Source organism: Saccopteryx bilineata, chromosome 7, assembly GCF_036850765.1.
Source record: "Saccopteryx bilineata isolate mSacBil1 chromosome 7, mSacBil1_pri_phased_curated, whole genome shotgun sequence".
Lineage (NCBI taxonomy): Eukaryota > Metazoa > Chordata > Mammalia > Chiroptera > Emballonuridae > Saccopteryx > Saccopteryx bilineata.
In genome coordinates, this window is record NC_089496.1 from 106,002,372 (window position 1) to 106,146,550 (window position 144,179).

Consider the following 144,179-nt stretch of genomic DNA (forward strand, 5'->3'; position numbering starts at 1 on the left):
TGGAGTTTTCATCAGAATGACTTGGAGGGCTTGTTTCCAGGGCTCTGGCTCAGAGGGTCTGACTGAATAGGTCTGGCTGGGGTAGGACCTGAGAATTTGCATTTCTGACAAGCACCCAGGGTGGCAGGATTCCTCCAGTATACTCAGGGAAAAGACAATCTCATTGTCCTGATTCCCAGTCAAAGTCCTCTGATTGGACAGACTGTGCTCTCTCATCCACTCCTGACCAATGACTGTTACTGAGGGAGCCAGAAGGTGTTTGTAGCCCCGCCTCGGGGTCCATGCTTGGGGCTAGGTGGTGAGTCCGGTTTCCCAGGTCCACAAAGATCATGAAAACCAAACGTGGAGACCATTGGAAGGGGTCAGGGAGGGAATTATGCTGGAAGGACAAGCAACAAATGCCTGTCATGGTGACCACCGGCACTGGAGCCCAGGTGAGGCCCCCTGCTCATCTCTGTTCTAATACACCTGGCTAGTTCCCTCCCCCCTCATGTAAGGGGCCACGTTCACCTGACCAAGGCTCCTGCAGCCAGGTGAATAACTAGGAAGAACCTTAGTTCAGGTCCCCACACCCAGGGAAGACCGACTGTACTTCCACATTCCAGACAGACGAATCCCGTCCAGGTCCTTCTGGGAAGGAAGTAATTACCGTGGTTCTGCTGACCGGTGTTCTTGGGGAAACTTCAGCTGCAGAACAATCACGCTGGGTCACTCGTGGACAAAAGCTCAGAAGAACATCGTTCACACTTGGGTTTGCAACTGGCACAAAGCCAACTCTGACCTCAGAGAGACTCCCAAATAATGAGGGTGGTGATGAAGGGGCCTTTGTTTCTGAAGTTGTTTTTTTGTTTGTTTGTTTGTTTTTGTTTTTGTATTTTTCTGAAGCTGGAAACGGGGAGGCAGTCAGACAGACTCCTGCATGCACCCGACCGGGATCCACCCGGCATGCCCACCAGGGGGTGATGCTCTGCCCATCTGGGGCGCTGCTCTGTTGCATCCAGAGCCATTCTAGCACCTGAGGCAGAGGCCACAGAGCCATCCTCAGCGCCTGGGCCAACTTTGCTCCAATGGAGCCTTGGCTGCGGGAGGGAGGGAAGAGAGAGACAGGGAGGAAAGAGAGGGGGAGGGGTGGAGAAGCAGATGGGCGCTTCTCCTGTGTGCCCTGGCCGGGAATCAAACCCGGAACTCCTGCACACCAGGCTGACACTTTACCACTGAGCCAACCGGCCAGGGCCTGTTCCTGAAGTTTACATCCCCCACAAAGTGTTTGCTTAGATCAGGACTTCAGGTTTTAGATGACTTGTTCCCAAAAGCAAGCCAGCCATTTGTCAACCTAGCCACCAAGCCGCCTGTGGTTCCCCCAGGACTAGTTGCCAAGGAGGCAAAGAGCACAGTGATTAAATCTAGAGCCCACAGACTTCAAAGAGATGAAAATCTTAGGGCCAGGAATGGATCCTGGATTTGAGTCGCTGCTAGAACCTCTACCTCAAATCTATTCAGAGGTTGATCAAGGCAGTTGACTTGGGACCCATTTAATGGAAAACTGAACAATGATAGGATTCAGCCAGAGGACAGGCTCTGTACTCATGAGGGCAGCTTGAATTCAGTGCAGGCTGTGTGACCTTAGGTAACTCACATAACTTCGCTGAGCCTCATTCTTCTCATCAGCAAATGCATTGCTAAGAGTGTTTATACCTGAAAGGTGTTTAGGAAAATTAAAATGTATAAAGCACTTGAAATGGTACCTGGTGAATCCAAGCATTTTATAAACATTAGCAATGATTAGTTAATTCACAAGACATTGATTCACAAGCATCTCCTGTGGGTCAGACACTGCATTTGATGACAGAAAATCAGAGATCAATAAAGATCCAGGCCCTTATCTTCAAAGTGTTCATAGTCTAAGAGAAGATAAGACCCAAAGAAAGATAAAACACAATGCATTATGGCCAATACCCTCCCTGAGCTTTAAATAAAGTTATTAACTCCACCTGGAAGAGATCAAGAATGCCTTCCAAGGGATATGACATTTGATCTGGGCTTTGAGTGAGTATACCAAGGAGAGGTATCTGCGGCAAGCCCTTCTCCATATAGAGAACAGAGCGTTGATTGTAGGGGAGGGCCTGGTTGTCCATGGAATAATGGGTTCCGGTGGCAGTAAGATAAGGCACCTCAGGGGAAGTGGTGTAGGAGGGGCAGGAAAGTTGGCGAGGATAGCATGCTGTCATGTTTGGACTTCATCCTGAGACAGCAAGAGCCAACACATTTTTAAGCAAGAGAATAGGGATGAGATGTGATTTCTTTAGAATTAAAACTGGTAGCAGAGTGGAGGCTGGACTGGCTGGCGAGACCCTGGTGCAGCCAGGCCAGTCAGGAGACTGAGCCCAGGCCAAAGATGGTGAGGACACAAGCACGGCCATAGTGATGGTGATGGTGATAGTGATGGTGATGGTGGTGGTGATGATGGTGGTGATGATGGTGGTGATGATGGTGGTGGTGGTGATGGTGGTGGTGATGATGGTGGTGATGGTGATGATGGTGGTGATGGTGATGATGGTGGTGATGGTGATGATGATGGTGATGATGGTGGTGGTGATAGTGATGGTGGTGATGGTGATAATGATGATGGTAGTGGTGGTGATGGTGATGGTAATAGTGATGGTGATGGTGATGATGGTGATGGTGATGGTGGTGATGATGGTGATGATGGTGATGATGGTGGTGGTGATGATGGTGGTGATGGTGGTGATGGTGATGATGGTGGTGATGGTGATGGTGGTGATGGTGATGGTGATGGTGGTGATGGTGATGGTGGTGATGGTGATGATGGTGATGGTGATGGTGATGATGGTGGTGGTGATAGTGATGGTGGTGATGGTGATAATGATGATGGTAGTGGTGGTGATGGTGATGGTAATAGTGATGGTGATGGTGATGATGGTGATGGTGATGGTGGTGATGATGGTGATGATGGTGATGATGGTGGTGGTGATAGTGATGGTGGTGATGGTGATAATGATGATGGTAGTGGTGGTGATGGTGATGGTAATAGTGATGGTGATGGTGATGATGGTGATGGTGATGGTGGTGATGATGGTGATGATGGTGATGATGGTGGTGGTGATGATGGTGGTGATGGTGGTGATGGTGATGATGGTGGTGATGGTGATGGTGGTGATGGTGATGGTGATGGTGGTGATGGTGATGGTGGTGATGGTGATGATGGTGATGGTGATGGTGATGATGGTGGTGGTGATAGTGATGGTGGTGATGGTGATAATGATGATGGTAGTGGTGGTGATGGTGATGGTAATAGTGATGGTGATGGTGATGATGGTGATGGTGATGGTGGTGATGATGGTGATGATGGTGATGATGGTGGTGGTGATGGTGATGGTGATGGTGGTGATGGTGATGATGGTGGCGATGGTGATGATGGTGATGGTGATGGTGATGATGGTGGTGGTGATAGTGATGGTGGTGATGATGGTGATGGTGATGGTGATGATGGTGGTGATGGTGATGATGGTGGTGATGGTGATGATGGTAATGGTGATGGTGATGATGGTGGTGGTGAAAGTGATGGTGGTGATGATGGTAATGGTGATGGTGATGATGGTGGTGGTGATAGTGATGGTGGTGATGGTGATAATGATGATGGTAGTGGTGGTGATGGTGATGGTAATAGTGATGGTGATGGTGATAATGATGATGGTAGTGGTGGTGATGGTGATGGTAATAGTGATGGTGATGGTGATGCTGGTGATGATGGTGATGGTGGTGATGATGGTGATGGTGGTGGTAATGGTGATGATGGTGATGGTGGTGGTGGTAGTGATGGTGATGATGGTGGTGATGGTGATAATGATGGTGGTGGTGGTGGTGGTGGTGATGGTGATGATGGTGGTGATGGTGATAATGATGATGGTGGTGGTGGTGATGATGATGGTGGTGGTGATGGGGATGGTGATGGGGATGGTGATGGGGATGGGGATCGTGATGGTGGTGATGGTGGTGATGGTAATGGTGATGGTGGTGGTGGTGATGATGATGATGGTGGTAGTGGTAATGATGATGGTGGTGGTGGTGGTGATGATGGTGGTGGTGATGATGATGGTGATGGTGGGTGGTAATGATGATGGTGGTGATGGTGGTGATGGTGGTGGTGATGGTGGTGACAGTGATGATAATGGAAGAGGTAGACAGAGTCAGGGTATTTCATCAGAACAATAGACAGAAAGTGGCTAACCGGATAAGAGAGAGGGGAGGAGGGAGGAATCATGGCCACACCCACAGACTCCAGCCTGGGGACTGAGTAGTTGTTATTAACCAAGTCAGGAAATGCTAGGAGGGAAGCCAACTTGAGGAGATCAGCATGAATGGAGCAAATGAATACATACTGGGCGAGTTAAGTTTGTATTTTCTGTAGGCCACCCCTTCATACCTAAAGCATCCATTAATTCTTGAAAAAGTAAATAAGTTATAGAGTAAATTTTCAAAAATTTTCCAAGTGCAAATGTATCAAGCCTGCATAATTAAAACAAGATAATCAAGACAAATCACAAGGGCCTATGAAGGCCGGGCAAAGATCAGAACGAGAGTAACAAGCACAGCACCACTAGGAACACAGACTCCTCTTCATTCACACTTGAATCATGTCCACTTACTTCTGTCGGTTCACATAAATTAACACACTTAAGAGACAGCCACTCTAGGGTTCTGCCAAGGCCACTGGGAATGACAGACAAAGCCCCTTTTTATGCAACCCTCTCCTCATAATAAAAAGAGAAAATACTCATTTGAACCGTGGAAATAAATATAAGAGATGGTGGCTTTAAAATGAGAGGTTGGAAAAATGTCATGCAGCAAAATCCCAAACCCCAAATACGGTCTGGAGAGCCGCAAACCGCACATATTTGTACTTCAAGAGTGAAAGAGCTTTCAAAAGAGCCCTTGAAATAAAGATTCCCAGGTTCCACTGGGGGAGGACCAATTTTGGTTCAAAACACATCTTTATGGCTGGGCTGTAAAGCCCAGGAAAGTGTTCCTAATGGAAACGCTGACCGGCCTGTCCACACGCACCAAGGAACATCTCAGCTTTTTAAGAAAATAAGACTTTCCTTTGCAGCTAGGTCAACTAGGGCAGCAAGCAAGAGTTTCATCTGGAAGCCTGTGGTTTTCAAATGGACGTTAGGAAAATTACTCCTTTCTGGAGTGGGATGTCTTACGGCCCTCACTTTCACCTGAAGCCGGGTTAACTGGTGGAGAGAAGGAGGGGAGGAAAAACAGGAACCACCTGTTGTCCAGGACTGTTGTCAGATGGACGATCTGGGGACAATTAACTATCCTGGACGAGCAAGTTCTACTCAGGTGTCCCAGGCTCTGGCACCCAGTAACCCCAGGCAGGCCCATCAAGGAGTGAGGCTGGCCAGGTGGAGCTCATGTACCTGGTCTAAAGAAAACAAATGCTAATCCACTTTAGTGACGGTGGCCACACAGAGCCCATGGCACCAATATCTGAATTTCTAAGAGAAGGTTGAAATCAGCACGTCCATGTGAAATCTTCTGAATGTTAACCTTAAGAATCAGTTCCAGAAACTGTAAACACAACACGGGCCAAACGTGGCAGCTCACCAGCACCAGCTGAGACGTGCGCTCTTCCTCGTCGTGGAGAACCTGGCGAGGCAGGGTTTCCACGTATCAGAGGGGGCAGGGAGAGAACTCGTCTGTTGTGCACGATCTCGATTTGTGGAAGATCCGGGACTTGGGTTCCTGCCCCAGCTCTTTGATCAACCTTCTGTGTGTCACTGTGCCAGCCGCCCGCCCTGTTCTCTGGGCCTCAGTTCCCCCTCTGTGAAGAGGAAGGATAAGACAAGGTGAGCCCCCAGGCCTCATGTCCCTACTGCCTAAGAGTCTATGGTCTCAGCTGCTGAGGGAAGCCCTTCACCACCAAAGAGGCATTTCTGGAAAGCAGGGGCAGCCGGGAGCTCAGGGTCAGTTCAGGAATCCCGGCAGGGGAAGCCCTCCGTACCCCCCTCACAGGTATCCATGATTTCTCGGGATGAGCCTCCCTAACCTCCAGAAGGAAAGAGAACTGACCCACGAAGGCACATGGGGGCAGCAGAGACGTGGTGACGTTTTCCCATCCGGGTTACCCACAGGGGTTGGCACAGGTGCCGAGACTCTGTCCCCTCCCCTCTCCTCAGCCCCACAATAAGCCTGTGAGGTGGGCAACCTCGGTGAGTCCCTTGCCTGCATTGTGAATATGAGGAAATGGAGGCCCAGACGTGCTAAGCATCTTCGCCGAGGTCACAGTAAGTGGGAAGCCAAGAGGAGGCCCTGGTAACCTGCGGCTGGTCTCTGTGGGGAAAGGCAGCCCATTTCTGGGCAATAAAAACCCAAATGGGCCACTATCAGCGTCTTCTTAAGTTGCCCCTTCTACAGCACCCCAGGGCACTGTCCCCGGGGCGCCATGAAGGCAGCATGGGCGCTGTGCCTCAGGCTTGACTTGCAGTCTACCCAATCCCCAACTGCATTTCTGTTTTTGTGAAAGTCTTTCTTCAACCACGAAGTCCCCCGCACCCTCCTCCACATAACTCAGTTTAAAAACAAATCAGATTTATTACCTGGAAAGAAAATGGGTTTTTCTCCTTTCGCTTTGATGGCATTTTCTTTCAGAACCCCAGATGTGGGAAAAGACAAGAGTTTATTGTCTCCATCTATTTGACATCGGCAGGGGCCAGGCCTGCCCATCCCCCTCTGCCCGGGGCATCCTGATGTTAGAGAAGGCTCAGTAAGCATGCCCTCATCTCCAGAGACATGAAATCCCCCCGTGCCCAGAGAGAACTGGGCTTCTCTTTCTGCAGGACCACATGCCTCAAGCAGCCAGATGGGCCGGAGGGCCTTCCACCTCCGCATCTGGCCCGGGGCAGGGAGTCTTGCCCACGGCATGTGCCCCGATTGGGCCCCCACGCTCGGCTGCCTGGTGCCCGCAGCTCAGTTGGGAAGCTATGTCCGAGCATAGCCATCTTCTTTGTGGCCCAGACCCAGTGGTTTCTTATTTACACGCACGCTCGCAGTTACCCCTTACACCTGTACTGTGTTTTTCCTCCTCCCAGGTCTTTCCTAAGGTTACCTGACAGTCAGGAAAGGGCGGCACAGCAGGGCAAATGCTGTACATGAGAAACCTGAGGCTTAAGGGGACTAGAGATTTTCCCAGGGCCATCTAGTTGGTAAGGGCTGAGCTGGGTTTCAAGTCTGGCTTCTGGGCTAGGCTGCCTGGCCATGCTGGGAACCTTCTCAGCCTCACTCGGACGCTTGAGAGAGCTCTCTGTGGTCTGTACAGTGAGGGAAGGCAGGAGATGCCAAGCCTGGCTTTGAGCCTGTGGCTACTCAGATCACCACCAGCACCCCACCCCCACTGGCCTGGAGAGACAAGGTTTAGCATTGACAGCCCTCGGACAAAATGGAAGTGACTGGCAAATTATTCCATGAGAACCAACCTTGTTCTCGGTTAACCTGCTCATCGAATTATTTGAGAGGGCCACCAAGTTTCGAATATCCCACCCTCCACTTATATAACAGGTCAAATAGCAACCCCTCCTAAAAATATGTCCATGTCCTAACCCCTGGAACCTATGAAAGTGACCTTTTTAGGAAACTGAATCTTTGTAGATATCATTTGTAGTTAAGGATCTCAAGATGAGAACATACTGGAAGATGTGGGTTGTCCCTAAATCCAATGACAGGTGTCCTTACCAGAGACACACATGGAGAAGAGGAGAAGGCCTGGTGAAGACAGACACAGCCACAGGCCCAGAAATGCCTGGGGCCACCAGAAGCTGCAGGAAGCAAAGGCAGATCCTGCCCTAGAGCCCTCGTCCAACCGCCAATCCCTCAAATGCAACAATACAACAACAAAACCACGGGTTCACATAAAAGCAGTGTGCTGGCTGTGCAAAGTGGCTTGAAGTCCATCCCCGGATTCCCAAACCCCGCCCAGGCCAACTTCAGACCCGCGACTCTAATGGTCTTCTGGAACTATCCACGTCCACACCTCTCCTTCTTTCTGAACAGCTAGTGCACTCGCCCATAGACGCAGAGCCGGTCTGAAAGCTCCTTCTACGATGCACTTGGGGCACGTGAGATCTTAAATCATCAGAAGGCCCTATATCATGGGGCCACCAGAAGAACTAAATGTTGTTATTGTTCTGAAAAGCTGTGAAAGCCCCGTCTACAACGGCTTGTGTGCACACACACACAAACTTGCAACCACAAATACCTGCCTGGCTGCTGCCCAGGGCCCCTTTTCAGATTTGCCATGGGTCTACAGATGCCAGCCATGTAAATGAGGCCAGGCCAACAATGTGTACCTTTCAAGGGACACCCCTTACATTCTTACCTTCTCTCTCTCTCTCTCTCTCTCTCACACACACACACACACACACACATACACACTCACACCGGCCTTTCCCCGGGGATCTGCAGTGATGCCCACCTGGTTTCCCTTCTCATGGGTCCCCTTCATCTCCCGTCTCTTGCACTTGACTAAACTCACCTGCTTTCAGGTCAGAAAAGTAAGGGCCATAATGCTTGATTGGCTTTCAACCTCATTGAGAAGACAAGGGAAAAGCAGAAACCAGACCAAGTATTTTTATTCCCAGTCTCCATTCCCTGTACACATAGGCCGCATTTGTAGATTCTTGCCCTCCAGATCTGTTTACCTGGGGGAGTTGCGCCCCGATGTGCGGACCGAGTGGCTCTGTCATCTCAAGCTTTCGGCAATCTGACCTTGAGAGGTGATTTGAACTCCAGTTACTGGGAAGCAAATAGACAGTCACACTGAGTTGTGTGCCCAGGTGAGGGAAGGCATCTCCATCGTGATCTGTCCTGGGAGTGCCTTTGTGTTCAGAGAAGGGTCTGGACCAGGATGTGTGCCTACCTTCTCTTCCATGAAAACCTTCATGCATGCAAGAATACCGGAGCAACGGGAAAACAAAACCTGGCCAACACGATTGTGTAGAGAGCCACCCTGCCTGCCCCGAACGGGGTGTTCCAGCCGGGCCGCGGCTTCCAGCGCGTTACGGTACAAAGGTGCTCCTTCGCGGGGAGAGATCAGATTTACTTCCTGCCAAACAAGCATCATTCAACTCCGAATGTCAACCTCTCACCTTCCCTCCTTCTAGAAGAACCACATTATTTATTTAGCCTTTGGTTTGTGGATCTCTGTGGTAACCTTGTTTGGAAGAACACCGGGCATGTTGCTACACGGCGCTCCGGGGCAGAAAGGGCGCCAGGAAGGCCCGTTTAGACACATCATGTTGGCCACTAACTGTCTCCAAAGGATCTGAAAACATCCCGCATGGCCAAAGGGTATTATCTTCTACGACTTTCATCCCCACCCCCAGGCCTCTCTTTCAAGTCGACCCCCTTCTTGAAAGCATCACCCTATTTCAGGACCTTGTTATCTGCTACTGTCATTGCCCACAAGTCACCTGCATGGGCCTACCATCCAACTGGCACCTCATTCTCTAAGCCAGGGGTCACATGCTCTCTTGTAAAAAGCAATAGACTGGAATAATTTCAGCCTTTGTGGGCTGTGTGGTCTCTGTCGCAACTACTTAGCACAACACACACACACAATACATAAATGGGTGAGCATGGAGGTGTGGCAATAAAACTTCATATTTGGGCACTGAAATTTGAGGTTTATATCATTTTCATGTGTCACCAAATTTATCTATTTTTCCCTTCAACCATTTAAAAATGTAAAAGCCTTTCTTTCTTAGCTCGCGAGCAGCGCGGACAGCAGGCCAGCAGGCCAGATTTGGTCTGTGGGTGGTAGCTTGTCCACCCCTGACCTCTGAACCCAAGAACTGGACACGTCCCCCACGAGCCGCAGCCTCAGCCCCAACCCCAGCGATATCACTGTCCTTTCTGTGGTTTAATGTTCTGACTTTGCCTTTTTCATCCCTGGCTCCAGCTGCTGCTGGGTGACGGCCAGCCGTGAACCAGGACCTTCTGCATTTTGGTTAAATCTAAATTCAGGACAAAGCAACCAAAGGGCTCGTCTCATGGGGTGGAACGACGATGCCAGGAGGGGTCAGGGTTCCGATTTCCTCTCCTGCTGTGTTAGTGTATGCAGAGCCACACCAAACTTTTCCCAGAAGGGGCAAGTCAAGTCACAGGACAACGACACAGGGGCTCACGGACTGCATCCACGCTCCGTGAACTGCATCAACCCTCCAGAACACGCCAGCCATCTTCTCCCGCCTAAGCCTCTGCAGTCCACACTCGGGAATGGGATACCCGGCGGCCGACCAGAACCACTCACGATCTTGCCCACGGAATGGACAAAGTTTATTTCAACCTCTCTACCCTGTCCGGTAACACGCAAATGTCACGGTTTCCGAAGATGCCATGGGACGGCCCCTGAACAATCCACCATCATACCCTTTGCAAACACTGCATCGAACTGCCTCTAATTTTTCCATGTGACATTCCCTTTTGTCACAGTCCCCGTTTTTGGGGGGGGGGGGTTGTTGTTTTTTTGTATTTTTTTCTGAAGTTGGAAACAGGGAAGCAGTCAGACAGACTCCTGCGTGTGCCTGACCGGGATCCACCCGGCATGCCCACCAGGGGGCGATGCTCTGCCCATCTGGGGCGTCACTCTGTCGCGACCAGAGCCATTCTAGCTCCTGAGGCAGAGGCCAAGGAGCCATCCCCAGCACCCGGGCCAACTTTTTGCTCCAATGGAGCCTTGGTTGCAGGAGGGGAAGAGAGAGACAGGGAGGAAGGAGAGGGGGAGGGGTGGAGAAGCAGATGGGCGCTTCTCCTGGTGCCCTGGCCGGGAATTGAACCCGGGACTCCTGCACACCAGGCCGATGCTCTACCACTGAGCCAACCGGCTAGGGCTACGGTCCCTGTTTTGATTTGTGTGTAATAACGAGGTACCCGGAGCCAGAGAGGAGCTTCCCTTGTAAACACCCTCCCGAACTTCTGCTTCTGTGCTGGTCTGCTTTTCCTCCCCGTCACAGCTGGAGCGGTGCAGTTCTAAAGTGGTTGGATTGTCCCTTAAGAGGGTTGCCGGCTGCGGTTGTACAGCAAACCCTTATTTATATCATAAAAAGGGAACAGGTTGAATGTGGCAAACGTCATTTCATGATTTTTAATCATTTTTTTTCCTTTGTTATTTTTTAATTGAATGCATTGGCATGACATTGGTTAATCCAATAACATAGGTTTCAGGTGTACAATTCTATAACACATCATCCAAATATTGCATTGTGTGCTCACCACCCCAAGTCAAGTCTCCTTCCATCACCATTTACCCCTCCTTCCCCTCCTTCTGCATCCCCACCCCTCCCCCTCTGGTGATCACCACACTGCCATCTATGGTTTCTTTTCCCCTTCCTCCCTTCACCTTGTTCACCCAGCCCACTAATGCCCCTGCCCTCTGACGGCTGTCAGTCTGTCCTCTATGAGTCTGTTTTTATTTTGTTACTTTATTTGGTTCATTCGTTCATTTTGAGCATTATGTTTACTGACTTAAAATTTATTAAAAGTTTTTGTATAAAGGAGGGGGGGCGCCTAGACATGACCCTAGTGAAATTCACACACAAATGACTAGCAATTTCCATAGATTTCTTCAGTAATGACCATTATAGATAAATATACATATATACACACACACACACACACACACACACACAGAGTTTTCTTTAACTCTGTCTCTAGATCTGCATCTCTGTGTGTGTCTGTATCGACGGATAGGTAGAAAGGATAGCTGCTAATACAGTGTGTCCGTAAAGTCATGGTACACTTTTGACCAGTCACAGGAAAGCAACAAAAGATGATAGAAATGTGAAATCTGCACCAAATAAAAGAAAAACTCTCCCAGTTTCATACCTATTCAGTGCAGTTTGATATGGGCTCATGCACAGATTTTTTAGGGCTCCTTAGGTAGCTATCCCGTAGAGCCTCTACAGACTCATCACTGACTGATGGCCTACCAGAATGGGGTTTCTCCACCAAACTGCCGGTTTCCTTCAACTGCTTATCCCACCCAGTAATGTTACTCCTATGTGGTGGCGCTTCATTATAAACACGCCAATATTCACGTTGCACTTTGGTCACGGATTCGAATTTAGTGAGCAACAGAAACACACTGAACTTTCCTCTGTACCATCCACATCTCGACTGACATGGCCGTGGGCTGCTCCGCTGTATACACGGTGTTACGTCATCATCTGCGCATGCGTACATGCTGCCACATCATCCTACAGAAACTGGGAGGGTTTTCCTTTTATTTGGTGCAGATTTCACATTTCTATCGTCTTTTGATGCTTTCCTGTGACCGGTCAAAAGTGCACCATGACTTTATTTGAGTGCCACATCGCAGGCCCCATGTTTATGGTTAGGGAAATTCTCATTTAATTCCATAATCATTTGAGAAAGAGATTATTTGTCACCCCACTTACAGACCAAGGAAACATTTCCTCCTTTATTCTTTCTTTTTTTTCTGTTCGTTTGTTTTGAAACAAAGCCAGAAGTGATGGCGGTGGGTGTATTAGTTTCAGGTGTATGCCAGGGTGGTTAGACAACCTGTTCCTTCTGATATTCCCAGTGCCCACGTGGCACCATACAGAGTTCTTCTTAATTTATCCATAAGGGTTCTCTGCCCTTTGCAAGTACACCAGGCTGAGGATTCCAACTTGGGGGAGAAACAGGCAAGATCCAGTCTCAGTGCCTAGGACTAAGGAATTAGAAGAACGAGCCTACCAAGGCACAACCCGAAAGGACGCAGTGTCCTGAGCCACACGGGGAAAAGTCACTTACCTGCATATGGACTGGACGCCTGCTTCTGACTCTCGGAGTCAGCTGTGCACCTGAGAAGAAACCCGCCACCTCTGGTTTTGAAAGTCCCCAGAGGATGGCCAGACCTGCTGGAGTTCCTAAATGGCTAACACTGACCATCTCATATTCACTCTCCTACCCACCTCGTGTGACCTCTGAGACACAACTTGGAGGCAATCTGAAGAGGCACATCAACCCCTCCAGTACCACCTGGCAACCCCAAGGAAAAAAAGACACAAGTAGGGCCCCGTTCCAGAACGTCACTTAATACTGGAGGGCTTCTGCAGCCTCTCCAGCCAAGTCATTGCAAGGCTTCCTGAGGATGAAACGTGAGAGAAGATAAACTTTGCATTCCTCTTTAAACACATCCAAAAACAAATCACATCAAAACGCAGGCTGGAGGAGGAGGGCTCCGACGTGCATACATAAGTCATGGTGCATTAATCAGGGCCGGTGGATTGCTCACACTCGCTGGACTTGATTTGTAGTAAAGCTGGGGACATGGGGCAGAGATGCACACACCAATTCCAGCCAGAAAGAATCACTTGCCCTTTGCATCACCGGGCACTGCTTCCTGTTCTCAGCCAACAGGAAAGAAGACATGGAACTGATCCACTCACAGCCCCTCTATTGCACGAGGCTCCACTGAGCCCTCTTTGCTACCTTGGCCATTATATCAGAGCAAAAGCTGGGCCAAATCATTGAAGTCAGGTATTTTGTTCCAGAAAACCCAATAAGGTATTATGTATCTTTGATCCATGATCCGAATGGCATCTCAGCTATTAAATTCTTAGAAAGACATTTCACACCCACCAGGAAGGCTGTCATAACTAGAGCCACATAACAAGAGACTGACAAGGATATGGAAAACTGGAACCCTCCTCTATCGCTAGTGAGAATGTAAAATAGTGCCACTGCTTTGGAAAAATAGTCTGGCCGTTCCTCAAAAGTTTAAACAGTATCCCTAAGACCCTGCAATTCCACGGTTAGGTCGGCACCCAAGAATGAACATGCATGTCCAACAAAAACCAGTACACGGACGTTCACAGCAGCCCTGTCCCTAGTAGCCAAAGAGTGGCCACAACCCAGATGTCCATCAGCTGAGGAATACATAAACAGTGGAGTATGATTTGGCAACTAAAAAGGAATGAAGTGCTGGTAGACGCTACAACATGGACACATCTTAAAAATTAAGCCGAGTGAGAGAAACCAGATGCAAGACGCCGTGTTCTATGATCCCATGTATGTAAAATGGCTAGAATGGGCGAGTCTGTAGACAGAGAGCAGACAGGTGGTTGAAAGGGCTGGGGGAAGGGAGAAATGGGGGTGACTGCTCCTTAGTACAGGACTTCTTTTTGGAATGATAAAAATCTTCCTGAAGTAGATGGACGCAATGGTTGCATCCTTATAAATACACACACACACACACACAAATCACAAACATACATATTCTTCAGAATAAGTTTTATGGCCTAACCAGAGCCGAGCTAAGCTCCTCCATACAGGTAGCCCTCACAGCAAGACCACAAGGCTGGTTACAGCCAGTTTCACAGTTGAGAAAATGAAGGTCCGGATAGAATCCGTGACTTGCCCGGGATCACGCAGCTGTGAGAAATAAACGAATCCAACTCTGTCCCAACCCGGCGTCTACCGTCTTTCTCCTGATACTGCATAGGCGGCAGTCTTGTTTACTTAGACCATTACCCAACCACATGACCCTCAAAAACCTCAAGCTCCTCATCTGGCAGAGCAGAAACCTCTGTACCTCTGCCTTTCTAGAGCCTCAATTATACAGTTCAAGGTAGCAGACCAACTCCTTGTTTCCAGGGTTGGTGGCTGGGTCCTCGATCCAGAGCCAAGTCTGCCACATGTTCTACTGGAACCACGTGTTTCCGGTTCCTGAGGGCAGGGGTTGGGATCAAGGGCCGCACAGAATCTGGTGGAGGAACGCTTCCTGAGGGAAGGAGGGAGGGGTAAGGCCGAGTAGTAGATAGGTACCTGGACCCTAGGGGATCCACAAAACTCTCCTGAATGCCGTTCTTTGCCCTGCTCCTCTGTCGTCCCCACCATGCCTGCTGCCACCAGCTGAACTGTCGGAGGTGGCCCCTGGAACACCCCCTTCCCAGGCAGAGTCAGCAGGGCCAGGCCCTACCCTTTCCTCACCATCAGTTCTTTTGCAAATGAACTGATGTCAGGTCTCAACAATCACACCGCTTGTCACCATCAAACTAATTCCCATTGCTTTCTTAGGTGTAAGGATGAGAAGGGGGGCGGGGCATAAGCTGCAGGATTCCTACCAGGCCCCTCTTCTGTTTATTTAGGGCAGGTCTCAAAAATAACAGTAGTTCCCATCTTTCTCATGGACCACACCTCCTTCTTTCCCTTGATGGCAAATCTCTCGCTCAAAATAATTTTAAAACTAAAATGGCCAACAACATAGGACCGTAATCTACACCGTCTACTAAAAAGCCATTTCCTTATCCCGTCAGTCTCAAAAGCAGAGAATACACACAACGGATCCTCAAAGGATGAACGTGGATGGGAGGCTCTGCTTTCCACACCCCTGCAGACCAGCAAGTCCATCCTCACCTCGGCCACGGATCCCACTGGCGAAAACGCCCAGGGGCTGGAGAGTTTTCTGTACACATGTGGTTAAAGGCTGTTTTCACTTGGTTTTCTTTTTCTTATTAAGTGAGAGGCAGGGAGGCAGACGGTCTCCCGCATGCACCCCAACCAGGATCCACCCAGCAAGCCCCCTTTGGGGCAATGCTCTGCCCATCTGGGGCCACTGCTCCATTGCTCAGGCAACTGAGCTATTTAGCTATTTAGCACCTGAGGCAGCCTCCATGGAGCCATCCTCGGCGCCTGGGGCCAACTTGTTTGAGCCATTGGAGCCATGGCTGCAGGAGAGAGGAAAGGAGGGAGAGAGAGAGAGAGAGAAAGAGAGAGAGAGAGGCTAGAGAAGCATATAGGTGCTTCTTCTGTGTGCCCTGACTGCAGATCGAACCCGGGACTTCCACACACTGGGCCAACCGGCCAGGGCCAGCTTTCACTTATTTTTTAAAAATCACTTACTTTGGGGTGGAATGATAACCCTCTCTACAGGAAATAAATGGTACATGGCACAGGAGATTGGTCAATGCAGAACTGAGACTAGAAGTCACTCTCTAGATGGCTGGCATGACCCTCACTCCACTACTGACCCCTCAAACGCAGCAAAGACCCCAGCGAGGACACTTTTTCATCACCAATGACCCCATAAGGTTCTGAGAGCATGGCTGAGGTTTAGGAGAAGCCAGGCCCTTCGTCTGTCTCCCTTTCCTGGGGTGGGAACGGGCCGGCAGATACAATGAAAACCTGAAGGGTCCTAGATTCGCATCTGTCAACAGGCAAAGCGCTGCTGCTCATTTCTGACACTTGGTGGTGTGGGAATGAGTCAAGTTAATTTGTTCAAGTTGTCTTTTTTGAAATTTTGAAGCAAACTCAACTCTCTGTACATTATGAGGGGGCCAGCTGAAAGGTTTCAAGGTCCCCCGGTATCTGGGTCTTCTAAATGTCTCCCCTCTGAACAACTCCCATGCTTGCAATACCTCCCACCTACAAAGCTCCCTCCCACGCCGTTTGCCCTCTCTCTTCCTCTGGGAGCAGCTGGGGCCCAGAAAGGTACGATAACTCCCTGCGGTTGTAAGCAACAGAGCTAAGGGCTCGAACCAACCCCGTGATTTCCCATGGGATCCACATGTCCAAGGTCCTGCGGTCCCCGCCACTGGTAATAAGCGAGACCTCCCCAGCCCCGCCTTCTCCTGCAACCACACAAACAGCACCAAGTCTGCGCCTCTGAGCACAGGAAACCATTTGGCGAGAGACACGAGTATTAAAAAAATAAGCTGCGTGACATTTATTTTGTCTTGTTAACATTAATATCTGTAGAAACATTTTTATTGTCAGTATAAAAATTAACAGGTTTTATTAAATACTTTCTCCAATTTCACAACACGCAAAATCAGTGTATTCCGCGTCCATGGTGCGTGGCTACGGCAAAGTGAGCGGGTGTTTCAGGAAGCTAAACATGAGAGTTTCATACGAACGCACAGCATGGCAATGCTTCGTCTTGATGCTGGTATTGAGGCCGGATCTGCTGGTGAGGTCCTGCCAGGAGACGGAAGCAATCCCTTAAAAAGATGGAAGCATCCCTCAAAACTATCAGCAGAAGAACAACTCAGTGTTTCAATTTTCTACAATGAGTCGTAAAGATCCTAAAAGGCTTTCTCAGACGCCAATAAATCTGGAAGCCATTATCAGAACTCACCGAAGAGAATACAGGCTAATCTGATTACCGCGCAACTCCAGAGCAGTGGCCAGCGGCTGGAGAGAGGTACGTTCTGCTATTATCTCAGCTAAGGTCCATCCTGGAGAGATGGATTAAGGCATCTTTTTAAGAGAACGCTGGTCCCATTTGCCCTGGGAAGTCCAGTTAAAGGTCACACGGGCCCAGTGACAGAGCTGCCCAGCAAAACACAACATGGGCTCTAATAATATGGGCATGTAGGTGGTTGAAGAACAATCTTCCGACAGCAGAGTTTAAACACAATCCAAAACTTCCTTCTTCCCCAAATTAGTCCTATCCTGTAAATATTTCTCTTCTCAAAGGATCTGATAACTAGTTAAATCCAAGCAATAGATTAACTAGTCTTTTATGCATTGCCTGCATAGAAATGCCACTTAAATTACAAAAAAAAACCAAACTATAAATGATTAATTGTTTTTGTATATTACCAATCCATTAATAAATTAATGTTATACCATTTTCCCTGAAAGCAAAAGTATTTTCCACCTCTGCTCGGTGAAAATTAAGAAACTCTGTGTAAGAACAGCATTTAGCAAATAGCTACTTTAAAAACAAAAAAAGAAAAAAAAGAGAGAGAGACCAATTTTCTAGGTGCACTGGGACATCCTTTTAAAATCAATACAAAAAATAATTCCTTGTAAATATATAATATATATTTATACATAATTTGAATATATTTACATACATCCAGCACCTATATACTGCCATTGTGCTCTGTAAGTGTGTGCCAACATATATTTTCTCCAATTATTACAAAATTCACAAGGAAGGCAAAGCGTATGTTTTGCCTCGAGTCCAGCTGGTCCCCAGCCAGTACCCACGGCGGGTCATGGACACGTGGTGGCCCATGGCAGTCCATCGCCCCAGAAACATTCTTCTTCTTCTGGTGAAGATGACAAGTTTCCAACTGTATAAATTCTTTACACGTGTGCCGATTACTTCGCCCATTATTTACTCCTCTGATCCATATATACAAGCGGAGACAGCGCGCTCCCAGAGGCACTGCCTCCCTACTCAGTGTAGCTAGGCTCCTGGCACCGCCCTGTTTGGGGATGGGAGGACCGGCTCGCTCATGTTTTAACATTGCCGTTTATGTGTGAGTACTGAGGAAGGCATGGTTCGTAAGGCATAGGGTCCGGAGAGAAAACAGAGTCATCTCCCGAAGAACAAGAGCTCCTTGTGTCGGGGTAACTAGGTGAGTACTGTTCGAGAGGCTGACTGAGGTCCAAGTATTCCTGAAAGAAGGGAAGAGAAGACGTTTTTATTTCATCTCGGGTCAGGATAACAAGGTGAATACGGTTCGAGAGGCTGACTGAGGTCCAAGTATTCCTGAAAGAAGGGAAGAGAAGACTTTTATTCCAAACGCAGGCTCTGGGGGCATTGCTACGGGAGTTGGGACTGGACGGGGGTACCCCTTAAAGGTGTGGAGACCCAGCCCACCCTGGCTGCACAAAGACCTCCTTGAGATCCCAACCCTATTTATTCTAGACTGCCCTTAACTTTTCTTTTACAACCTGTCACGAATAAACGGCTGCCAAAGAGGGACCGCTAAAACCTAGCTGGACTGGAGGTGCTCAGACCCAGACGACCTGTTCACCACCTGCCTCCTCGCTACAGCACAGGGTTCAAATTTGAGCCCCAGCACAGTGAAAAAGCATTAAGATGTGGATTCCCAGGACCCCTCTAAATAGTTTAGACCACGAGTATTTATTCTATGAATTACATTTTACTATTGTAGTTTCTAGGTTAATTTAAGGGCAAGATGTCTTCATTCAGTGGGTAATTTCACAGATGCAATTCATTACTCTCAGAAGCTCTCTGAGTTAGAAATGTAAACAAGTTCACAAAAACCTTGGATAGGCTTGTGTAGATTAAATCCACAACGGACTGTTAAAGAAAAGTTTAGGGAAACAGAGGTTAAAGTTTCAATGTTTTGAAGGTTTGAAATTCAGAAAGGCCCTTCTGCTCCTACAGCTCCTGTGGGTGGCCCCAGAAGAACTAACATCTTCTCTTGACTTGGGACACGGGAAGAACCCAGTCTGTGCTTGGATGGTTTGTGGGTTAACAGTGGTTTTCAACATTTTAAAAATGGTTAGGGAAAAAAAAAAATCAAAAGAAAATGAGTATCTCATGGCATTTAAAATGATATAAAATGACAAAATTCCGCCCTGGCCGGTTGGCTCAGCGGTAGAGCGTCGGCCTAGCGTGCGGAGGACCCGGGTTCGATTCCTGGCCAGGGCACACAGGAGAAGCGCCCATTTGCTTCTCCATCCCTCCGCCGCGCCTTCCTCTCTGTCTCTCTCTTCCCCTCCCGCAGCCAAGGCTCCATTGGAGCGGAGATAGCCCGGGCACTGGGGATGGCTCTGTGGCCTCTGCCTCAGGCGCTAGAGTGGCTCTGGTCGCAATATGGCAACGCCCAGGATGGGCAGAGCATTGCCCCCTGGTGGGCAGAGCCTCGCCCCTGGTGGGCGTGCCGGGTGAATCCCGGTCGGGCGCATGCGGGAGTCTGTCTGACTGTCTCTCCCCGTTTCTAGCTTCAGAAAAATGAAAAAAAAAAAAAAAAAAAGACAAAATTCCCATACAACTGAAATATGAGGGGTCCATCAAGTTTTCTCCGGAACACAGACACACCCCGTGTGCACACTATCTGTGGCTCTTTCTCCACGTAAGGAGGAGTCGAGTTGCTGCGACAGAGGCCATATGGCCCCCAGGGCTGCAAATATTGTTATTTCCTCTGGCCCTTTCCAGAGAAGGCTTGCAGACCCCTGCTCTGACACTATGGAAAGCTTTCTAAACTGGGCAACTTCTTGGGTCTCACTGCCTCCTCCGGGCTAGCGCACGAGGGTGCTTCTGCTCACACGCCCGGAAGCCAACAGCCATTCCAGCACACGTGGCTTTGCTGAGAGGGGGAGTAAAAAGTGCAGACCACAGTGCAAATGCCCTCAGTGTTATCACAAAAGAGCCCACAGAATGTTGGTGACTCATTGGAAAAGGAAAAAAAAATCCCACCCCCAAAAAACAAAAAAAACAAACAAACCCCAAAACCGCTATAATTCATCAGTAGAGGTTGGCAAAAGAACGAGTCCCCCATTCTCGAATGGGGGATGTGTCAGTTCCAACAACATCAGCATTAACCACACAACTGGAAACAAACCCGCCCACCACATCAAAGGGCACTTTTTGCTTACAATGATAAAAATGAAATTTTGTCCTAAATGGAACCATTTTTCTCGAGCATATGGTAATGATTTTCAGAAGGAAAGAAAACTTCGACTTTTTTTTTTATATCCGTTAGACAATATGGCATTCTGTTTTTTTATTTTATTTTAGAATGCTGGATGTAAATTTCAGTATGAACGGACCCACTAAATGTAAACATATAAATATCAAGCATGGAGCACGGACGTAAGGTCATTAAAATGGAACATCAGTGATTTCCCAGTTTCTAAATGAAGCCATAAATGTTCAGATCTGATAGGAAAAAATAGGAATATCAGTGGATTCCAAGTTTAGGGCTAAAGGAACTTATACTAGAAACAACAATTTTGGCAGGAGAAGAAAGTTGGGGGTTTTTTCTCCCCCCTTGAACTGTTCCTTTCAACTTCTGAAGGTCAGCTGTATTCATTTAAACGCAATCTCTGCCTTTATCAGCCAGTCAGACTCACAAGATAATGTTGCTGCTTATGGCTTCATATCATATCTAATTTTTTTTTTCAATCTCTCTAAAACGATTACATGTATTATTCAAGAATAAAGTCAACGTCTTTTTTTCCCCCTAAAATCTTTAGGCAATTTTAACTGGTGGTGGTGGTGTTAAGACAACTCTGTGTTTTGGAAATGTTTGTGTGTTGTTTTCTTTCTCCCATTGAAAGAAATACTGCTCTGCAGCCAAGTATCTCAAATTCATTCACCAACCATCTCTCTCCATCCTGGGCTCTCCGGCGTGGGTGGGTGTGTCATTCCATTCCCACTTGAATCATGCTCCTGCCTCCATCCCTGAATCTACTCTAATGTGCACACTGAGGCAACCAATGACATGGCTGAACTCAGACAGCAGACAGCGAGTGACAGTTGGTATCGATTATATATATTTTCTAAAAAATGAACATTTTAGCAACAGGTACAAGTTTCCCTTTCAGAACCATATAAGACAGTGGTCCCCAACCTTTTTGTGGGCCACGGACCGGTTTAATGTCAGAAAATATTTTCACGAACCAGCCTTTAGGGTGGGATGGATAAATGTATCACGTGACAGAGACAAGCGTCAAGAGTGAGTCTTAGACGGATGTAACAGAGGGAATCTGGTCATTTAAAAAAAAACACGTCATTCAGACTTAAATATAAATAAAACGGAAATAACGTAAGTTATTTATTCTTTCTCTGCGGACCGGTACCAAATGGCCCACGGACCGGTACCGGTCCGCGGCCCAGGGGTTGGGGACCACTGATATAAGTCACTCATTCTAAGAAACGGTGTGCCCACGTAGATGCACCCAGGCAGAGACTGCAAGCTAACACTGTCACCAGGCAGGGTCACGTGCCACGTGTCCGCCGGACTGGAGGGCACCCAGGCTCAGCCGTGCCCGCACCTCAGGAGCTCTTGCGCGGGTTACCAGAAGCCACGGGGGGGGGGGGGGCTCCATCCCACACAAACCCCAGCCTCGCAGCTGGGCATTTCCTCCACCTCCCCACTCGCCGACGCGTACCCTGGACCCAGCACAGCCCCTGTGAGCCACGGTGAGGGGCACCCTCACACAGGGGCCTCAATCTTTGATGTCGTGGGTCAGGGTTCGCAAGATGCAGCAGAAAATCAGGGTTTGGGAAGAACACACAGTTTAACTCTGTCTGGCCCCTGTGGGCAAGAGGATAAACGATACCACAGACTCCAACAGGGGGCAGTCTGCATGGACAAAGGCGAGCTGGTCCCGAGCAAGGACCCTGGCTTCTGGCGGGAGCGCCTTACCTCGTTGGTGGTGAGAGTGAGGATCCGGTCCAAGTCTTCGACCAACTGCTTGAACGTCGGTCTCTGTGAGGGCACCGCGTGCCAGCAGTCCCTCATCATCATGTACCTGGGCAGAAATGGATTTCCTGGGTGAACCGATTTTGTAAGTATGGGGAACACGGCGATCGGTTGGTTTTAATGGGCATAGGAGGTGTGCCCCACATCATGAAAAGGTATCAGAACTTTATTAAGCAACTAAATCAGAGAAGGAGTCTTCACTTTCTCCAAAAGAGTCACTGCTTGGACTCGCTAAAAGGGCAATTTGGTTTATAGAAACATCTCTCCCCATCATGTCTGAGGAAGGCAGAGGCCACCGAGGAAGGCCCGTCTCTGTTTTCATTGTCACGGGGATCGCTAGTATCTACGCGGGAGTCTTTGGGTTTTCCTCTAATGACTCGAGTGAACAAAGGTCCCTCAGTTTAAAAAAAAAAAATCAAGTTTGCAAACTACAACTTCAAGATAAAGTTCTTCTGAATTAATCCTAAGGTTCTTCTGAATTAATCCGCCATCGCGGGGCTGCCCGTGAACTTCCTGATTAGCTCCTGGACAGGCCCAGGTTCCCAGGCCTTATCTTGATGATAGGTTTCGACAGCCCTTCCATATTAGAAAGAGGGCAACAGGAAAGACAAACAGCACAATAAGTGCCTTTATAGAAGGTGCTATAAAACGACTTCCACCATACACCAGAAAGCACTCCCAGCATTACGGATATAAAATCCCCATGAAACGCTACACAATAGACCGCAGCGTCCGGGACAATCACTCTTCTTAGCTAATCCTAGCGGGGAGGGCGGACAGACTCCCTGGCAGAGCGCTGATTTCATTGCACAAGACACATGTCACCAACACAACATAATTCCACTGATGGCGTGGGGTCAGTTTCTCTAGAAACCAGCTCACGGTTTTAGAGTCAGATCTGGGACTGTGGGGATTGCACCTGGACGCATTTTTAATTCTCTGTGCTAAAATGGTCAAACTATAGGTAACCAGACCCGAGATCCTTCGCACTGAGGAAATGTGGTCAGTGTCAAACTCTAACAGCCGCGTTCAGTGGTCACAAGGGGGCTGCAGAAGCCCCCGTTCTCCATGCGTGGTGATGGGGCCAGCCCACCCAGCGAGGGGAGGCCCTGCTGGCCCTTTGATCCTACACTCTGTCGGGCAGCCCCACGGCTTTCTAGCTTGTGTGTGAGGGAGGGCCAGCTGTATCTTCCTGTCATTCTGAGGAAGGACCACAGCAAGGCACAGCACAGTGGCCCAGGACGATCACTGTGTATCCCTCGGTGAAGTAGGGAGACCTCGCCAGACAGCCCAACACCCTCTGTGATTTAGAGCTCACTGCCTGCACCTCAGAACGATGCTCTTTCTCCGAGACAGGCCTGGCTGTCAGCACAGCTATCTATCTCAGTGCTGGGATTGAGCCCAGAAAGCTTCAGCATTTCTTCTCAGAGCATGTTTAGAAAATTGGGGGCCGAGGAGTGGGGGGCTTAGAAAACTGACATAAGTCAGAAATGCTATCGGCGTGGCGGGCCCACTGCGCATCGGGACAGACGATGGCCCTTACAGTTCGTTGGTGCAGTTCGCCGGCTTGTCCATCCTGTGTCCTTCCTTGAGCAGCTTAAAGAGTTCCTCCACGGGGATCCCAGGGTAGGGTGAGCCCCCGAGAGTGAAGATCTCCCACATCAACACCCCGAAGGACCAGCTGCAAAGAGAGAGAGCAGAGCGTTACTAACCCGCCCAAACCCCAGGAAGTCAGACGTGTTCCGTTAATCAATAAACACCCATCCCTTCTTGCGTTCAAAGACCAACACCCCGTGCCCTCCTGCAGGTCCCTACAGGCCCTCCCTGCTCCCCCGGGCAGGAAGATGTCGATGGGGAGATGTCCAGTGGAATTTCCCACCAACAGCCGGGTGGCGGCAAACCATCACTCTTATTTTCTTTTTGGTGGAGGTTTGAGATTGTTGGGTTTTTGTTTTTTTTCCTTCTGCTACTCTCAAAGTGATTTGTCTTAAAAGAAGTGTCAGCAACATGAAGATCTCAAATCCTAAGCTCCTGTCTAACTCTTCCATCGACCTATGTGCCTGCAGGACTGTGACCTACCAGGAGGGGCAGTGGGCAGGATAAGGCCAGTCCGGGAAGCGTATTTTGGGAGATAACAGATGCCCAGTGTGGCCAGTGAAGCATCAAGGGCACAAAGGTCCCTGGGTCACTAAGGCCATGAAGGGAGTGAGACCGGTGCTGGCATTAGGATGAAGGATGAATCCTGTGATCCAGGTGAGTGTCATCCAACAGGAGCTGAAAACGTCTCACGGGGCCCAACTGACCCCTGACCCTGCCGAGACCCACAGTGGCCCTTTCTGAGCCTCATTCATGAGGCTCAGTCCCAGGGATGATCAAGTCGAGAATCCCATGTGTATCTACGTCACTGTGGCTCAGGAAACACGCCCTTCCCGACTCTATTTGGGTGAGTTTCTAAGTTGGAACTGTTGCCCGTCTGTTCGGAGCCAAAGCAGGGACAGAACACAGTTAGTGTGCTCACTGCAACCATGGCAACCACGGTGCCCCCCCACCCCCCTCCCCATGGCTGAGGAAGCCATTCTCACAGCACAAAATTCATGACATCCCCAAACATCCTTCTGCTCACACAAAAAGTAGCTCAACTATTTTTTTTTTAACTTTTTATTTTGGAATAATTACAGACTCCTAGATACTCGCAAACCAGTACAGAGAAATCCTCTGTTATCTTTCAACCCAATAGCCAAACTGACCATTCTATAATACCAGTTGGAGCTGACCCTGATAACATTTTTAAGTGCATCGTAATAGGAATACTATATATATAGTTCTCACTATAGTCCTGTAAGTAGCAAGGATGCTCTGACAAGACCAGAATGTCTCCAAAGGATACACAGAGCAAGTAGGTCTTGTAGAGGTCACCTGAGCAGGACCAGGCCCTACCCAGCCACCTCTCTAAGGACAAACCTGGGATGGGAGAAAATTCTACAAACTCCCCTCAAGGAGGAAAGCTTCAGGATTCCTTTGTTAAGGGAGCGAAGAACATGCCAACAGCTTGGCAGATTCGACAGCAGCTTTGTAGCTGCACATCGTGAATAAGTTCAAGGGGGTTGGGAGTGGGGGACCTCGGCTCTGACTCGGAGAGGTGAGCTTTGTCCCGTGCGCTTTGAAGACGGGCAGATTAGCAACAGAGCACCGGGTACCAGCCTACTATAAACTCCATCCTTTCTACGGCCGGCTCCTGCACCTTCTCTGAATGTGTGAAATGCAGCCGGCATGTCTGTTTTTGCAGCTCAACGCAAGGGAGGAGCCAGGGAAAAGGGAGCTACTTACACGTCACTCTGATGGGTGTACACTCTATCAAAAAGGGCTTCTGGAGCCATCCACTTGACAGGAAGTCGCCCCTGCAAGTGTGGAAGAAATGGAAAAAACCAATGTATTATAATCAGTTTCCATGAGCAGGCTCAGCTAGGCTGTGCCCCGCCTTAAAAACGCAGAGGCTAATGATTTTCATGGGCCAGGCCCTGGGGCAGAAACAGGCTCCCACTGGGACTGTCCGTCATGTGTGAGATGCAGATTGGGGTGCATTTTAAAAACGCCATTTCCTTGGGTGCTCGGTGTCGTCGAGCTCCCTAGCACGCAGACGCACCCTGACTAACCTCTAGGCCAGTGATTTTCAACCCTTTTTACACTGGGGACCAGTGAAAATCGAAGAATTATGTCGGGGACCGCTAAGGCAGAAATCGCCCTGAGCAGAAATGAATCTGACTAAAGATCATGGGATCTATGATTTCCATACAACATCGGGGCGGCTAGCTATTCCGCGGACTGCACGAAACTTCTGGTGGACTGGTCCGTGGACCAGCAGTTGAAAAACATGGCTCTAGACAAAAACTGAGCCAGAAACTCCCAAGTTCTATAATCTTTGCTGGAAAAGTTCGAGACAAAGCACCTTCCAGAGCTGCCAGAAGCCGCTGACTATTCCGTACATGAGAGTTCCACATACCCTAAAAGTTTCTTAAATGTAGCCTAACCTCGCTTACTGAGAAGTTCGTGAAGAGTAGGGCAAAAGAACAGAGACAAAGGGCAGAGGAATGAGCCCCCAGCAGTACTCCTAGCAGTGAACATCTTTTTCTGGAACATTCCATGTCACCGCACCACCACCGCCAGAATCATCGCCATATCACTGCCATAGACTCACATTTGTGGTCTTTTTGTAATAGTCTATATTGTTGATATCTCTGGCCAGTCCGAAGTCTGCTATTTTCATGACGTTGTTTTCCGTTACCAAAACATTTCTGGCCGCCAAATCTCGATGAATACACTGAAACAAAGGGAAAACCTCATTTTAAAATGCTTCAAGAATAAAAAGGAAACGCATTCATCTCTTAGAACTTAAGTCAAAAACACATATTTCTCTTCTAATTAAAAATAAATTTTAAAAAGCCAAGGCCCCAACCCTTTCAAAGAGTGCAGGCCAACCAAGTAACCACAGTCTCTTCTTTTATCTGCAGTTGACCAACACCACCAGCATGCCTCACACAGATCTGGACTAGATTATCCTAAAATCTTTTATCTCGAGCCTTGCTCTGCTCTCCTGCCCTTTAGAAAGACAAATTTTCAGAAAAGCTGGTTCAACTCCAACATCACACGGTCTTCACCTCCTGGTCACTCCTCAAACATTCCAACCTGTTCCCATCCCGGCCCCTCAGGTCATGAAGAACTTCATATCAGACCCGAACATTCTCTTCTGCCGCCCCAGTGTTCCCCTCTCTGCAGGTTCAGGCACCACTGATTCTTGCTCACTTCTGAAAACTGTCCTCACACTGAGGTCCTTCCATCCCATCCCTCCTCTCCCCACCCTTCCAGAGTTCTCAGCCATCCCCTCTTTCCATCTGCCCCCCCAGATTGAAGAATAATTGTCCCATCAATGCTGTGTATTTTCCTATATCCTCATGGCTTCCATTCTTGGACATATACAAAAGATAGCAAATTCCTCTCTCATCTGTGACCTCACTCCCAAGACCCATGCCATGGAACATTTCCACATTGATGTTCCTTTGGTACTTCAAATTCAAGGTCTCCAATCCCTGAATTCTCATCCTCTTGGTCTCTCTCAGTCAGAGAGGCATACACCAGAATTCTTTATGCACTCCTTCCAAGTTCTATTGATTTCAACCCGCAAACACTTCTCCAACTTGTGCACCACGGCGTTCTAACTGCTTATTCCAGGTCACCGCCACGGTTGGTCCTCTTACCCACAGATGGCGGCACTGCTGACCCCACAGGTCGCCATGTCCCCAAAGGCAGCTCCACTGTACACACTAGGCTTCCTGCAAGGGGTGTTTCTGAAAGGACGAACCGTGTCCTTTCCTGTTTGTGTCATGGCCAATGCCCGTCTGTCCACACGCTCAGCCCAGTCCTAGCCCAACTCCTGGTCCCCACAAAGGGCCCAACCTCTATCTGCTACACACATGGGGGCAGCTGATTTAGTCCTGACACCAACGCCTTGGTCTCAGAAAGGTCTAGTTATCTTAACTATTTTTCCTTTCTGCAAAGGATATGCTTTGTACTCGTTGTTATATAAGCATTTTAGCTATACTGTAACAAACCGAGATTTCATCAGACACATGGTAATAAGGGTCCCAAATTATCACCCCCTCTTTCTGGAAAAGGTACGAAGAAGTACACAAGCACCTCTAGCAAATGCTTTTACCCAGGTCACCGGCAAAGGTTAACGACCCCATGAAGGAGAGAGTCCCTTCGACTCGGCCTGAAGTGGGGCTGATTGTCGATGGGCACTCCACATAATAGCCAATTAAAAAAGGAGCAAGCCGCCTGACCAGATGGTGGCGCAGTGGATAGAGCATCGGACTGGGACGCGGAAGACCCAGGTTCAAAGCCCCAAGGTCACCAGCTTGAGTGCAGGCTCATCTGGTTTGAGCAAGGCTCACCAGCTTGAGCCCAAGGTCGCTGGCTTGAGCAAGGGGTCACTCAGTCTGCTGCAGGTCCCTGGTCAGGGCACATATGAGAAAGCAATCAATAAACAACTAAGATGCCGCAACGAAGAACTGATGCTTCTCATCTCCCTTCCTGTCTGTCCCTATCTGTCCCTCTCTCTATCTCTGTCTCTGTCTCACACACACACACACAGCAAGCCAAGCTCTCTCTGAAGAATAAATTAGGAACTTCTTTTCTGCCTACCCTACCCCATACTTTTTTGTCTTTATGTGCTTCCGTGGCCCCTGAATGAACGGACTACTGTTAGAACGCAGAAAGCCTGGCCAGCCTGCGAGCCCTGGCCAGAACCGAAGCAGGAAACGTGAGAGCCCCCGTGGCCACTTGGGGACCGTGTCCCTGGCTTTGGGGACCGTGTCCCTGGCTTTGGAGGCCTCTTCAAATTGAACCTCCAAACCCTGGGCCAAACCCTCTGGGCGGTGAGCTCCCCGCCGATACCCACTCTGTGCATTTTGCAAGCGTGTGGTCAGTAGAATTCGGGTTCCCACGTGCTGGGCTCTGACCACACACAGGGCTCAGCTCAGAGACCCCACAACAGCAACGTCCACGACCTTCTCGGTGACAGCCAATCTAGCAGCCACCTCTCGCATCCCAGGGTCCTAGGGAATGACAACACCCACCCTCTGGGCTGAGTTGGGACCAAACTTAAGAAAGAAAAATAGTCAAGCCCAATTCCCACCTGTGCAGAAATCTGAGTCATTCTCCAGTGCAGAGCTGACTGCTTTACAAAATGAGGGCCCTCGAGTATTCCGTTTCTTTAGTAAGTAAAGGTCCACCGTCAAGACGGGAAGGAGACTAACACCCATCTGACCCAGACAGCGTGCTGGCTGCCTCTGCATAGATGACCACATTCAGTTCCCATGGCAACCTGAGAGATGGGGAAGCTTAAAAAATCTGCTCAGGTGTATTGCTCTTGGAATTTGGTAAAAAAAAAAAAAAAAAGAAAGAAAGAAAGAAAGAAAGAAAGAAAGAAAGAAAAAAAACCTAGTAGACTTTGAACTAAAAATACCGAAACTTTCATAATTTGCATAAGGCTCAAAGACCCCATTAGCTAATTAATATTACTGCATACACCACAGTGTTTCTTCACCTGTCTACCTCCTCCACACATACCCGAGAGCTGCCCAAGGTCACCTCGACATGCCCAGCTCTGGGCCAGAGCCTGACCCAGCAAGTGTTTACGGGGATGAATTCATAATCATACTCCCTAGCAATGAGCCAGAGATTTCAGGCATCAGGTTTACTTCTTTGTGGTTATTTTTTGTCCCTCCCTTCCCGAGGCAGGTCTCTGGCAAGCCCACCACCACCCACCATCAGGGGACGAGTGTGGGGGCCAGGATCGAGCTCTTTGTTGGCCTCCCCGATCTCCATCTTTGGGAATAAGCCCTCCATTTTCAGAAGCAGGTCCCCTTCAAAGGGACCATTAACATCTTCAAATCTGCCTGACCTGTGGTGGCGCAGTGGATAAAACGTCGACCTGGAAATGCTGAGGTCGCCAGTTCGAAATCCTGGGCTTGCCTGGTCAAGGCACATATGGGAGTTGATGCTTTCAGCTCCTCCCCCTGTCTGTCTGTCTGTCTGTCTCTCTCTCTCTCTCTCTCTCTCTCCTTCTCTCTCTCCTCTTTAAAATGAATAAATAAAATTAAAAAAAAAAAAAAAAGATCTTCAAACCTGTTCTAGGTCCCTAACTTGCAGGTGGCCATCAGCGAGGGGTTTTGGAACCCAGCAAAGCCCTAAGGAAACCAGACTGGCCCTCCTACCCACCCCCCTCACGCAAGTGACACGGGGCATCTCCATGGCCCTTCCCTTGGTCCAGACAGAGGCAGGCAAGGACTACCTGAGAGCAGGGGAGGCTGGGAAGCAAGACTGGGGTGGGGGGAGGATGTAGACCCAAAGGCCAGGTATGGACCAGCCACTTTACTCTGTAGACCTAAAGTCCCCATCTCGGGAATGAAGACAGTGACTCCCACACTCCTGGCTCAAAGCTCTCCATGGCGCTTCCGGACGGCCCTCAGCACTCTGATACGTAAATGGGGTTTCGTCACACCAGCTACAGGGACAAGACTGTACGTCACATGCTTGCTGGTGTGCTGGCAGACGTTAAGCTCTCAAAAAGTGGAAGGAAGTGATCAGTAACGGTGATGACCCTCATCACATTTCAGTCTATCATTACATGGTGTCTTCATCTGCCCTGTTTTGCAAAGTTCACTCCACTCTCTGTCCCTTCTCCACCACACCCAGAAGCTCCCACTCAGGGAGGCCCTCAGAGCCTCTGGGGCTGGGGTGCCACGCGGGAGCTGCCGCTGGCTCCGTGAGCCGATCCAATGCTCAGCTGACCACTGGCCTTCCAGGAACGCCTCCGGTGACCTCTGGGAGCCGCATCCTGGATTTCTCCTGCCTCTGAGTCCTCAGCCTCCACCCACCATGCCCCTTTCAGGATTTGACTCCATGCTTCTAGTCCCCTCCTCTCAGCCTCAACCTCATCCCCTGGCCCCACCGAATGAGCTCGCCCGTTCCCACAGCTGGAAGCGACACCTTCCTCCGCTGGCTCCCGGCGCCCAGCCTGGCATTGGGAGCCAAGCTCCAGCCTGTGGCTTCCTGGCCGACATCTGCCGCGAAGGATCCTCAGACACGCTCTGAATACACATCAGCATTTCCAGTAACGTCTACCTCGCTGTCCTCCCTGACTGACCGCCCCCCAGTCTCCCTTACCCTGGCCACCTGCACCACCACCATCCAGTAGCTCAAGAGTCATCCTTGACCCCTCTTTCTCTCCCTCCCGTAGCCAATCAATCCATTAACAATCCTGAGGGTGGAAAATATATCCAAAATCAAGCCATGTCTCCAGTGGTTTGAGGCCCACAGCCCTAGGCCGAAGCACTACCCCTTCCACAGGACTTGCCTCCAACCTGCTGTGTTTGTATTGATAGCATGACCCCGATCCCATGGGTCCCCACGGGTGGCCTCCCACGGCACCACGAGGGCAGTCCAGAGTCCTCGCCCGGGTCGAAGGCCCTCAGTGGGTGGGCCTGCGGTCTCCAGCCACCCGCTGACCCTGCTCCCTGTGTCTCCGCACACGTCTACCTGGCCTCTCGAACTACCCGAGTGCCACCGTTCCGACCTGCCATCTGCTCCCTCCACAGGACCTCCCTCAGCCAATCCCGTATTTATATATTTTTATCCCCACAATTACTGTTGCTCTCTCCTGTGGTCACGCAGGGTTCCTGCTCCAAGAGGTCAAGGATTCTGCCCATTCCAGCCACCCCAATGTGACAACCTGACCCAGGGCACAAGGCGGGCGTCTGAGTCAGGAATGCCCAGGAATATTCATTAAGGGTTAGTAAAAGGCTCAGGCCAGCACCCCCCCCGCCCCGCCCAGCCCAGGGTTGTATGAGTAGCAGCATCTTCCCCCACACACACAGGGAGACCAGAGGGTCAGAAAGGGTAGCCGCAGAGAGCTGCCCTCCCCAGAGCTCTACCTGGGAGTATTTGAAAGCTACAGAGAAGGTGAACTAGAATTTTTGGTGCTTGTTTGTTACGTTTCCTCGCTCTCCCTCTCCACCCCCACCCCCCCACCCCCCCCACACACAAGGCCACGCACGCTCAGTCTGGAGGGTGAGCCATTGAGAGAGAGCTGCGGACCTCACTGACACTGCCCAGGAAACACCTGGGCGTGTGCCTCCCACCTCGACACGAGACCATGACCGCCACGCCCCGGCTGAACACGGGCGTCACGTCGCACACACGGTCCACGCTCAGATCTCCAATTGCGTGAGCGTCCTTTATAAAAGCTGTGCCCCCATCTGCACCCCCACCAGGACCCAGTCCGGGATCACCCATGGACGTGGGGCAGTCCTTTCCTTGGAACTGTCTCCCCAGCATTTTTTCCTGTCATTTGTGACACTGACATTTTGAAGTCCCGTTGACATTTTCTGGGGCAAGCTCCCCACACGGACACGCACACACATGCCTCTGCGGAACGGAAAACTGTGCTTGAGTTTCTTAATATCTCTACGTTGAAAAGTCTTCAACTCTGGACTCTCTTGAAAAGTAACACACACACACACACACACACACACACACACACACACCAGCCCTGGCCATGCTCCCATGTAGCCACAGACAGCAGGGGCGGAGACAGCACACACACACACCCCCCACTACACACTGAGTGATCTGACCGGGCTGCCTTGCTCACTGGTGTGACTGACCTGGCCACGCCCAGCCTGGCCCCCAGGCGACTGCAGACATAAGCCCTCTAGAGCAGTGGTGGTCAACCTGGTCCCTACCACCCACTAGTGGAAGTTCCAGCTTTCATGTTGGGCAGTAGCAGAGCAACCAAAGTATACATAAAAAAATAGATTTAACTATAGTAAGTTGTTTTATAAAGATTTATTCTGCCAAACTTAGCGAAAATCCGACATAAAGTACTTGGCAAGTAATTATTATTATATGCTTTAACTTGCTGTAACTCTGCTTTATAAATTTTATAAAGTAAAGTTACTCCCCTACTGTATAAATCACCATTACTGTGGAACCGATGCGCGGTTAGAAAATTTTACTGCTAACAGAGATACAAAAGTGGGTGGTAGGTATAAAAAGGTTGACTACCCCTGCTCTAGAGGCTCTCTCTCTTCTTTGGGGACCCAAAGAATTTCTGAGGCTGCACTAGGCTCCAGTGCAGGTCAGATCTGACCCCATCTGTGCCCAACGAGGTAACTGTGAAACCCCCATCCAAGTGCGGCCTAACAACGGGCATCCTGAGTCATCCTAAATGCCCCAGAGGACATCTGGGCACCGGTCTCACTGCTCTCGGAATAACTCGGATGCTTAGCATTCCGCTGCAAGCGGCATTCCTGGAATGCAGGAGATTCACCTCAGGGGACCTGGCCCACTTCGACCCATTCTGCCAAATCAGACAAAATAAACCCAGGTAATACCCAGGATTCAGTGTCACTAAAACATCCCTCCTCTGGATCTGTATTTTTAACATTATTTCAAACTCAGAATCCTAAACACAGCACTGGGAGGCTATATCCCAAAACTCAATAATCATGAAACAAATAAAGCCCCCAAACCACCAGAATCAAAAAGGCGTGCCCCAAACCAGCTGTTCTCTACCTGGATGCCTGACTCCTGGAACGACCACGCCCAGCCCTGTCTCAGAGAAGCGGAGTCTCTTCTGTTCACTGCCGGTGTCGCTCAAGGTTGTGAGGCTGCTTTGGCTTTTAGACCTCGTGAATAATGCAATCGCTATTCTCCAGGCCGCACCAGACAGGCAAGGGCTTGATTTAGCAAATGGGCATGTTCAAATCGCCTGTTTTCCTCACAGACATTTTAAACTGGAACCCACCCAACCGAGGAGAATGTGAAGAACTCACTTTTTGGGAAGCCAGGTACTCCATGCCTCTGGCCAGCTGGTAGGTGCACGACACCAAATCCTTGAAGGTCATCTGCTCCTCAGGAACGCGGTTAATGTCATAGGAGTACTCCATCCCCGGCGGCCGGCGGGCTCGGAGGTATTCACGGAGGTTGCCTTTCGAGGCATACTCCACAATGACGTAGAGGGGCCCTGTGGGTGGATGAGACATGCTCCTTAAGGCAGGGAACCCAGGTCCTGCCCTCGGGCAGCTCAGCAAAGCAGTGGTAGTTATTACAACCCAAGACTTCTTTTCGGTTCGTTTTCATTGAAACACACAGAAAAAGCACACAAAAATAGAACACCCGCTTTCTGATCTCCCCCAAATGATAGTCAATAGTTGGTCAAGAGAACCTCAAATGCCACTGAGTGTCCTTCCCTGGTCACTCCCGTGCTCACACCTCTGGAAAGCAATGACTGTTAAACACTCGCTCCTTCTTGCTCATTGTAACTAGTTTCCATGCGTATGTGTGTCTGTAAACGGTGCATTGTTTTTAATCACCTAAATGAGTAACAAAGGTATATAGCTCTACGACATTCTCCCACTACATGTTACCCCTGGGAAACCAGGCCAGGCTGATAAAAGTAAATCTAAACCGTTCCCTGTCCCAGCTCCACACGGGCACCCCTTGTTCTACCGAGTTCCCCTTTGCTGTTCTCACAGATACTGCGCTTTTGTGCAAAGGGGCGGCTTGTGCAACCCTGTCAGCACCATCCTTCCAACAGATTTGCTCACTTTGCATCCCACTTCTGGTGATCCTCCCCGTATTTCAAATGTTTCATTGTCATTCCATTTCTTATGCTGATCTGGGATCGGCAGTCTTCGAGGCTGCAAATGGCATTGTCTGGGGTGGCAGAGACCACACCAACATAAGACGGCGAACTTGGTCAACGTCTGTGTTCTGACTGCTCCACTGACCGGCCATTCCCCCAACTCTCTCCCTCTCCCTGGGCCTCCCTATTTCCCGAGACACAACAATATTGAAATTAGGCCAATTAAAATGGAACCCTATGGTGGCTTCTAAGACGTCGGTGTGGCAGGCGTCATGGCTGTCTTCCGTTATGAAATGACCACAACCACCTGCTCCTGGATCAGTCAGCAGCCCTCAACATCGAGGCCAGACCCTCCCACCAGCAAAAGGAATTACGACCCGCTGAAGGCTCAGATGATGGTTAGCATATTTTAGCAATAAAGTCTTCATTTAATTAAAGGACATACATTGGTTTTTTTTAGACGTAATGCTAGTGCACATTGCACACTTAAGCAGGCTACACTATGGTGTAAACATAATGTTTATACACTTTGAGAAGCCAAACAATTTGTGTGAATTCCTTTAGTGCAGCATTTGCTCTATTGCGGTGGTCTGGAACGGAACCCCCAGTCTCTGACATATGCTTGTATACGCTATCATGTAAACACTGTCCACTGGATTTATCCTTTTCTCTACAGGTTGCTTCCAGATTTTGCCCATCATGAACAGTATGCAATGAACACTCCTGGACATGTCTCCTTATACACATGTGTATCCATTTCTCCAGCTATACCATAGCCCAGGGGCTGGCACACTACTGCCCCAACCCTGCCCACTGCCTGTTTCTATAACAAAATTGTTTTTGGCACACAGCCAGGCCCGCTCATTTCTGTGACTGCCTTCACCCTACAACAGTGGCCGCAAAGCTGAAAACACTGACAGTCCTCCTCCCCAGAAAAAGTCTCCCGACTCCTGGTTTCGACCTAAGGAGAAACTGTAGAGGCAAAGACGGACATTCTCGGGTGTATTCACTATCGTCAGACTGATCCCCAAAGTGCTGGTTGGTTTTCCGATGAGAGAAGCCGGGGTCTCCTGCCCCTGAGGAAGACAATGGGTCCCTTCATACCTCTTTTTAAGCTCTTTTAGGGAGCCCAGCCATCTGTTGCCCATAGCAAGACCCGGCATCTTCAATCCCCATGTTAAGAGAATGTGTCAACCAAAACACAGACCTTATTCTGAGGAATGTTTACCATTCACAAAACAAAAACCTAAGGGAAACGGGCAGGCTGTTCCAAACCCACCCGGGTCAGGCTCTAGACACAGCAGGGCCCTACAGGTCCTCGCGGGGTCAGGCTCTAGACACAGCAGGGCCCTACAGGTCCTCGCGGGGTCAGGCTCTAGACACAGCAGGACCCTACAGGTCCTCGCGGGGTCAGGCTCTAGACACAGCAGGACCCTACAGGTCCTCGCGGGGTCAGGCTCTAGACACAGCAGGACCCTACAGGCCCTCGCACCCAAAGTCACCGAACACCCAGCTCTCCCCAGCCCCCGGGCGCGGTGACAGAGCGCCCTTTGTGCTCAGGGCCAGGAACACCTTCCTCAGGAGACTCTGTAGAGAACTTCATACGCGCACTTGAGACGCCCTGGGAGCAAACCCGGAAGTCCAGGCGCTTCCCAGGCTAACCCTGCCCCGTGGAGAACCCCGATAACCACATGTTCCCTCCCACTCACCATCCTGAGTGCAGGCGCCGAGGAGATTGATGATGTTTTTGTGTTTTCCAATCATCTTCATCATCTCCATCTCAGACACGAGATCTGAAAGGTCCTTCTCCGTGGCGTCATCTACAAACACCGCGTACAGGAAAAAAATCAGTGCGTTTCCTCTCACCCAACGGAGGTGGCCGTGAGGCATGAAATTGAAGTTTAGAACCAGAAAAGATTTTTCCAAACCATCTCTCTCATTTTATTGGTCGGGGGCAAAGGCCCCAACAGGGAACTCTCTTGCTCTGTGTCAAATGGCTAATGTGGGGTTCAACAGGGTCAGAAGTCAGAACTAGGGAGACTCTGGGCCTCTGACACTAAGCCCAATTCTTTTCTGGGAAACATCATGCTTATGGGGTGTCTGACTCTATTGTGAGATAATTCCATCCTCTGGCAGACGGAAGGTGCCTCTGGGACCCATGTCAAACTTCAGGGGGCCTGAAAGCAACTGTGAGAACATCTGGAGAGGAGGAGGAGGAGGAGGAGGAGGAGGAGGAAGAAGAAGAAGGAGGAGGAGGAGGAGAAGGAGGAGGAGGAAGAGGAGGAGGGGGAGGGAGAGGGGAGGGGAGGAGGGGGAGGAGGAGGAGGAGGGGAGGGGGGAGAGGGTGGGAGAGGAGGAAGACGAGGAATCTCACATCCCTGCAGGCTCTCTCCAGATCCAGTGCTGCCTAGGCAAGCCCTCACTGCCCCTAAGGCGTTCACAGACAGGTTCCGGAGTGGGGGGCAACCCTGTAACTGTGTGTGTGTGTGTGTGTGAGAACGGCCATGTCTATGGTTTTATAAACCTCTGCTCTACCCTCTCAAGCAAGAATGGCTTGGGTCCTACGTCCATGGGCTCATCCTTTGCTTCTAATAGGTAGCAAGCCTCTTCCCCATGTGCCCCTCCTCTGAACTCATTCACTATGGAAAAGCCTGGGCTTCCTAAGAGCTAGACAAGGGCATGGCTAGGAGCCACGTGGCAGAGAGCTCTTGCGCTGGAGTGTGACACCTCCACTGCTGAGCTCCTGCCGGGCGGGCGGGCGCAGCCGCACCTGTGCTCACAAACACTTAGGGGCTCAGGCAGGTCTCCTCCCTGCGGTCCGGGAGCTCGCTGGTCACGAAAAAGTGCATGTCGCAAGGGCTCTGGGGCTAATGTTCTCCCCCATCCAGCCAGGGAAGGCTGGCCCGGGTGTGACAGAGGAAAAGAACTCCCAGACCTCCCTTCCCGCTTTATTCCCAGGTCACTCCGAGCTCCACAACCCACATCAGAAGTTCTGCTGAAAGAGACAGGAAGCCTGTGCCGCCCCCTCTGCCCGCCTTGTTCGTGGCCAGGGGTTGCGAGGCCGGCTGGCATGGGGCACTCCTCCCATGACGACTGCCACTCAGGAAGGTGAGGGCACATAAGGCAGGTCCAGGCCACGCAGGACGCTGGCAGGTGGCTTGCCTCTGCTGGTAGAGCCAACACATGGGGTAAGGGTTCACAGCCCTCCCTGGCATCAGACTCCAAAGTAGAGAGCAGCTCAAAACACCCTAGTTTTCCTTGGGTGACTCTCAGATTGATAGCTTTAAAAATCAGCATCTTTTTGGCTGTTTGCAGCCTGTGACTTTCCCTCAGGGAGGGACATGACCACTATCCCAGGAGAACCCACAAAAGAAAGAAAAAGTCTAATTCCTGAGTGCCTACAACGTGCCAGGCACACCATGTCCCGAGAACAGGTCTCTCTACCTGGACCCGTGGGAAAAATTCATCCTGAGCTGTCCTCCCTGAGATGTGGACAGTCGGACCTACCACGCGCCCCTCCCCTGTAACGCCTCCCAGGAGAGAACACCGGGGGAGGAAGCTGTTAATGGTTACAAGTTCTTGAAGCTCCCCAGACCTGGACACGATGCTGGGTTGGAAGTTAATTCAGAAACGTGCTGATTCCCACGAATGCCACTGAGCGTTTAAGTCTCGGGGCAACTGTTTACCCATCCCAGAGGTTCTGCACCCGTCCCCTCTCGGCTTGCTGAGGGACTCTGCCAGACCAGGGACATTTCTGCTTCGTTCCTCTCACAAAACAGAAGCTCCGACATGATGGCTTCTCCGTACGCCTCCAGCTCCTTCCAAAAATGCCAATTTTCCTTCCCTCATAAATTAAGGTTTGGGTCCAGAAACCAAGCCACCAACACTCATCTCAATGAAGTAATTATACTCAGGATGGTATTTTCTACGCACCTACACACAGGTGCAGAGGGGATGAAGACATCGCAGGGAGCCGAGGAGTGAAGTCTAGGCGGCTACCACTCGGACAAAACTCTCTCCTCCACCCTCCACCCCCCACCCCTCAACGTGCACAGAGCTCAAGATAAATAGTCCGTCTGAGACGCTGATTTATACTGAAAGCCCCTCAACCCCCAGGTCAACTATGTGCTCTCTGACCCCCCCTGCCATGATGGAGGTCACATGCCACAAAGGGAACATTCTTGATAAGGCTATCCACCCTTGCCCCACCCCTCCCCCTCCCCCCACCCCCTCCCCACTCACCTTTCAACATCTTCACTGCCACAGTGACGGCTTCCTTGGGCTTCTCTTTGTCGATCCCCACCGCCTCAGCCATGACCACTTGCCCAAAGCAACCTTCCCCCAGGGGTTTGCCCAGCGTCAGCCTAGATTGTATAAAGAGGGGATTAGCACGCGGCATCTGGTGAAGGGGGTGCAGCGAGGGGAATTCCAGAACTAAATATAAAAATCTTTCAGCGGCTCGCGGAGCAGGGAGCATTTATCCTACGGAACTAATGAGACACGGGGTGCACCCGCGTGCCTGAGTATTTTCTTAGTGACATTTTTTTTTTAGGAGACGTCAGTTACTGGTGGAGCAGCTATTAGATTTCACATTTGTATTCCAGGTTTATTTTCTTTTACGGACGGTATCCCCGCAGATGAGGTGGTCAGCGCTCCTAAGGGCTAACAAGGAGGGGCACTGGATCCCCAGCCTGTCAGATACGCGTCCCTCGGAACGTCTCAAAGAAACCCTGAAAGCTGTTCTTACTTTTTTTTTTTTGTCTCCTTGAAGTGTGAAGTCTTTAAAAATTGCTATTATTCAAATACCAATGGATTTTACGGTCACATTCTGGGGCCAAGATACATGATATGAATCTTAAACGCATTTCAAGGAATCGTTAATTGTTCACTAAAGGCAAAAAAACACATTTTTTTCTAAAACTGAGGGAAATTCTTTCTTTCACATCACAGTCCAGAACTCATTATGACTACCCAAAATTAATAATAAAGAAAATCCAAAGTGCACAGATCCAACTAAATTTCTAAGCCCCATACACACATCCTGTTAATAGCCATATCTTGTCCTTGGGCGCTACAGGAACCAAGAGAATAAAGCAGTGTTTGAAATACGTGTGAATGTGGTTTTCCACTTAAGCGAAGTACTGAGCTGACCTCAGTGAACAGTATTTATGGTAAGTCCACCACGGTTCGCAAAAGCTAAGCAAAGACAGAGGGCAACATATGCTACGCTGAGGTCATTCTGTTTCTATGACGAACTAAAATTAAATTTAATACCTTGGCAGAAAATAAACATTTGCATTGGAAAAATGGCTAATTTATGTCCTATTGCCCTGCTACTACAAGCATAACAATCCTTTCTTTGTATAACGTCTGCCTCCAATCTAATAAACGGCTTCTAAATAGCCTTCATTCATTGCAAAGCTGCTCCACCTACGTTTGTGCTCAATACTGTTTGGAAATCCTTTGCGCTCAGATTTTCCACACTCAGGGTACCCCCGGTGGGAGCTAACCGTTCCTCTGGACAGACTCTCACTGTCAACGGCGGTGTCGCAGGTGGCAAACACTACAGACTGAACCCGAGAGCGGCAGTTCCTTCGAGTACGGTCACAGCTCCCCAACTCAGCCCCACAGACACAGGAATGTACTCGTGAACCCACCTACTCGTACAGTCAAACCAGGGAGCCGGGAGGGACGCCCCGTCCCTCTCCACATTCTACAGGAAAAGCAACCATTCTTTGCGTGTTCTCCGGCACCTCGCCTGTAAGTGTTTGGCAAACAAGTTCTGAATGACTGAATGAGTGAGTGAATGGGTGAATGAGTGAATGGGTGCATGGATGAAGGGTCCTTCCACTACAGTACACAAATGAGCAGGAAATGACTTCAGTAGACACTCTGACAGAACGAACTGGTGCTAGCTCAGGGTGCACATGGAGACCTCTCCACTGGCTGCTGGGAAACAAAGCCGGTGTGGGGTCGGGCTCCCCTCCTCCCCAAGCCCCTGCTCTTGTCTCTGGAACAGCTGATCTCTGTAGGATTTCCAGATTTGTGTACGAGTTTCTTCTTTAGTAATTAAACACTCCTCTGACGGACTCTCGGGGCGGTACTAGGGATGTCGAGACAGAGAGGGTGGGTGTACAGAAGCCAGTCAAGAGCTTATTCCGGTTGATCTGACGTAGATGTGGAGTCAGAGACTTCCACCTTCCCTTACTCTCAAGCTTTGTAGACTCCTAATTACCAGCAGACAGCTGATGGCCCTTCAGCAGCCACTGAACTTCATTTCAGAAGGGGGGTGTGAGGGTTGGTCCCTGCCTAGAAGACAGGGCCGGCAGCCCAAGATCGTTCCCACCGACTCTCTGCCCAGCACAGCCATCTCGCTGAGGTCTGCGAGGGAATCCATGGAGGGAAACAAAAGGACACGTGCACTCACAGGTGCTGACAACTGCGCTCCGCCCCGGGAGGGGTGTACCAGGACCTCTCCTTTATAGGAATGCAGTCTAGAGCACGAAAGGCTGCCCAGCCTCTGGTTGGCAGAGCAAGGGTTCAAGTCCAGCCCAAGAGATGAACGGTTCCCAACAATGCCTTCAACAGAGCCCAGGTGGCCATGATTCGAACTAAGTGTGATTGAAACACCTTCATACCATCCAATAAGGAAGATATTATGACTCACAGGAAATGTGATGTCAGATACCGTATCTGAAGCTTTTCAGCCTGATAGTGCGTTAATAACCATTGAAAACGGCAACACTGGATAAAGATTCTAAAGGAGGCTTATATTCTCCTAGGCCAAATTTCCCCCCCAAAATGTGAACTACAGAATAATCATGCTCTAGTAAGCTGAAGGTGGAAATGCCAGAACTTTTTTATAAATGGGATAATTCCACTTTTATTCCATTTGACTGGGTTTTAATTGTCTAGAAAGTTTTAAAAAAAAAAAGCTTACAAGGTATCATCTTGTTTGGGGACCAGCCATGGCTTAGTAGCTTTTTTTTTTTTTAAAGAACTATTTAAAAAAGAGAGAGAAAGAAGAGAGAATTCATTCTTTTCTGAGAGTTGGTTATTTTGAAATATAACCTCACTCACTCCTGTTGACATCATCACAGCAAGATCTTTGCAGTTAAGGGTCAGAAAAAGGAAATGTCAACCCAACATCCCTTTATTCCCAATCTCCATCCCTTCAGGGATGCGCCCCATGGAATACTCACTTATCTCTTGGAAACTCCCATTTTGGGTCTTCCGGGAGCTCGTACTCGGAGACCCCGGCCAGCATGGGGGTGTCCGCCGTGGAGGACAGGCGTGTTGTTATCCTCACCAGGGGGGTGTTGGAGTTCATGGAGGAGCTGGATTCAGCAGACACCTGGATACAAAATACAGACATAGATGTAATCCTGGCTCCACCTGAGAAGGCTGGACGCTGGCCAGAGCCCAGCCAGACGGTCAGCTCTTAGAAAGGAAGAAAAGCAGGGACTGGCCAAACTCACAACTTTAAGACCCAAAGCACTGATTCCAACTCCTCTGCCTCCCCCCCCCCCCCAACACGGGACTAAATTTCATCCAAACATGTTCCTAAGACCAGGCTTTCCAACGTTTGTACACAGTGCCTGATCAAAGCATAAGTCTTCTCTCTGTCCTAATTCCCCAGGACAGTCACTTGAGGACTAGAAACAGCCCCCACAGGCCTCATTTCTGCCTCGGTATCACCTGTCCCAGGGCTTCGGAAAAGCAATCTCCCTGAGACCAGCTCAGATCATGAATCAATGTCGTGCTTAGGAAATTCCATAAAAACTTTTGGACAGTCGGGTGAAAATCGACTGCCTCTTGTCAACTTCAGTGTCAGAAGCTAGTGGCTGGATGGAACAGGTGGGACGAAGAGTCGAGGGAAAGAAAAATACATCCGTATCCACCCTCCCCGAGGAAAGCTCTTCTCCCACCTGGCGGCGGGCGGGCCCTCACTGCGGTCACTCATTGGCCCTCAGCCATGTCAGTCTGCGTCTGATAAAAATGGTCATTTCTTAAATATCACCTTGCCCGTGCTGGTTCCTATGAAAGATAAAGCACGTGCAGAGCCCGCTGAGGGCCACCTCTGGGGATTCCTACAGACTCTGTCTGGTCCAATCCTGGGCTGTCTTGAAGACCACCCGACTGTAACCATGAACAAGACTGGCCGAAGAGAGTTGGAATATAGAGTCAAACATGACCCATCAGCACAGCTCACCCGCGGGACTGCCCGGGTCAACCATCCTCCCCAGCTGAGTTTACCAACACCCTGCACAGCAAGGAGCAGAGGCTGAGCCAGATGATCAAACTGATGATGAACTTCCACAAGGTGGAGCCTGGCCCCCCCACAGCACCTGGGCTCCCTGGGGGACATACCATTCGGGAAACCTGGACTCTCTCCCTCGTAGACCCAGACTGCCCTTAATTGGAAGCCCAAGATGACCAAGAATATAAGGGGAGGTATGAGGGTAAGGATCATTCTACAAATAGTACATTGGTGTCCGTATTAAAAACAAAAAGGCAATTTTTAATGCAGAATTTCTATTATCTTTAAAAACGTACGTGCGTACATTTCTGAGCCTTCTGAGAAGTCCTTTGGAAGAGAGAGCTAGTCCTAAATTTTATGATGCAGAGAGTATGAGCAATATTTACTTGCTCTGAGCATGGTAAAAAAAAAAAAAAGAAACTGAGGAATCATTCATTTTGGAGCTAAGAAAGGCCTCATGGATAGGTCAAGCTTCAGGAGGCTTAGGCCGCACATCCAAGTATCCGAGCAGCACAGACAAATGGCCAAAGCAAGGAGCAAAAAGTGAAAAAGAAACATGGGAACTCTTGTGGAATCTATCCCTAGTCCCCTCTAATGACATGGGGTGACTAGGCAGGGACCCTACCCTGGCCAAAAAGGCAATGGCTTCAAAGACCCCTGCACAGACCTACGTGGGCCCCAACCTCATGGCAGGATGCCGACCTCAGCAGCAGGGCCCCTCCGTGACCGCCACCAAGATCTCCAGCCTCCGTCAGCCACACAGACAGCGAGCGCTCCCTCCACAGAGAAGAGCCCAGAAAGGTGTAGCAATGAGTTTGGCCTCAAGATACTTCCCCAACTCCTAATGCTCTGTGTGTCTGGGCCATGTGCCGTGGATGCAAAAGGAGGCTGGTGTTTTCAAAAACCAAAAAGTCTTCTAGAAGGTTCTCCCACACGAAGAAACCAAAATCCCCGCTCTATGCTTTGGGAACTTGTGCTTGACGACCACAGGCAAGAAGTAAAAGTCTGCCCCGCAGGGAACGAGACAGCACAGGCCCCACAGGGTGGAGGTCCAGCCGGGACACCCTCTCCAGGGCCCGCAGGGCAGCCGGTCCGCACTGGACCCACGGGCTCCCAGAACCGCACTGTCGGGCAGGGCACACCAGCTCAGTGGGGAGGAGGAGGAGCCTGTGGGGACACAGTTCTAGGTGAAGAGCAGTGTCCGGGGCTTGTTGACTTGTCCTTCAAAAACAAAGTCGCCACGCCCATCAGCAAGGCTCACGGACTCCGATGTGAGGAAGCAGCCTCCCTCAGGGAGGAGGGAGAACATGCGTGTAAGCATTTCTTTCAGGAAGGCTATATAAGACACTTACAGTTTTGGAGGAGAAAAAGTAGGCAGATGAGGGAGGGATCAGAATCTGTCCGTTTCAGAACTTTCTGAATTACCATTTAAACTTAAATTGTATTACCATGCATACATCTCTTTTATGTTTTTAAAAAGTAGCTTTGTAACAAATATATGTTTTGGAATAATAAGAATCTGAACTGAGGCATGCCTGGGGGGGGGGCAGGGGGAAACAGAGCACACGCTTAAAATATACTGACTTCTCAAATGAGTTAAAAATGACGAGACCGTTGTTTTCGTCTCTTCCCTGTGTGCCACGTGGAGTGTTGTGGCATCTCTGTGTCTTTGCACGGGGCCCCCCAATGACAGTCCCCCAGCCCAAGCAGCCAACCCAGCTGCGGCCACAGAGCTGACTGGTGGGGTCCCCGTCTCAGTTCTGACGCTCGGTCACTGTGAGACCGCGAGGGAGTCTCCTAACCTTCCTTCACTCGGGATTCCTTATCTGTCCGCAGGAAAGCAGGATAGTTCTCCCCACAGTGTTGACTGTGAGGTTGCATAGCGGTCACACCGTCCAGTGTTCAGTGCAGATCCTGGTTCCTGCGACGAGCTCAGTTTTCATATTCGCTCCCAAACCACCACCACTTTCCTTGGCCACTCTTTTAGAATCATTCGCTGCCCAGATTCAAGGGTGCCTATGATGGCACCTCCCTGTGAGGAACCTGGCACATCTAGAGCCTTGGGCTGTTCTATATAATTGAGATACTGTCACACCATGTGCCAGAAGGAAGACCTACCAATCTGACCCTCTGCTCACAGCCAGGAAGGGCTGGGGCTCCAGCAAACAACAGAGCAAACCCCAGAAATGAAGCATCTAGGAGTCAGAGGACAAGAGGACCTGGGGACAGTCCAGGACAGGAGAAAAGCTGGAGCCTCAGGATGTCCTAATGACAGATGCAGCTTGGAACCAGCTCACGTACAGAAGAGCTAAACACTGCATCATGAGTAAACTGCTCTGCGGCTCACCTACGAGCCAAAAGGATTCTTTGCCCACAGACCCCTGGCAAAAGTTCACGCACATACATCTCTTCCCCAAACAGAGGGTCCCAACAAGGTTTGCCCGTGAAAAGCTTTGGAAATGGGAAACCTTTCCAAACTTGGTCGCTGTCATTATCATTAAATATTTTAAATTGTGTTTATGAAAAAGATGACTTATGGCAACTTTATTCATGTTAAGTATAGAGGTTTAGATTCCATGGACCAATTTGGAAAATATTTCTGTTAAAGGAAAAAAAAAACACTAAGGGGGGAGGTAAGAAAATACCCAATGTATAAGAAACGACAGAATTCAATCGCTCTGTCTACAGAGGTATATCTTAATTTTACCTCCATTCATTTTTACTATGCTCTTAAGACCCCCTCTGGGGCCGTAAAGCACAACTGGCTTTCTCTTCACTCCGCTTTACTCCAGGAGCGAGCGCGTGTCCAAGCTCGGCAGGACCTCTCACAGAAGGGTCTTCCCCTGGTTCAGACGGATGCCATGTTTCACCAGAGCCTCTTCCCTCCCACCCAGGCCCCTGAGGAATCCCCAAATCCTTCAGCACTATCCGACTAATGCTTTTTTCTTTTTCTTTTTTTTTTTTTGCGGGGAGAGGGGAGCAGCACAAATCATCATCTTCGCCATCAGATCCCGTTTTTTTTTCAATTCCAAGGTTTCCTGTTTATCTCGTTTAAAAATATTCCATTGATGGTGACAATTACATAATTGATCAACAACAAACCCCAACACGCTAGCAGACTGTCTTCCACTCACAAGCCCTGCCAGCGCTTTCTCGCACAGATTCTCGCAGTCTCGGTCCAGTCCGCTCACAATCAGAATCTCTCTGTACCATGTGCCGTATTTCAGGCTTCTTGCTCAGTGTGCTTTCTGTGTGTTTCCACCGAACATGTGAGAGATTAAGCACGGAACTGGGGTTTCCCCCATTTTTCTTTTTAAAGGGCCCCCAAGAAACTGTGTTATCTCTCTATACGTACTAGATTAGAATGCCCAACCAGAGGGGACCTCTCAGAAAACAGGGTGGGTAGTCAAAGATGCCAGGGCAAGAGATGGTATTTGTGGATTTATTCCTGAGGCCTGACAAACACCCTCAAACCACAGACAGCCAGAGAAACCCTTGGACTCGGGCTGGGAATCCACGTCCCCAAACCAGAACACCAGGCTCTGGAGTTAACATACCATCTCCATAAGCCCCGCCCATCACTTCCCTCCAGCCATACAAAACGCTCTCACCACCTGGAGGTGACTGAGAGCAAGGTAAACCTATCAGAGCAATGGCTCACCAGTCCCAGACGGACTAGTTCTTAGAAGATCACATCAGCCAAACTCCAGGTCAGATCTCAGTCAAGGTCCTTCCAAGGCTGAAAGGCAAGAACGGCTGAACAGGGGCCGGGGAGGGCAAGGCGCCCACACAAGAGGGCAGATTTCCAGTTAAGCCATCCATGACCACTCTAATGACCTGAATGTTTTCTGGAACCCGTGAGCGTCCATGAGACCGTTTGACCAAATTACGGAAAATGCTCTGAGATCATGACGTTTAGCTGCTCGGGTGTAAATGAGCTCCTACAAGTGGAACTGCCCTTCACGGAGCTTGGTGTATGTTTCATAGCCATTAATACACAACCCCAAGAACTGGCTCTTGCATCACACACTCCACCAACCCCCCTCCACCTGGGTCCTGTCCATGATGCCCTTGGGGACGTGCCACCGGCCTCAAAGATTTTGTTATAAAACGTGGCCTTGATCGTCCTTGATTTTTCTCTGGCTTGCAATCTACTAGATGAGTAACCAAAAGGAGAAACCAAAGTCTGAGGGGAAAAAACACTGCAGCTCCCTCTGAAAAGACAATGCACTGCACCCACGGGTGTCTCGTCACCCAGGAGGTGGGGACAGCTAAATCTCTATCGGGCCCTATGGAAACCTCTGACTCAGAGAAAGAATCTGATGTTGCCACTGAAAAGCCGATGCTATGAACCCAGGCAACACCACATGCCTCCTGAACAAATATCTTCAGTGCCCTTTGCACCATTCTCCCCCCGCCCCTAACTGATTTGTGCAAAACATGGAAAGGGAAGCCCTCTCTTCCACTCATGCATGTGCAGAGCCTGCTGTACCACAGCCACACTGCCCACTCGCGGCACTGCAGACCCGCACCAGCGCCAGCAGCTCACAAGGATGCCCCGCCCTGCGCTGGCTCTCGCGGGGTCCCTTCTACACACTGTGGGGCAAAAAAGTGGGAGGGGAGGAGCAGGGGCTGGCACGGTGTCTGAGCCCCAGCACAGCAGGTGGGGTCTGGCAGGCAGACCACGTGCCACCCGCCTCCCCACCAAAAAAGAAATTGTTTCTTTCTCCAAATACCAAAGCCCATCAAAAGGCTCAAAAACCAAACAAACAAAAAACACACCAAAAAAAACAAAAACACCTCATGGTTACTGGGAAATGAGCACAAGGAAGTTCTTCTTCCGGACAGGAGAAAAAGACTTTTGACAAAAAAGTTAACCGAAACGTCTATCATGTACCATAAGACCAGTACAGATTAGTAATGTCAAGAAGGACAAACTCACCATAGGATCAAGAAAGAAAGAAAAAAGAAAAAACACCTCTTGTTCTAAAAACAATAACTGAGTTGAGTGAAATGCGGTCTGATGGGGGGGGGGGGGTAAGGGGTGGGGCCCAGAAGATAAAACTGAGTCCGTGGGGATCACAGGGAGCAAGTGCTACCCATACAGTGGAGAAGGTTGGGCAATGCTGGGCAATGCGGCAAAAAACATGGCCTCCAGCGTAACTGCCTAGGGCCAAGCCATCCTCACGGCATCTGATTACAGGCTCACCTGCCGCCAGGTGAAGGCATGCTTGGCATCCCTGTGGTATTTGCTCTTTCATCAACATATCTGCCGGCCTTTCTGGGGATTTCATTCCGGCTACAGTCCACTAACCCTCTTTTACCCAGGTACCTGATAAGCATCTCCCCTTCCACCAAAGGGACCGGGCTCAGGGACCAAGTGCTCTTTGTGAAGAATCCCACATCCCGTTTTAACATCTAGGAGGAGCTGAAGAAATGTCAACAGTCCCCCCAAATAAATTAATCTCCTAGATTAATTAATCTCCCAGTGGAATGTGCCCACTTCCCTCTGCTTTCCTTACACGAACTGACCCTACTGAACCACAGGCGATCATATTTCAAATGAACCCTCCGTCCCCTAACCTCGGAGCCACTGGCAAAGGTGGCAGACCATGTCTTTCATGGATGGAGGGGAGACCAAGCACTCGGAAAATTATGATGGAAAAAGGAAGGAGGGAGGGAGAAAGCAGGAGGAGGAATCCTAAAGTTCCTTTGGGTGTGGGAAAAGTGACCAACTTAGGCGGAGACAGTCAAGAAAGACCAGTCCCGAGCCGGCCAGAAATAAAAACTGTGGCTAGGATTGAGTCAAGGGGATTTTAAGGGCACCTGCCTCTTTTATGTTAAGTAAAAAGAAGAACATTGTAACAGCTGCAGGGGAAAAAAGTTGATAAATTAATTATGGGACCATGTCTGGCTAACACCAAATTACAGGCAGTCCCCAGGTTATGAATGAGCTAGGTTCTGTAGACTTGAAATGTTTATTTATTTATATAGGCACAGAAAGGTAAAAATATATACTGCATTAAGACAAGCATCTGTCTAAGTTGCATTTCATAGGCAAATGTACCTGTTCCAACTTATATACAAACTCAACTTAAGAACAAACCTCAGAACCTCTGCCTGGATCGGTTTCCTCCAGAAAGCATTTTTCCCTATTAGAAAAAAAATAATAATAATAGAAATGGGAATACAACTCCTTTTTCTGCTTCCTAAGGCCAAGTTCTGATGAGGATGGCTGTAAGAATGGCCCAGAGATAAACAGAAAGGAGAGGGAGGGGAAGGGGCAGCTAGACCACCTGAAGGTCCCTGGACATGTTAAGAGTCATTTCAGGATTGAACTCTCCCCAAGTCCAGGTAAGTGGCCCCATCATTGCTTTCTGGCTTCAAGAATGATAGTGGTGTCATTTTTTAAATAACCACAGCATTCGTGGGGCAAGGGTGTCCCAGTAGAGACCTTTTTCCCTCGCTCCTAGAACAATTTCAGCATTTGCCCGTACCTGACGTCCACTCCAAACGCTATCCTCAGAGTCCATGAACGGAAACCTGCATAAAGCATGGCTTCAAAGAAGTCAACAAGGAGCTGGGTTGAGAACAGCCAGATCGGTGCCAAAACTGCTGCTGACCATCTGGCTCCTAATCCTTCCACCACCTCGTCCAGAAAATGTCATGGCCGCCTTCAGTCCCAGGAGGGGCAGGGCTGGGATGAACCCAGAGTTTCTCAAAGTCCATTTCAGAATCCCCTGAGGTCTTGCTTAAAATGCAGATTTCTGGGCCCATTCAAGACCTCTGAGGGCTGAGACTAAGGACCCTGCAATTTTAACAAGCACCTGTAAACTCTACTACAATACACCCCAAATTAGAGCCATTGTGTTAGCCATTTTACTTGCTGTTTTTTTTTTAAAAAATACCTTTATTGGAACCAAGTTCCAAACAGTTCTGTAAACACTTTGCGTTCACATCTGTCTCCCCCTCCCACCCTCGTGAGCAGAGAGAACAGAGACAACCATTCCTTCCTGTCCCACGTGGCTCAGCTGGGTGGGGCTTCGGCTTAAGGCAGAGGTGCAGGCTCTAGCTCCCTCCATCTCCCCCCTCCCCGAAAGCAAAATTAAACCAATCAGCAGGCACGCAAAAGCAAAAGGAAACCGTGAAAGCCCAAGCATGAGGTTAACAACAACCTGTTGCCTATTCAATACAGCAATCACTCACGCACCAAACCCTCGGCCATGCTTGTGAATGACTTAACAAAAATATAACACATGCATACAATTAATTCTATTTTAAGAATCAGAGCCGTTGAGCCAAAATTCAGTTTGGAAAGACATCATGGGTACAGGTTTCTGACCTTGATTTCAAATAAATAAATAAATAAGTAAGTAAATAAGTAAATAAATAAATCCAAGAGAACTACAGTCCCTCCCTTTCCAACTAGTGGCATAAGCCTATCTCAAAAAGGAAGGGAGGAAGGGAGAGAGAGAGAGAGAGAGAGAGAGAGAGAGAGGAGAGAGAAGGAGGGAGGGAGGGAGGGAGGGAGGGAGGGAGGAAGGGAGGGAGGGAGGGAGGGAGGGAGGGAGGGAGGAAGAGAGGGAAGGAGAGAGGGGGGAAGGAGGAAGGGAGGAGGCATTAGCTCACAAGGAACAAAAGTAGCTTATGCTTCAAAGAGACCGCGACTCTTCAGTCTCATCACACGCACAAGGGCCTGCCTCCCCGCGTTATTTCCAGTCCTGCTGATTAGCTCTCTGAGTCTCACACCCTCGTGCTCTCTTGCCCTGGGAACTTGACTCGGTTGACCCCACTGACGCATCAGGGATTGACTCTCCGAGCCCCAAACACTAATGAGAGGGCCGCAGGAAGGCACGCTAGAACTGTTCGCACCTGGACGCTCCCAGGTGCAGGGGGCACCCAAGCAGAGGGAAAGACCGGAGAGCTGGCTGGGGCATGGGGGAGGGGTCAATTTCTTCAAACTCTTTATCTACTTTCTGTTACCTGTCTCCGCAAAGGGATGCGCTTGGTGAGCTTGTGCACAGCCGGCTGGCTGCTGAAGTCTGGCTTCTTGGTCGTGGTCTTCATCCGGCACACGATGACCGTCACCACCATACAGGCGATTAAGAAGACCCCTATGCAGTAAATGGCTATCTCCAGGTAGTCTGGGGAAGCTGTGAGCTCCTTTTCTCTCACAGGGGCTGGATGGTGGTTCACAGGGGAGGAAGAGATAAGCAGGCCACAGAGTTAGGACACTGGATTGATGCATTCTGGCACAACTAGAGGCATCGACAGGCAATGGCCGCTCACGGCGAGGGGCTCCTGAGGACTCAAGGCTATGGAACGGCACAGGCCGTGGGCCTGCCATGCACCTCTCTGGAATGAGGGTGGCTACCCAAGGGCTCCTCACTTTACCACCAGGGCCCAGGTGGCCACTGTCCACTGCCTCACTGGGTTGCAGTGGGCCTCTGCAACCCAGTGACCGTGATGGGTCAGCTGCCACCAGGCACCAGGGCAGGCTATGAGACCACAGACACCTGGGCAGTGTAGGACAGCCAGCCGCACCCACAATAAAAGGACTGTGTTCCATGATGGTCTCTGATGCAGACCAAGTTCTTAAAAATGAACAAGACCCACTTTGTTCCTGAGCGGACGATGCCTCTGTCTTACGTGGGCAAGCTCTTTCAAGGGAAGAGGTGACAGAGTGATTAACCCACATGAACACAGTCCCATACAAAATGAAATAAAGATTCATCTAGTAGGCTGGCGCCCCCCCCCCAGTGTCAAATTCCTTAACATAGCCCAGTGTATTATTTAACTAAACAAACAACTGCTTTTAACATGAGGACAGAATTGCTTATAATGTAGTACCGTTATAGCCATACCATAAACAGTTTACAGTACTGCTTAAGCAATAACCATTACAATTTTTTTGTGTGTATCCGGTTACACTGATACATCACTATGATTTTTCCCTTAAAAAAAATAGAAACGGCATTGCATGTGAGTCTGTGCATAATTACTCAAGGTAGCACATTCTTACATCAACTTCCAATAAAGTCTGTTCCCTCCTTAGTCCTCAATGGTCAATCAACAAGCAGTGTATTTCCAAAGAGTACTTCTCTCAAACTGCATTCTTAGTTAATATGCTGGTACTGTCAGGCAAATTGGTTACAGAGTGCCATCCAGGCACTTGCAGAATGCCGGGCCACTAAGTACAAGCAAGCTCAAGCTAAGAGGCATCTCACTGTCTCGAAGCAAATATTCACAAAGCAGATCCATGACAAAAGGAAAAATGGATGCAATGGTATTATTTATAGCTTACACATTGTAATCAGAAAAATGCTTGCAAGACAGTCAAAACTCTCAGCAGCACAGCACAAAATACAACGATCAATTCATTTTTGCTAGAGATAAAATATGCATGCAGGTAGGCACCGTACTCTAAAAATAAGGCGTTAACAACTGGAGTGGAACATTAAGGAGCTAGCAAATCACAGTCTATGCAGTTTCATAATGGAAATGACAAAGGAGGCAGATGCATCCAAGTAGACAGTGCTTTTCACAAATGTTTGACCAGGAGAGAGCTATCGGTTAAAGATTCAGACAGCAGCCATATTCAGGCAACAGGGCTTCGCTGATGTTGATTTCTCCATAGGGTAGAAATAACATCAAGCTCACGAAGGCAAGAGCATGCTTTGCAGTAAAAGCAGACTGACAGTCCATTCTATCGCCACATGCAGCAAGCCACCGATTCCCGAGGTAGGTACCACACCGCTTCTGTACACCCTACATGCAGGTGCCTCTCCCGGGCACCTGGACTTCACGTCCATCTGTTTACATCTCGTTAAAACTAGAATGTGGGGTAAAAGGATATGGGGGAGGGGAGGGGTTCGCAAAGTGGAATTTGAAATGAGCAAAAAAAATTACTTTGAATTTTACAAAGTAATTTCAACTTCTCAAGAGAAGTGGGCATGGGCAAATTTATACATTGACTCAATGACAACAGAAGATCCCTTTGGGTGTTCAGAGTGACTCTTCATTTGATCATAAATGTGAGTGTGGGATCTCACTGTAAGTGAATTTCCAAGGCAACGTTCTTATCCCTGGATGTGTGTGTGTGGTGGTGGGGGGGTGATTTTAACCATTTTATTTTTTTAATCTTTATGGAACGATAAAAGGGGCCATTTCTGAGAACAGAAGCTGTGTTAATTGTATAGCAATCAACCAAGGAAAGGAAAAAACAAACAAACAACAAACCACGGAGAGAAAGAGCAGTATATACCTGGCAGAACTGTCAACCATGCAGAGTGAAAGGAGATCCCAATAGAATTACCCGCCAAGCACGTATACTCCCCAGCATCCTCAAAAGTTACATTCCGAATATAGAGAACCTCAATCTCCTTGTCCGTGGTATTAACACCGGCAGCCTAGAAAACAAGGGAAGCAAGAGAAGAAGAGGCTGGACGACACACAGGAATGACTGCGGAGGGGGCCGTGGAGCCGCGAGGCTCCGCACCCCGGGGCTCCGGCGGGTGCTGGCCGCGGGGAGGTTCCGACTGCAGCCCGTCCACAAAGCCCACAACCGAGAGACACTGAGCGACACGGAGCAGCTCACCTGTGCAGGCCCATCACCACACCGCCTCACCACCTAGAGATGCATGCAAAGGAAACACATGGAAAAATTGACCCACAGAGAGCCGGTCTCTTTGGCCATGGCTCGGCTCGGCTTGGCTTTGGATTTAGGGTAGTTTTCCTAAAGTGGAGCACCCGGAAAGTCCAAGTCAGGTTCTGGTTCTGTGGGCTGCAGACTCCCACCATGAGCAAAGGATGGTTCTGCCTCAATTATCGTGTTGTGAAAGAAAACTCGGCAGGGAAGTCCGAGCAGACCTCCTGTCACACCCTTCTGACCCCGTGGGAATCCGCCAGAGCGGAGGCTCGCCCTGGTTACTGGGCCCTGGTTAGTTTCCCTCCTGCGTAACCACCTTGACTAACGTCGCATTGAAACAGAATAGAGTGAAGCTCAATCTTGATCGCAGAGGAACTGCGCTTCCCCCCATTGTTTTATTTATTTATTTTTAAATATAAACATTTGAATGTGAGTCATGACAAACTAAAAAAGTCAACCAGCTGCCTTCAACAGCTTCCAACCGTACATTCATGAGGCAGACTACCCCCAGGTTTGGGAGAGCAAGGTCAAGGGCAGCATCTCATAAGCACCAGTTATACAAACCAGAGGAATGATGGCTTGTCGGACCAACTACACCGTGCCAATTCTTTCTCTAACCGTCGGGGGCAGAAGGAGATAGGGGTTCTGCTGATATGCAATGCTGCGAATTCAACAGGCATCGCCGGTGTGCGTTCACCATGGCGTCTATGTGCAGTGATGATGGGAACTGTGCAGCCCAAACCAGACAAACCAGAAGGAATGACTTAAAACCTGGGTGGGGTGGAGGGTAATCTTTAGAAGAAATCAGAGCAAGCAGTTTGAACATTGTGGGCATTTTTCCATGGCTGCTGGTATCGTACCAGCCACATCACCAGAGAGAGATGATTATGAATATACCGAGGCCACAGAGTTATCCTACAAGCTGCCTGCAGTCTCCCAAAGCACCAGTCCTTTCAGCTTCTATATTCAGCCTTCTTAAAAAAAAATAAAACAAAAAACCAACAACAACAACCAAAAAACAAAAACGTTGTTACCTTGCTGTTTGGGCAGGACAGTGAGCCAGGCAGACTGGTTGGCCTGCCCTATATAATTGGAGACCTTACATATATACTCCCCAGCGTCCGCCTCAGTCACATTGAACAGAGCCAGCACTTCTGCATTGGAACTATTTATCCCCGAGTGCTGGAACAGACACAGAGAACAATATAACGGCCAACCAGGAAGGACTTCGCATCGTCTAGGGTCCCACCACCAATACACCACAAGAGAACAACTCCATTACATGTGAACAGCAGTACTGAAGGGCTATGGGTTTAGGAAGAGCAATATAAGTCAACGGTGGACGGAAGTGACCCAGTGGAGAGGGGTGAAAGGTTGTGACAGACACCTAGGATGGGTGAGCAGTGCCCCAGGTTAGTCACCTTGTTCCAGCTTGTTAGACCCTTAGCGTCCTCGGCTGGAGAGAACACCTTGTGGGCTGAGAGTTCTTAATGGAACCGCCTACGGTTTTATTGGAAGGCTGTTCTTTTTAAGGACCTGCTCTATGAGCAACTCAATGTAGGAGGTAATGGTGGACAGTGGACTAGGATGTGGCACAGGCTTAGCTTGCTGTCACCATCCTGAACAGCAAGACAGAGCTAAAAAAAAAATAAAAAAGCTGATGCTGTTAAAATGGGGACTTGCAAGGAGGCAAAGAGACACGAGTAGAAAATGTCCCTTGTTCAACATGTCATGAGTGCAGAAGCATCTTCTAAAGTTTCCCATCTATATCGTATGTGAATGAATCTCAGAGGTGAAGGGATTTCTTTGAAAAGGAAACTCTACGTTGTTTCTAAAAGGTGGCTATGAAAATTTGAGCCTAATGTTACATTAAGAGAAAACAACAACGGTGTTACAATAAACATCAGTCCAACCCCTGGGAGTTTTATAAAGCTTTCTGGATACTTCACCCATTTATTCTGCACAGCCTCCCCTGGAGGGGAGATGATACCATGGTCCCCACTTTTCTAGACATGCAGCTGAGCCTCAACATCTTGCAGATCTCAGGGCTGACAAATAACTGAACTACTCTGACTCCAACTTCAGCGGTTCCTCTGTCCACCACCCCAAAGTTCCCTTCTGAATTTTTACTAGCAAGCTTAATGATATCTCCTAAACCCATAACACACTCTATACCAGCCAGTCAAATAAGAGAAGCATCCTCCCTCAAACGCAACAGGAAATCAAAGAACTCGTGTTGGGGGTACCATCGGCTTCAGAAAGTCCTCACCTTCAGAACCTTGAGATAGGGCAGCCCGTCGGGCCCGTATTTACTGCCGTTCTTCTCCACATGTTTGATCCACTGAATGTGGGGCTGGGCGTCGCTGTAAACTTTGCAGACAAACTCCACATCACCCCCGACCACGGTGGAGGCGTTTGCAGGCAGTCCGGCTTGGAGGATGGGCCGGTGTGGCGATCGCTCTGGTGGAGAGAGGGTAGAATAAGTGGGAGTCAGGATGGGAAGTGGGGGAGGGGAGGAGAAGAATAAATAAGGTGTGTTGTCCAGAAGAAGGCTGTGAACTCAAGCCAAGAAGGTCTCAAGTCTGCTGGCTGGCTCCTTTGAAACAGCATGGCTGCCCAACGCCTCACAAAAAAAACGACTTCAAAGGAAACTGCGAGAGAGCGACCCTCGTAATACTTACTTAGAAACCTGAGAAAAAAACCTACTATAGCTCAAGTTGCTGGTGGTTCGTGGCCACCTAATGAACAAGGGGGGGAAACACTTTGACAATCTAAAGGACAAATGGCAGGGATGTGGGCCCCTCTCCACTTCATCCATGTGGGACAATGACCAAAGACTCACCTTGACCATAACTTGAACATCACAGGCAGGTGACAAGATTTACTTTAATGTCACCATGAGTACCAAAAATGGCTCCTATAACGTGCAGTGTCTCCCAATACATTTCTATGATGCTCTGAGAAGACTTTTATCACTTTTTTTCTTTTTTAAGTAAATTAACAGTTAAAGCCCAAAGTTATAAACAGATTAAACGAACAAATGGCTCTCTCTCTTTGCTGTGGAATTTACCCCACTTGTTCATTTTTTCATTCCCCCAGTCATTTCCTTGATAAATATTAAGTGTTACTGCGTGCCAAACGCTAGATGCACAAGTAAGCATTCCTTGGTTTATTCAGATGTGGCACTGGAAAAAAAAAGAAAGGAAAGAAAGGAAAAAAAAACAAAAAACAAAGAGACACCAGTTCCCAAATCCTGGCAAGGTCTTAGCCTGTCTTAGCGGAGGGCCCATCCAGGGCAGGCTAGCGGTCTCATCCCACTCCCACTGGCCACCCATCTCTCTCTCTAGGGAAAAGGTTCTCAACAAGGGACACTCCCCCTCTTGTCTTTTGTCTGGAAAGGTCCTTTTCTAACTTAGAGGTGGGCTCTGCAGAAGTCTTGGAGAGGTAACCACGTCAAAGTGCACGAGCAATGAGACACAAGGGTCCCGAAGAATCAGGTCACGGGCCAGTCTGCTGTGGGACCCTGTCCACGAGGCACTCGCTTGTAATTACAAACTAACTGGAACCTCCCTATGTGGCCGCTAAGTCAAGAGCCACACATACCCAGGCATCCACTGGGGGTTCACAAATACTACTCTACCCCCACATACCTGCACACACCAGCCATCCTCCCTGTCTCCCTCCCCACAAAGTGGGTACCACTGCCTTTACCTTCCACATAACAAAACTGCCAAGGGAAGTGAGGAGACCCCACCTGGTCAGCACACCAAGCACGCCTCCACATTTGCACCTGGGTCTGTCTCCCCATGCACTGGGCTGGGAACAGCACATTAGAATGACAGCTATCTAAGCCTTTCTCTATTTGCGCCCTTCGGATTAAAATGTCATGTAGTGGAATTTGTTGGATTACAGCCAGACCATGTGCAAATTGATTTTATTGCATAAGCCTGTGGCTGATCTTTAAAAAAAAAAAATTTTTTTTTAAACCAAAGAAACAGTGCTAGTGGTGACTCTTACTTAGCACATGGCGTTCCAGAATCCTCCATCGCTTCACAGACACCTACCTACATCTTCACATGAAAAAGATAAGGATTGCAGAGCCCCAGAGAAGTCATTCATTTGCCCCAACATCACCACCCAGATAGGCTGAGCAAAGAACCCAGAAGATGAAACACCTAAATTTTGTGGGCAGACAGTTGCAACGCTGGGATCCCTTCGAAGGTCACCAGAAGCCCTCAGGCTTTGGCTGACACAGCATTCCAGTAACGAGCCACTGTGAGCCTCCTGGTCAGGCAGGGAAGGCAGCCGGATACCACAGGACTTCAGGGCTGGCAGGGATGAAGATCTGGTTTAAACCTGGCCAGCCCCAACCATGGGAGAAGAAAGAGGTAAAGCCCATGCACACCTTCCCAAGAGACTTCGCAGTGTGAAGGGAGCTGTCCTTTGGGCTGGATACTGCCAGCCAAGCTCACAAACTACGCCTCCTTGGACCTGTCAAATATTGGGGTGGTTTACCCCTTCCACAGAGAAGTGACATTGAGGGACCCATTCATTCTCTGGCTCCGTGTTCCACTTCCCGCGCCATGTGTTTGCGTGTTTAAAGATAAATATTTACAGTGGGCCTAAATATTTATTCTTAGAAACAAAGGTACTATAAAATCTTAAATGTCATTAAGCCAGATCGACAGGAATTTCAAACCACGTCCTCTCTCTTAAACATGCTTGTTTCTAATAAATCTTTTCACAAGCAAACATTGTGTGTGTAATACCAAATCACGATGCCCTGTGAACAATGGGCGCTTTCATACCGCCCGACATCTCTGGCCCACGCCAGCCTTCGGCAGGGAGTTGAGTCACTGGGGCAACCCTGGCAGGGCCCACTACAGAGCCGCAGCCTTGTTTTACTTGTGGCCAACATGCTGCTGAGCTCCAGTTATTAAGTTACTGCTATCCGCACTATTAAAAAGAAACAACAACAACAACAAAAACGTGTGATCAATGGTTTAATGTTATTGCATTTGCAAATTACTGCATGCCTAAGGTCGCCCACTTGCAGTCTTGAATTCATTCTTCCAAATTTTCTCACCTTCGACAAAATAGCCCCTGAACCACCCCCGCCACTCCCTCCAGCCCTTTCTCACGTTGGGCACAGAAACTGTAAGCGGGATCCCTCTGTAATCGAAACCTTACACCATCTTCCAAAACTTATTACAGCTGGCTTCGGTATAAAATGAAACCTTAGAGAATGTTATTTAAAATGTTTTTAAAAAGTCAGTAGGCCTCATGTTTCGTTTCTCGACATCAGGCTTTGATTTCCGTTGCAACCTTATTCTCTGCCCCGAACATCTTGGAAAGGGTCCCGGGGGCCAGCGCCTGCACGCACGGCGCGCCTCTTTCCAAATCCTTCCGCGACCACTCTCGCTTGGTGTCTGTCAGCCCATTCAGAACAGTGATCAGTAGTAGGGGATGCTGACAACGCCTGGCCTCCTGTCCTAACTTCCGAAAAACTGGGGTGAACACCGAGTGCAGCGGGCAAGTGGGGGAGCTGGCTCCGTGGCAGGTCCTGCGGGGATGGACGGAGCAGGCGGCCCCCACCGCCGGTCCCCGTGGGCGATGGGCAGTGACAGGCAGGGCACAAAGGCCCTCTGACAGCTAATGTGCTTCCCAGAACGTCACAAGGCCCTGGGCAAGTCGAACCCCTCAGGTTTCCAATGCTTCGGGGCAAGCAAGCTGGTATAAAAAGATTGGTCAATGAATCATGAGAGAATATAACCCAGGGCTTGTTCACCTCTTGTTCCTCAATGTAGTAACCGAACAAACAGACAAAAAAATCACATCTTCTCCACCAGGATTTACAGTCTTAGGCAAGGTTCTCTTCCGGCACATTTAACTCTCCGATGTCTTCTTCTGACAGGGGAGTGAAATAAATATCTGGCAAGCAGGAAAGCTGACGACCACATCACCTGTGTCATGACTGCAAATTTTCACAATACATACTCTGAGTCCCAAGGTTGCGGCTGTACGGCCCGTGGACCAGAGGGGATGGGAGCCTTTCAAACAGGGATGCTGAGGTCCCTGTGTGAATTCCAAATTAAGACCGAATGGGAAGCAGCCCGAAGGGTGTGGCTGCCGCCGAGGGGACAGTTGGCTGGACGGCTGGAATGAGGTTCCACCGAATAAACATATAGTAAACACAGACTGAAGTGCTGAGAAAAATCCTCTCCCCCACCCACGTTCCGCCTCCCTCACTCCCGCTTGTCAAGGGCTCCAGATGAATCCATGCTTCTATGACAGAAGGCCCAGCTGCTAGGAGTCTAGATATCAAGACTGACTCTCTCTCAAGTCCTGCTGAGAGAGAAGAGGGACAGAGAGAGGGACAGAGACAGACAGAGACACAGACAGAGAAAATGCCTGGGTGATGAGAAACATAAATCTTTGTTGCCTATTGAAACTTTTTAACAGGGCAGCCCTCCTCTGGACATGATGTTTGCTCACAAGAGAGCGACAACTTTTGCTCCGACATAGCCAAGGCCATAAACAACGTCCACTGAGCAGAGAGGCCTCGTGGCTACAGGCTGGGTAACTACACCTCCCCGGGGTCAGAGGGAGAACCGGGTTCTTAAATTATACCTATAAACTAATCAAGCCCGGGGTTGCTGCTGCTTTCCTGGCACTCGGTGGGTCTTCTGTTTCTCCCCAAAAAGTTAAGCAGTATTGGTCACAAAGAACCATTTCAAAGCGGCTCTGTCTGACAGAAAAACATCATGAGACTCAAATCACACCGAGTGCCGGATATTGATCGGGTAACAGCCAGTGAGGGCCCTGCTCTTGGGCACTCATTCATTTAAGGAGTGTAGAGAACCTTGCCTGCCCGGTCTTTAAATTAAAATAAAAATTTAATTACCCTTTCTCTAAAATGGCAGTTTCTTAGCAACTCCAGGGGGCTGAATAGAGAAAGAACACAGCGATTTGGAAGACAAGTGAGAACAACCAAGATTTCTTTTTCTAAAGCCCAGCCGGGCTCTCTTTTTTTTTTTTTTTTTTTTTTTAACTCAAGAGTAGGCGGTGGTTGCTTTTGTTGCATAAAAATGCTCTAAACAAGTTAGCATGAAGCATGGTTATTAGGGGAAGGCCGATCTAAGCCCTCTGAAGTTGGAGGAGCCCAATAACCTGCTAAAGACCTCACGCTAATTACAATTAGTGGAATGAGTTCATTGGCTTGTCGAGACTCTGCCTAATGCACTCAAACCAGACAGGCTAACTCTAGCTGGCTTCTGAGTTTTGCTTTTTCCCTAAGCTCCCTCCAGCCTCCAGAGCCTGGCACAAAAGGAGGTCAGTACTACAGACGATCAGGAGAAAAGGGCAAGGTTAAGACACAGGTTGGAGAAGGAGCCTTACGATATCAGCAAGAGTCAAAGTCACCATCACTGAGAATCTGGCTTGTCCTCTTGTGGAATGGGGGAGAGGACTGCGATGCTGAGCACCAGGAATTTTTTTCTTTTCTTTCCTTTAATTTATTTTTTAAGGGGGAAAAAAAAGCATTTTTGTAGAAGATACTTGGTTTGTTAGTCTTTCTCTGTCCTAAGCTTTGCCTCATCTTCCTCCCGCCTGGACACCTGACTCTGGAAAGTCTTGTGGAGTTGGGCTGGGAATCCAGCTTCCTCCAAACACAAGTGTTTCAGCGCAGACAGCAGTCTGTGCGGGGAACAGGCTTGTCCGGGGCAGGCCTGCGTGTCTACCCTCCAGCGCCGAAGTCCCCGGGTGACTTACGGAGGCTTGTCCGGGGCAGGCCTGCGTGTCTACCCTCCAGCGCCGAAGTCCCTGGGTGACTTACGGAGGCTGCACCGCGCGAAGTGCTCAAAGCAAAACACCACGAATTCCTTTGTGCTTGCTCGATGAGGCCGGGCGGCCAGGGAACCCGGGCAGGGAGGCCAAGAGCCTCCCCATAATTAACATCCTAGGCTTCCATTATTTGGCTGGGGGTTGAATGGCTTCTACCAGCTGGGTGTCAATTTAGGTCTTTTGGGGCAAATTACAGGGAACAGGGCCGTGGGTTATTCACACCCCCCAAATGTTGTCTGCAATACCCACAAATGCCTCTCCTTTTGTTAAGAGGGGACCCTTGGTTTGGGGAGGATGAAAAGTGGGATTGGACAGTGATGATTGCTGCGCAAACCATGTGACTGTCCTCAGCGCCACTGAGCTCAAGGTAGGTCGAAACACGGTCAGCAGGGTCCCTTTTACATGATGTCCATTCCACCATAACAGAAAAAGAGACGGAGACCTGGCAAAAGTGACAGTTTCACAGAGGGAACAGGACACATTCCTAGGGTTATGAAAAGCCTGCCCTCCCAATTAGTTAAGTCTATTTACCTTGCCCAGCTTACTAAGTGAGAGCTTTCTCTCTCCTGACACAAGGTCCCTCCCTACATTGTGCTTGGCTTTCACTGATGTAAAACTCAGACGTCAGCGGCCCCCGCCCCCTCCCGAGGAGATGGGGTAAACACAGCTGAGGGCGGTCACGCTGGGAGCCACATCCCGGACCCGCCACCTGCCACGGGGTGGGGCGCAACATCCTTCAGGAATGCACCATTATCAGCAGTGTCTGCAGACCTGGGTGTCCTTCGTGGGAAGAGCAGGCTGTAAATGTTAAAAAAAAAAAAAAAAAAAAAGTCCAGGAATTAAGCACGCCTTCTAAGTGAACAAGGCTGTACTCCAAATTAAGAGGCTCTTCTCTCAAACGGTTTGCAAAGAAGCTAAAACATAAATAAATAAAAACCAAACCCCCTGGGGAGTCAGTCTCCAAAGGCAAGCAGGGCACAGAAGGAAGCTCTTTAGTTTGCAAATGTTTCACTGGTATCTATGAAAACACAATCCGTCAGTCCACCTCTAGAAATGGGTCCTAGGAAAAACAGTCATCCAGATGCCCAACAAAGAGGTGGCACTGCGGCCTCTTCTGTAACTGGAAAACTAAAGATGTACACAACCCAAATACCCACCAACAGGGGGATGACTGAATAAATTATCCTGTACCCATGACAGAGCAGCCCACAGGCCACTAGTCAGAGCGGAGTATAGACATGGAAAGATACCCATGGTTCATAACGTCGACGGGTCTCACCAACTCTTCTTCAATGAGTCTTATTTCTAGAGGAAGTTGGGAAAATCCATCATGCTCATCTCTCGGATGCTTTCTCTGCTCCTGGGGTGGTTTGAGCAGAAGCAAAAGCTTTCAGCCCATCTGAGCAAACAACCGAGAAAAAAAAAAAAAGTGTCTCCCTTTGGTCAGATCCGCATGAGAACGTGTCACAATAAAACTGCATGTTGTTTCTTCGAGGTGAACTCAGACACTGAAAATAAGAGTGGTTCTGGGTAGCCCCTGCTGTGGGCATCACCTAAAAAGAAGAGCTTCAAACGAGCCCCCCGGCTGGTTCACAAAAGGCTGCGACCTGAACACAGCTTCTCTCTGCCCATGCCAGACAGATGCCTCAAGCCAGACTGCAAGCCAGCCCGCTCCTCACTGGACGTTCGGTGATGCTGTCATACACAGCATGGTTTTCTTTTGGCCAAAAATTAAAATGTAAAGGACTAAATCCTCACCTCCTCTCTCTCTCTCAGCCCAGTGAATACATTAAACCAAACAACATAAGAACTTCCTTTTTCAAATAGAAGTAAAATCCCCAAAAGATTCTTCCAAAATAATAGCCAACGCCTGTCTCCCAAAGATCACGTTCACCCATGACAGGAGGAGACAGAGTCTGGGGCACAGTCTGACCTTTTGATGTGTACCTTTATTTGGGCTAGACAGAATTCCTACAGGCCTTATTTGAGAGAATCCTATAAGGGAGAAAGAAAGAAAAAAAAATCATATCAAGATCCAGGCGTCACCAGCCCTAATCACCGCCTTACCTATGTGGCAGTTAGGGGTCTTCTGTGCTGGGACACGGGAACCCCAAGAGGGACAAAGCCTGCGTTCCATTCAGCTATCACGTCACCCTCTAGGCTGAGTACAGGGCGCTCCCTACATAGATAATCTAATATTCCAATACCCTGAACACAGACACCTCCTGCTCCAGTGCTCGCTCGGTTTTCTCTCTCCAAATCAAGGCCATGATGTTCTCACCTCGTCGCCTCTGTCTTCCCAGAACAGAAAAACTTCCCCATGGCAACATCCATTCCCCACCTCCCTCCTGCACTGGACCTCAGTGAAAGATGACAGTGACTCTAGAAGCTATCTGCCCTTGAAGGTGGGGCTACACCCCATTACAAAACTGGTCCATTTTTATCCTCCCTGCTCCTTGACTGTGAAATTAAACCAAAGACAAAGTAGGTGAAGGCAAGAGCGGGGCGTTCTAAGGGAGGGAATCCTGTAAAAACGCTCTGGTGGATGAATGGCTGGAAAAGGAGAATATGATGGTGTTTCTATATTCACGTCTTAATGAGAACGGGCACAATACACCCCAAGTGAGCTCTTCCGCTTTATAAAGGTGACTGTTAATGGAAACTGTACGGATAAGAGAGTTTAGAGAGAAACACTGACGATGTCTCACTTTCAAATTTGCAATATGTTCATTCAATTTAAAAAATTGGAAAAAAAATTGCAATAGGTTAAGAACCACAAAATTCCAAATATAAGTAACTCATTCAACTTTTTTTTCCTATTATTCCCATTCAGCACACAGCAACAGACATCTCGCTACGTGGTAGCTCATTACTGGGCACCGTGACTGCTGTCAATGAAGTCACGTCTGCATGCCCAGCTTACTCGGCCAGGCTCTGAAAGCAGCAGCATTCTCTGTCCTCTGTCCCGTCCCCACCTGCATCACCTCCAGGTATGGGGACCAGACCCTCTTCTTAGGAAATGCTGTAAGACATTAACTGGCCTGCCACACTGCCACTTCCTCTCTGCCCATGCCACAGACTCAACGTCAAAGATTAGACAAATACGAGCCCTCTGCCCAGCCCCCTGAGCCAGGCTCCCTTCCAGAATAGAAAGCAATAGATGAAGCTTCCTTCCTCAACTGTGGGGCAGAGGGCGACTGGTGTTTGCAAACAACGGGGTTAAAATGCTGACACTGCGAAGTTCTAACGTGCCCCGTCCACGCTGGTGGGCGTGGTGCCCGCGCCAACCCCAGGAGCGGGCACCCACAGGCACCGCCTGCTCTCAGCGCCTGCAAGGAGTAGCTTCTGGCTGATACCGCTCTGCAGGAAAGCACTTACTTGCTGGTCAGTGCATTTGGGGCGATGCAGCTGCCCAGTGACCAGCTTTGGCCCCCTGGAATCTCGCTTGTGAAACAGGAATGGGAAACTGCTCAGTAGCAACCAGAAGTTCATTAAAACAGTAGCTACCAAAGGAAGCTTTGTGATCTCTGGAAGAGAGGAGAGGAGGAACGGCCCCTCCTTTAACCAGGGCTGGGCTATATATGCCTGTGTCTCAGCCTAGAGGTCGGAGAGGTCTGAGACCACCCAAGGAGAGCAGCTAACGACCACGTGGTATTATTATTTACAAGCACTGCTCTCCTACCCAACCCCCCTAAAGGGCTACAAAAGTCTGCCATCACCCCCATTTAACAGATGAGAGAACTGAGGCTCAGAGGTCCCATGAGGTCCAAGGCCACAGAGCTAGCAAAGGATGGGATGAGAATCTGAACTGTCCCCCCGGTTCCCTGCACCGGAACGTCCAGGGGCACTACCCAGCAGCAAGGACGGACCCTTGAGGGTAGATGAGAGAGCATCATCAGAGAGAAGAGGAGGAAATGGATGCTGGAGCCACAAAAGCGGCACCAGGACTTTGCTTCCTGCACAATCCCGGCTCCAGCTCCATGGTTACGTGTTCGCTAAACACCCACTGTACCCAGGCATTCGCTGTGACCCATCACCTGGCATGGCAGCGCAACCCATTCTCCACGGCGGGGTTTATGCCTCCCTGCAGCTAGATTTCACAACGCTGGAGCTGGCGTGCAGAACCAGTTTCAGGATAAACATCAAGTCTTAACTCAGAGCAAGAAGTGGGAAAGAATGATTTGGCAGCAAGAGCATGAACATGGAAAATCAAACGAGGCCTGGCCAGGAAGCCTGTAGGTCAAGATGCTCAAGTTCAGAACCCCGAGGGGGCTCCGTGGAGCTGAGGCCTGGCGAGTGCGAAGGAAACGCAGCAGCTTTGCAACGTAAGGTGAGGGTCAGGCATCCGATGCGTGAACGTCTCCGGTGCAGGGGGCAGTGCAGATCTCTGCTACCGACAGTCACCCTCATCACAGAGACACCAGAGCTCTGTCTAGAAGTCGTGGTGTGACGGACTTTGGGCCAGAGAGGGGTCTTCCAGAGGGAGCAAGAGAGCGAAGTGACCGTGACTTTGACAGCTTCGGGAACAAACCAACCGATTAATTAACAAGGCCACCATTTCTTCATCGACTTAAATGCTATTTTGTTCCAAAGCCAAAAAAGAGTCAAAAATTCAAACTAGGGGCGTGTGGTTGGAGGACGCTAATTTGCTCCGTCCCTTCCTTCTGCTCGGAGCTCACACTGCAGCCTTTGTCTTCCCAGGCCGGGGGCTGCCCCAAGCAGTAAACAATTTACGCAATTGCTCCCTCTCCGACCGCGGATGGGCTGCCAGCAGCTCAGTGCCAGGTGTCAACCCCACAGTCAGGCTTATCAGTCAGGGGCTGGAACAGAGACACCTCCCTCCTCCCCGACACACACCTGAGGGGCGTCTGCGCCGGGAAGGGGGCCCTCCTGCTTTCGGGCCGTGTCCCATCATGTCCGGAGCTGAGTTACAGAGGATTCACATCTGGGGCCAGTCGACAGCGCCATGCTGGTCTGCTGCTGCTGAGCAAGTCCAGGCTGGCGAGGAGACCCGAGTGATCTCCATGCAGCCAGAGGGCTGCCCGGCCCCTGAGACACTGTCGGCTGCTTACAGCTCTTGTCCCAGCAGGGCAGGATGCATTTCTAGGAAGCCAGACTGACAACGCACAACTGGTCACAGCAAACCCAGAGGCACCGTCCCCACGCCCTGTGCTCTGTCCTCCAAAAGATGCAATGTCAGGGGAAAAGCTCCCAAGTTATTTTGGTCTCTGGGAATGCAGAATGGATCACCCCCAAAACACACACACACACACACACACACACACAGTTCATAATCCAAAGCCAAAGATTCCATATGAGCAAGAAGAAGCAACTGGTCTTTTGAACACTTTTATTTCCCCCACCTCTTTCACTTCTTGTTTTATTTTTTTGGCAACAAAGAGCTGAGCATGGAGTAGAGGTTAAGAGCAGACCTTTTTAGAGTCTGGCTGCCACAGCCGATGCTGGTCCCCACCACAGTCAACCCAAAACACAGACATCAGCCTTCAGTCCACTGAGCAAGTCAAGGGTCTGAGAAAACCCAGCGGGAGGCCCTGGCTCTGAGGTTCCCTCATGTCCTTAGCAAACTGCCTATCTGCCACATCCCCAAGCCTGAGTTCCCCCAACTGTAAAGGGGGTGACAGGCGGAGATGGAGGCCAACTCAATGAACTTGGCGCTCTCAAAACCTACATGCCTCCCCTCTCAGTCCAGCAACTGGACGAGCCCTGGGGCAGCCCTGGCAACAGCGCTGACCAGCGGTGGAAACCGCCATGGGCACGTGGACGTGGGCCGTTGGCCGCTGCTGTGGATCCCAGCACAGCATTCGGTTTGTTTAAATGAACTTCACATTGAGTCTAAGAAAAGTTATTCAAGGTGAATGGTATCACATGGTACCAGATATAATAGTGGTGATCACTTCATAAGTTACATACATAGGTGTGTAAAACTATGCTGTACACCTGAAGCATATATAATATCGTATGTTCATTTGGAAGGGAAGATGCCGGCATCTGCTGCTGGCCACCTGGGTGCCAACTTGGTGTTTTCATCTGCTAACACAACTGATTCCTCATAACCATGGTAGTGGGTTGAGCTATGCCCCCCAAAAGGTAAGTTCATGTCCTAAACCCTGCAACCTGCAAATGTAACCCTATTAGAAAACAAGGTCCCCATAATTAAGGATCTCTGGGTACATTCATCCTGGATTTGGGGTGGGCCCTAAAGCCAATGACAGGTGTCCTTAAAGAGAAAGGTGTGGGCAGCTTTGGGACAAACAGAGAGGGGAGGCCACAGAGAGGCAGAGGCAGAGATGGAAGCGAGGCATCCACAAGCCAGGGACTGACATCAGGCACCAGGACCTGGGAGAGGTCCCGCCTGTGCGGCCTCTCCCTCAAGAATCTCCAGGAGGAACCAACCCCGTGGACACCTTCAGGTTTCTGGCTTCCAAAACCAAAAATTCTGTTGTGTTAGGCCATCCAGCTTGTGATCATTTGTTGGAGCAGTCCCTAGGATGCTGACCACAACCACCCCAGGACAGAGGGAAGCAAGGCCATCCCAACTTTCCTGATGAGGAGAGAGAGGCTCAGAAATGCCTAGTAAGTGTCCGACTCGCATGGTGGCCCAGGGTGTGGGTTGACAGACCTGCTCCTCTCTCCACGATACCAGGCTGGCTGTCTTTTTCCAACGTGAGCGAGCCCCAGCACCTTCCCTTCGGAGACAGGAGGATCATGAAGACCGAAAGTTAAATGACTTATCCCAGGTTGCGGCCTCTTGGTGGCAGGTCCCTGGTCGAAATCCAGCGCTCTGGCCTCATTCACTGACAGACGAGGGCAAAGACCTAGCACCAGAAGGGAGCCGGTTTTATGACTGCCACAATGACTGCAAGGAGGAGCTTCACGCTCATTTTCCTCTGGCAAGAAACCGGCTAAAAAGCAACAGTGTTGATCTTAATGAGGCTCAGGCGAGGCTCCTAAAAGGGGATCCCACAAACACGAAAGCCTTTCCCTCACACACAACAATGGTGTCCTGTTTAATTCCCGAACACAAGAATGTCACTTAAATTACACGGCTCTTAACGTGAAAGCGCATGTGGGAATGCCTCGCCGAGGAAGAATGTCAATAAAAAAGATCTCGCCCATTTGGACGCTTCGTCGTATCTGAACCGCAAGCCTGCGTATCATAGCAACGCAAATAAATCCTCGGAGAGGACGAGCTTTCCGCTGCTGCGGTCCGATTTTCTGTGAAACAGAGACGTGCCCGAAAAGCTGTGATCACACAGCCATATATTAAACTGGGACCGGTGGGCCACCAGCCATTCATTGTTCAAGCCTGAATCGCCTTTGTGTCTTCTTGCTGAGATGTTCAGAGGGTCTGGCTGCCAATCCTGTAAGCCGGCGTGAGACGTGTTAGCTGACTCACTGCTTATTTTATTAGCGCTTCTCAAAGCAATTACTAGGGTTTTGAGCAAAGATGAGAGTATTTCGCACCTCCATCTTTCCTGAAAATGTCTCCTACTCAACTGACTCTTGGCTTCTATTTATAAAGAGGGTTCAAGGCTCGGAAAATTATGAGGATTGAGCTTTAATGGATATTCCCAACCAGCATTGTGTCATTATTGGCCCACGTTGAGCTGGGCACGCTCCCAACTTTGTGACATAATCAGGCCTTTCTCTGCGTTACCCCATACACTCGACGCTCCCTGTGCATTACACCACTGAATCATACGCTCTTTTCAACAAGACCGACTGCCGGGGGATTAACATTAGACAGCACAATTCCATTATTCAGCAGCCCAATTCAAATCCAAGCCTCAACTCTAAGAGAGATTTTAAGGGCTTCACAGAGACATGAGCTGCCAGAAAGCTCTAAGGGATGGTGGGGGGGTTTGGTGGTGGTGGTGGTGGTGGGGTTTTTAAATGTTTTACATAACCACTCAACCTGCTCTGAGCAAGAAGCCATCCCGGGCCAAAGTGGCCAAGACGTGACTCCCGGTTCCTGGAACGGCCCCAGCCAATCTGAAACCTGACTGAATGATTGGCAGACCTAAGCCCCCGCCCACCAAACTGCTAGAACGTGACTGTTTTATTCCCACAATAAATTACCTCTTTTTGGAATTAGGTATTTAGAACGTTTAGCCCCCCAAACCTTCTTTCCTTAAATATAAACACTTTCATGTCCAAGTCAGGATACATGAGGCCCAAACTGAAATCCAAGTCACATGCTCCTCAATCGATGTATAGTCCGTCAATGCCAAAAAAAAAAAAAAAAGTTAACCATTTTCGTCTCGTAGTTGAGGGTTACTCCTTTGTGCCTGTTTTGTAACATAGCTGGACATAGACATTCCCACTAAGAAACATTCCATAAATATCTCGGCAAGAGGCCTCCAAAACCCAGTCTGTCGTGAATATCCATAGGACCTACATCACACCAAAACCCCCTAAATAACAAAAATAAAATGTCACTGATACTTTCACAGGACGCTGGCACAGAACCGGAAATAAAAACCCCATCATGCAGAGTTTCTGATGGATTTAATCTACTTCAACTTGATAGAAAATCAAAAGGGTCTTCTGTGCAGTTTTCAGTTTACCTAAAACTTCAGTTAACTGAATCCATGGAAATTTGGTTTGCTCAAGCTTTGAGGAAGATTTTTAGTGGCTCCTGGGCAATGCAAATATCTTGGGGTCTCTCTCTTCAGGGAGTTTATATTCTGTGGAAGGACGACACACGCCCACGTGCGACATGAGCGAGGAAAGCCTCGTTTGCCGACACACGGTGGGTGGACACAGGTCTGCAGAGTCACAAAGGGGAATCCCACTGGCCAAACGAGTCAAGGTGAGCTTTGACTTGGAGTCAACAACCAGCAGATGGAGGAGGACAATCTGACTAGGTAACCTACAGCAAGGACTCAAGGACAGGGGGCAATATTGAGGGGCAGGGAAAAAATGGCTTGTACCAAAAAAAAAAAAAAAAAAGCTCTCAGCCCAGCACCCCTGCAACAACGAGGCACAGCTTCTGCATAGTTCCGTGTTATCAACCCTCAAATCGGACAGGGAAACACCTTCTCTGCATCACTTATCACAAGACCCATCTTAACAGGCAAGGCGGGGAGAAATTTGAGTTTCCGGGACAATGGGCTATGTGGTCCTAAGGTACTTAATTAAACGAGTACTTTGATAAATGGCGTTTATAAGCCCATGTACACAGTTCCCTTTGCACAGAAGAAACAGCCTCCGTGGAGAGACTACTAACATGTAGTGTCTCACTGATTTCTTCTGACAGAACTGAAGAGCCCGACCCGCCAACTACCAGCTCAGTCATTACAACAGCTTCTCCTTGGCTCGTCAGCCAGCATCATACTAGCTGCCCCCCTTTGGCTAATGTTGCCTGTCTTTTAAAAACAAAGTTCTTCTTGTGCATTGACACCCCGTCCCTACGCACGCTCACATTTCCAGAGTAACCTCCGCTCCCAGCAGTCAGCAGCTTCCAAACCACGTCCCTTTTACACAAGATGAGACTTGGGAGCCAGGAGGATCACACAAAACACACACAACCTGGCTTACCAGGAAACAGAGCATGGTCAAATGACAGAAGACTCCTTCTCCATAAACGAGCTGACTCTCCTTTTTAAACCATGAGGAGACACAAGGCTCACTCTCAGGGTTTCAAATGAGTCGAGCCGCAGCCGGCTGACACGTCGCTGCCACTCTGGCTGAAGCCAACTCACCGACAACGTCGAGGTGGTAGGTGTGATTGATGGACCCAAATTCATTCTCGACCACACAGGTATAATTTCCTTTGTCGGATGGGACCACGCTTTCCATAATAAGGCTCCAATGCTGGTTGCGTACCTAAAAAGATCAAAGCCAAGGCGGTGATTTAACCATCTGCTGGGTACTTTGCTTTCTTGATTTATTATTATTATTATTTTTTTTTTTTTTTTGTATTTTTCTGAAGCTGGAAACGGGGAGAGACAGTCAGACAGACTCCCGCATGCGTCCGACTGGGATCCACCCGGCACGCCCACCAGGGGCGATGCTCTGCCCACCAGGGGGCGATGCTCTGCCCCTCTGGGGTGTCGCTCTGCTGCAACCAGAGCCACTCTAGTGCCTGGGGCATAGGCCAAGGAGCCATCCCCAGCGCCCGGGCCATCTTTGCTCCAATGGAGCCTTGGCTGTGGAAGGGGAAGAGAGAGACAGAGAGGAAGGAGGGGGGGTGGAGAAGCAAATGGGCACTTCTCCTATGTGCCCTGGCCGGGAATCGAACCCGGGTCCCCCGCACGCCAGGCTGACGCTCTACCGCCGAGCCAACTGGCCAGGGCCACTTTCTTGATTTAAAAAGTTGGGGGAGGCCCTGGCAGTTTGGCTCAGTGGTAGAGCGTCGGCCTGGCATGCAGAAGTCCTGGGTTCAATTCCCGGCCAGGGCACACAGGAGAAGCGCCCATTTGCTTCTCCACCCCTCTCCCTCTCCTTCCTCTCTGTCTCTCTCTTCCCCTCCTGCAGCCGAGGCTCCATTGGAGCAAAGATGGCCCGGGCGCTGAGGATGGCTCTGTGGCCTCTGCCTCAGGCGCTAAAGTGGCTCTCGTTGCAACAGAGCGACGCCCCGGATGGGCAGAGCATCACCCCCTGGTGGGCGTGCCGGGTGGATCCCAGTCGGGCACATGTGGGAGTCTGACTGCCTCCCCGTTTCCAGCTTCAGAAAAATACAAAAAAGAAAAAGTTGGGGGAGACAAGGAAAGTAAAGAGAAGGATCTCCTGATTTCTGCATTTTCTTTATAGTAAGGACTCAGAATGGTGACAAATAGAAATAACGAGCATCATCATGGCAAATGTCAAGCGTATGGGTAGCGACATGTTCGAATACCCAGTCCCTTCCAGGGCAGCCACATGGCCAGACAACCTGAGCACTAGCCCACATGGTACCCGTGCCCAGGGAAGGTGAGCTCCCGGGATGCTCACTCACTCGTCCCCAGGGTACCAAGGAGCCAACTAGGACCAACGCTCATGAGCACTTTCTGCATGCCAGGCACTGTTCTGGGCACTCCGTCCGTCTCAGCTGATGAAACTCTCCCAAGGAGTCCACAAAGGAGGTGCTGTCCTTGTCTCTGGAACCTCCTGGTTTGACAACCTCTCATTTTTACCCCCACAGCCCCCAGAGGCTGTCTGGCAGTCCCAAGAAGTTTCAGCTCTCATCATTGGTGGCAGACGAACGGATGTGACATATTCCTGAGAAACAGACTCAGAATGACAACTATGGGAGCAATGAATCCTTAGGAAACTTAAGTTGTATATCCATCTGTTTACAAACTCCTTTGAGACTTTTCAAAGATAAGCAGCACATGCGAAAAGAAGTCATCGCGATTCCTACCCACAGTTCTGTCAACATGCAAACAGCCTAGATGCTAACGGTCCCACCTTGCTTCTCAAATATTTTCATAGACTCAAATGTTCAAGCAAGCATGCTTTTTCCTTAGGAGGACCAAATGCAGATTTCATCTATGGCTTCAAGGCTTTAGAATTGCTCTGCGATTCCAAATCATTCTTTAAAGGTATCTGGGACAAGTTACTCTGGAGAAATGAAAGGAGAAGAAGAAAGAAGAAAGAAAAAAGAAGAAAGAAGAAGAAGAAAAAGCCAGGACCTGCTAATTTTAATTATTGTTTCAGGAATTTCAACTGACCTTCTGAATGATGCTCTGAGCATCGCAAGAGAGTTTGGCATTAATCACATGAAAAGCCGCTAATACCGGGAGAGCCCCCACAAGCACACGAGTGATTCAAGGAACTAAACTGGAGAACCAGACCGTCTTGTGAGTGCTGTTATACAAGCAGCTGTCCCCTTTGAACAGCAGTGCCAGCAGAGGTCCGCAGCTGTAGGAGCGCACCAGCCACCCTACCACCCTTGTTAGGTCAGGCTGCCCGCGCTATGCACGCCACTGCGGCAGAGTGGAGTTGCAGATGCCGAGTGAAAACACAAGACCACTGCCCATCACCACCCGTCTTAGGGGGAGGATCACGAAGGTGAAGGCCAGACTCCTCTGAACGAGAGCACAAGCAATGGGTTTAGACCGAGTTCTGAGCAGGCGGTCCCTACACTTCAGCTGCTGCCTGTCACCAGCCCCCCTGGATAACCATGGAGGTTGTGTGTGAGTCCAATATCATGGAGCGGATGATGGACACACACGCTCACTGTCACAGGGGAGACGCCTGGCTGTAAAATGAACCTGAAGGCATCAGATCCGCGTTGGGGAGGGTCTGTGTTCCACACGGGAGAAGAAGACTCCCTTTCTGCCCCCAGCAGAACCAAAACGAGAGGCTCGGGTCTCCTCTAGGGATAGATGGGCACCTCCAGTGCAGAAGGCATCGAATGGGGTATTCTGAAGGAGAAGATGTGGGTGCTCAATTTTCCAGTGCAATTCAAAGTCTCTATCTGAATCCCGGCCCCTGGGTGCTACCCGGCAGCTGCAAGCTCCAAGCCTGAAGAAGCAGTACCAGTGCCCTGACCTAACTCAAGGCAAACGGGCCCATGATGAGACCCCCCCCCCAAATCCTCCAGCTCTCAGGGACATCGAGAATGGGACGACTCTCCTGGCCTCTAAGGAACCAGTCATATGGAGGGGTAACTTCGGGATGAAGCCACAGGCCCCAGCGTCACCAAGCCCGTAATCCCGCGTTTAGCCCTGCTGAAGGGATCCAGTTCTTTGAGCCCCTACTCAAATGTCAGGCCATAAGCCCTTAATCGTGGTGAGTGCCTGTCTCTGGACCCCACCCAGACGACCGATGTCTCTCTTGCGCCTGGACCCAGACTTGGCACATGCGGAGCTCCAAATGGAGCTGAACCTGAACTGACAGGGAGGGCATCATCGGCCTCCGCCCAAGACATTACATCTTGGCACATGCGGCCTGGCATTACTGCGGCCATTTTTAACCCAGGGCCTATGGGCAGTCCAGTCTCTCCCCGGGGGCCGTGATATGCCACGTAAGAGTCCTCTTCAAGGGCACATGCCCCTGAACAGTTACTTCCCGGAGATGCACTACAAGTATTAGTACGTTAACATTCGTAAGACGCTTTCACAACAGGAAACACACTCACCAAACAAGGCGTTTCTGCCCTGCCAGGGACCTCAGTACTCAATCAATACTGCCCCATGCAGGGCTGTTAATATTTATTTTCTTCCACCACTCCTTCAGTACCATGCCCTGACATACCACCAGCCCCAGCCTTTCTGAGCTGTGGCCCATGCCCCATGGAGACACCAGTGGTGGGACTGCTGGCTAACTTCTGGAGGGGACAGCCTACCACCAACAGTGGCTTATTAAATGGGAAGCTAAGACTACAGACAATAAAGTCTATAAAGGTGGGGAGCAAAGGCATAGAGATTCGAGTTCTTCTAAAAAATACAGTTCCCATACCACGATAGGGTGTAAATCTAAAGAAACCATCCTTCCAACAAGAATGTCAGATCGTCTTCAACATGTTTTCCTGAATTTCGCTGCCAGTGAGGTCAATCACACACTAAGCACATCCACCAGCGCCATTCACCGGCTCCACTCTTACCAGGAGAGGGAATGTAAACACCCAATAAACATATGAAAAGATGCTGAATCTCATTAACAACTGGGAAATGCAAATTAAAACAATAATGAGACACTGTTATTCACCAGCCGATTAACAAAAAAATTAGAAAGACCAAGGTCACTGAGTACTTGGGTGAGGGTGACAGAGAAACAGAGGCTCAGCAAATGGGGACATAAATGGAGGAAAAACCCTTCTGGAAAATAATTTGGTCATACCTACTAAAATTAGCAACACTGTTTTTCCGACCCAGTTAATGTTGCTTCTAGAAATCTAGCCTATACAGAAAATAGCAAGATGAACTTCAAGGCATATGAGCAAGACTGTTGTGGCTTCAAGAACTGTTTGTAACAGCAAAACACAGGACTCCGTCAAGAAGAGTCACTAACAATGTCTAGTTCATCCTGTATGAACTATTGTGTAGCTTTTCCCACTAGAATAGCATATAGTCACTAAAAAATGAGGTATTCTGTATATTCCAACCTGGTAACATATCAATAGTTACTGATAAATGGGAAAAAAAAAGTGTGGGCTGAATCAAATATGTTCATGATCCCATTTTTTTTCTTAAGTGAGAAGCGGGGAGGCAGAGAGACAGACTCCTCCTGTACGTGCACCAACCGAGATGCACCCAACAAGTCCCTTTTGGGGCAATGCTCTGCCCATCTGATGGGGCCACTGCTCCACTGCTTAGTAACTGAGCTATTTTATTTTAGCGCCTGAGGTGAGGCCATGGAGCCATCCTCAGAGTCCAGGCCAACTTGCTCCAACCGAGCCATGGCTGCGGGAGGGGAAGAGAGAGCGAGCGAGCGAGCGAGAGAGAGAGAGAGAGAGAGAGAGAGACAAGAGGGGGAGGGGTAGAGAAGCAGATGGGCGCTTCTCCAGTGTGCCCTGGCTGGGGATCGAACCTGGGACATCCACATGCCGGGCCAACACTCGACCACCGAGCAAACTGACCAGGGCCCCATTTTATAAAAAAATAAAATAAAATAATACACACACACATACATATACAGCCCTCTAGGTGTATATAGGCCTGAATCTATAAGCATGTCTACAGAAACACAGCTAAAATCAGGAAGAAAAATGTCTTAAATTGTTAGCAACATATTTTATATAATTAAGTGGTAGGATTATAAATATTTACTTCTCATTTTCACTTTTCAAATTTAAACAGAAATCTTGCACACATTCCCCTCCCCTCCCTTCCTCTCCTCCCCCCCGAAAGGGGGCTGAAACAGCTTCCTAGCCCCCCTCAGGAGTGGCTGTTCTGCCGCAGAACTTGTCGCTCCCGCAGAAACGCGAAAGCCAGAGGGAAGAGAGATCCCACACCGACCAGCACATGCCCAACCCTCTCTTTTCATCCTGCCCAGGGCCAAATCTCGGTGGAATTCATCCTTCTTTTTCATCTGCCAAGGAACAGACTGAGAGCACAAGACTTCAAAACTATGCTCACTAAAGACTTTTAAAAATAACATTTTAATGCCAAAACAAAGCAGATGGCAGCTAATAGCCTAAACTCTCTGACTTGTAAAACAAAAACTGGATTCCACAAACATTCCACACCCTGTCATCACAAAGAGGAAAGGTGGCCCGGACAGGTTCTTGTGGAATTCTTCTGTTACCTAAATCTTCCAGGGTGCCCCGTTAAGCCCCCAGCTACCTTCGGGTGACAACTGGGAATGTAGATTTTGTTTGTATGATGACACCAAAATTCCTAGGTGAAAGGTGAAAGGTCAAAGTTCGGTTTCCACATTGCAAAAATATCCAGATGTTTCCAAATACCCAGGTGTTCGATAACCGGCAGAGTAAACATCCAGAGGCTGGAAGGGAAGTTTCATTCCGTACAAATTGGTGGATGCTATGTCCATGTGCTGATAAAGACTGCCAAGACTCCTTCCACCAGCGTCAGGACCCGATTTACCCCAACAGACAGCAGCCCCTTTAACCTGGGCCTTCCAGGTGCCCCATGAACTACAATTCAACACACAGACCGACTGTCATCAGGATGCATCCTGTGCCAGGCCCCAACTGTCAGCAGGTTCCTGGGTGACTCCAAGCCCTTCCGGGTCTACATCCACACAGTGAGCTTACACGTGTCAAGGGCTGTGGCCCTTACAGCTGCTTATCCCCATGCAGACGGGGAACCACGCCTGTTTAATGCTTCAACGCCAAGAAGTTTGCTTTTCAGGAGGTGCCCACAGAACAGGGCTGGGCGAACTCTGCTCCTCCGCTCCGTTCACCATCCACGAACCTCCGCCAGAGGACGTGGGACGGGACCTTCAAAAGGCACAGCTGTCTGCTCCCTTACACGCTGTTCCCTGAAGATGCTAAAGGCAGAGGACCAGCTGGGCGTCCGCTGCCTTTGAATTGAACTTTAAAAATCTCAGGCCCTTTCTGAAAAGAAAGAATTGCCTTGTCACACAGAATTACCCTATGACCCAGCAACTCCACTCCTAGTATAATATCCAAACGAATTGAAAGCAAGCATTCCAACAAATACTCAGGCACTCATGTTCACTGCTGCACGGTTTACAATAGGCAACAGGCAGAAGCAACCGAAGTGTCCATCAGCAGATGGACTGATCAAGTGTGGGCTCTCCACAGCCTGGACTACTACTCAGCCATAAAAGAAGAATGATGTTCTGACTGATGGGACAACCTGGATGAACCCTGAGCGTGTTCAGTGAAATCAGCAGGGTTAGAAAGGACAAATATCCTAGGAGTCCACTTCAGAAACCTAGAACAGAGACAGAATTCATAGAGACAAAAACTAAATTAGGGGTTTCTACGGCCTGGAGTGGGGGGGGGGGAGAATGGGAAATTATTGCTGAATGAATACAGAGGTTCTGTTTGGGGTGAGAAAAATGTTTTTAAAATAAATGACAAATTCTATGTTATGTGTATTATACTATAATTAATGTTGGGATCTTGATAACATTATACGGAGTGAAATAAGTAAATCAGAAAAAAACAAGAACTGCAGGATTCCATACATTGGTAGGACATAAAAACGAGACTAAGAGACATGGACAGGAGTGTGGTGGTTATGGGGGACAGGGGGAAGGAAGGAGGGAGAGGGGGAGGGGGAGGGGGAGGGGCACAAAAAACTAGATAGAAGGTGACGGAGGACAATCTGACTTTGGGTGATGGGTATGCAACAGAATTGAATGACAAGATAACCTGGACATGTTTTCTTTGAATATATATGTCCTGATTTATTGATGTCACCTTATTAAAATTAATAAAAATTTATTTATTAAAAAAAAATAGCCCCAGGTTTGCTCTCAACAGTACACGCTGGCCCGTCTGATAGCTGGCCCTTCATGCTCTGGGGAAACCATTATTATCTATGTGTTCCTCATCATCATAACCGTTTTTGTAACACGTGAACCCACACTGGAAGAACGTAAGTTGGTGAGAGCGTGAATACCGGTGCAAAACCGCCCGGGTTCAAACAGCAGCTCCGCCAGCGAGGCTCCGTGGGAACCCCAACCTCCTGGAGACCCGGAGCCTTGGGCTCGAGAGCCAATTCCACGGAGGGCTTTCTCCGGTGATCTCGTTCCTTCATGCTCGGCAATGGCATGAAAGATGGTTTTTGAGAATACCCCCCCCATGCCTAAAGCACTACCTAAGAATGAGCTGGGAACAGAGGTGGTCCATTAATTATCTCAGTCACCTCCTGCTTCTCTGCATTAAACTGTCATAACTGTTCGGAGCCCTATGAAATATCTAGCTCTAAAGGCGATCTCTTTATTGAAAAATAATAATAATCATCTGTGCTGTTGTTTAAGATGAAAAATGGTGGATGCCAGGCAACGGTTATACTACTAGGCATTCAGAGCCGGAAGGGGTCAGATGTGCAGGGTGACCGAGTCACTCTTCTCGTTTGGTGGACAGGTGACCCGAAGCACAGAGGCTTCACAACAGCGCCCACGGTCCAGCCCCAGCCTCCGGGCTATCAGGAAGATGCAGTTCTGCTTCAAGTCAAGCTTCATCGTTCAAAATAAATTAATAACATCCAACCAGCCTTGGTCCACATGCTAAGAGAAACAATAATTTGACTCTTAATCACCTAAGGATGGCTCAGCACGAGTTCTTCAATAAATAAGACTGAACAGCAGAATTCCCGAATGGCTCTCTTGGTTATTTTAATGAAATAAAATGAGCTTTCTATTCCACTCCATAACTCCCTTTGATTTGGTTTTCGGGGTGTTTTGGTTTTTTTTTCTGTTCCCTACTCTCCTCATTGGCTGCATGTGTGTACCATCTCAAAGCAAGCCGAAAGGCAATGGGCGAGGGCCAATGGGTAAAAAGAGCCAGGTGGACAGCAGGGCCCCGGGGCCCCGCCATGGTTTACAGGAGGACACTCACCACGAGAAGAATCATCGCAGGAATAACACGTCTGTTTGCAGAAGCTCTCGGGTCCTGCTTTCTGGAAAAAGACATCTTGGAAAACTTGACACCTTGCTTCTTCATTTAAAAAAGGTGGCAAAAGGCGGCCGTCACGGGAGAGGGTCATTCGGACAGCAGGCCCTTGCGTGTCCACTAGGTCCCTTGGCTTCCGGGAGGCTGCCAGCCACAGAAGCGAGTAACCAGTCCAGGACAGTCCCCTCGGGTGAGACGTACAGAAGCATGGTTCTTTCAAAGTTCACGTAGGTGATAAAGAAACGTCAAAGGGAAAACCAAACATGGCTGACCATGCTCCTGACTCTGCCAGGCTCAGGCCCCGAGGAGGGGGCCCTGACGGTCCAACGCAGGCCCCGTGCCATCGGGGAGCTTGGACCAGCGCGGGAGGCGTGCGGTGGGCACCAGTCTCTCTGACCTCCAGTGATTTCATGACCAGGGGTCAGGGGCGGATCTAACACATCGTTAGTGCAACTTACATTAAGGTAACTACGTTTTTCCCAGATGAGAGATCTCTGTCTTTCCCTTTCAAGTCCCAGAAGCCTCTGGGGCTCAAGGCAGTTTCTACGTTTCCAGCAGACCGCGACTGTGGTGAATCCAGGCTGATTCCCACCGCATTGGATGGGGTGCCCCTCCAGGCCACTGAGACCAACGGCCACAGCCTCTGCTCCAGGGAGAACGCCCAGCAGGGCAAGAAACACTCCCTGGTCACTGCCAGCCAGCACACCCCCTTCCAAAGGGGAGGGACCCTTCCCTTTGCTCCCCACCTTTTATTTTTCTTTTAAAAAAAAGCAAAAGATACTTTAGAATTTTGTTCCCATGCACTGAAACTCCACATCTCTTTCACGCCAAGAATGGCTCAGATGCAAGACAACGAAAATGCTTTGGTCATCTGGGTTTCCGTGAGGCCGGGCAGGAGGCATTCTGCTGACGGGTCCTCATTTTACTTTTAGAACATGGGTGCTCGGCATTTAGCAGAATGCTGTCATCAGTAATTAAAACTGAACTGCCTGCACCTGTTAAAAATCAAGCCCCATTTTCTCATTAGGCAGCCTCAGTCTTCCAGCACCTTCGTAATCACTCATTCCGATCAGCAAGCACTACCCGCCCCATGATCAGGAAGCCGTTTCTACTTCTTCTGAGACCTGGAGCTTTCTGGAGGCTCATCAGCCCTTTGTGCTTATTTCCAAGGCCGTCTTAAATGAGGAAATGCACTGACCATCATTCTTATACTTAAGATGTATTTAAATAAATTATTGGGGGTGCAGCAATGATGTTTTCACTTGGGGGTGAGAATCCCAGGAGCCACGATTTTCATCGTTTAACTCTTCCTTTACAAGCAGCATTAGCTAGTGAAAGATTTGTTCATTCTTTAAAAAAATAAAAGAAAGAAAAAAAGCCAACCTTCCGGTCTCAGTGTACCTGGTCTAAGGCCTGAACTAAGAACAAAGAGACAACCCGCCCTCTTGGCTCCTGCTTCTACCAAGGAGCAGGAGTCGTGGAATACACTTGAAATACGTCCCCTTCCCCAGCGTCAGAGCACGCCCCCCTTGCAGCAGATGTTATACGTAAACTACCTATAAATGCTCTTAGAAATGTACTCTGGGCTTTCCCAATCATTCTCTGGGTTTGGGCTTCTAGACAATAATTTTTCAGTGTTAAAAGTCAAAACTTTTTGCAGAGGGAAACAATTCTTTAAAGATGCGTAAGTGTATGTGGTATTTCAGGAGAGGGCTGCAGGGCACTGTGGGTGGCGAGAAGGCCCATTTAACCACGGCAGTGGAGGGCAGGGGCTCACGTGCCCTCCATGGCAGCGGTGGCCGTTACACGCAGGTGAGAGGAACAGGGAAATAGTCTGTGTCTCACTGCCAGTGAGAAAGCCCTCCTGCCTGGTTCTTCGGGACCCACGGTCTGAGCTGGAGCGTTCTCTCCGTGACCACTGTGCCTGTTTCCCAGGCGGCTCCCTGTGGTCCCCATGTCTCCTGAGAGTCATGCCCTTGGGTCATCCTGGCCCTAGTGACTTGCTTAATGACAGAGCACAGCAAAGGTGGTGGGAGACACATCCATGATTAGGTTCCAAAAGCCAGTGACGTCTGTCTTCCTCACACTTCCTCCCAGGCTCCTCTGGTCTGCTCACCCATAGGAAGCCAGCTGCCACATGGAAGACCCCACCTGGCAATGGACGGGAGGGTGGCTTCCGGCCAACACTCAGTGAGGACCTGAGGGCTCCTGAGTCCGACAAGCTGCAAGGAAGTGACCCTGACAACCACCACGTGGGTCAGTCTAGAACAGCGGTTCTCAACCTGTGGGTCGCGACCCCGGCGGGGGTCGAACGACCAAAACACAGGGGTCGCCTAAAGCCATCGGACCCTGTGTTTTGGTCGTTCGACCCCCGCTGGGGTCGAGACCCACAGGTTGAGAACCGCTGGTCTAGAAGCTCCACCCCCGCCCCCACAAGTGATCTCACAGATAAGAACCCAGCCTTTACTGAAAACTCAATTATGCTCCGTGAGAGGACTTGATGCGGAAGGTCCTCGTTAAGACACACCTGTATTCCTGACCCTGGAAGCGTGAGGTAATAAACACTGTTATTTAAAACTACTACGTCTTGGGGTAATTTGTTACGCAGCAGCAGGTAACTACTATGCTCATTCATGTTCCAAATGCACCAAAGAATCTCATCATAAGGTTCCTGAAGTCTTCCTCATACAATCCATTCTTCAAGTTCTCCCTAAATAATTTGGAGATGCCATCTCTCTTGCCTTTCCTCCAAACTCAGCCCAGAGTCCTTTCGGGATTTCCCGGTCTCCCAAAGAGCCTGCATCACCTCTCCCTGCACACTTCTCTGACTTCACCCACGTCAGCGCCCGGATTACCAGGCTTGTTATCCGCCCTCCCTTCTGGACCCGCGCCTGCCCCAGAGCCTAGGACGGTGCCCGCCACACAGAGGGTGGCACTCAATCCACTTCTGCTGAATGGATGAACCACGGCCTGAACGAACATCTACAGGCACCTTCCAGGAGACGGTTGTCCATTCTGATCCTCCCACCCCACCCCCAGTAAGTGGTAAGACATTTCACCAGAATCGGTAATGGGCTATTTAGGATCCTCGAAGATGGAAGACAGGGAGATTGCTCCTGTCATCTCACCATATCCTTTCTCCATACGTAATATTTAATATTTCGCGCTCCGGTCTCTACCCCAGGTCCGTCCCGCTTTTCACACAGACCTGCCCAAACACAGCAACCCTACTTACACTTCTCAAATTCTGCGGCAGTTTTGGTTTTTATAGACTTATAAAGCATATAGAAAACAGACTCTCAACTTTTGACCCTTCTGTTATTAAACTCGCCTCATATAAAGAACAATGCAAATGGGGATTGTACTTTACAATTACATGCGAGTCCAGGCTAACTTTTTTTCTTTTTACTTTGTTAATAGCAAACATGGAAATGATCAATTATGATTAATTACCGAGTTGTGTTTAATTCCTTCTAGTTCCCGCTCACTTTGGACGACTTAGGCAATGAATAAATTTTTTTTTTTAAAGTGTGATTTTGAAAGCGTGGTCCTACCTTGTAACCTCCGATGCGATGCTCCTGTTTAAATTCCTTTCCGTTTTTCAGCCACCTCATCGTCGGCGTTGGGTTTCCCCCAGCTGGACAGCGGAACTTGACGGTGTTGGCCGCCGGCACGGCGTGCAGGCGCTTCTCCATCTTCTCCGTGTTGGTCCAGTAAGGCGCTCCTGTTTTGGAAAACAACATTACAGTGTTGTTGGGACAGACAGCTTCAGCTCCATGGTTCAACTCCTCACAGGTAAGATCATTTTGTTTCGTATGCGACCCATCTGATGTTTCTTTTTCTTTTTCCAAAATCCTGGGGAGGGGGGCAAGAGTTACATTAGGAAAATATTTTCTGACATCTGATCCAGCTGGAGGTCCCTGGAGACAGATGGCTTGTTAGTTTATGTCTATTAACAGGGAAGGGAAAACCCGTTTGCAGGCACCTTCTCCCCCTTGTTCTTAGTGCCAGAATTTAAATGTGGATTGAATCATGTGTTTAAAAGGCTCCTTTCTCCACACCATGGCAACACATACAAGAACAGCTGAGCCCTCCCCCAAAATGTATCGTTTTTAGAAGGCCGCTCCTATGAAATGATCATGTCTACACACCATTAAAAACAAGCTGTGTGCTCAAAAACCCACATCAATCTACCCATCGAGGCTTCACTTTAAAGACTGTGGATAGTATCTACCGTCACCCTCGTCGGATGAAATTCACGGAGGCATCGTTACCTGCCCAGCGCTTTCTATGGCAGCCAACTGACTGTGTCACTAAAAACATTTTAACATCTTTAATAGAGAATTTTATTTTCCTCTCCAGTGGTGGTCGCGAAGGCCCCAAGTCTACCACCGTGTCTAAATGGATAACTTGATCGGTAGCTACGGATAAAATGTTTTATAAATTTGTACCCTCTGAATGACCCTCATTTTTCTTTTTGAAAACCCTTGTGTTTTTCTTTTTTCTAACTCAAGAAAAGACGTATGGTTTATGAAAGTTGCCAAACGAAGGACAATTTTTCTGCCCAAGAGCCACCGTACCCATCTCGGTGACTGCTGTAATTTTTTTCTCCTCCTTCCGCCGTCAAGTCCTCACGCCCGCTAACAAGGGCTACGACCACTATTGAACCAATGCTCCTTATGTGACAAACGTCAGCCCTAAAAGCTCCTACGTGTCAAACACATTAATCCTGACAACAATCCAATGAGAAAGGCACTATCGATTACAACCCATTTCCAGGTAGGGAAACTGAGGCACAGAGACACCGTGTAGCCCACCCGCCACTACAAAGCCAAGAGGAGGTGCAGCCAGGGTCTGAGCTCAGGCAGTTTGCTTCCAGAGCCCCTGCCTCCGCCCCCACTCTGGTCCACGGCTGGTAAAAACCAGCTCCTCCACGGGGTTGGAATCCACACCTCCAACGGCACCAATGTCTGAGACTCGAGTCCAGGCCGGCCAGCCGGGGCCAAGGGGACACGGCCTCCTTCGTTCCTGCCTGGAACGTCGGCCGGTCTCTTGTATAGCATTTAACTTTCCCCATCTATTCCTCCCTAAAAGCATCCATCAACAAGGCCTTGAACCTTCTAGAACGTTCTAGAGCACTGACATTCCAGAAGATGGATTCAGAGCTGCTTTGTTCCTGGTACAGGTGAGACTGAGCGACAGCACACACACGCCACACACCGGAGGCGGCGGGGGCCCTGGGTGGAAAGCTTGGCCTCCGACGTGAACGGAGACGGCCCCTGCTGTGTTCTGTGGACAGCACGGCCTACCTGGCCTCGACGTGAATGGAGACGGCCCCTGCTGTGTTCTGTGGACAGCACGGCCTACCTGGCCTCGACGTGAACGGAGACGGCCCCTGCTGTGTTCTGTGGACAGCACGGCCTACCTGGCCTCGACGTGAACGGAGACGGCCCCTGCTGTGTTCTGTGGACAGCACGGCCTACCTGGCCTCGACGTGAATGGAGACGGCCCCTGCTGTGTTCTGTGGACAGCACAGCCCACGCCGGGAGGGGGGTGAGTGCCTGCGTGGATGTGTGACCCCCTTCACAGGACAGCTGGGCTCTCGTGGCAGAGTTAGGAACTGGGACAACTGCACCCAAAACGCCTCCCCCTGTCCGCTGTCCCCCTGCTCTTGGACTCCCTACGGAAGGTGGAGCTGGGGCCTCTCGCCAAGGGCGTGCTGTGCGCTCTCTCCCCTCTGCTTTCCTGAGTACCGTCATGGACGACTCCATGGTGTCCGCCTGATCCAAGACAGAGCCAAGTGCGGCAAAACTGGTCAGTCACAGGTGCAGACAGACAGGCTTGGGGGGGGGAGTGGGGGGCTGCCGTCTTTCCTCTGAACCCAGCTACATCTCCCTTTGGCTTCAGGCATCCAATGCCCATAAACACACCTGCTCTTCCGTGGGGTTCACCAGGGGGACCCCGACCCCTATCTATCACCAGAAACCCAGCGCCTGGCAGCCACCGAAACAATTTCAATCACCATTCATTTCATCTTAAAAGGTTCTACTTAGGAAAAAACATCCATCCACGGCCACTAAAAAAGAAACCCTTCAGAGCACAAAGTAAATAATGAGCTTTGTCGCCAGGCACAATGACTTTTCCGAATCCGACCCAAATGAAAAAGCCTGCTTCGGGCGTCCGCACTCATGTCATCTATTTATGTCAACACAAAGGCCCATTCACGTGAATTAGCTAAATATTAATGCAGCAGTGCTTGCGGAGATAGATAGCATCGGTAACAGCCCAGTGGATCCCGTGGCATGGCCTTTCTTTCTTGCATAAAAGAAATCAGCAGATGTGTGCTTACAGACCGCTAGGCACGACTCTGAGTTCCCTGAAGCGTCAAAGAGTAGAGCTTAACTTAAGGCACCAGGAATGTTGCCCTCTCTGTTCCTCTCTCGCTGGGCTGAGCCGACCGTGAAGCTGCAGCCCACACAGGGATCGCCCAGATCATACGGGCCCACACAGACCTGGCAACCGGCACCTTTGTCTTGGCACCTGAAGAATGACATAAGGACGAGGGTGGAAGAATTCTGCTGGAATTTCTGGCAGGTGTCCACTTCCCCGGGGGTAAAATTTCAATCATCACAATTGTACATCTAAGATGTGCTCCCAGGAAACAGACAACCCAGCCATACACCAGGGCGTGGGCACCGGGCGTGGGCACCGGGCTCCTCAGCCACGGCCCCGAGATCCCCTTCTGATCAGGACAGAAGAAACAGATCACCTGCAGGGCTATCACACAAAACCTAAATGGACAACCATCAGTCTTGACTCGACAGAAAGGGCTGTCGAGCTGAGTTTTCCAGGTTTCCCGCGTGACAGTGATGCCTGGCCCAACCCCACTCTGGGCGAGCGCTTACGTCGGACGGGCTAGGTTGTGCTTCTTTGTGGCTAGGCCTCCCTTTAAGACGTCAAGCTCATGAACTTCAACAAGCATGATTCTGAAGGGGAGGAATTATTTTATTATTTCACAATGGTTCTTCCTGAGATCAACTAGTTTTACGAGACGCCTGAAGAACCCAAAAGAACTAGAAGAATGATGGCCTTGTTGTGTTTCCTTCATCAGTGGCCTCATGTCCTCGGCAAACTCGTCCTGCTTCCAGTACTTCTATTTTCACAGCCTGGCCTCCCCACCCCCCAACACAACGCAGCAGGTCAGGAACGGGCCAGGCTCCTGACAAAACCCTCGCCCCAAGGAGGCCTCTTTCACATCGAGGCTGGTGAACAGCGTTCCTAACTTTTATCTGGAGAATGAACTCATTAAATGAATAACCCCTGCCCACAGTAGGGGCTCAGAAAAGATGTTTCCTCAACAACTTTATTTAAAATGAATCTGCAAGCCAAGGTCACATCACGTTCCTTGAAAGGAATGTGTGGCACCCATGTTGTATACCTTTCCTGCCATAACTTTAGAGATGGATGAGGAGTGGGTTAAAGCCAATTAATGAGGAGGAACGTGAGATAACCCTCCAGGGCACCGAAAATGAACGGTACTAAATCAGGAGTAAACAAGGTGACCTAGGTGACAGGTATGGCCCGCTCTGCTCTGACGTCTGTGAGTCTTCCGATGAAATATGTAGCAAAAGAATGATGCCCTTAATCACGAAAGACTAATAATGAGGGTAAAGGAACAGCAAGACTTGCCAAAATCAATCAATCAATCAATCCCATCAACGAAGTGCAGTATCCGTAACTCATTACCAGTTTCACACTTTCATACAACAGACATCTCTTAAGATGTGGCTGGTTAAACAAGAGATTTATAACCCAGGGGTAGTCAACCTTCTTATACCTACCGCCCATTTTGTATCTCTGTTAGTAGTAAAATTTTCTAACCGCCCACCAGTTCCACAGTAATGGTGATTTATAAAGTAGGGAAGTAACTTTACTTTATAAAATTTATAAAGCAGAGTTACAGGAAGTTAAAGCATATAATAATAATTACTTACCAAGTACTTTATGTCGGATTTTCACTAATTTGGCAGAATAAATCTTTATAAAAAAACTTACTATAGGTAAATCTATCTTTTTATTTATACTTGGTTGCTCCACTACCGCCCACCATGAAAGCTGGAACGCCCCCTAGTGGGCGGTAGGGACCAGGTTGACTACCACTGTTTATAACCCCACAGGAACTTCTCGCAAAGATCCCTCAACACATGCTTTCTTCACCACCTCTGTCCCACAGCAAAGGCTCATCATTTCTTCCCTGGCCACCTCTGTTATTGACCTCAGTTTCCATCACTGGGCTGTTTCCATAGCAAAAAATATTCCTTTCGATGCCTGCTGGTTAACACAAATGCAGCACCTGGAAGGTACAACTTGAGTTGACATCAGCTTATGGAGTATCGGATAGATGGATGGATGGATGGATGGATGGATGGATGGATGGATGGATGGATGGATAAATGGACAGACCAGATGGACAACTCTTAAAAGCTTCAGCTATAAAATGAGGGGGTTGAACTGAGTGTTTTGAGAAGGTCCCTCCCAGCTCTAACATTCTTTCCAGGTATTTGTATTCTAGGCAGATATTCTGTCAACAAATGGTAGGGTTAGAAGATTTATTTTGACCCTGCCATTTAAACTCAGTAAAAAAAAAATGGGCTGCTGAGCCCGGCCCTACAAAATCCCTGACGTATGCAAATGCTGACATCTAAGGTTTGTGGTCTTCTCTCTCTCTCTCTCTCTGTGTGTGTCTCTCTCTCTCCAAAATCAAAGAGAGAACCTAGCCCAGCAGTTTAAAAGAAAACAAGGAATCATATTACCACTGTACCAAAAGCGACCTCAGTGACCATCTGGCCCGACCGATGATGTGATCAATGTCACTTAAAAGGTTAAGTGATTTGATCAAGGTCACCCAGCCAGAGGCCGGGCTGAGGAGAGACCAAGTCTCCAGCTCCCTGAGCAAGGCTCTTTCAACCACTACAGGCTGCCCTTTGAACTCTCCCATGGTAATTAAGTCAAAAGTTCAAGATTTACGTGAGCCGTGGACGCTGATGACTGCCAACTGTATTTTTATTGATGCAAAAATAAAAAAAAAAACACAAAAAAACCCCACAGCCCATTTCAGCTCCTAGATTAAGTCTCACAAACTCCCTAAAGCCCCACTAAGACCTCTGTCTTAAGTCTATAATTAGGGCCTTTAAAAATATCACAAATCAGGGCATTTGAATGCTTTGACCCTTGGGTGGAGGGCTGTCTCCGAGAGCCCCTGCCCCTCCCCCATCCTTGTAGGAGACTGAAGTTCATATGTTTTCAGTTTTTCATAAAACTAAGAGAAAACAAAGCTGACAAAATACAGAGATATGAGTGAGGGTGTGGTTATGGGGGTTGGGAGGGGAGTTGCTTTATTTGAGAAATCTTATTAAAACAACTAGTTTGCTGACCAGTCAGGCATCCATTGAGGAAAACATTAAACCAAACCAGGCAAGTTACTCACGTGTAAAATGCCAGAGCCCAATGGGAGACCAGGTGCCCTGTGAGAGTTCCCAGGACTTTCCTTCAAAAGAAAACCCTCCAGTTGTCTGTGGTGCTGTTGGACCAGAGGGGAACCCAGGAAAGAAGAAACACTCACCTGAGCCTCCCGGATGGCACACCATTGCTGGCCTTCGTGATAAAACACCCACACCCGTTCAGGATGGGCTCTTCATTACACAAAGGAACTTCAAAAAATGCAGGAAGCCCATGCACTTTGGTTTTGCTGTGTTGTTTTTTGTTTTTGTTTTTGTTTGGAGGTTTCTTCCAATTCTTGAAAACTTAAACATAACTAAGATACCAACATTTACCAACTTAGATAGAATCTCTACAAACTGAAAATCCCAATTAGAGCAAAGGTGACTATAAACTATTATCAGCAGATTAATCAATGAACAGAGTTTGAAATCTCAGGCCAAGGACTTTCATTTTCCTTAGTTACTTCCAAAAAACAAATTGCCTTTCTCCCTGACACAGGTATGGGCATCTGCTACAGGTCTCAACAGGCATGAAACCAAAATAGAAAATTAGCTTGTCTTTCTCTTCACTCGGGAGAAAGAAGCACTTCAGCAGCCGAAGTCTTGACCCGGCTATCTTGCTCCCATTTCCCTCTGGCTAAGCAGCTAACCTGAGCTTTCTGTCAATAGGCTTTTCCCAAGAACAAAGTCTCCAATCCTTCAGGAACATGAATCACTTCAACAGAAGGCAGAGGTAATAAAAACCACTCCCCAATGGACATCTAGACCTACTTATTTGCTGCTGGATAACCCATGAAGTTACCTAGAACAAGGAATAGTTAAATTATGCTTTCCCACGCTGCAGGATAAAATCGGCACCTTTCAAAACCCTCGACCTGGATGCATTTCAAAAACTAGCATTTAAGCCCTGGCTGAGTAGCTCAGTTGGTTGGAGGATCATCCTAATATGATGCCAAGGTTGTAGGTTTGATTCCCGGTCAGAGCACATACAATAATCAACCAATGAATGAAGGCATAAATTAAATGGAACAACAAATCTCTCTCTCTCTCTGTTTTGAATGGCAACTTTCTGTCCAGAAGAAAGTCTGTGTCACTAATGGTCATAGGTAGCAGCATTATTTCCTGGCCGTCACAGGACTATTCTGCTCAGGGAAGTATCTAGAACCTTAAGATGTTAGGTCATCACTAGTCAGCTGCTGAAATAGGGCCTGAGAATGCCCTTCTCACAGCTGTGATGGAAGAACGTGGCTTCAGAGGGTGGGGAAGGTCAGACCAATCAAATCAGCTCATGTCAGGGGTTTCCAAGCATGCCGTCCATCGGAACAGGTCTCATGGTCAGTCAGCTTGGAAAACCCTGAGAAAGGACAAAATTAAACACGCTTCAGGACAGAACACTCCAGAGCTTAGATCATGCCGTGGGGCCCTGCAAGTCTCCACAAAAGGGTCCCGGGAGGTAAGAGGTATTTTCCAAATTTATTTCAAAATAATTTTTAGCAGAGAAGTATTATGGACTGGCTTACTCTCTTAATGCAGGTGCCCGTTTTTAATGAGACCCTCAATGATGTACGTGAAGACTGTAACTCCACAAAACATTTATTCACCATCCAGGCTGATCCTCGCCTTCCCAAAGCAGCCCGCTGGGAGAGGAGGTGGATCAGAGACACTGCATGACAATGCCCGTGAAGTCAGAGAACAGGACACGATCCTCAAACCCCAGCGCGGCTCAACCAGCCAATGGAAACAAGGAACTCCACCACAGATGAGCCCATTTCTGACCCGGGTTTCGTCTGATGAAATAGAAGTTCCCATCAACCTGAGGACTGCCAAACATCCCTACAGAAATCAGATCAGATCCTGATGTTAACAGACACCAGCCTCATGGCCAAAATTCATCAATCCTGCTTTTAATTTTTTACTTTTCTTTTTGCCACGGTACCATGCTTTCTGTACTCTGTAGAGAAGCTAAGAGCTCTACCTGGCAGATAAGCTTGCCGTTTTTTACAATTAACCACCAAAAATAATTAAACAATCACCAAGCGGTCCAGCAGAGGGAATCACCTGCAGTATGCTTTCAAGCTATACAAGCTACAGGGCAAACATCTGTCCACCGAGAAAGAGAAAAAAACTTCAAAAAGCCCTGCAATGTCACCGCCAGCCCAGGGTCACTGGAGCATCATTTGTTAACCTCACTGAAGAGGAACTTTCAAACACACCCCGGTGGCATTTCCAGACAAGCAGAATCAGACTGGACACGTGGGTGTTTTCCAGGTGGCTGAAAATGCAAAGAATTCAGTGCTTCTCCAATTTTCCCTATTAATCAGGTCAGGCATTTGACATTTGAGGTGGCAAAAATTGTTTTAATGGCAACATCCCCTTCCCCGCCTTGCCAATTACCCTGGCCGTGGCATTCCTCTGTCCACGCAGGCCACAGCTGCTTAATCTCGGCTGCCCCGGGCAGCACCTGTGAATCAGACCAGCCTAATCACACGAACAGATGGCAGGGGCCGAGTCGCCAGCTAAGAACTGCTATCACTTTAAATCACGTCTAATGTTTCACGGGCACCCTACGGAGGCAGCTCCCGACAGCAGTATCCCTGGTACAGCTAACACCGGCCCTGAATCACCGCAGAGCACCCATTGCGGGGCAGAGCCGGTGTCATTCGAGAGCTAATTACAAAGAACCCCAGTGGCAAGGTGAAGGCATGGCAATTCGCTTAGTGAAGGGCTGGCGTTCATTAAATGGAGCCCCCCACTCCCCTACCCTTCTACATGGGCACTGGGCGGTCGGGGCAAGCAGGATGAAAACCCGGAGGTTTTATGGGCAGGTAAGTCCTTCTGAATCAGGAGACAGAGATTCCGTTCACTCAGCCCACTTGTTACGTAACTTCTACCTTGCTGTTGCATGTCAGCATTTCCCAAGTATTGCATTAGCATGGCGCTGATCTCCAGTAAAATGCGGTTCCCAGGCACGCCAACACAACCAAGCCCACGGAATCTGATGTCCCCCAATCAACAGCAATCACACCCACATGTGGGTACCACATCAGAGCCGTAAACAACAGTGCCAGCTTCACCACTCCACCCCCATCATCAGCCTGGGTCCTGGCTGAGATGCACTAAGATCTGACACACCAGAGGTTCACGATTGACTCGCAGCTTTGCTTTTGCCCACTGATTCATGTATTTCCACTCAATAAAACAGGAATAACTCTTCTCTCCACCCCGTTGAGTTGCTGCGGGCCCTGACTGAGCCAGCAGCCAGTATGGAGCCTGCCCAAAGCTCCTCGTTGCCACGGTCATTCGCTGCCTCCCCTACCGGAGCCAGAGAACTAACAAGAAGCGAGTGATGTCTTCTGATGCACCAGGCTTAATTGTTCAAACAAATAACCTCATTAGAAGGTTAGGACAAGTCACAGTGGAAAACACTTTCACTCACCTTATTACCCAGTTTTATGAGCAACGTCTCTAACAGTAAACTCCTGTTCAAGGCAGATCTGTACATGAGAACCCCTGAGCCAGTGGTTCTCACACTTTAGTCACCCCCCGAGTTTCTGAGTGGGTCTGGGGTGGGGCCTGAGAACCTTCATTTCTAATAAGTTCTCTGGTGATTCCAAGGCCAGTGATCCAGGCCCCAAGTTTTCTCTTGCCCAAAAGTAAAGACTATATAAACCAAAATATTGCCCTTTTTGCCCAGGCTGCCAGGGGACTTGGGGACAAATCCAATTCCTCACTCAAGAAACATGTTACCCCAGGTGCCTGACAAGATTGATTTTTCTCTTCTTCCTCTAAAAAGCCCAGGGTCTATTTTAGTAACTGATTGCCTTTACAATTTAGGCCTTGTTTATATTTATTAAACTGACTAAAAATCCTTCTAAGTAAATGCAGACTATAAATCTAAACAGCAAATGCCAGTGACTAACATAAACGCACTCTGGGAACATTCCAGTCATGTTATCGGAAAAATAGTACAACTCCACAGTTTATCTTTGTTATTGAATACTCACAAGGACTTTTCTGAGCACTGCACATATACAAACTCAAATAATCCTCATTACAACCTTGTCAGGAGTTATATTACTCCCATTTTACAGCTGAAGAAACTGAGGCACAAGGCACAGAAAGTAAATTACTTGCCCAAGGTTACCCAACGCAGAAGGGGTGGTGCAGGATTTGAACCCAGGCTGCCCAGCTCCGAGCAGCCACATTCTCACTCACCAAGCAGAGGCCTCCTAAGTGCCCATGCTTGGTATTAACTGTCTTTAAATAGGCCAACAGCACTCACTGGCCCCCTTTTCTATCTGCAGAGTAAGGGGCACTTTCCTTATCTCTGCTCAGCATGCAGGAAAGAATACTTTAAAAGCCATGGTTTCCCGACCTCGGCACCCCCCAGGTCATTCTCGGTTACGGGGCCAGTCCTGTACATTGTAGGATGTTTCAGCAACACCTCTGGCCTCTACCCACAAGATGCCGTCAACATCTCCCACCACTGTTATGACAACCAAATATGTCCCAGTGTCCCCCAGGGGAGGGGAAGAAGAAGAAGCCCTCCCCACACCCAGAGCAGAACCACTCGGGTAATCCAAGCACCATCAATAGCTATAAAGAAAACCAGGGTGTTATGTGGTCCTACTACGTCCCCACACAGTGAGACACACACCAAAGGAAATGAGAAGACAAGGAAAGAAAAGTCCTAACTACTGACACAGTAAGAAAGGACAAACAGTAGAGAAGGGTGTTCAGTAGCACTGGTTTATTCTCAGATCAGAAAGTCAGGAAAAGCGGACACAGTGGAGAGAGGGGAGGGTCACGGGCATGGCGTCGCGAAGAGTCGACAGGAAGACAGGTCAGAGTCAGCACTTCCCACCAGGCTCTCCTCTCTCAGGGACCTTCGGGGACGGCCGTTACTTACTCTTGTTGTTACTGTTCTCACTGACAAAATCCTCAAAGCCATCTGTGTCGTCCTCATCGTCTCCGGATGAGATGGCATCTGTGTGCAAGCAAAAGAACAGACCCATGGTTGTTTCTTTGCCAAGCAAAAGGCCGCCATCACCTACTACAACAGAGCCCTTCGGGAGAGGGATGTCAACAGCCCAGGAACCCACGCAGTAAGTCTGAGACTGTGTTCCGTTAAGACGGTCTCAGTGGCTTCCATTTTCCCTCCATGGTGACAGTTGGTCTCTATTATGAGTCTCAATGTTTTTCTGCTTTCACACTATTCAAACACTCTATAAAACTGGATAAACGGTCCCCAACAAATTTACTGATTGCACACTAGCCAATGATTCTTTCCAGCAAAATGTTTCAGCGCCCAGGGTCTCCTTCACAATTGGAATTGGTCCCTAGAAAAACTCGGCCCCCTGTGTGGCCTTCCAACCGTTTACTAACATTCTAAAAACAAAACTTTAAACTCGGCCACCAAGAAGGGGGCCGGTGCAGCCCCCCCACTTACTGCATGGAAGAATAATCCGGGAGAGAAACTCAAATTTTAATAAAAGGAATCGGGAATGTTCAGCATCCAAACTTCAATCTTCCATTCTAAATACCGAGGATGCCGGTGGTATAAGGGGGGGTGGGGAGGCGAGATGTGCTTTTACTTATAAAAAAGTGTGCTGTCTTAAAAGAAAAATGGTACTTTGCACATGAGAATCCTTTTTAATTTTTAACGGCCAGCCTCTCTGATAACACCAGGTCCCGAGGAAGAACTTCAAAAGCGGTCATAGCAAACCATGAAGCTCTGTGCCTGGCACCCACAAGCAGACCCCACTTGCCCAGTAAAATGTTACCCAGAAATTGGCTACAGAGGAAAGAGTGGATGGAGGGACCGCAGGCCAACTCACCTGTGACATTCACCATGAAGTAGACAGTCTCACTGTCTACCGTCCTAGCAGCAGTACAAGCATAAAGGCCGGAGTCTCTAGGCGTGGCGCCTTTTATCTGCAAGTACTCCCCCATAAGCACTGTCCTATTGCTGGGCCCCAAGTGTACCCCATCCTTAGTCCAACTGATCGTGGCGGCATCTCTCAACCGGCAGCGCAACTCTAGCGACTCCCCGGGCGCGGCCACGTACACTTCTGGTTGGGAGATTTGGTATTTGGTTGGTGGCTCTGCAGAGAAGGTGGGGGAGAGAGGAGATGGAGGCAGAGGGGGAGGAGGAGGAGAGAACGTGCAACAAAGGTCAGTGGAGGCCCCTGTGTTCCCAGGAGAGCAGTTCTTGCTTTGCCACTGGCCCCAGCAGGCTGGCCTCTCCCCGCCACCCAGGAAGCCAGGACGCTGCCCTCGGGCACAGAGCGGGGCACTGAAGCAGGAGCCAGAGGATGCACGGAGCAGGAGCTGCCCACTTCTGTCACCACACACCGCAGGGCTTTACCCCTCGACCCCGAACCCGGCAGGGGAAGATACCGACCAACAAAACTTCTCAGTTGATGCTTAATATAATCACGGAGAAATTCCATTAGTGTGGCTATTTTTTTTTTATGTGTAAGGAATGTGTGTTTTACAAACTTTTTCATTCAACACGACTGCATGGCTATGTGTCCACACATATGCACACGCGCGCGCACGCACACACACACTTATTTATTGTGCTAGACTCTGCCTGTTGTCACCAAGCCAAGCTTCTTAAAATGCCTCAAACTCAAGGGAAACCAATGGGCCCTTCCACAAAGCTGCCATCTGAGCGTTCACGGGCTCCCGAAGTCACATCAGAACTTTGCTGGACTGAAGACTGAATTCTGTGCTGGGTGAGCTGGGACAAACTGTTTTTATTAACAAGCCTAGCGCCCTTAACACCAAAACCAAAAAGTAAAACGCCTACCAGACAGCTGAGAGGAGGTCTCTGTAGTACTTAAACCGACCCTGATACAAAGCTGCTAAACCTTACTTGTCCAACGCTCCAAGTTAAAATCGGGGTCCCTGGCCTGACCTGTGGTGGTGCAGTGGATAAAGTGTCAACCTGGAAGCGCTGAGGTTGCCGGTTCAAAAACCCTGGGCTTGCCTGGTCAAGGCACATATGGGAATTGATGCTTCCTGCTCCCCGCCCCCACCCCCATCTCTCTCTCTCCTCTCTAAAATGAATAAATAAAATCTGTAAAAAAATAAATAAATAAATAAAATTGGGGTCCCTGCCTGCCCACCTCCACCGCACATCCTGCGGGCCAGCCTCCCGAGGCCTCTGCCTTCGTCTCCTTAGGCCCGCTTCCTCCTTCTAAACCCAACGCAGACTTCAAGGCCCAAATCCCACTGTCCCTCCTGGGTGATGCTTTCTATCCGTCACCCGCCTCAGAGTGCAGTGGTCCCCTCTCCTCCTCCTATGTCTGCCCACTACACCAACTCCTGGGGACATTACACCAGCTCCTGGGGACATGCCACCTTCCTGTTGAATGTGTCCTGTCTCCTGAGAAGACAGCAAGATCCTAGAGCTAGGGCTCAGGTCTCGGGGCTATTTGTACGTCCATCCCCTCCCCCAGGGCCATACATGGAAGGTAGCCCATGATGAACATAACCATGGTCCCCAAATATGCAGCGCAGGATGGGACCATGCAACCTCTGTGAGCAGAACAAGCAACCGTGATCCTTTAAGGGGAACGGCCAGAGCCGCTGATTGGGACCCACAGGAGTCCATGAGTCAATCGGCTTTCATTACTTCCAGCGGGAATCGTGAGTGGTACCCAGAGTCCCAGGCCCCGGAGAGCATAGGCTTCACAGCGCTGGGGTGGCTCCAAATCTGGGCAACGTCACAACTGTTCTGTCCTTTGTGTGTGGTTGGCACAAATCTCCCACATAAGATCGGAATAAATTCGCTTCACGTTTCAGCCCCACTGTGGAGGGAACAGCAAAGGCCACATATACCAGGTTCTAGAAATCCTGCTGACCGCCGCCATCCACAGCCAACATGGGAAGGCGAGGGCTCCCAAGGGGACACTCCAAAGGCACACAGCCCAAGAAGGGCCCAGGTACTGAACAGGACATGAGCATAAAGAAATAACCCCAGTAAAAAAAAATAAACAAAACAAAAAACAAGTCAAACTGAACATGGACAAACACACCTCAGAACTAGGGCCTGAAAGCCCAGTGGACCAGCTGGTTAAGTTTCAAGTTTGCTTTTCCCCTTCAAAAACGATTTATTGAACACCTACTACGGGCCGCCCTGCATTCTGGGTGTTCAGGCAAGAACAAGAAGCAAAAACAGCCCCTGCAGTTTAAGTTGTAGGGCCTTCATTTCAGTGGGGGTGACAGGCAATAAATAATCTACAAAAAAAACCCAAACAACAACAAAGTATGTGAGCTGGTCTTAAGAAGGCCACAGCAAGACAGGGGCACCTACAGACTCAGAGGGTGAGGAGCAGCCATGGGCCAACTTCGGCCTGGGCCAACCCCAGCCACGTGGACCTGTTTTTTGTAAACAAAGTGTGACTGGCACACAGCCAGGCTCATTGTTTGCATAATGAAAATTGTTTGTTGTCACTGAGCGGGGCTCTTGTCCTTACAAGAGACCCTAAAATAATTACAGCCTTGTCCTTGACAGAAAGTTTGCCAACTTCTGCCCAGGATGGTCAGGGTCGGCTTCTCTACAGTGAGGGGCAAAGCGATGCTCTCGGGAACTCAGCTGGAAGGCCCTCGGGCCACACCTCCTGAAGCCACTTCGGTCCCTACGCAATTGAATTGAGTGACTAACAAGATATATTTTGAACTTTGGATTCTGAGCAGAAAAGGGAGAGGGAGAGAAAAACGGGACAGAGGGCAGCGGATGGAAGAGAAGGAGGAAAAAAAGAATTCAGTTTGACCCCACTTCCTGGGCCATCTCTCAGCATCCTAGAATCACAGATTCATACAACATTAGAACTGACAGGGCCCCGAAGGCCACCTGGTCTGGCTCTTTTTGCAGCTGGTTTAAGCAAAGATCAGATGTCATTGGGTCCCCCATTTCCAACAACTAATTACTGAAACAACAGCCACAATGTTAGAGTCAATTTACGATAATTAGCCCGGGTCATAAAACAATATTTATTGGGGCTATGTGATGTGATCAGCAAGCCTCCAAGAATGTTATGGAATACTGGTCATCAAGAGATGACTGACCAGGAAGCAACGCTTCCCTCCCTCCCTTCCAGGAGAGACCGGGCCCGGGCGGCCACCTGGCTCTGTCCTGGCCTTCGGATAAGGTGAAGCCATGTCCTTATGTCATGGATGCGGTGGAATGCTCTAAGACTGTTGAAAAAAATAAAAGAGAAGGAAGACACTCGCAATTATGATGCAGAGAAATCTCTCCCAACAAAGGTGGAGCTGTGACTTCTCCCTTTTTTAAAGAAAGGTGTTGTTCCGAGAATCTTTTCCTTCACCTGCAACAAGTAAACCGCCAAGCCTTGCTGAAACCAGTGTGTCTGAGATGCTGCTGGACTGGTGTCGCCAACAAGACACCACCCCCTGCGGGTTGGAGGAGGGGGAGCACAGTACTGTGATATCTCAAGGGCAGGCAACCGATAGGAACCTGATCTTCCAAACTACAACTCGTTGGGCCCATGACAGTTACTATCACTGTCATTCTTCCAGGCTGAAGACATTCACCATGACCTTGAGCACCACTCTTTTCAGAGGATCAGAAGGTCTTTGGATTCGGACCTCTACAGATCCACCAGGTTCTAGAAATCCTGCTGACTGCCGCCATCCACAGCCAACATGGAAGGCCAGGGCTTCCAAGTGGACACTTCCAAAGGCACACAGCCCAAGAAGGGCCCCAAGAAGGACCCAGGTATTGAACAGGACATGAGCATCCCAGTGCCCGGTAAGCTGACTTTGATGTACTAAAGGTGGCTTTTATTTCCAGTAGAATCAGGTCAACACTGTTGCCCAGTTTTCCAATTAGACGATGTTCACCCACAAAACTGAGCTATCCACCTTCAAAGTCTCAAACCAGCAACTGCTGCCGTGGTTAAGTTCAGAGAGTGTACGCCCTTCTCTCGCCTGAGTGATCATTTCACAAAAGGCTCATCGGGGGTCAGTGTCCTTGGTGAAACCCCGGCAGAACCCAGAAACATCCCTGGGTCTCTCAGGAGGACTCTGAGGGCACCTTGCTGGGGGGGGGGGGGCAAGTGGGCCACTGAAAGCAATTGAAAGGGGGGGGCGTTAAAGAGAAACAATACCAAGAAGAGAAGGAAGAGCAGAGTCAGGAAGAGTGTGTGGGACATATAGGGGGAGGGGCAGAACGTCACCCAGTTTCCAGGTTCCCACATCCAAGATGACTCAGGCCAAGGTGCCAGGAACACTGCACAGTAGCCTGGAACTCAGACAGCGCAGGGGAGGCCATTTTGCCCTTTCCCCTCCAGGCTTCTCTTCTGTGCCTGACCCCTTGCGAGGAGTCTCCCTGCCTGCTCCCTGCACGGGCAGCAGTATTTAACCCCCATAGGTCTGTGGGGCGCCGGGACAACCTCCCTAACTTTGAGGGCCTCCCGCCGACACAGGCCGGGCCTCTCCACGACTCTGCCAAGGCGTACACCTGGCTCTGTCACAGCCGACAGCCGACACAGAGCAAAGCACCCCCTGAACGATGTTAAACGATACCTTTTTACAGAGATATGAACAGTCCCTGGGTTTCTCTGTCCTGGTGCCGTGTCCTGCTTTCCACCATTCTGAAGCATGGAGCAGAGAGAGGCCCTGAAGCGCACCTTCTGACAACTCCCTGGGCCCTTCTTGCCAAAACACAATGAGGGAAGAAGTTTCCAGAAGCCACTTTGCTACACAGCAACTGCTCTTTCAGAGGCTTCCACAACACAGGTATAAATTGAAATTTGAAAGGAAGCGAGGACACAGAAAAACACACACAGGCGTGTTGGACATTTGCCGTCTCTCCGTTCCCTAAAACTGCTGGACAAACAAGGCCGAGCATTGACCTTCTGGGAGGGCTCAGTGCACTGTCTCGTCTCGCTACCGCCGGCCGGGGAGGAGCACAGCTGCCCATTCGAACTTGGTCCCCGGGGGTTCCAAGCACGTGATGGGAGCCAGCAGCACGGACTCACTCACGGCTTCTCTTCAATAAACCGACTACTCTGATATTTACACACGGCAGACAGGGAAGGGCGCTTTCATAGCTGGTCTAAAATGACAGGTCTGAGTCACCTGCACATTCTGTGTGTAATTCCTGCCCCGAGCTGGGTCCCCTGCCCTCCCTGGACACTCCTCCGGCCGTCACTCCTGGGAGGCGAACGGGATTCAGAACCGAGGGGCCTCCGACGGGAAAGAGGAGGGACCCAAGGCCGGGGCTACTTTCCAAGTCCTTTAGCAGATCAAGGTAGAAGAGGTCACCGCCATGCGTCTTGGCGTGACGTCACAGCGACGTCACTAGCCCCACGCCGCGTGCGTGAAGTTGCCTCTCGGTGACTACCCGCAGGGAAACCAGTTCTCGCTGTGTGTGGGCGCAGAGCCCTGACGGGAACGCGTGTGAGATCCGGAGAAGGCTGCGGTTTGTGGGACCTCGCCGCACACGTCCAGCCGAATACCTCGCCACTGTCATCCCGAGACAGCGGGCGGGGCGGGGGTGGGGGGTTGGCACCGCGAGCTATTTCAGGTAACACCTGGTGCTGCCAAACCAGCGATAGCAGTGCTTCAGACTGTCACTTTTTATAATGTTTGCCTATAAACTTTTCCCGTGTGGTTTTTGAAATGGCGCCCAAATGCAAACAGAGAACAGATGGGAAACTCGCGTCCTGCCCTGGCCAATCGTTTCGTGGGGAGCAGACGACAGATTTAAACTGTTAAGGAAGAAAAAGGCGGTCTGTGCCAAGGGGACAACTCACGTATCACGTTTCACAAATTAAGCCTTTTCTGGGGCTTCCTCTGGACGGTGTCTTTTCAAATGTCAAGATTAATCTCTGCTAAGAAATGGGAACCCCCACCCCCCGGATTCAAGGACACAGTGGGTCACCCCTGGAACGTGTCCCTCTGAGGCTTTCCCCTCCCAGAAAGTCAGGGGTGCTCAAGCCCTCAACTCCTTCCAGCAGAAAGGGGAAGAAAGGGAGAAAGAGAGAGAAACCCAGAAATGGATTACTCTGGGAGGGAGGGAGGGGAGAGGAGAAGGGGAAGGGAGGGGAGGGGAGAGGAGGGGAGAGGAGGAGCGGGAGAAACACCAGGCAGGTGTGTGACTGCAGCAGAGGCCCGTCCAGTTAGGAGGTGTGGGCTGCAGGGACAAGCCTGTACCTCTTGGCATAGCTCGGGGCTCCCACGGGAACTCTAATTGAACATTTGGGGCAAGAGCAGTAAGACAGCCCCATTTCCTGGTGCCTCCCTGATACTCTGCCACCTGGGACAAGAGAAATAAACATCGCGGCCATGGGACTGCCAAGGTCTTGACAGAAGAAACACAGAGTGAAGCTGCAAATGTCACCGCAATGTCACAGTACACGAAACCCATGGCAAGTAAGTGGCAGCTGATCCTATCTGTTCCGGTAAACCTGAACTCACCCTTCTGGTGGCCTGTAGGGGCCAGGCCACAGTCCTGGTAAGAACTTTCAATGGGCCAACAGCCAACTTCTCTCCACGGGAAGAGAATACAGAACCCTCATGGACCCAGCACGCCTGGAGCCATTTTTCACAAGCTTGAATCAAGGGAGCCTGGACAGACAGACAGACACCTGGCATTACAGCAGCTTGTCAATGTTTTACAGGGTCAGAGCTTTGGGAGAGAGGAACCCCCACTTTTCACTGCCACAGTTTCAGCCTAGTTGGCATCAAAACTTACCAGCAGAAAGAGACAAAGGTACTGAGGTCCCCGCCATCGAGTCAGAAAGGACCACCCTGGCATGCCGTGCCCGCTAGCCCGGGGGCTCTGCAGACACACGGACAAGGAAGGTGGCCACTGTCTCAGCTCAGACATCCTCAAAGCTTCCCCTTTACAAGAACAGACGTGCAGAAGAAAACAGCCCTGACATCAAACGGCAGCCTTATAAGGCTTAGGTACTACTTGTTCTTAAAGGGGGAGGCGGGGGGGGGGCAGTACTCTGCACAATATAAAAGATGAAAGGTCTCTACCTCAAGAAATCCTGCCAGTATCAGGCTGGGAGACAAAAAAAGAAGAAGTCTGAGCAATGAAATGCACATCGGTGAAGGGGCTGAACCGCGGCCTGCTCCTCCCAACCCCACCGTCAGGATGTCTTGCGGACAGACGTCAGGACTTAAGAACTCTCCCTGTCAGGATCACGGGGCCGTAACCACCGCTAATAGCTACCTCTGCCACAGTAGCCTGACTGTTCCAGAAACTGGAGCCTGGCTCGCATTCCTGATGATCAGATGGAATAATGGCTAATGTTTCCAATATGGTAACCATTACAAATTACATATTTAGGCACACCCCTCATATAATTTCGGTCTGTCTTTGAGAAGCATGGTGAGCAGCTAGCTCTTCAAGTCTGAAAGGAGACAATAAAAATGTAAGAACAGTGTGGTGTTGCAGAGCACGCTCCTCGAAGAGGGGCCCCCACCCTGTTTTGCCAGCTCCCCTCTCCTTTTGATTCTGACATTTTAGGATGTTAGTTATTGTTCTCCAAAAGGGAGAGAGGGAAACAGAGAGAGAACAGAAAGGCTGGTTTTCTCCCTGGTCACAATCCTTGCATCAGATTCTCATATTCACCAGAGCACAATTCCCACCGGACCACTAGGATGCAGGTAGTGAACCAGTGCCGTCTGCCTAAAACTAGATATCCATCGCTTTGCCGGAGCAAGAACTTCACACTTGAGCCCTCTGTTTGCAAAGCATGTCCCCAAGAGACAGGCCATGAGATGACCCAGTGCCCAAGACACAGAACCTGGTACTCCAAAGTTATGTCAAAGGGGCCCATACCCACCCTCACCCCCACCACACCCCACCCCCAGTCCAGTGCACAATGAGGAGCCCACGTGCTTGGCTGCCTGCTGATCCACGCCCGAGCCGCCTGCCTCCTAGAAACACGCCCGCCAGACATGGCAGAGGAAGCTGGCACTTCTCGGCCTCTTCAGGGCATCCTAGGTCACCCCGTTCTAGGGAACAGCCCATCGTCCAAGAGCTGGCCATGCAGACCTCCACAGGCCACTGGGAATCTCTTTCTCGGTGGGGAGATTCTATACCCCAGTGTCACCCCAAGCAGGAGAGGACTTTGGGGACAGGGAGTGGGCCTCCCAAGTTGTTGAAGGGATGAACAGGACTTGCCTGGCCTTTAGTAACACAATCTTTAAGGTCAAGGGTGGCCTTCCAGAGGTATCCAGTGTAAAAGGAACATAGATCAGACCGGATCTGAAAAACCTAACCCTCATCCTCAAAAACACCCCCCGTCCCTGATGACATCTCTCTTCACTGCACAGGCTGTGGTCACCACCTCTCTAATCACAAGCTCCTCCGGGTCCAACAGCTGTTCCCTGAGCCCTCCACGGAGACGGGAGCATCAGGGCCCGTCTCATTTTGGTCCCCTCCCTGCTGGCTCTTCAGAAAAGGCAAGGCCAGGCTGGGAAGTTACAGGATAGGCTCAGAACAGACCTGAGTCCCAAAGGGGCCACTGACAAATTGTGTGACCTGGGACAGGTCTTCTCATCAGGTCACGTTTCTTCACCTGCAAACCAGGAACAATAAGAAACGAGATCGTGCTCAGAAAGCACCCACGTGGCACACGCATCAGGCACCAGGAAGCTGAAACTGTCAGTCCCTGGTGACACGGACTCAGCTCGGAAGGCAGAAAAGCCACCTAGCCAGCTCTCCTCTACACGGGAAGGGGAAGGTGTTAGAAAGAGGAACCTTCTGCGACAGTTCTAGAGCCTCGGCATCGAATTGAGTGCTGAATTACCTAGCGTCACCCTGTTTTCTGCGTGTGCGTGCATGTACTAAGAACAGGAATGCTTCCCGGAGGTCTTCTTGCCCCTCTGGGAACCATCATACCTGTCCTGTCCCTGTGGATGTGCTCAGAACTCCACCCCAGCAACCCTGGTCCTTTCCCTACACCCTCATCTTCCCCATCGCCACAGCTCCCCACCCCCTCCACATCAATGCCACTCAAGTCGCTGCTTGCAGGTTCACATTTCTACCTGCCCAAGGGAACGTGTTACCTGAATGTCTCCAGAGAGCCTTATCCAAAACAAGCAAGTGACCTTCAACCTCCTCCTCCTCCTCCTCTGGCCTCTTGCAGGAGTCGCACATAATACCCACCCAAGGTCCCAAGTGGCTCGAAGGCCCCTCTCGCCACAGATCCCATCAGTCCCCACATCCCCGCCCCTCTCATTCTGCCTCCGAAGCAGCTTTCCAAAGAGAGCACGGGCGAGTCTACGCCACACCTCCACCATCTCTCCAAATGACCTCTGCAAGCCCCCGTCGGCCAGCCCAAGGGTCCACCATGGCCCACCAGAGTGATCTGAAAAGGGAAGGGGAGGGGGGGAGGGGAGGAAGAAGGATGGAAGGAAGGAAAAAAGGAAGGAGAGAGAAAAGAAAGGGCACGGAGCCCCCACACTCTGACAGGTAAAACCCAGGAGCACCACTGCACTAAGGCCTTGGATGCTTCTGCCCCCCCACCCCTGCCCCCCCATCACATACTGGGCTTGCCTCTACTTGCCTCTCCTGTTTGGATACTCTGCCTGGCAAGCTCCTATTCAGCCTTCAAAGCCCAGCTCAAATCTCACCTCCTCTGTGAAAGTCCCTGAGTCCCATTAAGACAGACCGCACTGCTCCCATCTTCAAGGTGCCCTGGCTCTTGCCTCTGTATCCGGTCCACGCACAGACAAACCCAGGCTCCTGCCCACGCCTACCCACCTATTCCAACTGAGAGCTTCCAGAGGGGGGACGGGGCAGCGCTCTCGGACTTTAATTTTGCGTAAAGACCATCGGCACAGTTTGTTAAAACACTGGGTCCTGGGCGCCACTTCCAAAGATTCTGGGTTGGTAGGAGGTCCGGGAATCTGGATGTCCCCCAAGTTCCCAGCTAATGCCGATGGTGCTGGTCCAAGGGCCACGTGCTGAGAAGGTCAGCTCCGGTATCCAAGGACAAGAGTCTGTGACGAGCCACATCAACCTGGGCGGTCCCTACACATCGCTGAACCTCGGGGCCAGGTTTACAGAACAGGAAAACACCGACAGGCTAGCCTACTGCCGGTCAAGGTCACCCCAAGGACAAAACCACAGGCTGCCTGGGAAGGCCTTTGCACACCCTCTACTGGGAATGGGGAGGGCACATCTGAGAGAAAGCACCGCTCACCTCAGCCGGGGCCCCTGTTAATGCTAACTGATCAGCAGACTTTTTTTCCAACCACATGGGAACTTCAATTTGCATTCCTCTGACTTTAAAACACACGGTTTTCTTTCAAATGAACAAACCTGTCACATCAAATATATGTAAGTTACCTAAGTGGAGATTTCTGGAATGTTCCCAAATAGAACTAAACATCCAAGGATCTTATGAGAGTCGTCTATTAGCAGGACCCATGTACAACACCTGTTCGATCATTTTAGTAAGAAAATAGGCCTGTGGCTTGTTCAAGTGCATTCTATTTACCCATCCAACAAATTTGAGATACATGATATCTGTGCATGGAGCATGGTAACCCCCACAGAATTCCCTTGAGAACAGGATCCCAGCAGGGCTCAGGGGTGACTTATCACAGCCCGACGGCATGCCTAGCATAACCCTGAACAACCCTAAACACCAAACCCCGGAGAGTGGGGGGCCAGGGGCCCTCACCTAGCTCCCAGGCTGCAGGACCTGGGTTATATAGCAAGTGGGGTACTCGGCCTGCTTTCTGGAGAGTGTGCCCCAAGCCGGCAGTCCGACCACATTCCAGAAGCAGGTTTTCAGAGACAGTCACCTTTGCGTACCTGGTGTTACCTGGGCCTCCCAGAGGCCGCGGCTGGGACCAGCTCGCCTCCCAGATGCTGACGCGAAGAGTCCGTAAAGGATGTGTACCTGGTGGACACATTTTCCCTATTAAGCCCCCAGAGGTCAGATTGACGTCCAAATCCTACTTGACATTTTCCCTAAGCCCAGGGAACAGGCCCCTCTCCGGTAAGAACTCTTTGAATAAATGAGTACTTTGAAAGTAGCCCCAGGGACAAAAGAAAAGGGGGGGGTAAGATCCAGTCCAGGAGGGCAAGGATGCCTCCAGCGTTTTCAACGGGGGACTGGGGGGGGGGGGCGTATTGTTCAGCAAGTTTACTTAAAGGGCTCAGCCTTTCTCCGCTCAGCAGGACCCAGCGCCAACACTCGCCTGGCCTGCAGACACGTTCCGACTGGTCCCCCCACCACCACCAGCATCCCAGCCATTTGCAAATGAAGGGACAGCAGCTGGACGCTGGGAAACAGATGGCCCTCCTCATTTGAATGGGTTAGATCTGGCAGCTCTGGCCTCTGCGAGGAGTTTGAGTTCGGGGCTGGCTGCGCGGAGCTCTGCTCGGGCCGGAGGCCCCGGGTTGCAGCCCGAGGGGTCTCTCAGCTGGAGTGACCTCTTGGAGAGTCTTCCCTGAATCGAAGTTGGGCGGGCAGAGTGGACACAGCCCCAGCTGGCTTTGCCCCGCTGGGCCCCAAGAGGCCACAGGGATCGCTTTTCTTTCTCCTGGTGAGTTGCAGAGAAAAGAAAAATTCCCCCTGGGGGGATCCTGAGCCAGAGGACCACAACCGCATTAATTCAGGAAATTCCAAGTCAAGATAGGCACCGCCAGGGTTAACCTTTCTCCCCTGCCCTAAGCCTCATATTTGCATAGAGGTAAAAGCTTCAAGAAACAAAACAAACTTTGAAGAGCCCCTCGCTGCTCTCCGCTCTCCTCAGAGCCCCTTTCAAAACCTGTCCAGTCCGAGGGGCACTGATCTAGAAGGGCTGGGGGGGGGGCTTCCTGTGGACAGGGCGAGCCTGGCCGTTCTTAAACCAAGACGGTGCCCGCCTCTCCAGGGAGAGGGGTGCCCCCAGGCAAGGCTTCCCAGAACAGACTGAATCACTGCCCAACCCAGGTCCACCTGGCTTCCCTCCCCCCACCCTGCCTTCGGGCCACCTCCCTGAGTCCTCCCCGGCCTGACTAGAAGCTGCAGGCCCAGCAAAGAGTCTGTCAAGGAGCAGGCTGGAATGGCTCATGCAAGGGCGGGCCGCCCGTGCCCACCTCCTCACCTGCCATGCCTTTAACAGTGGATACCTCTCCGTCACAAGTGACAGTGGACAGCAGAGAGGCCAGGCCCTGGGCATTTCCCAAACTGGGCACAGAGGTCAACCTAGGTGGCACGTCTCACTGGTGCAGACTAAGGCTGATGCGATGTGGTGGGTCTGCTGAAGAGTCACGGTGGGTGTGCCCACCACCTGGAACACCAGCCTCGTGGGAGCTCCCAGAGGAACAGGGCGCACAGACCCCCAGCCTGACCCGGCCTTCTCCTTCAGGCTTCTCTCAAGCCCCTCCCCTTGTTCCAGAACACTGGCTCCCCTGAGGGCCCCCCATTCCCTGCCACACACCATGCTCCACCTCCCAAGCACCTCCACCTGGGACTGCAACAGCCCTGCCGCCTGCCGTTCTGTGACCGATGCCTGTGTCCCCCCAGCCCAACAGGCCTGAGACCGCTTTCTGTCTGTCATTCATCCCCCACCCCCTAGAACCTGGCACATAGTAGGTTCTCAAAAAACTCATCTGGCGAAACAAACTCAAAGAAGCCACAGTCGTTATTCTGCGATCTCTTCTCTCTGCCAAACTATAGAAAATGGCCCCTTCTCCCCTGAGGACACCCTTCCTGGCCAAGGCTCGAGGACATGTGGGTGTCGCTGCTTCTGCCCTTTCCGTCTTGATTTTTTTTTGGGGGGGGAGCCTGATCCAGTCGCAAATCACAGAGGGTCACAGCTTGATGTGGCATCAGAGTGACAACCAAAAGGGCCAACAGCATGTAGGAGGGCCCAGGGCAAACCTCCAGAAGCTCCTGCGATTGGGAAACACAGGAGGACCACCTGCTCCTGCTCCCCGAGGTGTCTTGTGAGCGAGTGGCTAGTCCTTCTGGCCCTGAACTCCTGCCATGTGGCTTAGCCTGGGTCACGAACGGGGCAGGAGCAGTCTCCCTCCTGTCTCCTGGGCAGCAGAGAGGACCAGCTTTTTCCCAATCAGCTTCATGCCACGAGAGGCCATTCGAGAAGAATCACGGAGTCATTATTATTGGAACGTCTGCATTGCCTGTGACCATTTTTCAGATAGCTGTAGGGGGGCCATGGGGCTATGCAGGGGAAGGGACAGATTTAAGAAAGAGAGGGCCATAACCCCCCTACCCCCAGACTCAGGAAAGAGAAAGAGTCAACTGGGAAATGTTTGTTGCCCTAAGAAATTCACCCAAAGGCCCGAGCCCACACTCACTAACTGTGGCGTCTTAAAGGAACCATTTCATCTCCAATCAGTCTCAGTTACCTCATCCATAAAATGGAACTAGAAATACCTGGAGTCGACTGGATTATTACAACTGGACATGATGTATGTCCAAGGACCCAGCCCAGTCCCTGACACATGGCACACACTTAATAAATGGTAATGAGAGTTACTGTGCCCAGTCGTCCTCATCCTCGCAGGGAATGGGCTAAAGGAACATGACCCCCCATACTGACCACCCCACTTGCATCCCTGCCCTCCCCCATTCTGTCCAGTAAGTAACCCCATGGGGCGTAGCATCCAAATGATGGCCCAGCCCCGCCCCCCGGAGTACTGTGTGTGGGTTCTGGAACAATTTCTTGACTTCCCTTTCATGCAGACTGGAAGCCTAGCTCTCTGTGAGCCGAGAAACGGCCAGCAGGCTGGCCAGGGGAAACCACTCCAAACAAACATGGTGGGGATGACTGCCACATGCCATGGGCTCCTCTCACTGGCCAGGACCAACGCAGAGAACGCCACATCCACCTCACCCCCAGCCAATCCCGTAACCTCCTCTGCACAAGCTTCCCAGGGCCTGAGGACAGTCTGTGGGGTGCCTCAGACTGAATGCCCTCTCCTTGCCAAAATACACTGCCTCTCAAGATTGTGTGTCCCACTGTTATTGTATAGATGCAACTGACCCTCTTAGCGGGGGGAGGAACATGTCAACCCTGAACCATGTGGACTGCAGGCTGCAGGCCGGTCACATTTTTAAATTTCAGACTTGTAAACGCCCAAGATGATAAAAAGGGTTGGACAAACTGAAGGTCTAGAGCTCCTTTCTATTTCAATGAACGTAAATGCAGATTTATCACTGTATTCTGTAGGGTAAACATCCTGGAAAGGTTGGTTTTAATTCCTATTATCAGGTTTTTACCTTGACAAGGAAATGGGGTGGGGCAGAGCGGAAATGATCACTTACTGAGCACACACACCACGGGCCAGGGCCTTCTATCCCATTTACATTTAATCTTCATAGCCCCCATTCAAGACAGATATTATCAGCCTCGTTTTCGATAAAGAAAGGGAGGCTCGGAGAGGTTATGGGACTTGTCCAAGGTCACAGCACCCAGAGACTGAAAAGATTCAAACCGGACCTGCCCAGAGCCAGAGGCCAAGTCCCTTCTGTGCAGCTCATGTCCCCAGAAAGCATATTGCATGCCATTAAAAATGACTGTATTCATTTATATATATATTTTAATGTCAGATGCAGAATTTAGGTTAATTGTATACAGGATTCTTGGTCTTTTTTAAATTTTAAACATTTATAACATTTTAGGATATAGATTCAGTTCTCTTTCAAGGCAAGGAGTTGTATAAATCGTACCAAGAAATACATCCGTCGTCCTCATTCTGAATCTATCTGTATCTCCTCGCAGGCTATCTTTTGACCTCCTCACAAAACGTGTTCACCATAACCTGAAATTCGATTATATTTCTGCATTCTGCTCAGACACGACTTGGGGATTTACCCTTCTTCCGTTGGACAACCAGTTACAGGAAAGAGTATGCCACTGCGTGGCTCCCTGACTCAGTCGAGTCAAAAAGAATCTGAAGTTTTTAATACTCAGTTCATATGAAATGGCAGAAGTCCAGGATGGGGCATAGTCACCTACAGTCTTCCAAAGTGGGGTGAAGGGTGGCAGCACCCTCCCAACGTGTGAGAACTCTGTCACGATGCAAGTTCCCAGAACCACAATTACTGAGGACCTAGAATGTGCCTATTTTACTTGACAGGCAGTCTTCACAGATGGCCTCGGTCTGCCCCAATAATTAAATATCCTTCTGCATGAATATATAAAGAGTAAAAGCTTGAAGTTAACAGAAACGGGGGGCAGAGAAAGTTTGCAAACACCACGTGCCACTGGTGAGGCTACCAGTTGGGTTTCCTATCATGCCCTAAAAAGGGATAGTGACAGATCAAGGGGGGAGGGGAGAAAGAAAGAAAGAAGGGAGGGAGGGAGAGGGGAGAGAGAGAAAGAGAGAGAGAGAGAGAGAGAATGACCTTGGAGAAAGTACCCTTTGTTAATTTCAGAAGGAGCCATCTTCAAGACATGCTGGACTATCAGCAGAGAAGTGCCCAGCAGCTCGACCAAGCAGACTTCGTTAGAGAACTCAGCCTCAGGCTCCCTTTCTACCTTCTTCTGCGATCCCCTAATCCAGGGGTAGTCAACCTTTTTATACCTACCACCCACTTTTGTATCTCTCTTAGTAGTAAGATTTTCTAACGACCCACCGGTTCCACAGTAATGGTGATTTATAAAGTAGGGAAGTAACTTTACTTTATAAAATTTATAAAGCAGAGTTACAACAAGTTAAAGCATATAATAATAATAATTACTTACCAAGTACTTTATGTCAGATTTTCGCTAAGTTTGGCAGAGTAAATCTTTATAAAACAACTTACTATAGTTAAATCTTTTTTTTTTAATTTTTTTATTTATTCATTTTTAGAGAGAGAGGAGAGAGAGAAGGGGGAAGGAGCAGGAAGCATCAACTCCCATATGTGCCTTGACCAGGCAAGCCCGGGGTTTTGAACCGGCAACCTCAGCATTCCAGGTCGACACTTTATCCACTGCGCCACCACAGGTCAGGCTAAATCTATCTTTTTATTTATACTTTGGTTGCTCCGCTACCACCCACCATGAAAGGTGGAACGCCCACTAGGGGGCGGTAGGGACCAGGTTGACTCCCACTGCCCTAATCCATCAAAGCCAGAGCTATACCTGGCTGGTCACTCTTCCTGGTTTACCTAGATAAGCAGAAGGAAGTGGCTAGTTCATGGAGACTCTAAGGATGCCAGGAAGCCTTAAGCCTTCCCATGAAGATAAATGTTTTCCGCAACACAGAACACGTGTTACACATAGCATTAAAAACCCAAGTTCAAGAGCCCCTACTCAGGTCAAAGCTGAGTTCTTAGTGGTCTGTTCATCTTGGATATAATGATCAGAAAGAAACCCATGTCTTCAGCTAAGGCCAAACTTTCAGCCCTTTATATAACAGCCTGATATAACCTTCAACACTGTCACCAAAAGTTAAAAGAAACTACACTAAAAAAGGCAAGACAGAGAGAAAGAGGTAGGGTAGGGGGTGGCTTGGTTAGCAACATCAAGCACTGCCATGCCAGGGAAGCTGGAAATGCAGAGCCATCTGTAAACTTCACCTGGATATGTTGTAGCAAAAGGATGAAAAGAATGTAAAACCTAAGGTTAACATCACCCCTCAAGGAGAGCACAACAATAACGAGGACCATTATGCACAGCCACAGAGAACCCACTGGATCAAAGCCGTGTGGGGCAGAGTCTAAAATACCTTCAGCACGTCATTCCTGAACCGCCTGCCAAGACACAGCACCTTGCTAAGAATCCAACCAGTACTGCGGGAAGCAGCACACCTACCTACTGCACTTCCTCCCTGACACACCGGCACCCCAAAATCTATTTCCCACATTTTCCTTTAAAGGCTAAAATCAGACAGCGGAAATGGAAATGTAAAACGAAGCCACAGTCTGATTCAAGGGGGTGGTAGCCATTTAACAATTACCCTGGATAAACAAATACCCAAACAGACTGCACAAGCCAGGGCTACCAGATACATTTTATGGAGAATGTGAACATGAAAGAAAACTTTGCCTGTTTAAACACCACCTCAGTTATTTCCTAACCATGTAATTATTCATTAAGTCTAATACTGGCGACATCTCAGATTGGGTTGCTCTGGTTATTTGAATTCTCACTCTTAACTGGGTCAGGAAAACTTGGAAGTCCTTAATTTATAGCCTACTGGGGCAAGGGGTGGGGGGTGGGGGGCTGGTCCCATAGTAGGTACTCGTGTTTTATCTGGTTAAAAATAAACAGGCAAAACACCCACACACTGAAGTCGGGTCACAGGGAACCAGTATAGAAAACACACAAATACCAGTTCCCCGGGCTTGCCAAATTTTTGCTGTAGAAGTAATATTAAACACAGCTCTTTGTCTCCGAATTGTGAAATACTTTATATACTAATAGAGAATGTGTACCTCATTGTGTATTTAACTGCATAAGCCTGCATTTGGTTTAATTGACCAAGAATAAGTCCTTGTTCCTAAGCTAACTATCAAGTTACAGTCAACTCTTAAATATTAACACTCACACTGAGGAACAAAGATGCAGATAATACAAAACAGAAGATTATTTTAAATCATTCACTCCTGGTATGCGGATATATTCTTTTTTTTTCTTTCTTCCTTTTCTTTTCTTTTGACTTACGATTAAATGCGTATGGCTGATTGTAGAGCATTTAGATACCCTCACAAAAGACGAGCACCATACTGGGATGATCTGGGAGCTGGGTGGGGGTGGGAGGGGCGGCCCTGTGTGGATTCCTCACTGAACTTCTCCACTAATGGACTCTGGACCAACGTGAGTTGAGGACAGCATCACCTCTTAGAAGGGTGACAAAGAAGTGGTTTAAAAACAAAATAAAACATGCAAACGACTTTCTTCCCAGGTTGTTGCTTTTCAGAACCATACTTTGTGGAGGGTGAGAAAGTAATTGAAGGTTTGGGCTTGGAAAAGCCCTTTTATTTTAGCTCCTACTGGGCTGGTGTAAACAAAGATGTCATTAATGTCAACAATGACTTAATTAACCCGGAGTAGGTGACAAAGTCAGGAAGAACTTGAAAGCAAGAGTTGCCTCCTCCCAGGGTAATCAAGCTTGGACTATCCTTTAAATAATTAGAATATTAATCAACGGAACAGTACTTGGCATTGAGGACTGTCCTCCATTGCCTTAAAAACTGAATTTTATACCCTCCAGCTGGTCCCCTCCAATGAATGACCAATTGAAAATATGCATTTTTAATATGGAACATTAACAATTAAAATCTTGCAGAGATGGTTTCTTCTTAAATCAGTTGAGTAGACCCAACCCTACTGTGACCACTTCAGAAAGTGTCCAGAAGACAGATGATATGATATGATGATACATATGATATGATACATGATATGATATGATGATATATGATATGATATATGATATATGATGGTATATGATATGATATGATATATGATATGATATATGATGGTATATGATATGATATGATATGATATCATGATATATGATATTGTATAAGATCAAAATAACAGGAAAGGATCCTCTGGTGTTAAGGTTCAGGCCCCTTTCTGGAACTTAGCCCCATTTTTCTCTGGACATATTTTCCTCTAGTCCAGCCCAAAAGACATGATCTAAACTAAGCTTCCCAATCAGCAAACCACAAAGCCTTCCAAGATTAGGCCTTGTGCAATGGGAGGTCAAGGCTGAAGTTCCCGTTCATCAGAGCTACAACTGCAGTACCAAGGAGGACAGGAGGCACCGACGGACATATATGGATGGGGGCAGTGCCTCTTTCTCCTCTCCCCCCAACTCAGCATGGCCACAGCCTATACTGGAGGCTCAGGCGGTCTGCTTCCAGTCCTTAAAAACTCTTTTCTCATCGATAATTAGATTTGCTTCCTAACAACCTGACACCAAAGCAGAACTCCTGCACGGCAGAGCTCACCTTAGGGCTCCGGTCGGCGGCCAGTAGTGGGCCAACAGCGCGAGAGGCCAAGGGCGGACTCTAGAGAAAGCAAACACAGCTGCCTCAGACCAGGGAGGCTCCTCCATTATGACAACTTCTCAGGGATCTCCAAAAGCCTAGATATTTCCTGACACTGTGGCAACTGACAGGGCCAGTCCCCAGGACTGGGAAGGCACGCAGGGGCCCCCCGCGCACTGGGGAAATGAGAACACGCCCTGGGTGTGTATTAGACGCCAGGTCCCGGTGTTCACTGCTCTGTATCTCTAGCAACCTTCGAGAAGATAACCAGAGGGCTTCCGGGGAGATAAGTATTCATTCAACAATAATGAACGGACCCTAAAGATGGCTTTATCAAACCCTCAGATAACAGAAAGAGAAACTGAGGTCCAGGGCTTTGTATGCTTTTCAGAGCTGTTTCTTTGCAGGCTTTACACACTTTCTACTAAGCCCCCCCTTTTTCTAATAACCTCTCACAACCCCAGATGCTAACTTCACAGAAGCTGTGAACCCAGGAAAATGCACAGAAAGATCTCTGCAAAATACGACCTACAATTTCACAGAATTCCCGGACTTCCCCCGCCCCCAGTATACCCTCAGCTCCCTGGTGGGGAAGATCTGCTTCCAACAAGGTATTGCTGGGTACAAATTTTTATGCAAAGACCCACTGGGGGGGACCCCACCCCTGCCCACTATTCTCCCCTCTCTGCCTCACCACTTTCTCCCTGCATGTACACACATATCTTAGACTTTCTTCAATAATTAAACACGATAAAAGAAGTCCTCCAGGACCATTTTACACTTTATGTTGAAATCAACTCACAAGAATGCTGCCCTCAAAGTCCAAATGAAGAATGACAGTTTTTCCCCAACCTGGGCCGTGGCTGGGCTCGCACGCTTGGAAGTCCCAGCTCTGTGGCCTCCATGCGCGCTGAGCCACGCACTCAAGGGAAAACCAGCAATTAGGGAAACATCCATTCTGATTATTAGCGAAATTAAAGGAGCACAGGCATGACATGCAGAAACCAGGAACCTGTTAAGCCCTTTAAAAAATGCACCACCATGGCCAGTTACATTTGTGCTGGCTTTATGTCGCCAAAGCGGCGGTCCCTCTAGGCGTCACAGCTCTGAACGTCGGACACCAACTCTTACCCAGAGCCCCTTCCGGAAGACCTGGAGACCACTGTGATGTCACCGCTCCTGTTCGTTATGGAGCCTCCATGCTTTAGTGTTAGGGAAAGGGCGGGGTCTCACTCACGATGACTTGACCAGGTTGGGGAGTAAGTATGTCTGTGTTAGGAAAAGCTTTGCCCCATCCTTTCACAGTCCACGCGCGGGGGAGCTCGCGCCCTTCAGCTTAGCACCCTCCCCCCCCACACACAGGAACCTGCCCCTCCTTCCCACTCTGCCTCCGGATGGGCTTTCTTGTCCTCACCCGGCCTGCCCCACAGGGTGCTCTCCCAGAACCGCTGAGCTGACCTCAGACCACTCAGGACCGCGGCGGGGCCCCCAGCAGGCACCAGGTGGGCTCACAGCAAACAGGTTCATTAAGTGGCGATGAGTGCTGAGATCTGCCATTTTAGTCTCGGATTACCACTCGAAAAATAACTCGGCTACCAATATTCCCTACTGATGACAGATTTCCACGCTGCACCAAGCAGAGGCCCGGCTAACCGCCGTCACGGAAGGACCTGGGAGAGTGGGTCCGATCTGCCCAGCGGACAAATTCGGCCTCAATTTGTGCTCAAAACAAGGGGCCTTTGGCCTTTCCGATTGAATTTCCAATGATGAGTCAACCAGTGCACGCGCTGTTAGGTCTGGAAGTTCTCACAAGTGTGGGAGACGCCCAGGTCCACGTGCTTTCAAATTTACCTAAAACAAAGTTGGCTGCTGGCCGCTGTGACGTAGAGCTTGAGTGTTATGAATTACAATGGCTTAAAAAAAAACAGTCGGACATGTCAAGCATCTCTGGGCTGAACTTGAGAAGCTTGGTTTTGTCCTGAGACAATGAAAGTAAAATGTCAGCATTTCAGATGTTGGCAGCTTCCCTTAGTTGCTCCTTTTGTCAGGAAATAGCAATTCTTTACATTGTGAGCAGGACCTTCCGTCAGGGAAGACTACTGCCACAGCAGGGAGCCCGAGGTGGCATTCAGCCACGCGCTCCCTGCCACGGCTCTCCTGGGCACTGGACGAGGGTGGACTGCCAGCCTCCCTCACCAGCACAGAGAAACACTCCCACCGAGAACACACCAGGCCATCCCATTCTGCCTGCAGTCTGCCGGCAAAGGACCGCCTCTGGTCATCGCTGACTCTGGGGGGGAGGGTGGAGAGGAGGGAGTACCCTCCCCTCGCAAGGGCAGCTGATTCTCAAACAGGCCTGGACTTAAGTGCCACTTCCCCAGACAAATCCCCCAAACCAACCTGCTACCCGGAAAGTGAGATTAAATAACTTACCTTCCGGCTCTAACGTGGTCTCCTTAACTAAACTGGAGGGCCGGGCCAGGGACAAGGTTGCCATGGTGACCACAACCAGGCAGATGAAGCGGCCCCAGCTGACCATGGTTACGGTGCCAATGCCCCGTCCTCTTCCATATCTCCATGTGGACGTTAATCCCATCTGCACACTTCCCCTGCGCGCATGGACTGCCAGCAATGCCTTCGGCCTGCGGTGGGCTCAGCAACCGCGGTGCTGCTACTGCCGCTGATGGTGTCGCCGCGGCTTCCGCTGCAGCCTCTGGAGAAAAGAGATTCGGCGAATCAGTGCCATCCTCCCTAATGCCCGTTCATCAAACCCAGGTGGGCTCAGACCAGTGTCGGCTTCCCAACTACTGGCAAACGGTGTTTTTCCATTATCCGCAAATGCCTTCCCTCCACGTCTCAGAGTCCCAGCTGTTTCCACCAGACGGGTCCATGAACCATGTGAGGCTGACCTTGGTAAAAGCATACTTTTAAGAAACAGATAAAAAGCATAGCTACAGGACACAGATCCACGCAGCCACGCCAGACAGACAGAGTGTGTTCCTATCCCAGATTCCCCTCACCGCCCTCAAAATGCAGAAGCCACGTGCCCTTAGTTCCAAGGACAACTAGAAAAGCAAGTTAACAATGCTCGGGTTGACATAACCAGCCTCGATAACTTCCCCTCAGCCAAGGGGGCCTCAGAAAGTTGAATAGGGGGTGGGGGAGGCTGTGTAACAGGCTTATTCCTGTGGGGCCGGAGCGCAGCGGAGCACCCCACCCTCACTGGAGGGTCGAGAAAGGACGGTAGCAGAATGAAAAGATCCCAGGAAAGCTACCAAAAATTCCCACCAGTTTACACTTGTCAAGACTCATTTTCGAACGCAGAAATGGACTGCACTCTTTCACCAAGCGGCCACTGGGAGAGTCTGAACCCAACTGCAATGCATGCAAAGCAGCTGATCTAAAAGGAGACACGAAGCCTGAATCCCCTGCCGCTGTGACCAGTGGCAGCTAGTGACCAGGCCTAGTAACTGCCTTCGGCCTACACTGTGGGTTAAAAACGGAGCCTCCGCGAACTCGAATAAACGCAGGCGTTTATTAATGATAATGACATGTAAACGACAGTCATGGTATGCAACTGGGCCAATAACTTTCAATATGCTAACCTACTGGCTAAAATTTCAGAGTAGAAATTTTACAAGAGGGCGCTCAACATACTGGTCTGTTCACCCATTTGATCCAGAGGCAAAGAGAATTTTCCAAGCTTAAAGCAGTCAAAGAATTTAGCTGTTCACGTATCCTCAATTACTAAGCATAGAGTCGAAAGGCACAAACTTTTAGCGGATTTGATTAAAACAAGCAAGTTCTATGAACCCTATGAATGAACTACATTTTATAAGACTGGGGATGGGGGGAAAGGGGGGAGTGAGACTTTTAATATAAAAATATCTTAAAACCCGGTGCTTTTTGCATGCCAACTTGTAACTTGTGTTTCAAATTATGACAGAGGATTTCAACACTGCCTGAGCCTCCCCAAAGCTATCTCAGTGAAAGTGCTCCTTTTAGCAGTAACTAAAGGTTAAAATGGGTAAGGAAAAAGGAGGGTGCAGCACCGTTTCCAAGAGGAAAAGAAAATCTCTGCTTCAAAGACAATACATGTGAAATACTGTGATTCATAGTGTGTGCGCGCACACCCTGTGTTTTCAGAGAGCTTGAAGGACTCCCCCCTCCTAACTTTTCTTTACTCTTAAAATTAAAAGCCTCCAAAGATAACTCCGTATCTATTTCTACATACACGTGGGAGGTAAGTACACAAGCATTCTCGTTGATTTACTAAGCATTTCCAGAATGCATGGGAATTTTCTGCCTCTGACAACTTCACCAACAAACTTCAATCCTAGTAGATTTCAACCCAGGCTGCTTCTCCAGTCTCCTTGCCCACCAGTCGCAGCCCAGGGGGGGCCTCCTCCACTTCAGGCAGAGGAAGGTGGACAGTGACCTCAGCTCCATATCAAACCATTCATTCGTCCCATCAGATTTCACCAGAAAGTTGAATTATAGCCATTCCCAGGTCCGGGCCCCCATGGCAGCCTTCTCCCCAAAATCTCTGGAGGGCGGAGGCCAAGGGTGGTGGGCCTGCACCAGCTTCTCACCAGAGTGGACGAAAGTATGGGGGGACCTCCTAGACAGGGTAATTAGGTCCCGAGGCTCGATGTTGGTAACACAGGCCCAGCATGCCGCGGCGGCCACAATCCCGGCTTCCTGCCTTCAATACCATAATCCTTCCCGGAGTCGGAGCCTCAGTGAAAGCCCCAGCGTGTTTATTTTTCCCCTTGAAAGGGAACTCTCTTCTCAGCCCGGCCGTGGGAGGAGCTGTCACCCTCCCGGTGATGGATGGCTGGCTCGTCGTGACCACCCGGCTCCCCTGGCCCATTTTCACCTCCACACAAGCCAGCCCCCAAAGACAGGCACAGTGACAGTCGAGAGAGCCCCTGGCTGGGGAGTGATCCCCATGCCGGGTCTATACTGGGTTCCTCAATTTACCAGAACATTCCCCAACTCCCTGCTCCAAGGAGGCAAGCCAATACAGTGTCCGCCTTAATTCGCTTCCATCTCTAAGTATGATAGTTATCTGTCGGTCCTCCGCTGGCTTGCCCACTCTAGCTAAGCACTTGGGCACTTTGTTCTGGGTAGACTTCACATCAGGAAAGTCAACAGTGCCTTGTGAGTGGGGTTGGCTCCCCCTCCCACTCCAAAGGGGCAGATCTATCCCCAGGTTCAAAGCCTCCCAGGCACTTCCCTTCTCCCCAGGGCTGAGTAGGAGAGGGTGCTATCAACGGGTCAGATTTGGAGGGTGGGACTCAACATACTAAAATCTCAAAAAATACATACTACAGGCTGCCGCAGGACCACAGTCCCCTCTCTACCAACGCCAGCAAGCAGAAGCCCACTTGCAGCAGCTCCGAGGGAACTTGTCACCACCACCAACCCAGTTTCATTGTAATATTTCCTTCATTTCTTTGCCTGAAATATCCTGTTTTTCCCCCGTCTCCGAGTGCTAAAGAGCTCAAAGAAATCTGCATTTTAATTGACATTCCAGGGAAAGGGAGAGGGGCGCCTGATTGCTTTTCTATTCAAACTAAACAGGCTTTTCAGATGAAAATGAGTCGAGGCCAGAGGAAGATTTACAGGGATTTGGGACCGAAGGGGACAATAGGATTTTAAATGTTCATAGCGTTTCACACCAAACACAGAATGGGCACCCCGAGTGTGAAAGCAGGTTTGCCTTTAAGGGCAGGTTTTATTGAATAGGGCGAGAAGAAGGAAGGCCAGAGAAGAATTTGCTAGGGAGCAGGCTGCGAAGGGAGCGGCGGAGCCTCTCGGAGCCCCGGGCCGGAGCCCTGTGCCCGGTCCTCTGGCCGCGAGGGTCGGAGCCAGCGCCTGGCAGGGCCCTCGGCGGACTCCCCGGCGCAGCCCGGTCTCTGAAAGAATGAGCGCGCAAGTTAGAACTCGCCTGCGCTTTCGACATCTCCGAGCAGCAGCAGGCAGCGATCTCGAAAAAGTGGGTCCAGTTCGCCCCCTAGCCCCAGGCGCGTTGCGGACGAGGAGCGCCCGGCACTGAAATCATAGAACCGAAGCAACCCCCTCCCCAAAGGTGCCACCCCCGAGCATCATCAGCCCTAAGGCGCCGTCGCCCGCCCCACTCCAGTGGTTCCTTTTCGAGGAAGGGTCCCCTGCCAGGGCCTCGATGGGACAGGACCCCGAAGATGCCCTTCTGAGCCCCAGACCTGCGGGGCTGTGCCACCAGCGAGACAGTCCTGCTGCTCGCCTGCTGGCTCTTGGATCGGAGGATAGCGCCGGCCGGCGGGACGAAGCCCGGGGGAGTTTGACAGGGAGGGGGTCGTCAGCGGCAGGGGGAGATGTCAGCATCTAGATAGGGGTGGCAGAGGCAGAACTTCCCAAGCGCCAGCCGCCAGCACGCAGCCAGGTCCCCCATCACCTCTGCAGCCTAAGAAGGGGGGACAGGTAGCAGCCTCTAGTGCCAGTCCCCCGCTCCTTCAGTTCGGGAAACCGTGCACCCGGCGTCCCAGGCTCCTACAGAGCCCATGCCCCCCGCTGGCGAGGCTCCCCGAGCCGCCCGACACGGCGATTACCTTGAATGGCAACGCTCCTGGGCGATCGGTTCTGTCCCCGCGCCCGGCGTGGATCGGGATGGAGCCAGCGACGAGCTCCGGGGAAAGTCCAAAAAGGAAAAAGTGGTTCTGGTGTCCAAGCCGGCGCCAAGGCTCCGAAGCTTCACGCGCGCCCCAAACTGCAGAGGAGCGCGGGCATGACGCCCGCGGGCTGCCCTCGGATTTGGGGAGCGAGAGGAAGAAAGGACTCAGGCTTGGCGTTTCCTCCACCAAACTTTGCTCGCAACTTGCGAACGCTCAGAGCGCGCAGGAACGCTGCGGCCTCGGGGCGCCCGGGCCCCGCCAGCCTGGAGAGGAGTCGCAGCGCCGGGCCAGCTACGCCGCGCGCAGACCTCGCGGCGCCCCAGCTTTGTGGCGGCCGCGCTCGCTCGCTCGCCCGCTCCGCGCCCGCCGCCCGCCAGCCAGCCCGCTCGCTCGACTCTCCGCGGCGCTCTCCGCTGTGGCCGCCGCCGCCGCCGCCCCCTCTCGGCGGGTCACGCCCCCGCTGAAATCCGAGCCGTTTCCTGGACGGCGGCGCCCTCTCTGCCAATCAGCGCCGTGCGCCGGGCTACCCCAACTCCGCGCGGCTCCCGGTGCCTGCCAGCCGCCGAGACACCAGCAGGGAAGGCGAGGGGCCGGGCTACGATCGGGACCGGGAGATGCAGTAGCATCCTCTGTGAATCGGGCCTCGTCCCTTCCATTCCTTTGGAATTAGACTGACCAACGGTTTGCCGAATGATTGCGTTACGTTATTTTAGTTCAAGTCAGAAAACAAATGGCAATGCCTGTCCTACCCCTAAGGAGACTTTAAAATGCATCTACACGGTATTGGAGGGAGAAATTGAATGCAACTGAAACTTTGGGAGGAGAGGAAGCAACTTGGAAATGTTTGCAGGACCTTGCACTTTTCTGCCCTTCAAAACAATAGCAATGAGAGAAGAAATGAATTTTCACGGAGGCCCTACTAGAGGTAGGGCACGCTGAGTAGGTTATACTTTTTAATCCGCACAACCACCCTGCAGAACTGTAGTCTCAGTTTCTGATGAGGATATTGAGAGCGAGAGAGGATAAATGATTTGCCCGGGACCACAGAGCTGGTTACTGGCAAAGCCTGACTTTGGACCTGACTCTTAGAAAAAGTCAAAAACTGCAACCCAAAATGTGTTGCATAGTAATGTATATTTGGATTAGTAAAAATAAATTTGAAAGATTCTAAAGACTTAGTTCTGCTATAAACAGCTGTGTGGCCTTGAGCAAGTCAATATCCCTCCCTGAATCTTAGATTCCTCAACTGAACGCCCAGCTATAACGGGTTAAATTTCATATTTTCCATTACCTTTTTTACACTTGGTTGTGTCCATGGGATCATTTCTTTCCTTTTTTTGGTATTTCTCTGAAGTGAGAAGTGGGGAAGCAAAGAGACACACTCTCGCATGCGCCAGACCGTGATCCACCCAGCATGCCCACTAGGGGGCGATACTCTGCCCATCTGGGCCATTGCTCTGTTACAACCAGAGCCATTCTAGCGCTGGAGGCCGAGGCCATGGAGCCATCCTCAGCACTCGGGCCAACTTTGCTCCAATGGAGCCCTGACTGCAGGAGAGGAAGAGAGAGAAAGGAGAGGGGGAAGGGTAGAGAAGCAAATGGGTGCTTCTCCTGTGTGCCCTGGCCAGGAATCAACCCCAGGACTTCCACGCACCGGGCCAACACCCTACCACTGAGTCACCTGGCCAGGGTAATTCATTTTTTAATGTACTTTTTCTCTCCCTCTTCGCTCATCTAGCTCCTAAATAGTGGTGCTTAAACTCAAGACAATACAGATTAAAAAGAAAAAGAAAAAAAAGAAAAACGTTTCATTATTTTTCTTCAAAAAAGGTCATTAAACCCAGATGTGATTTTGAGGCCTAAAGATAGGTGGAGCAGTGAGAACCAAACAGACCCAGAAACGCAACTTTCACTGCAATTACTCATGGTTCACTGACACAACTCACCTCATAACATCTACAATTGTTTTTAATTTTTTTTTTTTTTTTAATTTTAGTGAGAGAGGAAAGGAACGTCCGTCGACCTGCCCCTGTGTGCACCCTGGCTGGAGATCGAGCAGGCACCTCTGAGCTTCGGGACGATACTCTACCAACTGAGCTATCTAGCCAGGGCACAGAAAGATTTGAGACAATACCACAGCGTTAAAAAATCATTTTTCTTCAAAACACATCACAGAAAACTTTATGTAAATTGCTTAAAAGCCAGGAATATCAAATCCATGGAAGTACTTTAAGCAAATGGGTATGAAATTATATTTTGAAAATTTGACAACACAAATAACAGTCGGATTTCTCAAGCACAATGATCAGTCTGAATGCTTGGGGGTGGGGTCCGTTTGGGGTTGAGTCTTCAGAGTCAGTCCCAGACCTTTTTTTTTTTTTTTTTAATTTTTCTGAAGCTGGAAACAGGGAGAGACAGTCAGACAGACTCCCGCATGCGCCCGACCGGGATCCACCCGGCACGCCCACCAGGGGGCGACGCTCTGCCCACCAGGGGGCGATGCTCTGCCCCTCCGGGGCGTCGCCATATTGCGACCAGAGCCACTCTAGCGCCTGAGGCAGAGGCCACAGAGCCATCCCCAGCGCCCGGGCCATCTTTGCTCCAATGGAGCCTTGGCTGCGGGAGGGGAAGGGAGAGACAGAGAGGAAAGCGCGGCGGAGGGGTGGAGAAGCAAATGGGCGCTTCTCCTATGTGCCCTGGCCGGGAATCGAACCCGGGTCCTCCGCACGCTAGGCCGACGCTCTACCGCTGAGCCAACCAGCCAGGGCCAGTCCCAGACCTTTTAATTGACACCTCAGGCAAGGGCCCCTGCTGCCACCCACTCCCACCTGGCTTGTCCTGAACATACCAATACTTTCCAAGTTCTTGGACCCAGAGTCACAGAATGAGACGTGAAGTTCCTCCTGCTTGGAACACAGGCTGCCACTTACATCTTTATATTCCCCAGCTAGGGGGCAACTCAAGTGTCTCAGGACAGATTCCTCCCTGTCCTGCAACAACGTATCCATCAGCCACTGAAGATGCTGCTAACACATTCTCACATAAATTACTGGCGCAGGAAGCCCCCGTCCCCGCGCCCAGTTGCCAATAGCTTTGTGTACCCTGAATAAAAAGGAAGCCTTTCCCTGAAAATGACAAATAAGAACATCTATGTCCAGGCGCAGTCTGCAGGATTTATTCTTTACGGGGATGAAAAGCCTCCAATCCATCAAGAGCCCCTTTTTCTCTCCGGAGTGTCCTTTTTTTTTTTTTTTTAAGTGAGCAAACTCTTCAGTTTTGAGAAAAGCAAAAGCATGTTTGGAATTTAAAAAAAAAAAAACCAAAAAACTAATTCTGTCATCATATGTAGGCTTCAAGTAACCTCCGAGGGTCTAGGGAAGCTTTCACACCCGAGAGGCTTCTGAATGAGAAAATAATCTCTTTACAGTTTTTTTCCTCTCTCTCTCTTCTCTCTTCAAGTGGCTGGACCCCCTTTTGTCAATGGCTTCCCGTGAATGGTGTGGCTAATAAGCCTATTAATGAGCTTCCACGGCCGAGTGTGAATAGGTAAATAAGCCCCAATCTGTCGAGGTTCAGGACCGAGGGCAGAAAAACCAGCGAGAACTAAAGGTGACAGTTTGAACTGAACTCAGAACGCCAGCACCAGGTTTCAGCTGAAAGAACCGTCAAACAAGGGCCACATTCACAAACCCTCCACCCCCTACTGGGGACCCTTTTCTTCACAGTTTTTCCCCCTTTACAAAATGTCCTGAGCAGTCACCCTTTTTTTTTTTTTTTCAAAAGCCCTGGGGCGGCCCTTCATTTTCTCATTCTAGTGATGCTCCATCAATGGATGGGAGAGAAATGGGGACAGATCGCCAAAGGCCCCAAGTCTCGGGACCAAATTGTGCCGCGGACCCGTTGGTTATGGGAGGAGAAACGGGAAGGGGGGGTGGGGACCCGCTGCCTCTCCCCTTCAAAGATCTGGAATTTCTGTTTTAATAATCTGCTTTTTGATGGGTGGCTGTTCCTTCGCCCTATAGAGAAGTTAGATGAATAAAGGCTAATTAAGTGCTAATGAGCCCATCGAATGTGATTCTGAGGCTCTCTGCAAAACGATGAACTTCAAGCTTTAAACTACATCTCAATAATGTCTGAAGCATAAAAGAAGCCTTTGAAAGGAGAAATCAGGCACAGCCCAAGGATTATGGTAAGAGTTGTCCTGCTGGGGTGGGGTGGGGCCCTGAACCCACCCCACCTCCAAAAGCTCAGTCCCATCTTTGGGGAGTAGATGGCATTACACTGAAGCAAAAACCAGGGGTCCCCGCAGTGAACATCCCCAGTGATTTTTAACTTAGAACTGAATCTCGGAGCCTGGAGAGAAAGTCCTACCTCATTTTGAGGCTAAGGGGCTCTGGTTCCAACAGGCACCGTGTGGCTCTCTTCAGTCCTGGCTCTGTGACCTTGGACATGTTGCTTAAGTTCTCTGAGTCTCCCACTTCCTCAGGTGTAAACTGAGGAAAATAATAGTACCTATCCTGACCTCCTCTTGGTTCTAGAGAAACTCTCTGGTACATGGGAAGGGCAGTGTGTTTCCTACGATTATTATTAGCTCTTAGTATCCCCTCCTCCTGGAACTGTCAGAAGGGCTGAAATGTTTCAGTGAAGATTCTAGAACCCACTAGCGCCACCTGGATATTATTAGGGATATGGTTTTAATAGAGTCTGGAGATATTACCTTCTGAGCTCCCCATGCTGCCCCCGCCTCTCTGCCCAGCTGAAACGCCTGCCGGTTCTACACAGCCCGTCCGAGTGTGGCCTGGGTGGGTGGCCTGAGTCCTGCAAGTGGCCGCCCAGTGGAAGGTGATGCGATGCCCACTGGCACCCCTGCTCCCAGCAGCAGTCCTGGGGTGGCAAAGGAGACAGGGGGATGCCAGGTGGAAGGCAGTGTTTAAACTGTTGAACAGTTTAGCCCCAGAGAAAGAGCTTCTTTAAAAACAAGAGCAGCATCTGAATAAAAATGGCCTCTATGCCCTGCTCTTAAGGTTGACTGGAATTCCAAGTGGCTTGAGTAACATGGATAAGTGTTCGTAAGAAGGCTGGGCCCCACGGTGAGGAAGTGTGTGTTAAACCATCACACTGATCCCATGTTATATCTACAAGGGAGGAAAGCAGGGCACAGAGTGGGGGCTGACGGGCTCCAAGCCACCCCAGTGCTTAGTGGCTGGGAAACCAGAAGTCTGGTCTCCTGATCAAGCTGGGGTTCATTCCCGTGGCCACCAGAGCAAGTGACCACTTTCACAAATACAGGCCCGGTAATCCAACTCAGTGTAGAATGGAAATGTTTTGAGCAGAATTCATTGCCTCCCAAAATGTTGCTATTTCCAGAGAACAAGTACCCACTCACAATGGGTTTAGTCTAATTCTTTCTCTAAACTCTCCAAGGAGAACTTATGTTTCCAAGAAGCTCCAAATTCAGGTGCATACAATGGGTTGATGTCACCTAGCCTGTGGTGGCGCAGTGGATAAAGTGTCAACCTGGAAATCTGAGGTGGACGGTTTGAAACCCCAAGCTTGCCTGGTCAAGGCATATATGACAAGCAATCAAGCAATGAACAACTAAAGTGAAGCAACTCTGAGCGGATACTTCTCATTCCCCATCCCTCTCTCTGTGAAATCAATAAATAATAATAATAATATTAATAATAATAATAATAAAAGATTATTATTAGGTAGGTGTCGCTTTCACACACCTGCAGTTTCACCATCTACGTTTGCAATCTTCAAGATAGGGGAAGAATTAAGAACCAACATTTGTGGTTCATAAAATGATTCTTAGTGATATTACAAAAACAAATAAATGGAAAATTCTAAAGAATTAATAAAGGCTGAGAAATTAAAGCCTAAAATCTGCCACACGTTTGCTCTTTACAGCTGGGTAGCCAGGTCTGTCACTCAAAATGCAATGAAGTGGCAGTTCAGGAACCTTGACAGCATTCTATAGTATCGTATAGTTTAAGAAAAAGAAAAATTGTTATAAAAGCTAGTGGGAGGGGGAATAATTGGGGAGATTTTGCTCTGGCTTCAATACTGCCCCACGGTACCCCCCACCACCATGCTGCAAGTTCCTACCCAGCATCTGCCAGTCTGAACATGTGTAGGAAAATGGACCAATTCACTGGTTGGCCAAACCAGCCATGTGGAATGACTACAATTCCCAAAGTCACAGGGTGCTTGACAAGCCACACTGTGCGACAGAAGCAGCACCAGGATAGGCCCCCCGAGACCTGAGTTTTCATCCGACATTGTCAAGAACTAACAGATGTAATTCTAGCCAAGTCACTAAACATGCCCCCCACACACACCATGGCCTCACCTCTTTTGCATAATTGAGGTCTCCTTCTTCAAGTTTAAAAGATAAATTTGCCTATGATCTCCAGCCCCTCTGAGCATTCCCGTCTCCAGAGAAACCGAGAAGTTGTCATTTACCCAGTACCCAAGAGAGACGGGGTTACAGGAAGTCAACAGCCACTTTCAAGTATTTTGAAACCATAGTCTAGGAACCCTGCTGTTGATCCCGTCTACCGGAAAAGTCCTCTAATCCTTGGTCCATTGCTGCTTAAGGGCAATTTATGGCATGTCATTGCCTGGCTGCCAGACTGGTGCCCTCCCACCACCCCCAATTTGCACTCAACCACCATCTCCCCTTCCACAACGCCTCCTAGTGAACTGGAGAGAAAACTTACAGGTGTTTTTAGCCCTGGGGGGGGGGTGGCAAATCAGGAAGAGATGAACAATGAGGTCCCATGGCCACTTCTGCTTCCTTCCACTCCCACCATCACTGCCGAGAGCTTTGCGGGCACTGTCCCATCTGGCAGCCAGTAGCCAGTGTGACTATTTTAAGTTAATTAAAATAAAATAAAGCTAACTTCAGCTCCTCAGTAGCACCAGCCACATACATTCAAGTGCTCAGTGCCATATGTGGCCAGGGCCACCGAATGGGGAGGCACAGGGATTATAGGAAAGTGTCTCCTGGCAGAGAGCCGGGTTGGACTTCACTGGAAGGTGCCCCCTGCTTTCCCGTCCTTCCTCCAGGAAGATCTTGGCCGGGGTGTCCACGGGAACTGCTCCGGCCTTTCTCTCCCGGACATCCATGCACTGTCCTTGGTCTTGTGCCACCAGTAAGGTTTATGGAGCAGACAGAACTCGACTCCTCATAATGGGGGCATGCCCGAGATACCCAGAATGGATCTTGGTTGGACAACACAATACTGTTGCTCACGGGAGAAAACAATCTGGTGCCTGAAGCATCACCTCCTGATTCTGGGGCTCGTTTGTAGCAGCCCCGGGCTCAGTGGGAGCAGCCGTAGGCCCTACGTTTCTCTCTGTGAGGATGGCAGTGCCCTCCAAGCCTCTGGAATTCAAGCCTGTGTGCTCAGAGCCCTGAACCCAGAGGAGGAAAGGCCGGCCGAGCCAAGGTGGCAATGCCCTTGGAGAAAGCCCTGTTGAAATTGACCTTGGACGACAGTTTTGAGAGAGAAGGGTTAATTGGGAACCATTGAATTATAACACCCAGTAAAGCCCAGCCTGTCTCCGGATTCCAGGGCCTGGCACCCTGCCTGGCGAGTCCTGGACAGTTTATTGAGCTGCTTTTGTGCCTAACAGACCCTGAATAGATAACTTGTTGATGGACGGTGACTGTAATTTAGGCTCTCTGGGAGTCTGCTAATTAAGGCCCATGGTACATTTACAGAGGGTCCTGCATGTAGTCGATGAGGTACCTTTAGCAGTTAGAGAATCAAAGCCATTTTAAGGCAAGGCTGACCTAGCTGTGAGGTGGGAGTCACCCTTCTTGCCAGGACCTCATTTCCATGGGCATTCAGCCCTCTTGCTTGCCGCCTTTGCTGTGTTTCACTGTTTCCCGAGGGTGTGCGTCTACATTGTCCAAACGTGGAAAAGAGTTCACTTTAATAAACCAAAGGGGAGAAAAATGATGCTGCCAGGACCCTGGTAAACTCGGGGAAGGAGACGGAGAATACAGAGCAGGACGCGTCGTAAAACCGCAAACCCAGTAACCCTTTTAGAGTCCCGGAGCTCTTGTATTTTGTCCCCAGGCTGGGGAGAAAGGCCGTCAAGGGGGAAGCAATTTCTTTAACAGATTTCTAAGGGCTGCGTTGAGCAAAAATTAACTCCTTCATGGGACCTGGGTGCCGACGTGGCGCCCGGGCCAGCCGCCCAGGGAGCAGGTGGCTTCAGGTGAGGGAGGTCCCCAGGGCTCCCTTTGTTCTCGGGGCTCTGCGCGGGGAGGCGCGCGGCGGGTGCCAGCGCCCCCGTGTGGCCATAGGTGTCCCGTGCGCGTACAGGGTGGATGGGAAGACGCGCGGTGCCCGGGGCGATGTGGGGCCCCACGGAATGCAGGAGGTGGGCAGCCCGCCTGCAGGAGGGGCGATCCCGCCTGCACCCGGCCTCACCCGAAGTCGTTTGGGCTGTGCAGGTGATGAGTGATCAGTGTCGAGGCGTGTCTGCAGCAGGAATCCTGGGGCTTGCCAAAGCACAGCTAGGACAGAATGTCTTGCCCCAAAGGCTACAGCTCCACAGCAAATGATCAATACATTTTTGCTGGTATTATTTTTAGACTAGAGGAATTCAGACCTCGTTCTTTGCAGCCCTGTCCTAATCCTGGCTTTATTTCCTGCTAGTTTTCTTAGCTAGCTGACTGTGGGCAAGCCTTCCTGAGCCTCTGTGTCCTTACTTGTAGCCTGTGAATATTGGATGCAACCATGTTCCAAATTCACGTCTAATAGTTTTGAGTCCGGTAGCAACTCAAGCTGTCTAGGACAGAGTATTTTTGCTTACTTTCTTCTAAAGGTCTTTTCAGTAACGGACAGAAATTCATTGTAGTGTTATAGCTCACCATGACCACCAGCAGGTTCTTTGTTTATCCAACTGAGGCATTGTTTTTTTCCTGTCCTCTGGGGACGAAAAATGGACCCATTCATTTTATTTATACAAATCCTCTGCGTGCCTCAAAACAGGAATGAAGATATTTGTTTGCCTTTGGTCGTCCAAATATAAGACAAGACAGCACTGGACACACTGCTGGGCCCAGGGTGTGCCACGTTTAGCTAATGAAATGGGGCCCCCAGTAAAATTAGAATTTCAGATAAACAATAAATAATTCTTTTAGTATGAGTACTCCCCAAAGTTGCATGAACAAAGATGGCACGGGACCTTCTTCTATTAAAACATTATTTCTTGTTTTTCAGGAATTCAGTGTAAACTGAGAGCTCTATGTTTCCTGGGGCAACCTGACCTGCGCTGGGTAGAAACCAGTCCCACAGGCTGGGGCACGTCCAAGAAAGGTGGGCACTAACTGCCTTCTGCTTCCACCTGGAAATACACCAGAGAACAACACAATAAACACAACAGGACAGGCCCGACAGGGTCACTGAATGGCAGGCTTGGGCCTATTTCAAAGTTATTAATTTACATGTTGACAGAGCCTTTGACTGGTGGTGATGATCATCTATTGTGAAGCCGCGTTTCGCCCTCAGTGACGTAATTGCGGTGTTGACTCTGTGCTGTTGGGATGGCATGATATGTGGTCAAGTGTGTATGTGAAATTCACAGCTATGGTCGATTCCCACCACAGAGGACTTCCGTGAGACCCCAAGCATGTAAGGTACCAGACAGTTTCACCATGAGCCAGACAGACCCGTCACTGCAGGTACTCAGCAGCCAGCCGTTGGCGCCTAGCCCTCAGGAGGAATTTGGGGCACCATCCGTTTCCCAGAGCCCCGTGACAATGTCACCAAGGAGTGGTGGTGTCTCATCAGCCTTCCAAGTGCCAGCCTTCCCGGCTCCTGCCTTCCTGCTCCTAGAGGGACCGGCCACAAAGCCTGTGGCGGCAGCCTTCTCTGCCCATCTCTGCCATCCTGTGGGAAGTTAGTTGCTGGACAAAACATGCAAAGCTGTGGGGACCATCTTTGGTCCAAGATAGAGGCAGACATCTTGTGTTCCCATACATCTGGTCCATTCTTCCAGCTGCTTCCAGTACCAAGCCTGCTCTTCTACGCCCGCTGTGTTATGGGCAGTATTAGATTCCTTCTGCTGCTGTGACAGATTACCACCAACTTAGTGTCTGGAGACAACATGAGTTTGCGATGTCACAGTTCTGTAGCTCAGGGGCCTAAGTGGGCTCAGTTTAAATCAAGCTGTTGCTGAGCTGTGTTCCCTCCCCTTCTAGAAACTCGTGGGGAAGGCTTTGCTTCCAGGCTCCTAGGGGTTGTTGGCAGAGCGTGGTTCCTTGTGGCCGCGGAGCTCAGGTTCTGTTTCCAGGCTGGACAGAGCCTCTCTCAACTCCCTTCCGTTTTCAAAGCCAGCAACAACACGTCAAGTCCCCCTCACACTCCACGTCTCCCCGACTTCCCCTCTGCGCCGGGAGAAGCTTCTCCACTTTTAAGGGCTTTTGTGATTAGATCGGGTCCACCAGGCCATCGCCCTCTTTTAATGTCCATACCTTGAATTCCATTTGCAAAGTCCTTCAACCAGGATCAGGGGATGGGAGAATGGATGTCTTAGGTGGAGGGGATATTCTACCTACCACTGATGGGGCAGTGATGTTATATGGTAAAACAAGGTGTATATTTCCCAGGCTACTGTGACAAAGTACAAACGAGGTGGCTTAAAACAGCAGGAATGGATTGTCCCGTAGTTCTGGTGCCTGGAAGTCCCCAGTCAAGTTGTCAGCAGGGCCATTCCTCAGAAGCCATAGGGAGGATCCTTCCTGTCTTCTCCTGGCTGCGAGGGACGGCCAGGGATCCTTGGCATACCTTGGCTTACGGCAGCACCCCTCCAATCTTTGCCTCTTTTATCCCGTGGCCTTTTCTATTCAATAAATGTCTCTATCCGACTTTTCCTTTCTCATAAGGACACCAGTCCTACTGAACAAGGTCTACCCTAACAACCTTATAACTTGACTCCATGGACATAGATCCTATTTCCAAATAAGGTCATATTCAGAGATATCGAGGCTAAGATTTCAACATATATTTTGGGAGGACATAGTTCTGCCTGGAACACAATGTCATGCCAGAAAAGCACCTTAGTTAGCATGAGTTCCCACCACAGGTGGGTGCTTAGTCACCAGTAGCAGGGGACATTGCACCAGTCTGGTCTCATACACCCTGGGGCGCTGTCGGCATGGACGGGGCCAGTGGCACATGCGCGGTGGGAACCTGAGAAGTCGGACCTCCTCCCGTCCTGCCTTCCTGCCTGGCCCTTTCCCAGCATGAGCTCAGCTTCCCTCTGCCCCTCGCTCAGGCTCCCCGTTTCCCGTGACACCCTCTCCCTTCTCTTGGGCTGTCCAAATTCACATCTTGGCCACTCTTCAAGCCCCACCTGTTCTAGAAGGCTGCCCCTCGGTTACTGCACCCGTTGGCGGTAGGGCCCATTGAAGACGGAGCACAGAGACGCTAGGCCACCTTGGAAACCCTGCTGCCCCGCCGGCTGGCAAAACGGCCTTTCTGTTAGGGAATGTGGGTGCAAAGCTCAACCCTGCTCGGGGACACGAAGGTAAAGCGAGGCGCTGACTCAGGGGCCGGAGGGTTCAGAGGAAGAGTGATTTTCAGGCAAGAAATCACACCCTCTCCCTCTCCTGACCTGATCCATCATTCATCTGTTAAACGTGACCTGCTCTTCCTAGAAGGAAGAACAATGACATCCAAACACTCATGCCAAGTTAGCCTTCCAGGGGCCATCACTCTTGTGGGTCTGCGCTACACTGGCTGATCACCACCCTTGCACGTTTATTATTCTTCTGCTGGCTTGCCTTAAAATGCAAGGGAGGTAAGGTTTGATAGATTTCCTCAGCGGTCCAGGAATCTCGCCCTATTTTTTTGTTTCGCGCCTCCACATTTAATAAATTTGAGCACGTGCAGCCCCGGAGGAGTCCCCTGCAGCGTCCCCGCCCCCAGCAGTCTCACGGAGAGCAAAGGCTCCGCGGAAGTTCCCTAAGATGACTTCCAAATACTTTAGCGTCCTGACCTCTCCTCATTTCTGGAAACCTTCTTGAGCGAACCTCCCCCAGCGTGGATGAGAACAGAGCTGAGAGGACAAGGGACAGCTGTTGCTGCTCCGGGGGGAATGGAAGAGACAGGCAGTCTTGTCTGGGGTTGGAAAATGTGCCAGAGGGAAGTCATCATTCCCCCCCCCAGGACAGTGCCCCTCAAGGCGCCACCTTTGGGGTGAGGGTCTCCCGGGGACCAGGCTGATCTTTTCATCACCAGTGTCTAGCTCAAGGTCTGGGAAAAACCAGCGTCGGTTTGTTACAGAAAGACTTTGAAGTGACTGAAGGCCACAAGTCAAGGTTCTGGAAGACGCTCCGACTTGCAATCAAGACTTGGTCTCAGCCTGACCAGGCGGTGGTGCAGTGGATAGAGCATCAGACTGGGATGTGGAGGACCCAAGTTTGAGATTCCCGAGGTCGCCAACTTGAGCGCAGGCTCATCTGGTTTGAGCAAAGCTCCCAGCTTGGACCCAAGGTCGCTGGCTTGAGCAAGGGGTTACTCTGTCTGCTGTAGCCCCACGGTCAAGGCACATGTGAGAAAGTAATCAATGAACAACTAAGGTGTCACAACGAAAAACTGATGATTGATGCTTCTCATCTCTCTCTCTTCCTGTCAGTCTGTCCCTATCTATCCCTCTCTCTGACTCTCTCTCTGTCTCTGTAAAAAACAAACAAACAAAACTCCACAAAAAACAAACAAACAAAAAAACCCTTGGTCTCAGACCCACCTGGGTCCCAGTGTGTGGGATGTCACCTCCCACGGGCGTCGCCCCCTAGCGGAGGTGGAGGGCAGAGCACGCAGAAAGTGCAACCACGTTTCAGCAGTAGAGCGTGCGTTCCCGGGTCAGTGTGGAGAGCCGCAGCCACATGGGGTGCAGGGAAAGAGAGGCGTTTGCAGCTGTTTATATGATGTGTATCTGGTGGATAAATAAACTTCATTTTGCAGGGCTGCCAATCTCTAAACATGCAGAAATATACACTCGCTCAGAAACTTTAAGAAAATAAACAAATGTGGTGATGTTTGAATCTTCCTTGCATCAGGGCCCAGGGTCCCAAGCTACTCGCCTTTCAGCTGGTTAATAACCCCAGTTTATGGGTCCCCTCCTATGGGCCTGTGTGTCAGAGTTCCGCTCGGAGGAAACGCTCCCTGTCAGGATGGGGGGAGGGGGGGTCCAAGCCGCAGACCCTTCCAGGACACTTTCCAGCACAGTGAGGCAGGCCCACAACACAGGCCGAGATGACTCTTCACATGATCCAGGAGGGGCCACCAGCATCCACTGCCAGCCTGAAGCAGCTGAGGTCAGGTGAGCCCCACCGTGGGGCCCGGCCACTCTTTCTTTCTGTCTTTTGAGTTTGGATGTGCCTGATGCCAACAGGAAGCCCTCACAGTGGCGAGTGCCTGCTTTAGTCTACCGGGGAGATCAGCCTACGAAACCCACTTCCCGTCGGCACCTTTCAACCCCAAGCCCCAAACACAGTTTCCGGCACCTGTGACAGCGATCTAAATAAAGTGGAGCTTAAGTCTGGGGTTTATTTCACCTGTAGCCGATTTTAATCTGCATCGCTAGAGAGTATGCAGGCACGAGAGAGGCACACACACTTGCTTTTGTGTTCTCAGTCTCGCTCATCCCCGACGTTTCCTACGCAGATGGCAGATGTTACCTCCGCCCCCCAGGGCCCTCTGAGCCGGGCCCCCGAGGACACCTGCACACCCGGACGGCCAGTCCTCTCAGTCCCTAGAAAACCGGCGGGGGGGGGGGGAGGCGGTGTAGGTGTTAGAGATAGCTTTCTATGCCTCTCAAACAAATACTGTGAACACCACACCAGGGTTCTAGGAAGCTACTCTCGCAGCCACAAGCCAGCCCAGAGCGCGTGCGGACAGAGCCGTCTGTAGGCGGCAGCCCAGGGGCACGGGCGGCCACAGTGCCCACGCAGCTCTGCTCACCTCTGCGACAAACAGTGACCTCGTCCGCTGCCCCAACGTCCCAACGTCCCATCGCTTTCTTCTGCAAGGTGTTTGCTCCCAAAGCAAATGTGAAGTCAAAATGGAACAGGAGAGACAACCTGTCTCCACATCAAGGCTCATCTGGGAGGCAGCGGAGCATCGGATAAAAAGCCCGTGCAGACAAACACACGATGGGTAACCAAACCATGCCAGACGGTGGCACTGACCTGTAACTTGTTTATTCAGTCACTTATTTGGCATGTATCAAGCACCTGCGATGCCAGGGACAGCAGCACATGTGGGATGCCCCTGTCCGTGGGGAACGCGGGTGCTCCTGAGTAATTACAGATGGGAAGGGGGACAGAGAACAGATCCTCATGGCCAGAGCAATCCAGGTTATTTGTTCTGAGTGTGAATGAAAAGTTACAATTTTGATTCTGCAAAGTCCTATCTGAAAACATAATACACGATGACAAATGATTTGAGCACTAATGCTGTCCGCAGCTGTGTTTGATTGACGTGATCCCACACATGATGAGACGACCAAGCCACTAAATACCATTCAAAGGTTTGTCTAAAGTTCACACCATAGGTGGACACTTGACCACATAGAAACACAAGCCACCCCTCCGTGATTCACTGTCTTGGTCGGTTCGGGCTACTGTAAGAAAAGTACCATAGACAGGGGTGTGCCCAGGGCAGCCCCAGAGTGGCCCAGGGGGAAGCACTGGGCTGGGCAAGACAGTGTGTCCTCCGATCTGGAACCGCAGGGCAATGCACACCCAGTTACATGTGCCATCAAGACTGGGCTCTGCACCAGGGTTTACTTACAGATGTTTCCCTGATAAAGTAACTAAGACAACAACCATGGCAGGTGATTGGAGGATCCTTGTGACAAGCCCACACTCCTTCCAGTCAATCTGTGCACATCACACATTTCTACTAGTGGCAGCTTTGTGACAAATGCCTCACAGGTGAGTGAGGCTGACAAGAGATGCCTTCCAGGAACTCAAGAGGGTGGCAACTCGTCAGCCTTTCTTTTTTCCTTCCCCTCTCTCCACATGAATTCGTTCGTTCATTCCTTCACACATGCATGTGTGCAACCAACCAGCCAGCCTCCTAGTGTTTTCTGCACAACTTCCTTGGGAGGGGCTGTGGCCAAGGACACTGAGGATCCAGCACGAGATAAGACAATACACACCCCCCCCCATAAAATTTACATTCTGGAGACAGTCAACAAACACATGCATAATGAGTGGATTGTAGATTGTAAGAGAGTGAAAAATGAGGCGATGGGACTCAAGAGTCCCTATGGGCTCGCTTTCGTGGGTCGGCCTTGAGCTCCGACATTCTGCAGGTGGGAGCCGTGGCACACAGCAAGGCTCCCCTCACCCCTGGTGGGCTCCTCAGACCGCACTGTGCACGCAAAGCGCCTGACGCCCTTGTGAACACGCAGAGTGCAACTCGGTAGTTCTGGGCTGGGACCTGGAAGGCTGCGTGCCTGACCAGCGCGGGCAACCCAGGGCTGCTGGTCCAGGGGCCACAGAACACGGGGTGCTCCCGGTTACCCCACCAAGTGGCTCATGCTTCGGTGGCCCCCTAACACAGGGACTGCGGGAGAGAGCTCAGAGGTGTCTCCACCAGGTACCGGGATCTTTAGGAAACTCAAGTAAATACATCTACCTTTTGTCTGGAAAAAAACTCCGTTCCATCTGAGCGTGTGGTGCGGATGGACAGCTGGCCGACGGAAGGTGGAATCGTGACGGACTTGTCCGTGGACAGAGCCATGAGCCATATCTCTGCACCCGGCTACTCTCTTCCCCTGCCCTCGCACTTGCCTCTTTCCACTCCCAAGTCTCTGTTTGTCGTCCTCGGTCCCCGGGTGCCCCACGGTGCTGTGGAAAGGTCACGGGTGTGGACTCGGCATTCAAGCCCCGGCTACCTCACCAACCAGCATCTAACCTCCTGTCCCCAGTGGCCCAGCTTGTGTGGGGACTCATAACGCCCATACTGCGTTCCAACCAGAAAAAAACAGACATTGTTCACAGAAGAAGGACTCAGCTCTAGAAGCCTGGCGTTTATTCAGCCTTGACATACACAGACGAGAACTCCTAGCAGTGGAGCTGAAGGGCGCCCTTGAGAGCTGGCAATGGCCTCGAGCGCCAGGTATCAGTGCAGCAGACACAGGTCTGCCGTCTAGGAGAGAGGCAGTGGTCGGGAGTCAGAGAGAAGCTCTGCATAAACATCACGCAAAATCAAGGTCTAGAACAGCGCCTGACATGCAGGACCTCCCCTTAAAGGGCTGTGGGTAGACATGGAACCTATTGTCCCACCCTCCATCCACACTCCCCTCGGGGATCCCTTTCTTTTCCCCTCGACCTCCACATCCCCGTAATGAAGCAGTCCAGTTGCACCTGAAAAGGAGGTGCTGTCTCTTTAAGGCCCTGGGAGGGCTCCCTGATTTTCGTTGGCATGAGGGTTGGGCATCTCTGGGAACCTGACCCACATCTGCAGATGATAAAGAACAATTGTCAAGCAGAAACATGCCCTGCACCAAACACACCTACTTAATTGGCGCTTTACTTAAGCTAATGTTTCACATTATTCTGGCCTCCCCAAAGCATCAGGTTAAAAAAATGGCAAAGCTCATTTACGGTGAGATTCCTTGAGGTCAGGATGTGCCGTGCACGCACCACGTGCACCAAGACCTCCCGTGGGGGCCGTGAGCGTGGGACTCCTTCAGGACTCCGTGACTTATGAGCGATAATCAACTCCGCACGCAGAGCTTTTTGAACTTGTTTCTGGAAACCTCTTCGGAGACACAGGTCCAGAATAGGTCACCGGCGCTCTGTAAATATTTGCGGGGCAACTGAACAAAGCTGGGCAGTGGAGCATGGGGACCAGGAGAAATTGAGACATCGGCTTCAGACAGATCCAGAGCCTCTGTGCTGTCACTATTTTCATGACCTTGCTGTTCGATAAGCTTATGTCTTCATAAGCGTAAATGACTAGAGAAAGCAGCTTGAAAATAAAATCATTAAGTGAAATCATATCTATGAAGCACTTTATCTGGCCAGCAGGAAAGACTTTAAAAATGTTAACTAGCGAAAGGGACCATAGACAACACTGTCCAAACAGGAACGCTTTGGTAGGAAATAGGGTGCTGTGATTAATTAATTACACCAGAATGGGAGACGTCAAGCAGGACTGTCCCCAGCCAGCGAGAGCCCTCGCTGTGACCGTTTACTACACACGAAGCCAGTGAGCCCTGGGGAGGTAAAGAATGACCTGAAGTAGTGTTGCCTGTTGACAGAATAGAGGTGCAGGGTCACGCTGGCTCAGACCCCAGGTTCAGGGTCACACGGCAGTTGCTAAGCTCCTTGCCGTCAACAGCATCAGCTCTACTGAAAGGCACTGTGAAGAGATGGTCTCTGTCACCGCAGTTCTGCAAGGTCCAGTTGTGCAAAGGATGACAGTGAATCTCAGAGAAGTGAAGAGACTGGCCCAAGGCCACCCAGCCACCAGCGCAGGTGGTCTGCTGGACTTTCTCCCACTGAGATACAAGAGTCTCTGCGAGGTTTCTAACAGCACGGGAGATACAAGAGTCTCTGCGAGGTTTCTAACAGCACGGGAGGTGGCCAGAGTGCTGACAGTGGTTGTGATACCAACACTTCCTCTGGTGCACTCATCTTTTTTGGGCGTGTTTGTTTCAGCGCTCACCGATCATCCTGATTATTCGTGCCCGAAGCAGACATTTGGGTGGATTCACTGCCCTTCGCCTTCCTCCTGTACACGTCTCTATCATTGTATAATTACCTGCTTACGCGTCTGCTTCTACAGACGAAGTCCTGCAGAGAGAGAGAGGCTGTGCCCGGCACCGTGGTGGGGTACGGCCTCTCACACATGACCTTGCGGACTGCACGCAACCTCAGCAGATATCACAGTGCTGACCATCCAACAGGAGCAAACAGTGGGGCAACATTCTGCCCGTCGAGACATGAAAACCTCAGAAAGAGCCTCCAAACATCCCTGCAGAAATGTCCTACCACCAGGAAGGAATGATGAGTGACAGCCATCCTACTGAATAACTGAGCCTACTGGTTCACACCCAACAGGCTCATCTTTTTCCCTTGTGCACATGTCCATCTCTGTCTCTCTCAAACCTGGACAGTCACTGTTGGCCTCATACATGTACTGGAGCCAGCTCCTCCTGCTTCACAGGAGCCAGCTGTATGCACCTCTGGCCAAGGCCATGTCCGGGGGACTCGCGTAAGTAGCCTGACCTTGCCCGTGGTGAGCATGTTCACACCATGGAAACGGCAAACGCTGTCGATGTGGTTACACAGTTATCACACGCCATGGCCCCTGCAGCAGAAGCCCTGCCTCCCCACACATCATCCCCTTTATCCACCCAGGCCTCCCCCCCCACCGTCTCCCCTCATTCCCTCACTTCTCTGCCCTTCCCTGGCCAAGTGGGCAGTCAGCCACTGTTGCAAAAGAGACAGGCACCATCTAGAACAGAACCTTTGATTACCAAGTTTCCCCCCAAATGAGTCCGTTTAGCATGCTGCTTGTAAAAGTGTTTATAGAATTTCTTTCAGATCTATGCCTTACACATGACTTAACTTGCTAAAAAATTATCCAGTTCCCCTCCACTCCCCCCTTGCGTGCCCCAAACAACGTGTGATCTTTTTTTTTTTTTTTTTTTTTAATTTCTAGCACGCCCGGGGTCTCGTCAGGGGTTTACATATGGACAGAGTTTCTTTTCAACAGGCTAGAGTTTCTTAGCTCTCAATTTCGGCTTTAAGGATCAGACTGGGTGAAAGGCACACACACATCACTGCCCGGCGAGGCTGCCAGGAAGAGGCTGGGCAGCCCCCCCACCCCCGCCCATCCCAGCTACAAAGTCTCCTCCTGAGGAAGCTCCTCCTGAGGAAGGCTGATACACAGAATTAAGTTTCGGCCTGCCTGTTTAAAGGGATGGTCATGGACCGTGGCAAAGCCTGAGGCTGAAAGGCAAGTGGCCGTTTCGCAGCATTCGTGGGGATCTTTAGGAAGCCCGCTCACACTGGTGAAACCTTAGCCCTGTCTTTGCCTTGGTCAGTGCCCACGCCCCGGGACTCTCTGGGTATCTCTGGGTAACGCTGCATAGACGGTGGGCTTCATCCGGCTCGCCCCAGGAACATTTCTTTACGATGGTTAAAAAAAACCACCACAGAGAGAAAGGTTTTTGTTATGTTTTGTTTTTTACCTTGAAGAAAAGTCTTATAGAACTCTCCCTGCCTATTCTGACTGTTAGAAATGACTGTTTGGGGTTCTGAATACTTTTCCATGAGAAACGTATTCAAGTCTCTTAAAACAATAAACTGATCCCCTCCTTAGTAATTTAGCCATAAGGCCATTATTTTGGAAACAAAATGCAGAGACTGGAAAAGCTTACTCACAAGAGTAAGTCACTGCGCTGGGGAAAGTCGGTTCTAAGACAGTTCATTGTGCGGCAGTAATGGTCTCCAGCGTCTAAGGGAAACTGTTCGCTCCTAGTCCTGGACGGAACCAAGCAAGAGACTTGCCAGAAACTCCCCATTCTATACACTCGTCGTGCTGGGGCCCTATAGGGCCGCTCAATCCCTGAGTCCAGTCGAGGAAGGCTCGGGTGGGATGATGGGAGGTGGAAGCCATATTTTGGCCACCTGCGCACCATCAAGGGTGGAAGAAGGCAAGCACGTTTCTTTGGTTGCTGGCGCCCTTCCGTGGGGAGGAAAAGCTCAGTACTCCCCCATCCCCCCTGCTTGTCACCGAGCAAAAAACCTGGGGGGGGGGGAACTGCAATCAGGGAAATTCTTTTAGGAACCAAGGTGTGTGTGATAAGCTTGGGACCCAATGCGTGCACACGCATTCAGGTCACAGGTGTTACCACGGTTCGCTCTCCTCTGGTGTCAACCTTTCCCTACGCAGGTGGATTTCCTTCACTGAGTGCTTCGCTGCGGGTGGGGGTCACACATCCGCTCTTGGCTGTCATGGTGAAAGTGCACGACATACAGCTTACTGAGCATTGTCAGTGGGCGGTTCAGCCGTGGTACGTTCCTCCACACTGGTGTGCAACCGTCACCGCCATCGGCTTCCAGGACTTTGTCACCTTCCCAAACCGCCACTCCACACAGATGAAATGCTGCCTTCCCATTCTCCCCACCCCCAGCCCTGACAACCACCACCTGCCCTACTTTCTGTCTTGAAGAACTTGACTGCTCCAGGGACCTCCCAGAAGTGGAATCATACCATGTTGTCCTTTTGTGTCTGGCTCACTTCATTTAGCATAATATAAATCTCATAGCATTCCTGCATGTCAAAAAATCTTATTCTTTTGCCTTTTTCAATGATTTATTATTTTATTATTTTTATTTTATTATTATTCTTTTTAGCGAGAGAGAGAGAGAGAGAGAGAGAGAGGGAGGAACAGACAAGAAGGGAGAGAGATGAGAAGCGTCAACTCATGGTTGCGACACTTTAGTTGTTCATTGATTGCTTTCTCGTATGTGCCTTGACCAGAAGGCTCCAGCTGAGCCAGTGACCCCTTGCTCAAACCAGAGACCTCTGGGCTTCCACCAGCTACTGTGGGGTCATGTCTACGGTACCACACTCAAGCAAGCAACCCCAGGCTCAAGCTGGTGAGCCCGGGCTCAAGCCGGCGACCTTGGGGTTTCAAACCTGGGTCCTTCAGCATCTCAGGCTGATGCCTTATCCACTGCACCACTGCCTCATCAGGTGCCTTTGTCATGGATTTAAAAAATGTAAAAATCTTTAAAAGCTTTCTTCCCTCACCAGCTATACAAAAGCTAGATTTGACACAAGGGCCATAGTTTGTCAACCCCTAATATAAAGAAGGTTTTCATCAGTGCAAGTGCAGCCCTCTGCTCTTTACAAATGCTTAAACTCAGGCACAGAGAGGCCGAGCAACTCACCCGTGGTAACACAGCAGCAATACAGAGACCCTCCTCAAATCGGAAGTTGGGAATCGACACCCTCCACCCTCTTTGTTTCAGGCGCAAAGAAATCAAAGTGCGGGTCTCCAAGTTTATCATCGAAAGTGGCCCCGTGCTGGGTGACTCAGCTAGAAGTGGCATTGCTGCTGGTGAGCACACAGGAGGTCTCCACCAGCTTCCCATCCTGGGGACGGGTTGGCACCGCATTAGACACTCTGCTTTGGAAGAAATGTCAAGTATGCACTTGTCCTTCTGACTGTTGTTCAAGTCAAACACACAGGGCCAGACAGTGAATAGTCAGCTTTATTCACTCGAGCCCTCCTTTCATGGGAACATGCATTACTTTTATAGGAGATGCCTTGCCAGATGCTTAAAAGACACATTTTAAAGAATAACAAACACTCCTCTGTTCCTTTCTGGTGGCCGAGGGGCTCCCAGCACGCCCAGCCTTCCCCCGGCTTCCTTCTGCCCGCTCAGCCAGAACTTGCACACGTAGGCTTCTCGTCAAGCCGCCACTGTCGGCGGGACCGCGGGCAGGGGGACCCGAGGGGGTCCCCGTGAGGGGTGAAGGTCAGCCTTCCCCACAACTGCACGGTGACACAGAACATGTGAATCATCTGAGTCGGGCTGGGGACGCAGTCTGACATCCTGCGCTTCAAGGTCAGTGCCGGCGAGAAGGAAGCAGAGCTTACGTTCAGAAAAAGACAGAGTTCAGGTTCGTTTTCAATAGCTGTCCTTCCAAAACTGGACCTGAGAGACCCCAGGGCAGGGGCAGCGGCATCACCATCTCCGCAGTGTCTTTGGGACAGTCCCACCACTTCCTTTCCGCGACCGCCATCCTCGGACGTCAGATCACTAAACGGAGGGCACTTGTTGCCCGGGCTCTTGGCTTGGCCTCCAGGGTTTTGTGGTGACCTTCCCTCTGTGACATTATGAAGTGGATCCTTGGAGGAAAGTGTTCCCAGGCCTCCACTCAGGCAGAACACAGGCTTCCCTGTTTTAATTACTGTCTCACGTGGGATCAGCAGCTCTGGCTGATCCGGTGGAAACTGGTAGGAAATGCTATGTTGTTGCAAGCCCCTTCCTGGACATCTAGCCTCGGGAAAGTTACAGAGAAATACAATTTTGGACCAGTGTTTCCGCATTTGTAATCAAGAATCCTTCTTTATAACAGACCTCCTCTTTGGGACTGAAGTGAATGGCGGGGAGACCCTGTTTCTTCCATGATTCTAGTTCATCGTAACTTCCATCGTAACTTTGTTCATGACCAAGCTTCCGCGAGGCTGTCAGGTCAGGGCCCTCGCTCAGTCCCTTGCCCCGGGGCTCCTAGCTGACTCTCCAGTTTCTGCATGACTGGAGCATCACCTTGCCGGCTCCAGGTGACCCAGGGACAGAGTCCAGACCCAGAGCCACATCCCCCTGGGGCCCAAACCAATACCTCCTATCTGTAGAAAAGGGTTGCTTATGCAGCAGCATGCGTGTTAGTGCCTGGTGGCCACCTGGCTTAAAACCCCTGTACCCTGAGGACGGGTCTCACCTCTCTGATCTCTCCGCCCCCAGGACGTGGTGAGTAGCAGGTGACACAGGAAAGAGAAAGGGATCATGGCAGGTCACCAACATTCTGGGGAAAGAGGGAAGTGCGGTGCAGTGGGACCAGGTGACGTGACCTCTCCCCAGAGAGCAGTGCTGGACAAGCAGGTTGGCGAGGTCAAGGGCTGGGGCGTCTCCACTTCCACCGCGATTAACTAGAAACTTCTGTAGACTATGTTATAGACTTCCTTCATGTTTTTAAGGAGAATTCTGACAAATCTGGTGGCAGAAATGAAAAGTCTGCACGAAGAACATCATAATAAAAATTCAGTGTCAAACAGGAAAAAGATTTGTGAAGTGCTATATATTAAAGGGTCACGACGTTTACAACATAAACAATTATTCCAAAACAAGAAACAGACGCCCGATTGTTTTTAAATGGCCGAATAATACGAAGAGGGAGTTCTTAAAGAAGAAATAAAATTACCAACAAGTATTCAAAAAATCAGCCTCCCTAGTAATCAAAGATTTTCACGTTAAAGCAACTTTCAGACACAAGTTTTCATCTATAAGGAAGTTGAAGAAACCCAGAGGACGCCTTTTTAGCAAGTTGCAGGGACAAGCACAGCCACGTACTTCTCGTGGGGCTGAAATCTGGTCAATCCTCCTGGGTAGCAGTTTTCGATATGCGTTAAACACCTTTGTCAAATGTGTTTTGATTCTGTCCCAGCAACTTCATGTGCAGAAGCAAGGCTGTGCTGAAACATTTACCTACAAGGCATCTTCATGGCATTACGGATTGTAATAGTGAAAGACAGGAAACCACCTAAATAGCCAAGAGTGAATTAACTAAAAATAAAGAGCCAAACAGTAAAACAGTACATAATAATAAAACAGTACATAAACTTTGGGGAACAGTTTAAGAACGCGGAAGATGTTCACAGTAAGTTAAGTGGAGAAAAGCATATTGGAAAACAGTGTAGTATTGCGACACTTTGTAAAAAATAAAAATCTCAGCTGCTGTTTATATAGAAAAGCATGTGGAAATACGATGTATGCCAAGGTGTTAAGGGGAGCTGTGACGTGGTTCTGAATAGGTGGGATTGTGTGCTTTTTCTCTTTTTTTTCTGTTTATTTATATTATTGGATCTTTCTGCAGTAGCATGTATTTTTTATTAAAAAGATTATTTTAATAATAAAAATGTATATGCAAGCACAACTAGAAATAATATTTGCAGCAAAGAAGAGATACACTGATGATAGCAGGGCTAGAAAGCACGAACAAATGCATGTGAAATGGAGAATTATGTAACAGTCACATCAACAAAGATCAGCAGGTTGCTGGTTCACAAAGATACGGAAGAATGTTCAGTACCATTAGTAATGAACAACTGCAACGAGAATA

The 144,179-nt window shown here is 49.9% G+C and overlaps 1 protein-coding gene across 5 annotated transcripts; it reads right to left on the minus strand.

The window, feature by feature from the left end:
* Window positions 1-16,729: 16,729 nt before the first annotated feature.
* On the minus strand, window positions 16,730-120,696 carry FGFR2 (fibroblast growth factor receptor 2). 5 transcript variants are annotated; one of them, XM_066240419.1, is made up of 18 exons: window positions 120,211-120,696; window positions 116,051-116,330; window positions 94,514-94,780; window positions 93,586-93,663; window positions 82,731-82,900; window positions 70,904-71,027; window positions 55,606-55,796; window positions 52,953-53,097; window positions 50,672-50,868; window positions 41,631-41,782; window positions 38,671-38,792; window positions 36,138-36,248; window positions 33,617-33,807; window positions 26,419-26,541; window positions 25,551-25,621; window positions 23,767-23,904; window positions 22,167-22,272; window positions 16,730-18,438 (listed from the first exon to the last, which is right to left on the minus strand). In XM_066240419.1, the coding sequence occupies exons 2-18, from the start codon at window positions 116,211-116,213 to the stop codon at window positions 18,274-18,276; spliced, it is 2,514 nt and encodes an 837-aa protein (XP_066096516.1). In that variant the 5' UTR covers window positions 116,214-116,330; window positions 120,211-120,696; the 3' UTR covers window positions 16,730-18,273. The 5 variants fall into 5 exon arrangements, with proteins under 5 accessions (XP_066096516.1, XP_066096515.1, XP_066096519.1 ...); XM_066240418.1 differs by lacking the exon at window positions 52,953-53,097 and adding an exon at window positions 54,371-54,518; XM_066240420.1 differs by having other exon boundaries at window positions 18,293-18,532.
* Window positions 120,697-144,179: the final 23,483 nt, after the last annotated feature.

Coding starts and splice junctions, on each gene's coding strand:
- FGFR2 (XM_066240418.1), bottom strand. CDS start 116,213: ATGGGATTAACGTCCACATGGAGATATGGAAGAGGACGGGGCATTGGC. Junction 41,783..50,671: donor GCATCCCTTTGCGGAGACAG/GTAACAGAAAGT, acceptor TTTTGTATCCAG/GTGTCTGCTGAATCCAGCTC. Junction 22,273..23,766: donor GCGAACTGCACCAACGAACT/GTAAGGGCCATC, acceptor ATTTCTGCCCAG/GTACATGATGATGAGGGACT.